Source organism: Haliotis rubra, unplaced genomic scaffold (assembly GCF_003918875.1).
Source record: "Haliotis rubra isolate DU_JTF1 unplaced genomic scaffold, ASM391887v1 Scf1330, whole genome shotgun sequence".
Taxonomy (NCBI): Eukaryota; Metazoa; Mollusca; class Gastropoda; order Lepetellida; family Haliotidae; genus Haliotis; species Haliotis rubra.
Genome location: NW_025765260.1, coordinates 21,796 through 165,974, shown reverse-complemented (window position 1 = coordinate 165,974; position 144,179 = coordinate 21,796). Strand labels below are relative to the sequence as shown.

The following is a 144,179-nucleotide window of genomic DNA, read 5'->3' as shown; positions in this document are numbered from 1 at the left end:
GATCCGATCGAGGAAACCATACCACCAATCGAAGAAGGCAAGAAGTATCGTTGTTCGGTTGACGAACCACCACAAAAGGTGACTTCGGGATAGATCGAAAGTAGCAATACCTGGTAGTATGTTACCAACCATCCAGGACTTCTACGATTGCCTGGGGAGTCTCGAGGACTTCGTGGTGGAGCAAACCGCAATATGCCGACAACGATTTGTTGGTTGATATCCTTGTCGAGGCTGGACATCGGCGCACAACGACAAGGACGATTCCAACTCCACGAGGAAATAGAAGAGGAACAAGAAGAGACCCATTTCGACATACAGCAGGTAGGGCAGATGGTGGAATCGGCCCAAAGATGGGCCTACATTTCGCTAGCCGCTGTTGTTCCCTGGAAGGTCCTCCATAAGACCTGGAAGCACAGCAAACCAGTTTCCCCATTCCACCCACCGGCCGACAAGAAGGCAGAAACACCCAAGCCCCGGGACCCCTTCCACACGTTGTAACATTCATTTAGACATTTGACTTCGCATAAGGTATACAACATGTGGCCCGTGGGAACTCATTATTGCAAATGGGTATTGCTTTCGGCGAAGCCCACAACCTATGGCAAACGCTGTATGGTTGAATATTACCACTCGCATGCCCACTGTGCGAGAAAGGGTCATGTCAATTACGTATGCAAAGTAAGCGGCATATGGGTGAAAGGACATTATGGGTTGTGCAAAGACCACGGAAGGGACGTAGTTCGAAACCAACTTATTTACGACAAGAAGAAAGACTACCTCAACGAACGTTACCGGCTGCTCAGGATGAAAGTTTAAGGGGCGCTTCATTTTTTGAAGGCTGACAGGTTTATCGGCACATTGAAAACACCCTATTAGACATTTGGCTCCGCATAAGGTATACACCATGACTACCCTCGCCAAAAGTCGTGGACTGAGGGGTTATTCCCGCATGAGGAAACTCCAACTGCTCACATTGCTCGATATGAAATATACCAAACCCCCTACCGTCCGAGACCTCAAACTCTGAGCTAAAGTACGGGGATTGAATGGTTATTCCCGCATGAGAAGAGCCGAGCTGATCACCTTGCTGGAAGACACCAGGCCAGTCGAGTTGAGATTTGTGCCGACAGAGCACGCCGTGGGTAAGTATCTCCGGGGCTGGAAAATGACGGTTGATTCCAATATCGATACCGATACAGTCAAACCCCCCATCGTCAGTAAACTCCTCGAAGAACTAGGCGACTTGAAAAGCATCAAAGTACCAACTAACGATGAAAATGGAGCTCAAAACAGAATACGGTCCGTTGTAACCTTATTTCAGAGGCAAACAGGAAGTCCTAGAAGCCGTCGTGCAGAAAATACAAGAGTCGTTGGAGAGATATACCCACATGGGCTCTGGATGGGCGGTAGACAAAATCAACACCGTTTATCTCGACATAGCGAACTACATGCCGCTCAGAGGTGGGTCGCACATACCAGTGCCTAAGCATTTCAGGGCCAAAAAGGCCCTCGTTAACCCCAAAACCCAAGGCGACGATGTTAACGATTACTGTGCGATGGTGGCGGTCATAGCTGCTATGCACGAACCAACGGGTAATCCGGGCAGGCGTTCCAGCTATCCATCGATCGAAGAATCCGGGTTCGGCTTCACAGGTGTAGAACGCTTAACACCCATCTCCTACTGGGCGCAATTCGAAAAGCAAAACAAGGTGGCCGTCAACATGTTTGGCCACGAAGGCGACAAAACCATCGTGCACAGGATAAGCCCTGTTGCGGATAAAACCGTGCGTAGAACCAATATATTCCTCATCGAAAAAGACGGCCAGTATCACTACACTGAGCCGGCTGTTGCACGATCAATCGATGCACAGAGAAAAGAAACACTTCTGCGAACGATGTCTGCACGGCTTCATGCGAGCCAACCTGCTGCAAGCGCACCGGGGGGATTGCCTAGGTATGGGAGAGACGGCGATCCGAATCGACATGCCTTAGGAAGGCGACAACATCTTGAAATTCACCAACCACAAACATCAGATGCCTGTGACTTACATGATCTATGCGGACTTCGAAGCCCTCATCAAACGGGTCGACCCCGACTTGCCCAACACTGAGCAAAGTTTTCACGCAAGAAGACCCAAGAACACCAAGCCTGGCGCGGTTCGATGCACGTGGTCGTCCCATGCGATGGACAAACGAACGCTCCAGTCATCTACCGAGGTCCTAGCGCGGCCGAGCGATTCCTGATGTGTTAGCAGGAAGGAAAATCGATACGAAAAGGTCTGTACACCGCTGCTCCCATCGCGCGCTTGACGCCGAAGGACAAGTTGCTCTTCACAAAGCGTGCTGAGAATTGCCACGTTATGCCAGGACCGCTGAGCGGGGATGTCGTGTGAGAGATCACTGCCACATCACCGGCGGTACCGACGTGCAGCCCATAACGCGTGCAGCCTCAGCTTAGAATCAACCCTAAAACAATCAACATCCCGTGGTCTTCCACAATCTGAGAGGGTACGATGCCCACCTGATCATGCAGGCCATCTCGAAGGTCGGTGGTGATATCAAGTGCATCCCCAACAACATGGAAAATACATCTCGTTCGCTCAGCGGTCTGAGATTCATTGACAGTGCTCAGTTCCTCCTGTCATCGCTCGATAGTTTGGTCAAAGCCAATGACACCTTCCCCATCACTGATCGATACACCGACGTCGAGACTCAGCCCCTGTTGATGAGGAAGGGTGTGTACCCATACGAGTACATGGATGATTGGTCTAAGATTACCTCCCATCGGTCGATTTTACAGCAGCCTGACTGAATCCCATATCTCCCAAGACGATAACGACCATGCACAGAACGTGTGGGAGAAACTGGGATGTAAGAATCTGGGTGACTACCACGACCTGTACCTAAGAACGGACGTGCTCTTGCTAGCCGATGTGTTCGAGACGTTTAGGAGGACGTGTTTGAAACAGTATCAACTCGACCCTTCATGGTACTACACCATCCCCGGTCTCTCGTGGGATGCGCTCTTGAAGAAAACCGGAGTTAAGCTGGAATTGCTCACGGATTACTGACATGCACCTGTTCATCGAGAGGATTATGGTGGCGGATCTCCATGGCTGCCAAACGGTGCGCAAGAGCCAACAATAAGTACGTGGAAGGCTACGACTCTAGCAAGACCGCAATCATCTCCTCTATCTCGGCGCCAACAACCTGTACGGCTGGGCTATGAGTCAGTCTCTGCCTACCCTGGTGGGTTTGAGTGGTTGGATCGATGAGATCGATATCCGCGAGCATCGGCGCCCGGATTCGAGGAAGGGTTACATCCTCGAAGTGGATCTGGAGTATCGAGGCATTACACGCTACCCACAACAGCTACCCGCTGGCCCCCGAACGGTTGATTGTCTGCCGAGACTGGATGTCTGACTATCAGCGGGATTTGTTGGGTGAGAACACCCTGGCTCGGGTGGAAAAACTCATCCCGAACTTAATGAACAAGACCAAGTACGTCGCAGCTGCAGCTGTACCTATCGTTGGGTATGAAGCTGACCAAAATTCATAGGGTGCTCAAATTTGACCAAAGTCCTTGGATGGAGCCCTACAACAGAATGAACACGGGCCTGCGAAATCTGGCCACCAGTGACTTCGAGAAGAACTTGTATGAGCTCATGAACAACTCGGTGCATGGTAAGACGATGGAGAACCTGAGAAAACGGGTGAAGCGGTTAAACTCGTCGCGATCACACCAGGGGAAAAACTCAGGAAACTGATGAAAGCTAGCCCGGCCTTCAACCGGAAGCAAGCTATTCGATAACAACTTGGCGGGCTGCATTATGAACAAAAGTCACATCAAGCTCAACCGACCCGTCTACGTGGGTATGAGCATTCTCGACCTATCCAAACATCTCATGTATGATTTCTACTACAACCGGCTCAAGAAGCAATGACGGTGATTGATGCGGGCTGCTGTACACGGACACTGATTCCTTGTTGCTGGATATACGCACCGAGGACGTGTACGAGGACATGGCAAAACACATACACCTGTACGACACCAGCGATTACCCCAAGGACCATGCCCTACACAGCACGATCAACAAAAAGGTCCTCGGCAAGATGAAGGCCGAATGCTCGGGCATACCCATCGCCGAATACGTCGGCTTGAGGCCTAAGATGTACTCCATCTTGAAAGCTGACAAGGGTGAGATCCGAAAGGCAAAGGGGGTCAAGAAATACGTGGTGAAACAGCACATCAAGCATGCTGGGTGGGAGTTTCTGAGGTGGCTGTACATTGAGTGATAAAATTGGTATATAATGACGCTCTTAGTTGGCCTGTACCAGAACCACAAGGCGCATGTCTGGGCTGTACATCGAATGATGTCTCTCGAAATCATTGAGGTGCATGTCTGTACATCGAATGATGTCTCTCGAAATCGTTGAGGTGCATGTCTGTACATCGAATGATGTCTCTCGAAATCGTTGAGGTGCATGGGCTGTACATCGGATGATGTCTCTCGAAATCGTTGAGGTGCATGGGCTGTACATCGAATGATGTCTCTGCTCGTTTCTGAGGCCCACCAGGTGGCTGTACATTGGCCAGCACGAAATCGTTAATTGGTATATAATGGCTCTTAGTTGGCCTGTTATAGAACCACCCTGGGGGAGTTTCTAAGGCGCATGTCTGGACTATGCATCGAATGATGTCTCTGCTCGAAATCGTTAATTTATACTTGGGGCTGGAAGCAAAATTGGCATATAAAGGCGCTCTTAGTTGGCCTGTCACAGAATCTCCATTCTATATACTACTCAGGTGCTGTATCACTGTTCAGGCAATCCGTGTGATGTAACACAAAAACGGCACAGTAATGTCCTCATGCAGTGCATGATCGTAACCATGGAGTTCTGGCGCCTTATGGGTAGAGTTGCTGGGTACAGACCCCACTGTTTCCAGAACATTTCATTACCATCAATGGGAGCCGTTTAACATGATCACCATCACCCTTTGATTTGAGTTGCCTGTCAAAGTGTTTTTCCTTCATTTGAAGAGTTTATATTATTTGATCATTTGTTTCCCATTTATTCTTTCCTTCTGTCCAAACCTTTAATTTTGCCTTAAGGGAATCAACAGTTTGGAAATATATCTCTTCTTTCGTTGTACTGCATTTTATTTTTTCATATTTTCCAAACTGACTTTTGCCCTTTTGACATTCGATTCCCTGATGACCATAATTTAAGGAACAGCTCAATATAGGGAATGTGTTTTCTAGTTTCAGTTTACCTTTACGTGAATCCGTTTTCTTGTTGGTGCTTTATTCCTGACATTAGATGTGTTTGAGGTTATTTCAGGGGCAGCATGAACACAACAGTTAATCTTATGCAATAAACAATGCACAGGAAATTTTAAAGAAATAGCTTCGTCTAGCAAATCAATTTATTGTTTGGGAAAAGACACGTTCAGTTGTTGAATTGGCACCCGTTTATCTAAAGGCGAATCAGATGTTTCAGCATAAATAGAATCAAACAAAATATAAACAGAATTTTCCGAGAGATCTGCAACTGAGGAAGAAGACGAATGAGGTTAAAAAACTTCGGGGCGAGGGGGGTTTCCATCAAATAGAGGAAAGTGATTGACGCGCAAGTCCAATTAAAATTTCAGGTTTGATGCCACTTGAGCGTTTTGCTCATGCAAAGGTTCCTGACGGGCTGCTCTATCTGTGCGCTTGTAGCACTCAGTTTAGTCTTTTTCACAACTAGGTATAGGTATTTTGCTAAATTTTTTGATTACGTTTTCATAGGTTATTACACTAGGGATTATCATGGCATGATAAGCATTATATGTGAATGTATTTCTTTCTTTGTTCAGTAAAAGCTTCACATTGAAATAAATAATGAAAGTCATCTGCTACAGCAGGCGATTTTTTAACGATCAATGCCATGCGAAAGGCCAACTTCAACAGGTAGGTTATGGTTACAGGTTCTGTATTTTAAAATTGGTAAATATACATAAGCCGGCAGGAGGAGAAACCCAGCTTCTAGGCGATGCACATTTAGTTAATTCCAGATGGCTGTTCCATGGCATGACGTGGTTCCAGATGGCTGTTTCATGGCATAACGTGGTTCCAGATGACTGTTCCATGGCATGACGTGGTTCCAGATGGCTGTTCCATGGCATGACGTGGTTCCAGATGGTTGTTCAACGGCATGACGTGGTTCCAGATGGTTGTTCCATGGCATGATGTGGTTCCAGATGGTTGTTCCATGGCATGACGTGGTTCCAGATGACTGTTCCATGGCATGACGTGGTTCCAGATGACTGTTCCATGGCATGACGGGGTTGCAGATGACTGTTCCATGGCATGATGTGGTTGCAGATGATTTGTCTATGGCATGACGTGGTTCCAGATGGCTGTTCCATGGCATGATGTGGTTGCAGATGGTTGTTCCATAGCCTGACGTGGTTCCAGATGACTGTTCCATGGCATAACGTGGTTCCAGATGACTTTCCATGGCATGATGACTGTGCCAGATGACTGTTCCATGGCATGATGTGGTTCCAGATGACTGTTCCATGGCATGATGTGGTTCCAGATGGCTCTTCCATGGCATAACGTGGTTCCAGATGGTTGTTCCATGGCATGACGTGGTTCTAGATGACTGTTCCATGGCATGATGTGGTTCCAGATGACTGTTCCATGGCATGATGTGGTTGCAGATGGTTGTTCCACGGCATGATGTGGTTCCAGATGACTGTTCCATGGCATGATGTGGTTCCAGATGACTGTTCCATGGCATGATGTGGTTCCAGATGGTTGTTCCATGGCATGATGTGGTTCCAGATGGCTGGTCCATGGCATGACGTGGTTCCAGATGACTGTTCCATAGCATGACGTGGTTCCAGATGACTGTTCCATGGCATGACGTGGTTCCAGATGGTTTTTCCATGGCGTGATGTGGTTCCAGATGACTGTTCCATGGAATGACGTGGTTCCAGATGGCTGTTCCATGGCATGATGTGGTTCCAGATGGCTGTTCCATGGCATGACGTGGTTCCAGAAGGTTGTTCCATGGCATGATGACTGTGCCAGATGACTGTTCCATGGCATGATGTGGTTCCAGATGACTGTTCCATGGCATGATGTGGTTCCAGATGGCAGTTCCATGGCATAACGTGGTTCCAGACGGTTGTTCCATGGCATGACGTGGTTCTAGATGACTGTTCCATGGCATGACGTGGTTCCAGATGACTGTTCCATGGCTTGATGTGGTTGCAGATGGTTGTTCCATGGCATGATGTGGTTCCAGATGACTGTTCCATGGCATGATGTGGTTCCAGATGACTGTTCCATGGCATGATGTGGTTCCCGATGGTTGTTCCATGGCATGATGTGGTTCCAGATGGCTGTTCCATGGCATGATGTGCTTCCAGATGACTGTTCCATGGCATGATGTGGTTCCAGATGACTGTTCCATGGCATGACGTGGTTCCAGATGGTTGTTCCATGGCATGATGTGGTTCCAGATGACTGTTCCATGGCATGACGTGGTTCCAGATGACTGTTCCATGGCATGACGTGGTTCCAGATGACTGTTCCATGGTATGACGTGGTTCCAGATGGTTGTTCCATGGCGTGATGTGGTTCCAGATGACTGTTCCATGGCATGACGTGGTTCCAGATGGTTCTTTCATGGCATGATGACAGTGCCAGATGGCTGTTCCATGGCATGATGTGGTTCCAGATGACTGTTCCATGGCATGACGTGGTTCCAGATGGCAGTTCCATGGCATGACGTGGTTCCAGATGGTTGTTCCATGGCATGACGTGGTTCCAGATGGTTGTTCCATGGAATGTTGTGGTTCCAGATGACTGTTCCATGGCATGATGTGGTTCCCGATGGTTGTTCCATGGCATGATGTGGTTCCAGATGGCTGTTCCATGGCATGATGTGGTTCCAGATGGCTGTTCCATGGCATGACGTGCTTCCAGATGACTGTTCCATGGCATGATGTGGTTCCAGATGGTTTTGTCTATGGCATGACGTGGTTCCAGATGGCTGTTCCATAGCATGATGTGGTTGCACATGGTTGTTCCATGGCATGATGTGGTTCCAGATGACTGTTCCATGGCATGACGTGGTTCCAGATGACTGTTCCATGGCATGACGTGGTTCCAGATGGTTGTTCCATAGCATGATGTGGTTCCAGATGACTGTTCCATGGCATGACGTGGTTCCAGATGGTTGTTCCATGGCATGATGTGGTTCCAGATGACTGTTCCATGGCATGACGTGGTTCCAGATGACTGTTCCATGGCATGACGTGGTTCCAGATGACTGTTCCATGGCATGACGTGGTTCCAGATGGTTATTCCATGGCGTGATGTGGTTCCAGATGACTGTTCCATGGCATGACGTGGTTCCAGATGGCTGTTCCATGGCATGATGTGGTTCCAGATGAATGTTCCATGGCATGACGTGTTTCCAGATGGTTGTTCCATGTCATGATGACTGTGCCAGATGGCTGTTCCATGGCATGATGTGGTTTCAGATGACTGTTCCATGGCATGATGTGGTTCCAGATGGCAGTTCCATGGCATGACGTGGTTCCAGATGGTTGTTCCATGGCATGACGTGGTTCTAGATGACTGTTCCATGGCATGACGTGGTTCCAGATGACTGTTCCATGGCATGATGTGGTTCCAGATGGTTGTTCCATGGCATGATGTGGTTCCAGATAACTGTTCCATGGCATGATGTGGTTCCAAATGGTTGTTCCAAGGCATGATGTGAATCCAGATGACTGTTCCATGGCATGATGTGGTTCCAGATGACTGTTCCATGGAATGATGTGGTTCCAGATGACTGTTCCATGTAATGACGTGGTTCCAGATGGTTGTTCCATGGCATGATGTGGTTCCAGATGACTGTTCCATGGCATGACGTGGTTCCAGATGACTGTTCCATGGCATGACGTGGTTCCAGATGACTGTTCCATGGCATGACGTGGTTCCAGATGGTTATTCCATGGCGTGATGTGGTTCCAGATGACTGTTCCATGGCATGACGTGGTTCCAGATGACTGTTCCATGGCATGATGTGGTTCCAGACGGTTGTTCCATGGCATGATGTGGTTCCAGATGACTGTTCCATGGCATGATGTGGTTCCAGATGACTGTTCCATGGCATGCTGTGGTTCCAGATTGCTGGTTCATGGCATGACGTGGTTTCAGATGGTTGTTCCACGGCATGATGTGGTTCCAGATGACTGTTCCACGGCATGACGTGGTTCCAGATGACTGTTCCATAGCATGACGTGGTTCCAGATGACTGTTCCATGGCATGATGTGGTTCCAGATGGTTTTTCCATGGCGTGATGTGGTTCCAGATGACTGTTCCATGGCATGACGTGGTTCCAGATGACTGTTCCATGGCATGATGTGGTTCCAGATGGCTGTTCCATTACATGACGTGGTTCCAGATGGTTGTTCCATGGCATGATGACTGTGCCAGATGACTGTTCCATGGCATGGTGTGGTTCCAGATGACTATTCCATGGCATGACGTGGTTCCAGATGGCTGTTCCATGGCATGATGTGGTTCCAGATGACTGTTCCATGGCATGATGTGGTTCCAGATGACTGTTCCATGGCATGATGTGGTTCCAGATGACTGTTAAATGGAATGGCCCAGCAGTCCATATTGGTAAAGGTAGTGCTCATTGGTGGGCCTGGCTTATACTTCCACTGGAATATTAATGCAATAACGTGACTAGGACATATCAGAATGCCGGAATTACAATGAACACAACCATACACAATAAGCTGTATATATGGTCCCAACATTAAGTCACAAATGCCCACTGGATAAGTTAATTGAGATTCTCCTAAAGTTTGTTGTGTGGAATAGTGGTTTATAAAGGGGGCGAATGTACTTTTTGACCATTGAACTTTGCTCTTTTATTTTCTGAGAGTGCACAAATTCAAGTAAATCCAGTTGGTGGTTTTGAGAAGGCAAATGGTATTAATTTCCTACTGACTATAATTTGTGGATGTGTAGAAAACCGTTCATTGATTATCCGTATATTAGATCCATTACAAAGGATGTAAGTGAAGACAAGTCAAGATGAACATTAAGAGAACTGATGCATGGTTCTATTCAATGGCATGGCGTTCTCCTTCACCAGCTTTTGATCAACTGATATCTACCCTGTCACCTCCTCCACCAGTTTGTGATCGACTGTTATCTACCTGTTTCTTCCTCCACCAGGTTGTGACCGACTGATATCTACTCTGTCAACTACTCCACCAGCTTCTTATCGTCTGATATCTACCCTGTGTCCTCCTCCACCAGCTTGTGATCAACTGATATCTACCCTATCACCTCCTCCACTAGCTTGTAATCGACTGATATCTACCCTGTCACCCCCTCCACCAGCTTGTCATCGATTGATATCTACCCTGTGTCTTCCTTGACCAGCTTGCGATCAAATGATATCTACCCTTTGTCTTCCTCCGCCAAGTTGTTACCGACTGATATCTACCCTGTCATCTCCTCCACCAGCTTGTGATTAACTGATATCTACCCTAAGTCTACTGATGGTATATCTACCTTGTGTCCTCCTCCACCAGCTTGTGATCAACTGATATCTACCCTGTGTCTTCCTTGACTAGCTTGTGATCGACTGATACTTACCCTGTCACCTCCTCCACCAGCTTGTGATTAACTGATATCTACCCTAAGCCTACGGATGGTATATCTACCCTGTGTTCTCCTCCACCAGCTTGTGATCAACTGATATCTACCCTGTGTCTTCCTTGACTAGCTTGTGATCGACTGATACTTACCCTGTCACCTCCTCCACTAGCTTGTGATTAACTGATATCTACCCTGTGTTTTCCTTGACCAGCTTGTGATCGACTGATATCTACCTTGTGTCATCCTCCGCCAGCTTGTGATCAACTGATACCTACCCTGTCAACTCCTCCACCAGCTTGTGATTAACTGATATCTACACTGTGTTTTCCTTGACCAGCTTGTGATCGACTGATATCTACCTTGTGTCTTCCTCCACCAGCTTGTGATTGACTGATATCAACCCAGTCTCCTCATCCACCAGCATGAGATTAACTGATATCTGCCATGTCACATCCTCCACCAGCTTGTGATTAACTGATATCTACCCTTTCAACTCCTCCACAAGCATGTAATTAACTGATATCTGCCATGTCACATACTCCACCAGCTTGTGATTAACTGATATCTACCCTTTCAACTCGTCCACCAGCATGGGATTAACTGATATCTACCCTGTCACCTCCTCCACTAGCTTTTGATTAACTGATATCTACCCTGTGTTTTCCTTGACCAGCTTGTGATCGACTGATATCTACCTTGTGTCTTCCTCCACCAGCTTGTGATTGACTGATATCTACCCTGTCTCTTCATCCACCAGCAGGTGATCAACTGATATCTGCCATGTCACATCCTCCACCAGCATGTAATTAACTGATATCTGCCATGTCACATCCTCCACCAGCTTGTAATTAACTGATATCTGCCATGTCACATCCTCCACCAGCATGTGATTAACTGATATCTACCCTGTCAACTCCTCCACAAGCATGTGATTAACTGATATCTTACATGTCACATCCTCCACAAGCATGGGATCGACTGATATCTATACTGTGTTGTCCTCCACCAGCATGTGATCGACTTATATCTCACCTGTGTTTTCGCCAGCCAGCTTGTGCCCGACAGATATCTCCCCCGTCAGCTCCTCCACTAGCTTATTATTGACTGATATTTACCGTGTGTCCTCCTTGACCACCTTGTGATCAACTGATATCTACCCTGTGCCCCATCCACTAGCTTGTGATCAACTGATATCTACCCTGTGTCCTCCTCCACCATCATGTGATCGTCTGATATCTACCCTGTGTCTTCCTCCACCAGCTCTTGATCGACTGATATTTACACTGTCACCTCCTCCACCAGCATGTGATCAACTGATATCTACCCTGTGTCCTCCTCCACCATCATGTGATCGTCTGATATCTACCCTGTGTCTTCCTCCACCAGCTCTTGATCGACTGATATTTACACTGTCACCTCCTCCACCAGCATGTGATCAACTGATATCTACCCTGTGTCCTCCTCCACCATCATGTGATCGTCTGATATCTACCCTGTGTCTTCCTCCACCAGCTCTTGATCGACTGATATTTACACTGTCACCTCCTCCGCCAGCTTGTGATCGACTGTTATCTACCTGTTTCGTCCTCCACCGACTGATATCTACTCTGTCAACTACTCCACCAGCTTCTTATCGTCTGATATCTACCCCGTGTTCTCCTTCACCAGCTTTTGATCAACTGATATCTACCCTGTCACCTCCTCCACCAGCTTGTGATGGACTGATATCTACCCTGTGTCATCCGCCACCAGGTTGTGACCGACTGATATATACCCTGTCAACTACTCCACCAGCTACTTATCGAATCATATCTACCCTGTCTTCTCCTTCACCAGCTTTTGATCAACTGATATCTAACCTGTAACCTCCTCCACCAGCTTTTGATCGACTGATATCTACCCTGTCACCACCTCAGCCAGCTTGTGACAGACTGATATCTACCTTGTCACCTCCTTCACCCGCTTGTGATCGACTGATATCTACCCTTTGTCTTCCTTCACCCGCTTGTGATCGACTGATATCTACCCTTTGTCTTCCTCCACCAAATTGTCACCAATTGATAACAACCCTTTGTCTTCCTCCACCAGGTTATGATCGACTGATATCTACCCTGTCACATCCTCCATCAGCTTCTTATCGACTGACATCTACCCTGTCCCCTGCTCCACCAGCTTGTGATCGACTGATATCTACCCTTTGTCTTCCTCCACCAGCTTGTGATCAACTTTTATCTACCCTGTCACCTCCTCCACCACCTTGTGATCGACTGATATCTACCCTGTGTCATCCTTCACCAGCTTGTGATCAACTGATATCTAACCTGTCACCCCCTCCGCCAGCTTGTGACCGACTGATATCTACCCTGTCACCTCCACCACCAGCTTCGTATCGACTAATATCTTCCCTGTGTTCTCCTCCGCCAGCATTTTCTCGACTGATATCTACCTTGTCACCTCCTCCACCAGCCTGTCATCGACTGATATCTTCCCTTTGTCTTCCTCTGCCAAAGTTTCATCAACTGATATCTACCCTTTGTCTTCCTCCACCAGTTTGTGATCAACTGATATCTACCCTTTCACCACCTCCACCAGCTTGTGATCAACTAATATGTACCCAGTGTCCTCCTCCACCAGCTTGTGATTCACTGATATCTACCCTGTGTCCTCCTCCACCAGCTTGTGATCGACTGTTATCTACCTGTGTAATCCTTCACCAGCTTGTGATCAACTGATATCTAACCTGTCACCCCCTCCGCCAGCTTGTGACCGACTGATATCTACCCTGTCACCTCCACCACCAGCTTCGTATCGACTAATATCTTCCCTGTGTCCTCCTCCGCCAGCATTTTCTCGACTGATATCTACCTTGTCACCTCCTCCACCAGCCTGTCATCGACTGATATCTTACCTTTGTCTTCCTCAGCCAAAGTTTCATCAACTGATATCTACCCTTTGTCTGCCTCCACCAGCTTGTGATTAACTGATATGTACCCAGTGTCCTCCTCCACCAGCTTGTGATTAAGTGATATCTACCGAGCGTCCTCCTCCACCAGCTTGTGATCGACTGATATCTACCCTGTGTCCTCCTCCACCAGCCTGTGATCACCTTATATCTACCCAGTGTCCTCCTCCACCAGCTTGTGATCGACTTATATCTACCGTGTATCTTCCTCAGCCATCGTGTAATCGACTTTTATCTACACTGTGTCTTCCTCCACCAGGTTGTGATCGACTGATATCTACCCTGTGTCCTCCTTGACCAGCTTGTGATCGATTGATATCTACCTTGTCACCTCCTCCACAAGCTTGTGATCGACTGATATCTAACCTATATCCTCCTTTACCAGCTTGTGATCAACTGATATGTACCCTGTCAACTCCTCCACCAGCTTTGGTCAATTGATATCTACCCTGTCTCCGCCTTTTCCAGCTTGCGATCAACTGATATCTACCCTGTGTCTTTTCTCCATGAGGTTGTGACCGACTTATATCTATCCTGTCTCCTCCTCAACCAGCTTGTGATCAACTGATATCTACCCAGTGTCTTCCTCCATCAGCTTGTGACCGACTTATATCTACCTTGTCTCCTCCTCCGCCAGCTTGTTATCAACACATATCTACACTGTGTCTTCCTCCACCTGGTTGTGACCGACAGATACCTACCCTTTCACCTCCTCCACAAGCTTGTGATTAACTGATGTCTACCCAGTGTCCTCCTCCACCAGCTTGTGATCAACTGATATCTACCTTGTGTCCTGCTCCACCAGCTTGTGATTGACTGATATCTACCCTGTCTCTTCATCCACCAGCAGGTGATCAACTGATATCTGCCATGTCACATCCTCCACCAGCATGTAATTAACTGATATCTGCCATGTCACATCCTCCACCAGCATGTGATTAACTGATATCTACCCTGTCAACTCCTCCACAAGCATGTGATTAACTGATATCTTACATGTCACATCCTCCACAAGCATGGGATCGACTGATATCTATACTGTGTTGTCCTCCACCAGCATGTGATCGACTTATATCTCACCTGTGTTTTCGCCAGCCAGCTTGTGCCCGACAGATATCTCCCCCGTCAGCTCCTCCACTAGCTTATTATTGACTGATATTTACCGTGTGTCCTCCTTGACCACCTTGTGATCAACTGATATCTACCCTGTGCCCCATCCACTAGCTTGTGATCAACTGATATCTACCCTGTGTCCTCCTCCACCATCATGTGATCGTCTGATATCTACCCTGTGTCTTCCTCCACCAGCTCTTGATCGACTGATATTTACACTGTCACCTCCTCCACCAGCATGTGATCAACTGATATCTACCCTGTGTCCTCCTCCACCATCATGTGATCGTCTGATATCTACCCTGTGTCTTCCTCCACCAGCTCTTGATCGACTGATATTTACACCTGTCACCTCCTCCACCAGCATGTGATCAACTGATATCTACCCTGTGTCCTCCTCCACCATCATGTGATCGTCTGATATCTACCCTGTGTCTTCCTCCACCAGCTCTTGATCGACTGATATTTACACTGTCACCTCCTCCACCAGCTTGTGATCGACTGTTATCTACCTGTTTCGTCCTCCACCAGCATGTGACCGACTGATATCTACTCTGTCAACTACTCCACCAGCTTCTTATCGTCTGATATCTACCCCGTGTTCTCCTTCACCAGCTTTTGATCAACTGATATCTACCCTGTCACCTCCTCCACCAGCTTGTGATGGACTGATATCTACCCTGTGTCATCCGCCACCAGGTTGTGACCGACTGATATATACCCTGTCAACTACTCCACCAGCTACTTATCGAATCATATCTACCCTGTCTTCTCCTTCACCAGCTTTTGATCAACTGATATCTAACCTGTAACCTCCTCCACCAGCTTTTGACCGACTGATATCTACCCTGTCACCACCTCAGCCAGCTTGTGACAGACTGATATCTACCTTGTCACCTCCTTCACCCGCTTGTGATCGACTGATATCTACCCTTTGTCTTCCTCCACCAAATTGTCACCAATTGATAACAACCCTTTGTCTTCCTCCACCAGGTTATGATCGACTGATATCTACCCTGTCACATCCTCCATCTGCTTCTTATCGACTGACATCTACCCTGTCCCCTGCTCCACCAGCTTGTGATCGACTGATATCTACCCTTTGTCTTCCTCCACCAGCTTGTGATCAACTTTTATCTACCCTGTCACCTCCTCCACCACCTTGTGATCGACTGATATCTACCCTGTGTCATCCTTCACCAGCTTGTGATCAACTGATATCTAACCTGTCACCCCCTCCGCCAGCTTGTGACCGACTGATATCTACCCTGTCACCTCCACCACCAGCTTCGTATCGACTAATATCTTCCCTGTGTTCTCCTCCGCCAGCATTTTCTCGACTGATATCTACCTTGTCACCTCCTCCACCAGCCTGTCATCGACTGATATCTTCCCTTTGTCTTCCTCTGCCAAAGTTTCATCAACTGATATCTACCCTTTGTCTTCCTCCACCAGTTTGTGATCAACTGATATCTACCCTTTCACCTCCTCCACCAGCTTGTGATCAACTAATATGTACCCAGTGTCCTCCTCCACCAGCTTGTGATTCACTGATATCTACCCTGTGTCCTCCTCCACCAGCTTGTGATCGACTGTTATCTACCTGTGTAATCCTTCACCAGCTTGTGATCAACTGATATCTAACCTGTCACCCCTCCGCCAGCTTGTGACCGACTGACTGATATCTACCCTGTCACCTCCACCACCAGCTTCGTATCGACTAATGTCTTCCCTGTGTCCTCCTCCCGCCAGCATTTTCTCGACTGATATCTACCTTGTCACCTCCTCCACCAGCCTGTCATCGACTGATATCTTACCTTTGTCTTCCTCAGCCAAAGTTTCATCAACTGATATCTACCCTTTGTCTGCCTCCCACCAGCTTGTGATTAACTGATATGTACCCAGTGTCCTCCTCCACCAGCTTGTGATTAAGTGATATCTACCGAGCGTCCTCCTCCACCAGCTTGTGATCGACTGATATCTACCCTGTGTCCTCCTCCACCAGCCTGTGATCACCTTATATCTACCCAGTGTCCTCCTCCCACCAGCTTGTGATCGACTTATATCTACCGTGTATCTTCCTCAGCCATCGTGTAATCGACTTTTATCTACACTGTGTCTTCCTCCACCAGGTTGTGATCGACTGATATCTACCCTGTGTCCTCCTTGACCAGCTTGTGATCGATTGATATCTACCTTGTCACCTCCTCCACAAGCTTGTGATCGACTGATATCTAACCTATATCCTCCTTTACCAGCTTGTGATCAACTGATATGTACCCTGTCAACTCCTCCACCAGCTTTGGTCAATTGATATCTACCCTGTCTCCGCCTTTTTCCAGCTTAAGCGATCAACTGATATCTACCCTGTGTCTTTTCTCCATGAGGTTGTGACCGACTTATATCTATCCTGTCTCCTCCTCAACCAGCTTGTGATCAACTGATATCTACCCAGTGTCTTCCTCCATCAGCTTGTGACCGACTTATATCTACCTTGTCTCCTCCTCCGCCAGCTTGTTATCAACACATATCTACACTGTGTCTTCCTCCACCTGGTTGTGACCGACAGATACCTACCCTTTCACCTCCTCCACAAGCTTGTGATTAACTGATGTCTACCCAGTGTCCTCCTCCACCAGCTTGTGATCAACTGATATCTACCTTGTGTCCTGCTCCACCATCATGTGACCGTCTGATATCTACCCTGTGTCTTCCTCCACCAGCTCGTGATCGACAGTTATTTACCCTGTCACCTCATCCATCAGCTTGTGATTAAGTGATATCTACCGAGTGTCCTTCTCCACCAGCTTGTGATCGACTGATATCTACCCTGTGTCCTCCTCCACCAGCTTGTGATCACCTTATATCTACCCAGTGTCCTCCTCCACCAGCTTGTGATCGACTTATATCTACCGTGTATCTTCCTCAGCCATGGTGTAATCGACTTATATCTACACTGTGTCTTCCTCCACCAGGTTGTGATCGACAGATATCTACCCCGTCAACTCCCCCACCAGCTTGTGATCAACTGATATCTACCCAGTGTCCTCCTCCACCAGCTTGTGATCGACTGATATCTACCCTGTGTCCTCCTCCACCAGCTTGTGATCACCTTATATCTACCCAGTGTCCTCCTCCACCAGCTTGTGATCGACTTATATCTACCGTGTATCTTCCTCAGCCATCGTGTAATCGACTTTTATCTACACTGTGTCTTCCTCCACCAGGTTGTGATCGACTGATATCTACCCTGTGTCCTCCTCCACCAGCTTGTGATCACCTTATATCTACCCAGTGTCCTCCTCCACCAGCTTGTGATCGACTTATATCTACCGTGTATCTTCCTCAGCCATCGTGTAATCGACTTTGTGATCGACTTATATCTTCCCTTTGTCTTCCTCAGCCAAAGTTTCATCAACTGATATCTACCCTTTGTCTTCCTCCACCAGCTTGTGATTAACTGATATGTACCCAGTGTCCTCCTCCACCAGCTTGTGATTAAGTGATATCTACCTAGTGTAGCTTGTGATCGACTTATATCTACCCTGTTTCTTCCTCCGCCAGCTTGTGATCAACTGATATCTACACTGTGTCCTCCTCCACCAGGCTGTGATCGACAGATATCTGCCCCGTCAACTCCCCCACCAGCTTGTGATCCACTGATATCTACCCAGTCACTTTCTCCTCCAGCATGTGATCAACTGATATCTACCCTGTGTCCTCCTCCACCATCATGTGATCGTCTGATATCTACCCTGTGTCTTCCTCATCCCAGGTCTTGATCGACTGATATTTACCCTGTGTCCTCCTCCACCAGCTTGTGATCGACTGATATCTAACCTATATCCTCATTTACCAGCTTGTGATCAACTGATATTTACCCTGTCAACTCCTCCACCAGCTTGTGATCAATTGGTATCTACCCTGTGTCCTCTTTGACCAGCTTGTGATCGATTGATATCTACCTTGTCACCTCCTCCACAAGCTTGTGATCGACTGATATCTAACCTATATCCTCCTTTACCAGCTTGTGATCAACTGATATGTACCCTGTCAACTCCTCCACCAGCTTTGGTCAATTGATATCTACCCTGTCTCCGCCTTTTCCAGCTTGCGATCAACTGATATCTACCCTGTGTCTTTTCTCCATGAGGTTGTGACCGACTTATATCTACCTTGTCTCCTCCTCCGCCAGCTTGTTATCAACACATATCTACACTGTGTCTTCCTCCACCTGGTTGTGACCGACAGATACCTACCCTTTCACCTCCTCCACAAGCATGTGATTAACTGATATCTACACTGTGTCCTCCTCCACCAGCATGTGATCGACTTATATTTACCTTGTGTCCTCCTCCACCAGCTTGTGATCAACTGATATCTACCTTGTGTCCTGCTCCACCATCATGTGACCGTCTGATATCTACCCTGTGTCTTCCTCCACCAGCTCGTGATCGACTGTTATTTACCCTGTCACCTCATCCATCAGCTTGTGATCGACTGATATATAACCTATATCCTCCTTTACCAGCTTGTGATCAACTGATATGTAACCTGTCAACTCCTCCACCAGCTTTGCTTAACTGATATCTACCCTGTGTCCTCCTTTACCAGCTTGCGATCAATTGATATCTACCCTGTGTCTTTTCTCCTCGAGGTTGTGACCGACTTATATCTACCCTGTGTCCTCTTCAACCGGCTTGTGATCAACTGATATCTACCGTGTATCTTCCTCCACCAGCTTGTGATCAACTGATATCTACGCTGTGTCTTCCTCCACCAGGTTGTGATCGACTTATATCTACCCCGTCAACTCCCCCACCAGCTTCTGATTGACTGATATCTACCCAGTCACTTTCTCCACCAGCATGTGATCAACTGATATCTACCCTGTGTCTTCATCCACCATCATGTGATCGTCTGATATCTACCCTGTGTCTTCCTCCACCAGCTCTTGATCGACTGATATTTACCCTGTCACCTCCTCCACCAGCATGTGATCAACTGATATCTACCCTGTGTCCTCCTCCACCATCATGTGATCGTCTGATATCTACCCTGTGTCTTCCTCCACCAGCTCTTGATCGACTGATATTTACCCTGTCACCTCCTCCACCAGCTTGTGATCGAATGTTATCTACCTGTTTCTTCCTCTACCAGGTTGTGACCGACTGATATCTACTCTGTCAACTACTCCACCAGCTTCTTATCGTCTGATATCTACCCTGTGTTCTCCTTCACCAGCTTTTGATCAACTGATATCTAACCTGTAACCTCCTCCACCAGCTTTTGATCGACTGATATCTACCCTGTCACCACCTCAGCCAGCTTGTGACTGACTGACATCTACCCTGTCACCTCCTCCGCCAGTATGTGATCGACTGATATCTACACTGTCACTTCCTTCACCAGCTTGTGACCGACTGATATCTACCTTGTCACCTCCTCCGCCCGCTTGTGATCGACTGATATCTACCCTTTGTCTTCCTCCACCAGCTTGTGATCGACTAATATCTACCCTTTGTCTTCCTCCGCCAAATTGTCACCAATTGATAACAACCCTTTGTCTTCCTCCACCAGGTTATGATCGACTGATATCTACCCTGTCACATCCTCCATCAGCTTCTTATCGACTGATATCTACCCTGTCCCCTGCTCCACCAGCTTGTGATCGACTGATATCTACCCTTTGTCTTCCTCCACCAGCTTGTGATCAACTTTTATCTACCCTGTCACCTCCTCCACCAGCTTGTGATCGACTGATATCTACCTGTGTCATCCTTCACCAGCTTGTGATCAACTGATATCTAACCTGTCACCCCCTCCGCCAGCTTGTGATCGACTGATATCTAACCTATATCCTCATTTACCAGCTTGTGATCAACTGATATGTACCCTGTCAACTCCTCCACCAGTTTGTGATCAGTTGATATCTACCCAGTTTCCTCCTTGACCAGCTTGTGATCGATTGATATCTACCTTGTCACCTCCTCCGACAGCTTGTGAATCACTGATATTTACCCTGTCAACTCCTCCACCAGCTTTGGTCAACTGATATCTACCCTGTGTCCTCCTTTACCAGCTTGCGATCAACTGATATCTACCCTGTGTCTTTGCTCCTCGAGGTTGTGACCGACTTATATCTACCCTGTCTCCTCCTCAACCAGCTTGTGATCAACTGATATCTACCCGGTGTCTTCCTCCATCAGCTTGTAAGCGACTGATATCTACCCTGTGTCCTCCTCCACCAGCATATGACCGACTTATATCTACCCTGTCTCCTCCTTGACCAGCTGGTGATCAACTGATATCTACCCTGTCACCTCCTCCGCCAGCTTGTTATCAACTCATATCTACAATGTGTCTTCCTCCACCAGGTTGTGACCGACTTATACCTACCCTGTCACCCTCTCCGCCAGCTTGTTTTGAATTCATATCTACACTGTGTCTTCCTCCACCTGGTTGTGACCGACAGATACCTACCCTTTCACCTCCTCCACCAGCTTGCGATTAACTGATATCTACCCAGTGTGCTCCTCCACAGGCTTGTGATCGACTTATATCTACCCTGTCACCTCCTCCACCAGCTTGTTATTGACTGATATCTACCCTTTGTCCTCCTTGACCAGCATTTGATCAACTGATATCTACCCTCTCACCTCCTCCGCCAGCTTGTTATCGACTGATATCTACCCTGTGTCTTCCTCCACCAGGTTGTGACCTACAGAAATCTACCCTGTTTCTTCCCCCACCAGCTTGTGATCGACTGATATCTACCCTTTGTCCTCCTTGACCATCATGTGGTCAACTAATATCTACCCTGTCACCTCCTCCGCCAGCATGTGATCAACTGATATTTACCGCGTGTCCTCCTTGACCAGCTTGTGATCAACTGATATCTACCCTGTCACCTCCACCGCCAGCTTGTTATCGACTGATATCTACCCTGTGTCTTCCTCCACCAGGTTGTGACCGACTAAAATCTTCCCTGTCACCTCCTTCGCCAGCTTGTGATCAACTGATATCTACCCTGTGTCATCCTTCATCAGCTTGTGGTCAGCTGATATCTACCCTTTCTCTTCTTTCGCATATTTCGTAAACAACCGAATAGCATGTGTCCCAGTTCTGTTTTTACGGCTTAGTATGTTTCAAATATGCTTAAGATCGAATTGAGTTGGTATAATTAACGCCAACACCGTCAGTGTTTGAAACTTCAGTGTTGGCCAGTCTTAAGAATTGTCAGAAACAGATTTCATTCGGAGCTAAGGGGAAAATGACTGTGAAAATTATATGAGTGGACCACTGAAAGTCATTCATCACACAAGTTGTAAGCGATCTCCACAAACCATATGGCACGTCCTGTAAAGACATACTTCAACATTAAACTTCATAGAGTACTTACTTGTTTTTAATCATGAACTCAAACAATTGTAGATACTTGTATCGGTGAGACCGTCCGACAGAGCAAACATAGGTCCTGACCTAACTGTGTCCTGGTCTGCAGGGTGTCCTGGCCTATTTGTGTCCTGGTCTGCAGGGTGTCCTGACATATTTGTGTCCTGGTCTGCAGGGTGTCCTGATATGTGTGTCCTGGTCTGCAGGGTGTCCTAATACGTGTGTCCTGGTCTGCAGGGTGTCCTGATGAGTGTGTCCTGGTCTGCAGGGTGTCCTGGCCTATTTGTGTCCTGGTCTGCAGGGTGTCCTGACATCTGTGTCCTGGTCTGCAGGGTGTCCTGACATTTGTGTCCTGGTCTGCAGGGTGTCCTGACATTTGTGTCCTGGTCTGCAGGGTGTCCTGACATTTGTGTCCTGGTCTGCAGGGTGTCTCTACCTGCTGTCTCCTGGTCCGCGGAAACATAAGTGGCAAATAACCCGTTGCTTCATCACATGCTCAATTACGATGGGAGACACCAATACTAGTGTCATGTGACCAATATTTTGGTAAAATGAAAATTAATGAGAATAATTCATTAACAAAAGTAGCAACATGAGCTCGCCCACCTGAGATAGACACCATAAACACTCCAACACTGATTTTGTGTGGTTCCTTGTGGATTGACCGGTTACATACCCGGAGTTCAGATCTCACATATGGTAACATCTTATATATGTTCTGTTCGCTAAAGCCCGTTGAGAGAGCACAGTTTATAGTAGAAGCTGTGTATCCAGTACAACAAACCAGCGCTACATTTGAGTGATTTATTCAACATCTGACACCACGTGATCAAAACAGAAGTGAAAGAACAGGAAAAACATACGCACAGATGATGAAGCTAATACAGCTAGTCGCGTGTGATGCAAGTTCTACTGCAACGGATTCTACACTGTTGAAGGATGAACCACGGCAAGGTCATGCATGCCGTGTTCTACTGTAACGGAAGCCTACACTGTTGAAGGATGAACCACGGCAAGGTCATGCATGCCGTGTTCTACTGTAACGGAAGCCTACACTGTTGAAGGATGAACCACGGCAAGGTCATGCATGCCGTGTTCTACTGTAACGGAAGCCTACACTGTTGAAGGATGAACCACGGCAAGGTCATGTTCTACTGTAACGGATCCTACACTGTTGAAGGATGAACCACGGCAATGTCATGCATGCCGTGTTCTAAGATAAGTAGATATAGGTTTTCTCCCGTCACGACTGAGATGTGAATGTCGATGAAGAATGGAATCTCATGAAAGCTTTATCACAAGAGGTGGTCCCAGCTTACTTTATTTACCCAAGAGTGTTGTGTATAACATATTTTGATTGTACTTAGTAGTGCATATTGGATTGAGGAACAGTCCTTGACTTTGAATTTCTCACGATCACCCCGTTATGACATGTTTTACCGGGCTTAAAATCCAATTTGAAAGACGACCGATTACAAATGTTTCATCTCCGGGATAAGTTCAGTTAATGTAGTTGATTAACTGTAATGTTAAAACTGTTGTGACTGCGTGTTGTTCCAGTGCTACCCACAATGCTAACCTCCTCCGTCAATCTTTGTCAGGCGGTGTTAATGAAAACAACAAAACGCAAAAAGCATTTTTCTAGTACATCAAACTTTGCAGTTATGAATTGCTAGTTCCAAAGATTATCGGTAACCAGTAGTGTATGAGGTCCCCACAGCAGAGACTAGATGATGCTGGCCATGAAGCCCGACGTCCACGGTTCATCAGGCAGCCATAGGCTAACAGCTATTAGAAATCAGTCGGTGTGTTAGTAATTATCAAATGTCAATCTTTATCGATGCATCGGTTAAATTTCGGCTTCTTTCGTCCCTCAATTAGAAAACCGTCGAAAATGCTTTTCCTTTCTTGATTAATACCTGGAAATATTGTATGATAAGAGTGGGCCTTGTCAAGGATTTTCGAATCGTAATGTGAGCAACGTTGTATAGCTGTCAACTCTACCCAGAATCGTAAGGAGACCAACGGTGTATAGCTGTCAACTCTACCCAGAATCGTAATGAGAGCAACGTTGTATAGCAGTCAACTCTACCCAGAATCGTAATGAGAGCAACGTTGTATAGCTGTCAACTCTACCCAGAATCGTAATGAGAGCAACGGTATATAGCAGTCAACTCTACCCAGAATCGTAATGAGAGCAACGTTGTATAGCTGTCAACTCTACACAGAATCGTAATGTGAGGAACGTTGTATAGCTGTCAACTCTACCCAGAATCGTAATGAGAGCAAAATGGTATAGCAGTCAACTCTACCCAGAATCGTAATGAGAGCAACGGTGTATAGCAGTCAACTGTACCCAGAATCGTAATGAGAGCAAAATGGTATAGCAGTCAACTCTACCCAGAATCGTAATGAGAGCAACGATGTATATCAGTCAACTCTAATCAAAATCGTAATGAGAGCAACGATGTATATCAGTCAACTCTAATCAAAATCGTTATGAGAGCAACGGTGTATAACAGTCAACTCTACCCAGAATCGTAATGATGGCAAATGTGTTCCATAGTTAATTTTACCCTGATTCTTAATGAGAGTAAATGTGTTCCATAGTTAATTTTACCCTGATTCTTAATGAGAGTAAATGTGTTCCATAGTTAATTTTACCCTGATTCTTAATGAGAGTAAATGTGTTCCATAGTTAATTTTACCCTGATTCTTAATGAGACCAAATGTGTTCCATAGTTAATTTTACCCTGATTCTTAATGAGAGTAAATGTGTTCCATAGTTAATTTTACCCTGATTCTTAATGAGAGTAAATGTGTTCCATAGTTAATTTTACCCTGATTCTTAATGAGAGTAAATGTGTTCCATAGTTAAGTTTACCAAGAAGCTCAATGAAAGCCACTTTTTCTCATAGTTAACTTCACTCCGCGTCGAAAACAACAATCTAACTCTACCAAGCACAATAATGAAAGCTTCCTTAAGTCACAATTAACTCAACACAATGTCGTAAAAAACAGTACGGCAGCCACAGCCAGCTAATGACAGCAGCCACGAGAGAATGTAAGTGTCACAGTTAACCTAACCAGCATAATAGTGAGAGAGGGAAATATGTGATCAGTTGCTGCATATGGCTGATGGCATGGCGTATCTGATGAAATATGTTACAGATCAAAGGAAACTCTTTCAACACACTACAAAAACTGACTAAAAGGAAAAGTAATTTACAATTAACAAATCCGTTCTAGGTGTTCACAGCGTTATACACGCTAATGGACAAACACTGTTTAGGGGTCGTTTCAACATCTCTGGAAGGCATAAATAAGTTTAGAAGAATATAGCAATCATCAACGCTCTACATATATACACACATATAATACCTGTACACTGTGTTTCATTATATACATATCATTGACATGACAAAAAAATAAATTTCTTAAATAAATATTATTATACACAAAGAAGATTCTTCTCCACCTAGTTGATGCAGTTCCAGACGATGTTTATACAGTGGTCCATTAGCGTGTATACCAGCACACCAGTGTAATGCACCTGTATCGCAATACGGCATAAAAATACTGTCAGATCCAGCAAAGACACATATGTGCATTGTAACGAGGGTAGTACGATACATGGTACAACCGGAAGTAGCTGACGAAGCACAGAAGCAGTTTACCTCCCAACACTGCAGGTGACAGTGTGCCGCACTCCATCGTTACTTCCTGCCATCCACTGAAGATACATATACACCAATATATACAACACTCAGTATCACATGGAGTAGAAATAGACAATCCTCATCGGAGACCAATATGGCCAACAATGACATGTTGGTTGGCTACGCGGAAGTAATCAGTGGTCTAACGAAATAAGTGATCACCAATTATCGACATCGTAACATGTATATCAACAGTAAGATCACGAGTCATCACTATAGTAACATGTCACTGACAGTAGGACCGTCCGCAACAATAAGTGGGTCACTGTGTTAATGCTAAGCGTTCATTTATAGTACATAGCAGGTGATCGTATAGCCCCAGCTCTCCACACATTGCTGAGAACACAATATCCTCCTGTCACAAAAGTAGTAGTGTTTTTATCACAAGGCTTTAATCCATTTAAAATCCATTCTTCCTCCAGTTTTCTCATTCATTACAGATGTCCAGCTAGCAGTTGATGGTCTTCCTGTCTAACGTCTTTCAGTTTTTAACTACTTGCAAGGGGCGCTGTGCACACGCAACTTGGCAATTAGTCATGAATCCAATCACTCATTATAATGGTTTCCAATCCAAATACTACACTTAATTCACACAAGAGGAATTAATCCTCGCAATGTTGGTTCTTCAATCAAGCGCCATCTTCATGATTTACTGGAACCAGAGTTTTCATTATTTTGTTGTACGTTGTTATTTTTGTTGTTGTTTTTAGCTTCAGACAGACGCCGGTACTGGGACTCGTCCATTTCTGTCTGAAGCTTCTTGGGGTTTTTTGTCCGGCAGCAGAGTTGGGCGAAGCTCTGTCGGAAAACTTTGTTGAATAAGCAGTATATGACGAAGTTGATGGCGGCGTTGAGTGCCAGAAGCGTGTCCGTGAATTCCCGTATTCCTTTCACGAGAGGCCCCGCTTCGTGGTAGCCGAAACCAAACACAGTGGACATAATGGCGTCTGGTGTTATACATACCATAAACACAACTATGACCATAATCATCATCACCGTGACGCGGTGACGGGAGGAGTTACGTTTGTTGGCACGGGTTTTTCTTAACGCACCAATAATGCAAGCATTCAAGGCAACTAGCACAAGGAGGGGGATGATAGAACGCAGGAGATTCTGGGCCCATGTGTAGGCCGACACAAATACTTGGTTGTGATAAAGTTCTGTAAGCTCGACGTGTAGCATGGATTCATTCAAGGACTGGTCGTAACACCACTTGGTCCGATAACGGAAGGCAGATGGAAGAGCGACTACCGTCATGATGATGTATACGACTACGCATGTGACGACAGCGCGGTATCTGCTGCATAACGCCCTGGCGCGTGTTGGGTGACACACAAGAATGTACCTCTCCACAGCTACTGACACAGTCAGCCATGAAGATACACAGACAGACATATTGAAAATGAAATGCGCGTAAGGATATAGATACCCATATGCCCTGTTGCCCATGACGTCATCGGTCTTACTGAATATAGTTACCAGCACGTATAATATATCATTTATGAGCTTGATTGCGTCAGATATTGCCAAAGCACTCAAGAAAGCATTAGTGGATGTGAGCATGTTCCGCTTTGTAAGCACGATGACAGTGAGGATATTACCCAGGAGTCCGGGGATGCACACGGCCGGGTACAGGATCAGTCCCGTGATTAACTGGGCGATTCGGAAGAATTCCTGATTAGTCGTATCGGGTTCTTCCTCCACTGGACAGAACCCAGAAGAATTGTCATTCGTACCATTTCCGGGATCAGATGTAAAATTGAGGACATTGCTCACATTCTGCCAGATTGCGTCTGTGACTCCCATCCCGGCGTCCGCCATAACCACACCTAGATTGCACTCCTGAAAAGCAGGGTTACCTATCACAGGCCACAAGACGGACAAGCAATCATTTCTGGGGTCTCTATCCCACAAGATTACGTTTCAGGCCGAATTCACTCCAAAGCGAAACATGTGTTTACTCGTGGTCATGTGTGTTGTGTAACACTGTGGGGGACGCACTCAGGGCATCAATCTCAGGCCGCATCACCTCCTGTATCTGAAACAAGGAGGAATCAGTATTAACATAACCTTATGGGATTGTTATAAAATTAGTGGGAAACATTCACCATCTGTTTCTGTTGATCGGTTAACATTACATTTCTTTATGAATAAAACATACTGTCACACATACATTAACATAGATGGAAATGACATTGCTCGAAGGTATGCAAGGCCGTCATCTGCTCATGCGGACAGGAATCGCAGACCACAGTTACAAGACTTTTCGAAATTGTGCATTACAAATCGAACTATAGTATAAACTGTACTTGCAGCGCTAAAATGTGATCTGTCCATTAGGTGTTAGATAGAGAAATGTAGAGCATGTAAAAGAAGAATACAAATTGAGTTAAAGTAGCTCACAGAATCAAGGGATCAAATAGTTCTTCGTACTCGTACCTCGATGAATTTAATAATTGCACTTCACCGACGTGTTTGTATTCAATTAATACAGATTTTAGCCCTCAATCGATGGAGTTTCATTCTCCAATGAACTTGCGCATAGTGTATGTCAGTTCCCATGTTTTCATTCCTACTGTAGTAAGGTGTGTTGGTGTAGAATGTTATTGACTGTTACCAGCAGTCAATACACGGAACAAGTAAATAGATCGGTTAGTGAATTCCTTCCTTTCCTTCACTGGGATGGGTCATGGGGATGATACTCGATCAATAGCCTGAAGTCAAACACATCTTCCAATGTTCACAGAAACGCTGAGTACATGTGTCTAAATCATCCGAAACAACGCTTTATTTATTTTGTTCATGCCAAGAAAATCCAAGGGGTTTCCCCGGGACTGTGAGTCTTCCGTCAGTGTCTCTTCAAGAGTACAAGGACAACCTCGTGAACAACAGGACAACCACCCTACAAAGACAACCTCCCCAACAAGACAACTCCAGCCAAACCTGAGTACCCTCCTAACGTCAGCCAAGAAATATGGAGGTACCAAACCTGTGTACCCTCCTAATGTCAGTCAATTTCAGCCTCCACGTTACATAGATCGCACCCTCCGATAATAACTTGTGAATATGAGGAACTGGTGGAAGAGAGACGGAAATGGGATATATATTGTGTGGCCAGAATCTTCTTGTGAGGTGTCCATGGAATGTTGTGTCCCGGCAGGAGGAGCACCAGGAGGACATGGCAGGAGCAGCACCAGGAAGACATGGCAGGAGCAGCACGAGGAGGACATGGAAGGAGCAGCACCAGGAGGACATGGAAGGATGGATACAGAAGACGTATTTGTGAATTTGACTTTGCTGTGAACTTCAGCTCTAAACTTAATAATGAAAGAGAACATTGTCGACGACGAGATATATGGAAATCAGTAAAAAAAACAACATGATGCCGATCGATTTTCATCAAGTTCTCGAACGTGTGAGGGGTGAACTAGACACGTTGTTGAGGTTTTACTAAATAAACAATAATATACAGTAAAACTGATAACAAAATGTGTCTCTAGGATGACAATGGTGTACCATGAACTCGTTCCCGGAAACAAATCAGATATATGCCATAAGCTGACATCCATGATCAGGTTTGTGACACACTATGGAATACCATTAATTTCGAATACATGCCCAACTTTCTTCAATGTTATAACCTAGTTGATCCTACCTCACTCTTACAATACTTGAACCTAACTCACTCTTCAATCAGTTGAACATACATGTACCTCACTCCTCCATCAGTTTAACCTACCTCACTCTTACAATACTTGAACCTACCTCACTCTACCATCAGTTTAACTACCTCACTCTTCAATCAGTTGAACTACCTCACTCTTCCATCAGTTGAACTACCTCACTCTTCCATCAGTTCAAATACCTCACTCTAACATCAGTTGAACCTACCTCACTCTTACATGAGTTGAACCTACCTCACTCTTCCATCAGATCAAACCATCAGTTGAACTCCCTCACTCTTTCATTAGTTGAACCATCCTCACTCTTCCATCAGTTGAACCATCCTCACTCACCCATCAGTTGAACCTACCTCACTCTTCCATCAGTTCAACTACCTCACTGTTAGATCAGTTGAACTACCTCACACACCTCACTCTTCCATCAGTTCAACTACCTCACTCTTACATCAGTTGAACATACCTCACTCTTACATCAGTTGAACCTACCTCACTCTTCCATCAGTTGAACCTACCTCACTTTTGCATCAGTTGAACTACCTCACTCTTCCATCAGATGAACCTACCTCACTCTTCTATTAGTTGAACCTACCTCACTCTTCCATCAGTTGAACCTACCTCACTCTTCCATCAGTTGAACCTACCTCACTCTTCCATCAGTTGAACTTACCTCACTCTTCCATCAGTTGAACTTACCTCACTCTTACATCAGTTGAACTACCTCACTCTTCCATCAGTTGAACATCCTCACTCTTCCATCAGTTGAACTACCTCACTCTTCCATCAGTTGAACCATCCTCACTCTTCCATCAGTTGAACTACTCACCTCACTCTTCCATCAGTTCAACTACCTCACTCTTACATCAGTTGAACATACCTCACTCTTACATCAGTTGAACCTACCTCACTCTTCCATCAGTTGAACCTACCTCACTTTTGCATCAGTTGAACTACCTCACTCTTCCATCAGATGAACCTACCTCACTCTTCTATTAGTTGAACCTACCTCACTCTTCCATCAGTTGAACCTACCTCACTCTTCAATCAGTTGAACTTACCTCACTCTTCCATCAGTTGAACTTACCTCACTCTTACATCAGTTGAACTACCTCACTCTTCCATCAGTTGAACCTACCTCACTCTTACAATAGTTGAACAAACTTCACTCTTACAAAAGTTGAACTACCTCACTCTTCCATCAGTTGAACCATCCTCACTCTTACAATAGTTTAACGAACCTCACTCTTACAATAGTTGAACCTACCTCACTCTTCCATCAGTTGAACTTACTTCACTCTTCAATCAGTTGAACCTACTTCACTTTTGCAATAGTTGAACTACCTCACTCTTCAATCAGTTGAACCTACCTCACTCTTACAATAGTTGAACCTACCTCACTCTTACAATAGTTGAACCAACCTCACTCTTACAATAGTTGAACCTACCTCACTCTTCCATCAGTTCAACTACCTCATTCTTCCATCAGTTGAACCAGCCTCACTCTTCAATCAGTGGAACCAACCTCACTCTTCCATCCGTTGTACCTACCTTACTCTTCCATCAGTTGAACCTACCTTACTCTTCCATCAGTTGAACCAACATCACTCTACCATCAATTGAACATACCTCACTCTTCCATAAGTTGAACCTACTTCACTTTGCAATAGTTGAACTACCTCACTCTTCCATCAGTTGAACCTACCTCACTCTTTTATCAGTTGAACTACCTTACACTTCCATCAGTTCAACTATCCCACTCTTCCATCAGTTGAAGTACCTCACTCTTCAATCATTTGAACCTACCCAAATCTTCCATCAGTTGAACCTACCTCACTCTTCCATCAGTTGAACCTACCTCACTCTTCCATCAGTTGAACCTACCTCACTCTTCCATCAGTTGAACCTACCTCACTCTTTCCATCAGTTGAACCTACCTCACTCTTCCATCAGTTGAACCTACCCTCACTCTTCCATCAGTTGAACCTACACTCTTCCACAGTTGAACCACCTCAGTTTGAACTTACCTCACTCTTCCATCAGTTGAACTTACCTCACTCTTACATCAGTTCAACTACCTCACTCTTCCATGAGTTGAACCTACCTCACTCTTACAATAGTTGAACAAACCTCACTCTTACAATAGTTGAACTACCTCACTCTTCCATCAGTTGAACCATCCTCACTCTTACAATAGTTTAACAAACCTCACTCTTACAATAGTTGAACCTACCTCACTCTTCCATCAGTTGAACCTTCTTACTTCACTCTTCAATCAGTTGAACCCACCTCACTCTTACAATAGTTGAACCTACCTCACTCTTTCATCAATTGAAATAGTTGAACCTACCTCACTCTTTTCATCAGTTGAACAAACCTCACTCTTCCATCAGTTTCCTCAACTAACCTCACTCTACCATCAGTTGAACTACCTCACTCTTCCATCAGTTGAACCAACCTCACCCTTCCATCAGTTGAACCTACCTCACTCTTCCATCAGTTGAACCAACATCACTCTTCCATCAGTTGAACCAACCTCACTCCTCCGTCAGTTGAACCTACCTCACTGTTCCATCAGTTGAACTTACCTCACTCTTCCATCAGTTGAACTTCCTTACTCTTCCATCAGCTCAACTACCTGAACTACCTTACACTTCCATCAGTTCAACTACCCCACTCTTCCATCAGTTGAAGTACCTCACTCTTCAATCATTTGAACCTACCCAAATCTTCCATCAGTTGAACAAACCTCACTCTTTCATCAGTTGAACCATCCTCACTCTTCAATCAGTTGAACTACCTCACTCTACCATCAGTTGAACTACCTCACTCTTCCATCAGTTGAACCAACCTCACCCTTCCATCAGTTGAACCTACCTCACTCTTCCATCAGTTGAACCAACATCACTCTTCCATCAGTTGAACCAACCTCACTCCTCCGTCAGTTGAACCTACCTCACTGTTCCATCAGTTGAACTTACCTCACTCTTCCATCAGTTGAACTTCCTTACTCTTCCATCAGCTCAACTACCTCACTCTTTCATCAGTTCAACTACTTCACTCTTCCATCAGTTGAACCTACCTCACACTTCCACCAGTTGAACTACCTCACTCTTCCATCAGTTGAACATACCTCACTCTTTTATCAGTTGAACTACATCACTCTTCCATCAGTTGAACTACATCACTCTTCCATCAGTTGAACTACCCCACTCTTCCATTAGTTGAGCCTACCTCACTTTTGCAATAGTGGAACTACCTCACATTTCCATCAGTTGAAATTACCTCACCCGTCCATCAGTTGAACCTACATCACTCTTCCGTCAGTTGAACAACCTCATACTTTCATCAGTTTTACCTACCTCACTCTTTTATCAGTTGAACTACCTCACTCTTCCATCAGTTGAACTACCTCACTCTACCATCAGTTCAACTACCTCATTCTTCCATCAGTTGAACCAGCCTCACTCTTCAATCAGTGGAACCAACCTCACTCTTCCATCAGTTGTACCTACCTTACTCTTCCATAAGTTGAACGAACCTTACTCTTCCATCAGTTGAACCAACATCACTCTACCATCAGTTGAACCTACCTCACTCTTCCATATGTTGAACCTACTTCACTTTTGCAACAGTTGAACTACCTCACTCTTCCATCAGTTGAACTACCTCACACTTTCATCAGTTGAACCTACCTCACTCTTCCATCAGTTGAACCTACCTCACTCTTTTATCAGTTGAACTACCTCACTTTTACATCAGTTCAACTACCCCACTCTTACATCAGTTCAACTTCCTCCCTCTTCAATCAGTTGAACCTACCTCACTCTTACAATAGTTGAACCAACCTCACTCTTACAATAGTTGAACTACCCCACTCTTCAATCAGTTCAACTTACCTCACTCTTACAATAGTTTAACGAACCTCACTCTAACAATAGTTGAACATACCTCACTCTTCCATCAGTTGAACCAACCTCACTCTTCCATCAGTTGAACCTACCTCACTTTTACATCAGTTCAACTACCTCACTCTTCAATCAGTTGAACCTACTTCACTTTTCCATCAGTTGAACCTACCTCACTCTTCCATTAGTTGAACTTACCTCACTCTTCCACCAGTTCAACTACCCCACTCTTCCATCAGTTCAACTACCCCACTCTTTCATCAGTTGAACCTACCCCAATCTTCCATATGTTGAACCATCCTCACTCTTCCATAAGTTGAACTACCTCACTCTTCCTTCAGTTGAACCTACCTCACTTTTCCATCAGTTGAACCTACCTCACTCTTCCATCAGTTGAACTTACCTCACTCTTCCATCAGTTGAACCTACCTCACTCCTCCATCAGTTGAACCTACCTCACTCTTCAATCAGTTGAACTAACCTCACTCTTCCATCAGTTGAAACTACCTCACTCTTCCATCAGTTGAACCTACCTCACTCTTTCATCAGTTGAACCTACCTCACTCTTTTACATCAGTTGAACCTACCACCACTCTCTTCCATCAGTTGAACCTACCTCACTCTTCCATCAGTTGAACTACACCTCACTTTTCCATCAGTTAAACTAACCCCTCTTCAATCAGTTGAACTACCTCACTCTTCCATCAGTTGAAGCTACCTCACTTTTGCAATAGTCGAACTCCCTCACTCTTCCATGAGTTGAAACTACCTCCTCACTTTTGCAATAGTTGAACTACCCTCACTCTTCCATCTGTGGAAATTACTTCACTGTTCCATCAGTTGAACCTACCTCACTCTTCCATCAGTTGAACCTACCTCACTATTCTATCAGTTGAACCTAACTCACTCTTACATAAGTTGAACTGCCTCCCACTTACATCAGTTGAACCTACATCACTCTTTCATCAGTTGAACCTACCTCACTCTTCCATCAGTTAAACTACCTCACTCTTTACAATACTTGAACTACCACACTCTTACAATAGTTGAACTACCTCACTCTTCCATCAGTTGAACTACCTCACACTTACAATAGTTGAACCTACCTCACTCTTCAATAGTTGAACCTACCTCACTCTTACAATAGTTAAACCAACCTCCCTCTTCAATAGTTGAACCTACCTCACTCTTCCATCAGTTCAACTACCTCACTCTTACATCAGTTGAACTACCTCACTCTTCCATCAGTTGAACCAACCCTCACTCTTACATCAGTTGAACCAACCTCACTCTTACCATCAGTTGAACCTACCTCACTCTTTCCATCAGTTGAACCAACCTCACTCTTCCATCAGTTGAACCTACCTTACTCTTCCATCAGTTGAACTACCTCACTCTTCCATCAGTTGAACTAACCTCACTCTTCCATCAGTTGAACTACCTCACTCTTCCATCAGTTCAACTACCTCACTCTTCCATCAGTTGAACCAACCTCACTCTTTCATCAGTTGAACCAACCTCACTCTTCCATCAGTTGAACCTACCTCACTCTTTCATCAGTTGAACCAACCTCACTCTTCCATCAGTTGAACCTACCTTACTCTTACATCAGTTGAACCGACCTCAATCTTTCATCAGATGAACCAACCTCACTCTTGAATCAGTTGAACTACCTCACTCTTCCATCAGTTGAACTACCTCACTCTTCCATCAGTTGAACCTACCCCACTCTTACAATAGTTCAACAAACCTCACTATTACAATAGTTGAACCTACCTCACTCTTTCATCAGGTGAACCAACCTCACTCTTCCATCAGTTGAACCTACCTCAATGTTCAATCAGTTGAACCTACCTCACTCTTTCATCAGTTGAACCAACCTCACTCTTCCATCAGTTGAACCTACCTCACTTTTCCATCAGTTGAACCTACCTCACTCTTCCATAAGTTGAACCTACCTCACTCTTCCATCAGTTGAACCTACCTCACTCTTCCATCAGTTAAACCTACCTCACTGTTCCATCAGTTGAACTACCTCACTCTTCAATCAATTGAACTACCTCACTCTTCCATCAGTTGAACCTACCTCACTCTTCAATCAGTTGAACTACCTCACTCTTCCATCAGTTGAACCTACCTCACTTTTCCATCAGTTCAACTACCTCACTCTTCCATCAGTTGAACTACCTCACTCCTCAATCAGTTGAACTACCTTCCATCAGTTGAACCATTCTCTCTTCCATCAGTTGAACCTACCTCACTCTTCCACCAGTTGAACCATCCTCACTCTACCATCAGTTGAACTACCTCACTCTTCAATCAGTTGAACCATCCTCACTCTTCCATCAGTTGAACCAACCTCACTCTTCAATAAGTTGAACTACCTCACTCTTTTATTAGTTAAACCATCCTCACTCTTCCATCAGCTGAACCATCCTCACTCTTCCATCAGTTGAACTACCTCACTCTTCAATCAGTTGAACTACCTAACTCTTTTATCATTTGCACCTACCTCACTCTTCAATCAGTTGAACCTACCTCATTCTTCAATCAGTTGAACCATCCTCACTCTCCCATCAGTTGAACCAACCTCACTCTTCAATCAGTTGAACTACCTCACTCTTTTATTAGTTGAACCATCCTCACTCGTCGATCAGTTGAACCATCCTCACTCTTCCATCAGTTGAACTACCTCACTCTTCAATCAGTTGAACTGCCTCACTCATTTATCAGTTGCACCTACCTCACTCTTCAATCAGTTGAACCTACCTCACTCTTCCATCAATCGAACCTACCTCACTCTTTCATCAGTTGAACCTACCTCACTGTTACATCAGTTGAAACTTCCTCACTCTTACATCAGTTCAACTACCTCACTCTTCAATCAGTTGAACCTACCTCACTCTTACAATAGTTGAACTACCTCACTCTTCCATCAGTTGAACTACCTCACTCTTACAATAGTTGAACCTACCTCACTCTTCAATAGTTGAACCTACCTCACTCTTACAATAGTTAAACCAACCTCACTCTTACAATAGTTGAACCTACCTCACTCTTCCATCAGTTCAACTACCTCACTCTTCAATCAGTTGAACTACCTCACTCTTACATCAGTTGAACCAGCCTCACTCTTACAATAGTTGAACCAACCTCACTCTTACAATAGTTGAACCTACCTCACTCTTTCATCAGTTGAACCAACCTCACTCTTCCATCAGTTCAACCTACCTTACTCTTACATCAGTTGAACCTACCTCACTCTTTCATCAGATGAGCCTACCCCACTCTTACAATAGTTCAACCAACCTCACTATTACAATAGTTAAACCTACCTCACTCTTTCATCAGGTGAACCAACCTCACTCTTCCATCAGTTGAACCTACCTCACTGTTACATCAGTTGAACCTACCTCACTCTTTCATCAGTTGAACCAACCTCACTCTTCCATCAGTTGAACCTACCTCACTGTTACATCAGTTGAACCTACCTCACTCTTCCATTAGTTGAACCTACCTCACTCTTCCATCAGTTGAACCTACCTCACTCTTCAATCAGTTGAACTACCTCACTCTTCCATCAGTTGAACCTACCTCACTCTTCCATCAGTTGAACCTACCTCACTCTTCCATCAGTTGAACCTACCTCACTCTTCCATCAGTTAAACCTACCTCACTGTTCCATCAGTTGAACTACCTCACTCTTCAATCAATTGAACTACCTCACTCTTCCACCAGTTGAACCTACCTCACTCTTCAGTGAGTTGAACTACCTCACTCTTCCATCAGTTGTACCTACCTCACTTTTCCATCAGTTGAACCATCCTCGCTCTGTCATCAGTTGAACTACCTCACTCTTCAATCAGTTGAACTACCTCACTCTTTTATTAGTTAAACCATCCTCACTCTTCCATCTGCTGAACCATCCTCACTCTTCCATCTGTTGAACCAACCTCACTCTTCAATCAGTTGAACTACCTCACTCTTTTATCAGTTGAACCAACCTCACTCTTCAATCAGTTGAACTACCTCACTCTTTTATTAGTTGAACCATCCTCACTCGTCGATCAGTTGAACCATCCTCACTCTTCCATCAGTTGAACTACCTCACTCTTCAATCAGTTGAACTGCCTCACTCTTTTATCAGTTGCACCTACCTCACTCTTCCATCAGTTGAACTACCTCACTCTTCCATCAGTTGAACCAACCTCACTCTTCCATCAATCGAACCTACCTCACTCTTTCATCAGTTGAACCTACCTCACTATTTCATCAGTTGAACTACCTCACTCTTCCATCAGTTGAACTACATCTTACAATAGTCTTTCCATCAGTTGAACTACCTCACTCTTCCATCAGTTGAACCATCCTCACTCTGTCATCAGTTGAACTACCTCACTCTTCAATCAGTTGAACCATCCTCACTCTTCCATCAGTTGAACCAACCTCACTCTTCAATAAGTTGAACCATCCTCACTCTTTTATCAGTTGAACCATCCTCACTCTTCAATCAGTTGAACTACCTCACTCTTTTATCAGTTGAACCTACCTCACTCTTCAATCAGTTGAACCTACCTCACTCTTCAATCAGTTGAACCTACCTCACTCTTCCATCAGTTGAACTGCCTCACTCTTCAATCAGTTGAACTACCTCACTCTTCCATCAGTTGAACCATCCTCACTCTTCCATCAGCTGAACTACCTCACTCTACCATCAGTTGAACCAACCTCACTGTTCAATCAGTTGAACTACCTCACTCTTCCATCAGTTGAACCAACCTCACTGTTCCATCAGTTGAACTACATCACTCTTCAATCAGTTGAACTACCTCACTCTTTTATCAGTTGAACTACCTCACTCTTACAATAGTTGAACTTACCTCACTCAGTTGAAGTGTTGACGACGGGAACTGTTCGCCCTGCCTGGTTGATCCTGCCCGTTACCCCCAGGGAGAGTAAGGGAATGGGACGTAGCAAGCGTAATGCCAGAGGGTTACAGTACTACATTTTTTTGCAACAATAATGGCAGTGAAATTAATAAAATAGAGGCATCAGTTTCTATCGGCGTCCACCAAATAATCCGAAACGATAATGCTGCATATAGCGAACTGCATGATGGACGGAAAAGGCAGAAGGAAATTCGTAATATACATTTAAGTACAGCGAAATGGGTGATTAAAAAAACATTGTAGAATAACTGGCAGGTGGTTTTCATTCTATTAATTATATAGTCGCAGGTATATTCGACAAGGGTTATATCCTAATTCTTAAAACAGGATAATACTTGTTTTTGTGTACCAGACATGCACTTGTAACGCGCTTCACTTGTCTCCTTGCAAAGGAATATATTTAAATGTTACATAACAGTAAAGGATAATATTCCTAGTTCAACGGAACTTATAGCGATGATTTATTATATAATAACCTCCAAGTATCGATTCACATATATCTATATTTGAAGCTACTTTTTGAAAAACAAAACCCTTTCATAAACACACTGATATTTTCATATCAATAAGTGTTAGCAAATCAGTATATATAACGGTTTCTTTCCGTCGTCAGATCCGGTTCAAGTGAGTGGTGTGGTTCTATGCTTGGCACCACCATCTGAACATATTTGTAGAACCTATTTATCAACAACTGTACTGTAAATTGATCCAAACAGAATACCAAAGTTGATGCACGGCGAGTTTGCAATAAGACCACGCACTCTATATATGGTAAGATTTTAAATCCTAGCTGAGCGAACTCCCTACCTGCTTCTGTCCTCCTGGCGGGCGCGGGCTGGTCACTGCATGACTGTGAACGGTAATACTGAACAGCAATACAGGGCAGGAAATGGGGTATACTGTTTGGTCACCCTAAATCTAACTCGATGGCACATGTAAAACACTTCCTCGTGAAACAAAGGAATGATTGTCACTTAGCAAGCACCTTCATATTGTTAAATATACAAGAGAACGTTAATTCACAATTGACTACAACACTTCATTAACGCACCCGAGAGCAATAAAAATGAATACCTTTTTCAAAGTTACAGAGTTAATTTAATCTTTTGTTCCATGACGATCGTTTTCTAACTAGATGTATCAATGTGTTAGTCAGAAGTGCATTCTAATGTCTCTAACACCGTTTAAGGAAGCGCTCGAATACATGTACATTCGGTAGGTTAGGAAGAGTTTATAACCATTCTCACCAGATAAATCCAGTAAACCCATGTCATTCCCTTTCCACTGTCTACTGACGGATGATCCACAATAGAAGGACTTAATCCAAACTAATCCGCTTGTTAGTAGCTCTCTCGTCTCATCCAAGGCATGTTATAGTATGGCTATTGATCACGGAACAACATACCCAGCCAACATCGGAGGCGGCGGACTGCATTGATCTACCGCGCATGCGCACACACAAGGTGTGATGCGAGAATAGTCATTTGGTTCTTGATCTCCTGCAGGCATCAGTGACAGACAGCAGCACACTGACAGACAGCAGTACAAAGGCCCGCAGACACAGAGTGACTGTCAACTCCAGATCTGCTAACTACTTTCAGCCATTGATACTGAGACTGTTCACTGGCAGAATCCTTGACACTCCCGTATTTCTAATTGCAGCAGTGGGCGTGCGTCGTCTTTTATTCTTTGAGTTTCCGAACGTATTAGCACTTGACATGGTTGTAGAAAGGCGTCAAGTAGTAGGCGTCTAGTAGTAGTAGCTTGGGGAATGTTTTTTACATTCTTTGTTGTATCCTTCCCTCTCTGACAGACTGAAGGGGTGCACGTGGACCGTCTTCCATGGCGGCGGAATGCCACGGCAGGTGACATGAGACTCCCATCGGGTAGTGCGGGGTGCACGTGGAGCGTCATCCATGGCGGCGGATTGCCACAGCAGGTGACATGAGACTCCCATCGGGTAGTGCGGGGTGCACGTGGAGCGTCATCCATGGCGGCGGATTGCCACGGAAGGTGACATGAGACTCCCATCGGGTAGTGCGCGGCAGTGCGGGAGACTCCCATGGACCGTCTTCCATGGCTGCGGATTGCCACAGCAGGTGACATGAGACTCCCATCGGGTAGTGCGGGGTGCACGTGGAGCGTCTTCCATGGCGGCGGAATGCCACGGCAGGTGACATGAGACTCCCATCGGGTAGTGCGGGGTGCACGTGGAGCGTCATCCATGGCGGCGGATTGCCACGGCAGGTGACATGAGACTCCCATCGGGTAGTGCGGGTGCACGTGGAGCGTCATCCATGGCGGCGGATTGCCACGGCAGGTGACATGAGACTCCCATCGGGTAGTGCGGGGTGCACGTGGAGCGTCTTCCATGGCTGCGGATTGCCACAGCAGGTGACATGAGACTCCCATCGGGTAGTGCGGGGTGCACGTGGACCGTCTTCCATGGCTGCGGATTGCCACGGCAGGTGACATGAGACTCCCATCGGGTAGTGGGGAGTGAACGTGGAGGGGCATAAATGGGGGCGGATTGCCACAAGCGGTGACGGGAGACTCCCTTCGGGTAGTGCAAGGCGCACGTAGAAAAAAACTTTCTCATAGGATCTGGTGTGGGTACCCAGTGGGGTAGCCCTAGTGGTTAAAGCGTTCGCTCGTCACGCCGAAGACCCGGGATCGATTTCCCACATGGGTACAATGTGTGAAGCCCTTTTCTGGTGTCCCCCGCCGTGATATTGCCTGAATATTGCAAAAAGCGGCGTAAACCCAAACTCACTCACTCACCCAGAACACTCAGCCAGCGGTTATTGACTTCTTGACAACTGTTGGCAGTGTGGCACCTTGTGGGTTGGAATCAACAACTGTATTACCTTCTGCCCCACGTGGTAGAGTGCCAGTACCGTGCCTGCCGCGATGTCCCTGTCTGATAATACTGGCTTAAATATGGACCGACTCTCTGACGTTTAACCAAACTCTCCGTGCACCCGATTTATGCCATTGTGCTTTCACCAGGAGCGTATCATGGAGCACACAGTACTATTAACGCCTTCACGGTAGGTATTCGTCAAGCTTTCCACACCACATTACTGTTAATGCGTTCACTGCCTACCGCAGCACCAGTTGTAGGACGTCTGTCGTAGGACTGACAGGCTTGAAAAGTTTGTGAATAAGACATTAGACCACTAGTAAAACCTGAAACACGTGACCTGTACGTGACACGACACGTTTCAGAATAACAGAATCTGATATAACGTATTCTTGCTGTCGAGAGAGCAGGATCATGGGGAAAGATGAGATATTTTTCAAATCTTGGTTGAAGGTCACAGCCTTAGTAAAGTTATCAATATATTTAACTGTTGCCAAAAGGATAATCTTTCCAAAATCGAGGAAAGAGTGACCAAAGTAATGCCCGATGTATGTTTCCTGACTGTCCAGCAGTCGGCTTGCCGCTACATGTTTGTGGGACAGGAACCACTCAAAGGGCAGTTCTCCTTCTCCGCGAACACCCGGTGTCTTACCTTCATCACCTGCTCAGTTACAGAATGGATAGTAAATGGAATCTGCTTTTAACTTTTTTTTCTTATGAATAAAAAGTGTTTTGTCACTTATTTATGTATGCACATTCTTTTTCTGTTTAATTAATAGACCATTGAAACATCTCCTCTAATGGCAGGATCTGCGGTTTTCTTGACATCAAAACATTGATTTCCGTGTAACACGGCATTTGAAATGGTGTCAGGCATCTGTTAGTTTTGAGCACGGCCTTTGCACTAGAAGGCGCTGCCGATTTTCATGACAGTTCGTATTTCATCTTAGCGTACTTAAGCTTGCATTTCGAAACAATGTCGACTACCTTTCACCGTAACCGGCGAGTACTCATATTACATACAGATCCCACAAAGTCTACATGACATGAAACTGCAGTGCCGTCATAAACCAAACTGGGGTAAGTCAAACTTTAGCTAAGGTAAGCAAACTAAGGTAAGTCAATAAATAATGCCAGAGTAATAACAGCATCAATGTTCACCGTCGGCAATACAACAAGTCGGTAGTTAGCAGTGAAGATGCCACAGCAGCAGGCTAGAAACGTTTACAACTGTTGCCAGGTACGTCATCAGACAGCAGCAGGCTAGAGACGTTTACACTGTGGCTAAGTACGCCATAAACACAGCAGTAGGCAAGAGACGTTTACAATGTGGCGATGTACGCCATAGATACAGCAGCAAGAGACGTTTACAATGTGGCGATGTACGCCATACACAGCGGCCAGAGACGCCACACTGTAGACACAGCCAGACACAGCAGCAGGCTAGAGACGTTTACACTGTGGCCAGGTACGCCATAAACACAGCAGTAGGCAAGAGACGTTTACACTGTGGCCATGTACGTCATAGACACAGCAGCAGGCTAGAGACGTTTACACTGTGGCGATGTACGTCATAGACACAGCAGCAGGCTAGAGACGTTTACACTGTGGCCAGGTACGTCATAGACACAGCAGCAGGCTAGAGACGTTTGCACTGTAGCCCAAAAGGTCATAAACACATAGCAGCAGGCTAGAGACGTTTACACTGTGGCCAGGTACGTCATGGACACAGCAGCAGGCTAGAGACGTTTACACTGTGGCCAGGTACGTCATGGACACAGCAGCGTGGCTAGAGACGTTTACACTGTGGCCAGGTGCGTCATAAACACAGCAGCAGGCTAGAGACGTTTACACTGTGGTCCAGGTACGCCATGGACATAGCAGCAGCAGGCTGTGGCCAGGTAGAGAGAGACGTTTACAAACACAGTGTGGCCAAGTACGTCATAAACACAGCAGCAGGCAGAGACGCCATGGACACAGCAGCTAAGATTTGCAGCAGGCTAGAGACGTTTACACTGTGGCCAGGTACGTCATAAACACAGCAGCAGGCTAGAGAGACGTTTGACGTTTGCACTGTGGCCAGGTACGTCATAGACATAGCAGTAGGCAAGAGACGTTTGCACTGTGGCCAGGTGCGTCATAGACATAGCAGTAGGCAAGAGACGTTTGCACTGTGGCCAGGTACGTCATAGACACAGCAGCAGGCTAGAGACGTTTGCACTGTGGCCAAGAGGTCATAAAGACACAGCAGCAGGCTAGAGACGTTTACACTGTGGCCAGGTACGTCATAAACACAGCAGCAGGCTAGAGACGTTAACGCTGTGGCCAGGTACGTCATAACCACAGCAGCAGGCTAGAGACGTTAACGCTGTGGCCAAGTGCGTCATGGACACAGCAGCGTGCTAGAGACGTTTACGCTGTGGGCAGGTGCGTCATAAACACAGCAGCTGGCTAGAGACGTTTGCACCGTGGCCAGGTGCGTCATAAACACAGCACCAGACTAGAGACGTTTATACTGTGGCGAGGTACGTCGTGGACACAGCAGCAGGCTAGAGACGTTTGCCAATGTGGCCAGGTACGTCATAAACACAGCAGCAGGCTAAAGGCGTTTACACTGTGGTCCAGGTACGTCATAAACACGTACACGTAAATATTATTGCCTGTTCTAAGTATACGTGTATCTGTGCACACAGTCTCTTACCTGTTCAAACAGTTTCTTATTGGCTGTTCTAAGTAAACGTGTATCAGTGCACACAGTCTCTTAGCTGTTCACACAGTCTCCTGTTGCCCGTTTACATCGCCTACTCACTGGTCTTGGAAAATTGGCATATATTCAACCAATAGGAGATGACTTTCCAGGCGAAGATATTTCTGTATTTCCGTGCTACAGCGTAGTTGTAATGATGAACCGATGAAATGAGTGTGCAATATTGACCCTACAAGAGACAGACACGAAACTGTACGCCTTCCTTTTCTCACCACCTCCGCTCAGTAGAAAGACGCCAAGCTACCACGGTTCCCAATATGTAACACATAACACATAACTGATATACTGAAAGACAATCTTTCTAAGATAGTCTGTGCTGTAGCTTCATCGAACCACCAACCTTTTGTTGTAACAGTTAGAACCATGCTGATGAACCAGGCACGATGTTGAAGTGGCAAGAACGACGTTGTTGTATGATATTGTAATGGAAAACACGGTGCAGAAGTAGTAGGCACGATGTTGTAGCAGTGAGCACGATGTTGTAGCAGTGAGCACGATGTTGTAGCAGTGAGCACGATGATGTAGCAGTGAGCACGATGTTGTAGCAGTGAGCACGGATGTTGTAGCAGTGAACACGATGTTGTACCAGTGAGCACGATGTTGTAGCAGTGAGTACGATGCTGTAGCAGTGAGCACGATGTTGTAGCATCGAGCACGATGTTGTAGAAGTGAACACGATATTGTAACAGTGAACACGATGTTGTAGCAGTGAGCACAATGTTGTAGCAGTGAGCAGCAGGATATTGTAGCAGTGAGCAGCACGATATTGTAGCAATGAGCAGGATATTGTAGCAGTGAGCAGACGATATTGAATCAGTGATCAGCACGATATTGTTGCAGGGAGCAGCACGATATTGTAGCAGTGAGCAGCAGGATATTGTAGAAGTGAGCAGCACGATATTGTAGTAATGAGCAGGATATTGTAGAAGTTTTCAGGACGATATTGTAGAAGTGAGCAGCACGATATTGTAGCAATGAGCATCACGATATTGTAGCAGTGAGCAAAACGATATTGTAGCAGTGAGCAAAACGATATTGTAGCAGTGATCAGGACGATATTGTAGCAGTGAACAGCACGATGATGTAGCAGTGAGCACGATGTTGTAACAGTGAGCAGGATATTGTAACAGTGAACACGATGTTGTAGCAGTGAGCACAATGTTGTAGCAGTGAGCAGCAGGATATTGTAGAAGTGAGCAGCACGATATTGTAGTAATGAGCAGGATATTGTAGAAGTTTTCAGGACGATATTGTAGAAGTGAGCAGCACGATATTGTAGCAATGAGCATCACGATATTGTAGCAGTGAGCAAAACGATATTGTAGCAGTGAGCAAAACGATATTGTAGCAGTGATCAGGACGATATTGTAGCAGTGAACAGCACGATGTTGTAGCAATGAGCAAAACGATATTATAGCAGTGATCAGGACGACATTGTAGAAGTGAGCAGCACGATATTGTAGCAGAGAGCAGCACGATATTGTAGACGTGATCAGGTCGATAGTGTAGAAGTGAGCAGCACGATATTGTAGCAGTGATCAGGACGATGTTGTAGCAGTGAGCAGCACGATATTGTAGCAATGAGCAAAACGATATTATAGCAGTGATCAGGACGACATTGTAGAAGCGAGCAGCACGATATTGTAACAGTGAGCAGCACGATATTGTAGCAGTGATCAGGACGATATTGTAGCAGTGAACAGCACGATGTTGTAGCAATGAGCAAAACGATATTATAGCAGTGATCAGGACGACATTGTAGAAGTGAGCAGCACGATATTGTAGCAGAGAGCAGCACGATATTGTAGACGTGATCAGGTCGATAGTGTAGAAGTGAGCAGCACGATATTGTAGCAGTGATCAGGACGATGTTGTAGCAGTGAGCAGCACGATATTGTAGCAATGATCAGGACGACATTGTAGTAGTGAGCAGCACGATATTGTAGCAGTGAGCAGCAGGATATTGTAGCAGTGAGCAGCACGATATTGTAGTAGTGAGCAGCAAGATATTGTAGCAGTGAGCAGCAGGATATTGTAGTAGTGACCAGGACGACATTGTAGTAGTAAGCAGCACGATATTGTAGCAGTGAGCAGCAGGATATTGTAGTAGTGATCAGCAAGATATTGTAGTAGTGAGCAGCAGGATATTGTAGCAGTGAGCAGGACGATATTGTAGTAGTGAGCAGCAAGATATTGTAGCAGTGAGCAGCAGGATATTGTAGTAGTGATCAGGACGACATTGTAGTAGTGAGCAGCACGATATTGAAGAAGTGAGCAGCACGATATTGTAGAAGTGAGCAGCACGATATTGTAGCAGTGAGCAGCAGGATATTATAGCAGTGAGCAGCAGGATATTGTAGCAGTGAGCAGCAGGATATTGTAGCAGTGAGCAGCAGGATATTGTAGCAGTGAGCAGCACGATATTGTAGCAGTGAGCAGCAGGATATTGTAGCAATGAGCAGCACGATATTGTAGTAGTGAGCAGCACGATATTGTAGCGTGATGACGATATTGTAGCAGTGAGCAGCACGGATATTGTAGCAGTGAGCAGCAGGATATTGTAGCAGTGAGCAGCAGGATATTGTAGCAGGTGAGCAGCAGGATATTGTAGCAGTGAGCAGCAGGATATTGTAGCAGTGAGCAGCACGATATTGTAGCAGTGAGCAGCAGGATATTGTAGAAGTGAGCAGCACGATATTGTAGCAGTGAGCAGCACGATATTGTAGCAGTGAGCAGCACGATATTGTAGCAGTGAGCAGCACGATATTGTAGCAGTGAGCAGCACGATATTGTAGCAGTGAGCAGCACGATGTTGTAGCAGTGAGCAGCACGATATTGTAGCAGTGAGCAGCACGATATTGTAGCAGTGAGCAGCAGGATATTGTAGCAGTGAGCAGCACGATATTGTAGCAGTGAGCAGCACGATATTGTAGCAGTGAGCAGCACGATATTGTAGCAGTGAGCAGCACGATATTGTAGCAGTGAGCAGCACGATATTGTAGCAGTGAGCAGCACGATGTTGTAGCAGTGAGCAGCAGGATATTGTAGAAGTGAGCAGCACGATATTGTAGCAGTGAGCAGCACGATATTGTTGCAGTGAGCATCACGATATTGTAGCAGTGAGCAGCACGATATTGTAGAAGTGAGCAGCACGATATTGTAGCAGTGAACAGGACGATATTGTAGCAGTGAGCAGCACGATGTTGTAGCAGAGAGCAGCACGATATTGTAGAAGTGATCAGGTCGATATTGTAGAAGTGAGCAGCACGATATTGTAGCAGTGATCAGGACGATATTGTAGCAGTGAGCAGCACGATATTGTAGCAGTGAGCAGCACGATATTATAGCAGTGAGCAGCACGATATTGTAGCAGTGAGCAGCCCGATATTGTAGCAGTGAGCAGCAGCATATTGTAGATATTGTTGCAGTGAGCAGCACGATATTGTAGAAGTGATCAGGTCGATATTGTAGAAGTGAGCAGCACGATATTGTAGCAGAGAGCAGCAGGATATTGTAGAAGTGAGCAGGTCGATAGTGTAGAAGTAAGCAGCACGATATTGTTGCAGAGAGCAGCACGATATTGTAGAAGTAATCAGGTCGATAGTGTAGAAGTGAGCAGCACGATATTGTAGCAGTGATCAGGACGACATTATAGAAGTGAGCAGCACGATATTATAGAAGTGAGCAGCACGATATTGTAGCAGTGAGCAGCACGATATTGTTGCAGTGAGCAGCACGATATTGTAGCAGTGAGCAGGACGATATTGTAACAGTGAGCAGCACGATATTGTAGCAGTGATCAGGACGATATTGTAGCAGTGAACAGCACGATGTTGTAGTAATGAGCAAAACGATATTATAGCAGTGATCAGGACGACATTGTAGAAGTGAGCAGCACGATATTGTAGCAATGAGCAGCACGATATTGTAGCAGTGAGCAGCAGGATATTGTAGCAGTGAGCAGCACGATATTGTAGCAGTGAGCAGCACGATATTGTAGCAGTGAGCAGCACGATATTGTAGCAGTGAGCAGCACGATATTAGTGTAGTGAGCAGCGGGATATTGTAGCAGTGAGCAGCACGATATTGTAGCAGTGAGCAGCACGATATTGTAGCGAAGTGAGCAGCACGATATTGTAGCAGTGAGCAGCACGATATTGTAGAAGTGAGCAGCACGGTATTGTAGCAGTGAGCAGCACGATATTGTAGCAGTGAGCAGCACGATATTTGTAGCAGTGAGCAGCGATATTGTAGCAGTGAGCAGCACGATATAATAGCAGCAGTGAGCAGCACGATATTGTAGCAGTGAGCAGGACGATGTTGTGATAGTAGCGTGAGCAGCACGATATTGTAGCAGTGAGCAGCACGATATTGTAGCAGTGAGCAGCACGATATTGTAGCAGTGAGCAGCACGATATTGTAGCAGTGAGCAGCACGATATTGTAGCAGTGAGCAGCACGATATTGTAGCAGTGAGCAGGACGATATTGTAGCAGTGAGCGGCATATGTTGCAGCAGTGAGCAGCACGATATTGTAGAAGTGATCAGGTCGATATTGTAGAAGTGAGCAGCACGATATTGTAGCAGTGAGCAGCACGATATTGTAGCAGTGAGCAGCACGATATTGTAGCAGTGAGCAGCACGATATTGTAGAAGTGAGCAGCACGATATTGTAGCAGTGAGCAGCACGATATTGTAGCAGTGAGCAGCACGATATTGTAGCAATGAGCAGGATATTGTAGCAGTGATCAGGACGATATTGTAGAAGTGAGCAGCACGATATTGTAGCAATGAGCAGCACGATATTGTAGCAGTGAGCAGCACGATATTGTAGCAGTGAGCAGCACGATATTGTAGCAATGATCAGGACGACATTGTAGCAGTGAGCAGCACGATATTGTAGCAGTGAGCAGCACGATATTGTAGCAATGAGCAGGATATTGCAGCAGTGATGAGGACGATATTGTAGCAGTGAGCAGCACGATATTGTAGCAATGATCAGGACGACATTGTAGCAGTGAGCAGCACGATATTGTAACAGTGAGCAGCACGATATTGTAGCAGTGATCAGGACGATATTGTAGCAGTGAGCAGCACGATATTGTAGCAATGAGCAAACGATATTGTAGCAGTGAGCAGCACGATATTGTAGCAGTGAGCAGCACGATATTGTAGCAGTGAGCAGCACGATATTGTAGCAGTGAGCAGGACGATATTGTAGCAGTGAGCAGCACGATATTGTAGCAGTGATCAGGACGATATTGTAGCAGTGAGTAAGCACGATATTGTAGCAGTGATCAGGACGATATTGTAGTAGTGAGCAGCACGATATTGTAGCAGTGAGCAGCAGGATATTGTAGCAGTGAGCAGCACGATATTGTAGTAGTGAGCAGCACGATATTGTAGCAGTGAGCAGCAGGATATTGTAGCAGTGATCAGGACGACATTGTAGTAGTGAGCAGCACGATATTGTAGCAGTGAGCAGCACGATATTGTAGCAGTGAGCAGCACGATATTGTAGAAGTGAGCAGCAGGATATTGTAGCAGTGAGCAGGACGATATTGTAGCAGTGAGCAGCACGATATTGTAGCAGTGATCAGCACGATATTGTAGTAGTGAGCAGCAGGATATTGTAGCAGTGAGCAGGACGATATTGTAGCAGTGAGCAGCACGATATTGTAGCAGTGAGCAGCAGGATATTGTAGCAGTGATCAGCACGACATTGTAGCAGTGAGCAGCACGATATTGAAGAAGTGAGCAGCACGATATTGTAGCAGTGAGCAGCACGATATTGTAGCAGTGAGCAGCAGGATATTATAGCAGTGAGCAGCAGGATATTGTGGCAGTGAGCAGCAGGATATTGTAGCAGTGAGCAGCAGGATATTGTAGCAGTGAGCAGCAGGATATTGTAGCAGTGAGCAGCAGGATATTGTAGCAATGATCAGGACGACATTGTAGTAGTGAGCAGCACGATATTGTAGCAGTGAGCAGCACGATATTGTAGCAGTGAGCAGCAGGATATTGTAGCAGTGAGCAGCAGGATATTGTAGCAGTGAGCAGCAGGATATTGTAGTGGTGAGCAGCAGGATATTGTAGCAGTGAGCAGCGGGATATTGTAGCATTGAGCAGCACGATATTGTAGCAGTGAGCAGCAGGATATTGTAGCAGTGAGCAGCAGGATATTGTAGCAGTGAGCAGCAGGATATTGTAGCAGTGAGCAGCACGATATTGTAGCAGTGAGCAGCACGATATTGTAGCAATGAGCAGCACGATATCGTTGCAGTGAGCAGCACGATATTATAGAAGTGAGCAGCACGATATTGTAGCAGTGAGCAGCACGATATTGTAGAAGTGAGCAGCACGATGTTGTAGCAGTGAGCAGCACGATATTGTAGCAGTGAGCAGCACGATATTGTAGCAGTGAGCAGCAGATATTGTAGCAGCACGATATTGTAGCAGTGAGCAGCACGATATTGTAGCAGTGAGCAGCACGATATTGTAGCAGTGAGCAGCACGATATTGTAGAAGTGAGCAGCACGATATTGTAGCAGTGAGCAGCACGATATTGTAGAAGTGAGCAGCACGATATTGTAGCAGTGAGCAGCACGATATTGTAGCAGTGAGCAGCACGATATTGTAGCAGTGAGCATCACGATATTGTAGCAGTGAGCAGCACGATATTGTAGCAGTGAGCAGCACGATATTGTAGCAGTGAACAGGACGATATTGTAGCAGTGAGCAGCACGATATTGTAGCAGTGATCAGGTCGATATTGTAGCAGTGAGCAGCACGATATTGTAGCAGTGATCAGGACGATATTGTAGCAGTGAGCAGCACGATATTGTTGCAGTGAGCAGCACGATATTATAGAAGTGAGCAGCACGATATTGTAGAAGTGAGCAGCCCGATATTGTAGCAGTGAGCAGCAGGATATTGTTGCAGAGAGCAGCACGATATTGTAGAAGTGATCAGGTCGATAGTGTAGAAGTGCGCAGCACGATATTGTAGCAGAGAGCAGCAGGATATTGTAGAAGTGAGCAGGTCGATAGTGTAGAAGTAAGCAGCACGATATTGTTGCAGAGAGCAGCACGATATTGTAGAAATATCAGGTCGATAGTGTAGAATTGAGCCGCACGATATTGTAGCAGTGATCAGGACGACATTATAGAAGTGAGCAGCACGATATTATAGAAGTGAGCAGTACGATATTGTAGAAGTGAGCAGCACGATATTGTTGCAGTGAGCAGCACGATATTGTAGCAGTGAGCAGGACGATATTGTAACAGTGAGCAGCACGATATTGTAGCAGTGATCAGGACGATATTGTAGCAGTGAGCAGCACGATGTTGTAGTAATGAGCAAAACGATATTATAGCAGTGATCAGGACGACATTGTAGAAGTGAGCAGCACGATATTGTAGCAGAGAGCAGCACGATATTGTAGAAGTGATCAGGTCGATAGTGTAGAAGTGAGCAGCACGATATTGTAGCAGTGATCAGGACGATATGGTAGCAGTGAGCAGCACGATATTGTAGCACTGAGCAGCACGGTATTGTAGAAGTGAGCAGCACGATATTGTAGCAGTGAGCAGCACGGTATTGTAGCAGTGAGCAGCACGATATTGTAGAAGTGAGCAGCACGATATTGTAGCAGAGAGCAGCACGATATTGTAGAAGTGATCAGGCCGATATTGTAGAAGTGAGCAGCACGATAGTGTAGCAGTGATCAGGACGACATTGTAAAAGTGAGCAGCACGATATTGTAGCAGTGAGCAGCACGATATTGTAGCAGTGATCAACACGATATTGTAGCAATGAGCAGGATATTGTAGCAGTTATCAGGACGATATTGTAGAATTGAGCAGCACGATATTGTAGCAATGAGCATCACGATATTGTAGCAGTGAGCAAAACGATATTGTAGCAGTGAGCAAAACGATATTGTAGCAATGATCATGACGACATTGTAGCAGTGAGCAGCACGATATTGTAGCAATGAGTAGGATATTGTAGCAGTGATGAGGACGACATTGTAGAAGTGAGCAGCACGATATTGTAGCAGTGAGCAGCACGATATTGTAGCAGTGAGCAGCACGATATTGTAGCAGTGATCAACACGATATTGTAGCAATGAGGAGGATATTGTAGCAGTTATCAGGACGATATTGTAGAAGTGAGCAGCACGATATTGTAGAATTGAGCATCACGATATTGTAGCAGTGAGCAAAACGATATTGTAGCAGTGAGCAAAACGATATTGTAGCAATGATCATGACGACATTGTAGTAGTGAGCAGCACGATATTGTAGCAGTGAGCAGCACGATATTGTAGCAATGAGTAGGATATTGTAGCAGTGATGAGGACGACATTGTAGAAGTGAGCAGCACGATATTGTAGTAATGAGCAGCACGATATTGTAGCAGTGAGCAGCAGGATATTGTAGCAGTGAGCAGCACGATATTGTAGAAGTGAGCAGCACGATATTGTAGCAATGAGCAGGATATTGTAGAAGTGATCAGCACGATATTGTAGCACTGAGCAGCACGATATTGTAGCAGTGAGCAGCACGATATTGTAGCAGTGAGCAGCACGATATTGTAGCAGTGATCAGGACGGCATTGTAGCAGTGATCAGCACAATATTGTAGCAGTGATCAGGGCGATATTGTAGCAGTGATCAGGACGATATTGTAGCAGTGAGCAGCACGATATTGTAACAGTGAGCAGCACGATATTGTAGCAGTGAGCAGCACGATATTGTAGAAGTGAGCCGCTCGATATTGTAGCAATGAGCAGCGCGATATTGTAGCAGTCAGCAGCACGATATTGTAGCAGTGAGCAGCGCGATATTGTAGCAGTGATCAACACGATATTGTAGCAGTCAGCAGCACGATATTGAACAGTGAGCAGCACGATATGGTAGCAGTGACGAGCACGATATTGTACGAAAGAGCACCTTGTTGTAGCACTAACCGTGTGGCAAGCGACAAGTGCAGACAGTCTACACTAAAACGCAGACGAAATCCTATAGAAACATGAGCCTACTTTCAACAGTGTGTGTCATTGAGAGGCCCTGGAAATAGACTCGTAGACTAGGTTGAATGCGGCAATTAATTTGTGGTGATAGGAGCTAGATGCCTCCCATAGAGCTGACATCGATTAGAGGCTATGATATCGGGCCTTAGTGCGCTACAGGTCTACCTCCCCATCATCCTAAGGGTTTCAACCTATTGATAAAGTATAAACATCACATGATATGCTTGAGTATGTCTAGTTCCACACACTTGCCACGAGTATATCGATTTCCGCGCTGCCGTGCTCTGAGGGCGTGGCTAGAGCTCAGTAAAGGAGAGGCGTTCCGAAAACTTCCACCCTGAATCTGAATGTACAGAGGATGGAAGGGCTGAATGACTGTCTAGTCTAACCCTGCCACGGACAATGGTTTGTTTATTCATGACAGTTTCACCAAACAGATCCCGTGTGTCTACAAAATCCCCGATAAATGACTAAGTGTTGTTTACTTTTGTCAAAGTAAAATCATTTTGCCATGTCAAACATACACAAACTTGAGTTGAATTAACGAAAGTTACCCCTTATTGCAGCTGGACACTATATACTTACTTCAGCCTTTTCAGGTAATGTTTACCCGTGTTTGGGAAATACAATGAATACTTACAAAACACCCGTTTAACCAGCACTGGAGGATTACACCCTTTATAAACTGACGTGCAAAAGAAAGTACACAGGTGTAATTGTTGTTGCAAACCCAAATATGCGTTCTAACTAATAAAGTTATTGAAAAACATTGATTGTATAGAACGCAACCATCATGTTTCATTTGCCAAAATGCAACCAAAAACATTTGTACGTGTTTTGCACGAATTTTTGCAACATTGTGATTATTGTCCCATGCACCAGCACTTTTCTGACAGAGGGTATAAAACCTGTTTGTCGTGAAGACTGAACAATCACTTGAAAGAAATCTCACGAGGAAATGCCAAGATTGACGTCGGCGCAACGAGAACGGGCCAAAGGAATAACACAAATGGGTGCTTTCAACAGCGATATTGCAAGGACATTGGGTTGCACAAGACAAACCATAATTCGGCTGTTTAACCGTTTCAGTACGACAGGCCAGACATGTGATCGATCCAGACGTTCCAGAGTCACAACACCCCAAGAGGATCGCTATCTGCGGGTTATTCACCTACGCAACTGGGTGTTGACGGTGACGTCATCATCAGCCACATCATTGGGTCATCGCGTAAGCCGATTCACAGTGACAAGACGACTTCGTCCTGCTGGCATGTATGGGCCTACCGACCGCTGCGTTGAATGGCCTTGACCTTCCAGCATGGTAGGAACCGTCTGTAGTGGTCATCACTACATCGCTGTTTATTGTTACAATGTCATTTGGCTGATAAAACACGTGTATTGCAGTGTGCTTCAACATACATTTTCCATTTCATCAAAAGGTTGGGTTTTTTTTATCTTATTGGAAGAAACGCAACCTGTGTACTTTCTTTTGCACATCAGTTTATAAAGAGATGAATTGATTTTACCGCGCGAGTGTGAGCGCCCCCATAACATGTGACTTTAGTGAGATAATAGATATATACGACTTTTGTCCAGGAAATGTCAATACTTTTCCCTTTGGTGTTTGTTAAAGAAACATCGCATTCTGACCAGAACACCCAGTACGTGACGTTCTCCCGCCATGTTCACCGTTATATAGGAATCCTCTCACGATTGCCATTTTAGGGCATCAACTAGTGTTAATATGTGTGACAAAATAGATCATTCGGATTCGTGTATCAAAGAACGCGCCTCCAAATCCTCCACAGTAACATAGAGTCTATCATGATGCATTTCCTGGTTCTCCGATCATTTACTTGTTGACCTATCTCTCGCATATGCTTATCGCATAAACTCGCAGCAGCATGGTGAATGGCAACGTAATGCCTATCTCGTCGAGGTAATCGTGTTGAGGATCTCCAACAGAACATGTTTTACATCTTTATACCGGTTCTTCGCACGTTCTATCTCCCACCTCTGTTTCAGGGTGGAAGCAGGTCAGAATACATCGCAGTATCGATCCCATTGGTGATTTGACGGAAAGTAATTGCTTAAATTTATAAAACTATACATCTATATTACCGTGGTGTGAATGATTTACACTCTGAACTATAAATGAAAGAGACGACAGAAACTGTCTCGATCGTTTCATATTCAGATTACTGCATTAAGATTCAGGGATAAAACACTAAACAAGACAATAATCAACTCTCATTTCATGTCGAGCAATAGTCCAGCATCACAAACTGCGGTGTCTATATTTCACAGGTATTTCACTGTTCTCTCTCTCTCTCTCTCTCTCTCTCTCTCTCTCTCTCTCTCTCTCTCTCTCTCTCTCTCTCTCTCTCTGTGTCATGTGATGTCAGAGCTACTGTTTACGTCATGTGATGTCACATCTACTGTCCACGTCATGTGATGTCACAGCTACCGCCCACGCCAAGCGATGTCACGGCTACTGTCCACGTCATGTGATGTCACAGCTACTGTTCACGTCATGTGATGTCACAGCTACCGTCCACGTCATGTGATGTCACGTCTACCGTCCACGCCGTGTGATGTCACAGCTACTGTCCACGTCATGTGATGTCACGGCTACCGTCCACGCCCTGTGATGTCACAGCTACTGTCCATGTGTATATGTGAAGGATGATCAGTTTGCATGTAAACGATCAAGGTATACAAACCTCACAAGAATATAAGCTGCCGCCTTGCTTGACCTTGCTTGTAGCCTCCAGCAGTCCCCGAGTCACGATGTCTGAGGTCCGCGCAACAAGCTGCATGTCATCGCCTGCAAAGCACAGACGAGACTCACAAACAAAACACGCAATGCAGGTGGACCAAGATAATAGTTTCCCATAGTTTGATTAAAGCTGTTGAACTTATATGAGGTCACCAGCAGGTTCACGACAGGTTAACTCTTCTAGCGTGATAAACGCTAACATCAGTCAGAGATCAGATTGTGATGCTGAACCTACTGAAAACAATGAACGGAAGAACGGTTGATGGACGCTTTTAAACACCTGCATATCAACGCATGCCATTACATGCAGCTATTACATGCACTACACACATTACATACAACTACACACAACTGTGGTTCTTGTGTCATAAACGACTGTTAGACCGTGCTGGTTTAGAAGTTTTATGCACTCAATATATTGATGTCATGCAAACAGATCTGGCTGGATACGTTAATTCCGTTAGTCGTTTACATGAACCTTAAACTGTTCGGATTTTAGTTTGAAATAAGTTATATATATATATATCTATAAGGAAACCCATTATTACAATGTAAATCATCTAAAATGGTATGGGTAGTAGGGTACCTATGGTGCACTGAGTGAATCATGCACTTGTGTCCGACAAAGGCAACTGCTGCCTGGCATTCTTAAAGCTGTACATTGAAGCCTGGACTGGTAGAATGTGGGTTAGACCCCACGTTAAAGCTGTACATTGAAGCCTGGACTGGTAGAATATGGGTTAGACCCCACGTTAAAGCTGTACATTGAAGCCTGGACTGTAGAATATGGGTTAGACCCCAGGGTAAAGCTGTGCATTGAAGCCTGGACTGGTAGAATGTGGGTTAGACCCCACGTTAAGGCTGTACATTGAAGCCTGGACTGTAGAATATGGGTTAGACACCACGTTAAAGCTGTGCATTGAAGCCTGGACTGGTAGAATGTGGTTTAGACCCCACGTTAACGCTGTACATTGAAGCCTGGACTGTAGAATATTGGTTAGACACCACGTTAAAGCTGTACATTGAAGCCTGGACTGGCAGAATGTGGGTTAGACCCCACGTTAAAGCTGTACATTGAAGCCTGGACTGTAGAATATGGGTTAGACACCACGTTAAAGCTGTGCATTGAAGCCTGGACTGGTAGAATGTGGGTTAGACCCCACGTTAAAGCTGTACATTGAAGCCTGGACTGTAGAATATGGGTTAGACACCACGTTAAAGCTGTACATTGAAGCCTGGACTGGTAGAATGTGGGTTAGACCCCACGTTAAAGCTGTACATTGAAGCCTGGACTGTAGAATATGGGTTAGACACCACGTTAAAGCTGTACATTGAAGCCTGGACTGTAGAATATGGGTTAGACCCCAGGGTAAAGATGTGCATTGAAGCCTGGACTGGTAGAATGTGGGTAAGACCCCACGTTAAAGCTGTACATTGAAGCCTGGACTGTAGAATATGGGTTAGACCCCATGTTAAAGCTGTACATTGAAGCCTGGACGGGTAGAATATGGGTTAGACACCACGTTAAAGCTGTACATTGAAGCCTGGACTGGTAGAATGTGGGTAAGACCCCACGTTAAAGCTGTACATTGAAGCCTGGACTGGTAGAATATGGGTTAGACACCACGTTAAAGCTGTACATTGAAGCCTGGACTGGTAGAATGTGGGTTAGACCCCACGTTAAAGCTGTACATTGAAGCCTGAACTGGTAGAATATGGGTTAGACCCCACGTTAAAGCTGTACATTGAAGCCTGGACTGTAGAATATGGGTTAGACCCCAGGGTAAAGATGTGCATTGAAGCCTGGACTGGTAGAATGTGGGTTAGACCCCACGTTAAAGCTGTACATTGAAGCCTGGACGGGTAGAATATGGGTTAGACCCCACGTTAAAGCTGTGCATTGAAGCCTGGACTGTAGAATATGGGTTAGACCCCAGGGTAGAGATGTGCATTGAAGCCTGGACTGGTAGAATGTGGGTAAGACCCCACGTTAAAGCTGTGCATTGAAGCCTGAACTGGTAGAATATGGGTTAGACCCCACGTTAAAGCTGTACATTGAAGCCTGGACTGGTAGAATATGGGTTAGACCCCAGGGTAAAGATGTGCATTGAAGCCTGGACTGGTAGAATGTGGGTAAGACCACACGTTAAAGCTGTGCATTGAAGCCTGGACTGGTAGAATGTGGCTTAGACCCCATGTTAAAGCTGTACATTAATGCCTGGACTGGTAGAATATGTGTTAGACCCCATGTTAAAGCTGTACATTGAAGCCTGGACTGGTAGAATATGGGTTAGACCCCATGTTAAAGCTGTACATTGAAGCCTGGACTGGTAGAATATGGGTTAGAACCCACGTTAAAGCTGTACATTGAAGCCTGGACGGGTAGAATATGAGTTAGACCCCACGTTAACGCTGTACATTGAAGCCTGGACTGGTAGAACATGGGTTAGACCCCACGTTAAAGCTGTACATTGAAGCCTGGACGGGTAGAATATGAGTTAGACCCCACGTTAACGCTGTACATTGAAGCCTGGACTGGTAGAATATGGGTTAGACCCCACGTTAAAGCTGTACATTGAAGCCTGGACTGGTAGAATATGGGTTAGACCCCATGTTAAAGCTGTACATTGAAGCCTGGACGGGTAGAATATGTGTTAGACCCCACGTTAAAGCTGTACATTGACTGGACTGGTAGAATGTGGGTTTAACGTATCGTGGGTGGACTATGTAGCTTTAACATAGGTTAAGCAATGTGGGTTTAACGTATCGTGGGTGGACTGTGTAGCTTTAACATAGGTTAAGCAACTTAAATTCACGATCATTGTATATATTTGGTTTCTATGACAACAAGGACTGGGTGAACGAAGCCATTAATTGCTCCATTTTACAATGCATAAACTGAAAAACGTGTAATTCATGGCAACTGAACGGAACACCTCTTTCAATCTAACTTTCAATTAAAGTCCGCTTCTTGACTGTGGATGAAGGGTTGGTATTTCCAGGCATTGATGAGGATATTTCCGTTGTCAGTAACATGCAGAATACACTGTTCAGGTTTTGATGGCGACCTATTCTTATGTCATATTTAGGAACGAACAAAAACCGTATGCACTTTACATAATTATAGTACTTGCCATTATTGTGACTGGCATCAAACGCGACTAGTCTAAGTTATATATGATCCCTGGTTGTATAACATTTCACGCCTGCCACTCAGGGAATATTGACGATGACGCTACTTGTATGGGGCTTCCTACACCCCGACAATGCAGCAATTACTATGTTAAACACATTGTTCAGATTAGCCAGCTACGCTGAAAGAGATGATCAAGGTTTGTTGGCTTCGTGTTTAGTTGGTATAAAACATTTGTGTTACGTTCGTCTTCCAATCGGATATTGGTTCTGTGTGATTTATCCGAGAATCAAATCGATCACAGTTGGCTGATCTAATCAATGCTGTGAATGCCCCCTCCTGCAGAGAGAAATATCACCCGGGTTGCTCCACAGAGAATCTGAATAAACCCCTACAGCGAGATCCATGACTGTGTAATACTGGGATTGTGAGGGAAAATTGAAAAGTAGAGTTGAGTCGCAATGTGCTGTGCATGACCTTACTAACCAACTAGTGCTACATTAGTTTGATATACAGAGGGGACGCCCGGCGCGCTGTTTGCAGCGGCGGCCACGGAGGCTCGGTGATGTAGCTTGTACGGATGCTGGTGAGGCTCACATTCCTATACTAACATTTAGACATTGTGTCCAGTTGGCATTTGATCACATCAAGTGTACTATACACACCGTCTGTTTCAGCACGATGACAAGGCCGGTGGGTGTTGAACCTTATCACAACTCATCCCCGTTGACAGGAGCCAGCTGTCGGGCGATGAACATTGGTGTTGATTAAACGTGGTTTACAGTGTACAGCGTGATGCACCGCTACCCCCAGGAACACGGACATACCGTGCAGAAGATCACCACTTCACAATAATTCGTTGTCCTTTGAAACGTACGTCAATATCAGCCATTATGCCCTGTCCTACCACGTGAGTGTGTGAGTGAGAGAGAGAGAGAGAGAGAGAGTGTGTGTGTGTGTTTGTTTGTGTGTGTATGTTTGTGTGTGTTTGTGTGTGTGTTTGTGTGTTTGTTTGTGTATGTGAATGAATGAATGAATGAATGAATCTGCTTTATTTCCTCCATTAAGACGGAGAGTACATATATGAAAACATCTTAGGATATAATACTAAACATATTTACATATTCAAACATAGTCTCTGGCATAGCCTCTGACATAATCTCAGCTTTACAGATACAGCAGGGCTTTGAGGTTCCAGGAGCTGATGCTTTTTGCTGTAATGTCAATAAATACAGCCCACTCATTCAGTGACATGTTTTCAATGAGTGGTGTGATTCCACCTAGGAGGGTGGTAATCTTGAGTTCACTGTCATCACAATCCTCGAATTGTATATAACTTTCAATGGTCATATTGTCAAACAAACGTTCACTAAGTGCATTACGCTTAGAGAATAAACTGCAGCAGTATAAGAGTTGGTGTTTGACCATATCATCACACTCGGTGTCACAGAGTAGGCACATCCACCTACAACAGGTAATACACCAAGTTTAACTAGACTGTGCATAGGTCTGGTTGAGATTGGGTACAGTTCACACATTCCCCACAGTCTATGTGGGGCTAGAGCACTGTGAATGTTGGCATAACGGCTCATGTCTGGTGTCTGAGTGAGTGTAATTTGCCAGTTATAATATTCTGCCTCGGCTACTTTTCTACTTTGTGTGTGTTTGTTTGTGTGTGTTTGTTTGTTTGTTTGTTTGTTTGTTTGTTTGTTTGTTTGTGTGTGTGTGTGTGTGTGTGTGTGTGTGTTGTTGTTTTTGTTTGTTTGTGTGTTTGTGTTTCAGTCAGATAACTGAATGTGGCAAGAATTCTGACAAGATGAAGAGGATCCGGTACAGAGGGGAACACAAACCTCCCTCATGATATCACTGTATACAATACGTGTTAGCAGGGTATGGCTAGGGAAGCAGGACACAACTACCTTTTAACGAACACCTGGTATCTTTGCTAGTTGATAGAGATTCACTAACACAGTCTCATGACATAAACGAAACGTTTTCCTCGTTAAGCAACAATTTCTTTTGATTGTGGAAGGGGCCTCTTTCGCTGTACCGAGGAAGACAATTTTGAATAGGGTAAACGGATAAACTGAGCAAAGAGGTACCCAGAAAACTAAAACATCATCAAACATCTACAATTCCACAGCTTGAGACGGGTACAACAGCGCGGCAACCTAGGTTTCTTCCTGTTCTACAATCCAGCATTACTGTCCAAAAGTGCCCGTATGTAGTATCTTGTAGTCACAACACACGCAGCCGTCAATGCATACCGGGCATATGTTACAGTTGGCGTTGTTTTCCCGGCTAATAAGTACATGGTATGTATATTTGTTGGGCTGGACTGATCACACGTGGAATAATGGCACGTACAAACAGCAGCACCGACCGTCCCAGGCAAGTTGTGCCTCCGACACTCATGTAGCCTGTCAGGGTTAACCTTTGTCGGTATTTCCAGAACAAATATCATTAAGTTCGCTTTGCAGCATATAATTTTTATAAATGCATTGTTTGATATTTCCATAACAATGCGTTTTTAATCATGATATACCAACGTATATGACGTAAGCATTATTCTCCAGTACAGAAACAGGGTGACAGGCGTGTGGCTGAGACAAGGGAGTGTACTCGGTCTAGCCTGGTGTTTCCCGGAAGTACTGACCGTGACGTGGACCTTCCACTGAAACTATGTGCCGGTTATTAGTACTTCATGGTAGATAATGCGCTGCAAACACCATTGATTTACTGTTGTTCCAGAAGGAGCAATGTTTTAAGCATGAATCTATAAAGTCAGTTGGCAACGGAAAAAAGTATTTTGTGGATGGCAGCTAACACTGTAAGGGCTCAACAGGTCACTTTGCAACGATTGTTGCTCTCGGGCCGCCTTAGCGTGCCCCTCCATCATATGGCTACATGCGAGTAGGACAACTGAGAGTACTACATTCAACAAGTGTTATATGTTGTGGTCCCCTTCATCACATGGCAACATACGAGTAGTACACTGGAGGGTAGTACATTCAGCAAGTGTTACATTTTGTGGTCCCCTTCATCACATAGCAACATACGAGTAGTACAATGGACAGTAGTATATTCAGCAAGTGTTACATTTTGAGGTCCCCTTCATCATATGGCAACATACGAGTAGTACACTGGACAGTAGTACATTCAGCAAGTGTTACATTTTGAGGTCCCCTTCATCATATGGCAACATACGAGTAGTACAATGGAGGATAGTACATTCAGCAAGTGTTATATGTTGTGGTCCCCTTCATCACATGGCAACATACGAGTAGTACAATGGAGAGTAGTACATTCAGCAAGTGTTATATGTTATGGTCCCTTTCATCACATAGCAACATACGAGTAGTACAATGGAGAGTAGTACATTCAGCAAGTGTTACATTTTGAGGTCCCCTTCATCACATAGCAACATACGAGTAGTACAATGGACAGTAGTACATTCAGCAAGTGTTACATTTTGAGGTCCCCTTCATCACATAGCAACATACGAGTAGTACACTGGACAGTAGTACATTCAGCAAGTGTTACATTTTGAGGCCCCCTTCATCACATGGTAACATACGAGTAGTACAATGGAGAGTAGTACATTCAGCAAGTGTTACTTGTTGTGGTCCCCTTCATCACATGGCAACATGCGAGTAGTACAATGGAGAGTAGTACATTCAGTAAGTGTTACATGTAATGGTCCCCTTCATTACACGATAACATACGTTTAATACAATGGAGGATAGTACATTCAGCAAGTGTTATATATTGAGGTCCCCTTCATCACATAGCAACATACGAGTAGTACAATGGACAGTAGTACATTCAGCAAGCGTTACATTTTGAGGTCCCCTTCATCACATAGCAACATACGAGTAGTACAATGGACAGTAGTACATTCAGCAAGTGTTATATGTTGTGATCCCTTTATCACATGGCAACATACGAGTAGTACAATGGAGAGTAGTACATTCAGCAAGTGTTATATGTTATGGTCCCCTTCATCACATGGCAACATACGAGTAGTACACTGGAGAGAAGTACCTTCAGCAAGTGTCACATTTTGTGGTCTCCTTCATCACATGGCAAAATGCGAGTAGAACAATGGACAGTAGTACATTCAGCAAGTGTTATATGTTGTGATCCCCTTCATCACATGGCAACATACGAGTAGTACAATGGAGGGTAGTACATTCAGCAAGTGTTATATGTTATCGTCCCCTTCATCACATGGCAACATACGAGGTAGTACACTGGAGAGAAGTACATTCAGCAAGTGTCACATTTGTGGGTCCCCTTCATCACATGGCAACATACGAGTAGTACAATGGACAGTAGTACATTCAGCAAGTGTTATATGTTGTGATCCCCTTCATCACATGGCAACATACGAGTAGTACAATGGAGGATAGTACATTCAGCAAGTGTTATATTTTGTGGTCCCCTTCATCACATAGCAACATACGAGTAGTACAATGGACAGTAGTACATTCAGCAAGCGTTTCATTTTGAGGTCCCCTTCATCACATAGCAACATACGAGTAGCACAATGGACAGTAGTACATTCAGCAAGTGTTATATGTTGTGATCCCCTTCATCACATGGCAACATACGAGTAGTACAATGGAGGGTAGTACATTCAGCAAGTGTTATATGTTATGGTCCCCTTCATCACATAGCAACATACGAGTAGTACACTGGAGAGTAGTACATTCAGCAAGTGTTACATTTTGTGGTCCCCTTCATCACATGGCAACATACGAGTAGTACAATGGACAGTAGTACATTCAGCAAGTGTTATATGTTATGGTCCCCTTCATCACATGGCAACATACGAGTAGTACAATGGACAGTAGTACATTCAGCAAGTGTTATATGTTATGGTCCCCTTCATCACATGGCAACATACGAGTAGTACAATGGAGAGTAGTACATTCAGCAAGTGTTATATGTTATGGTCCCTTTCATCACATGGCAACATACGAGTAGTACAATGGAGAGAAGTACATTCAGCAAGTGTTATATGTTATGGTCCCCTTCATCACATGGCAACATACAGAGTAGTACAATGGAGAGTAGTACATTCAGCAAGTGCTACTTGTTGTGGTCCCCTTCATCACATGGCAACATGCGAGTAGTACAATGGAGAGTAGTACATTCAGTAAGTGTTACATGTAATGGTCCCCTTCATTACACGATAACATACGTTTAATACAATGGAGGATAGTACATTCAGCAAGTGTTACATTTTGAGGTCCCCTTCATCACATAGCAACATACGAGTAGTACAATGGACAGTAGTACATTCAGCAAGTGTTATATGTTGTGATCCCCTTCATCACATGGCAACATACGAGTAGTACAATGGAGGGTAGTACATTCAGCAAGTGTTATATGTTATGGTCCCCTTCATCACATGGCAACATACGAGTAGTACACTGGAGAGAAGTACCTTCAGCAAGTGTCACATTTTGTGGTCTCCTTCATCACATGGCAAAATGCGAGTAGAACAATGGACAGTAGTACATTCAGCAAGTGTTATATGTTGTGATCCCCTTCATCACATGGCAACATACGAGTAGTACAATGGAGGGTAGTACATTCAGCAAGTGTTATATGTTATGGTCCCCTTCATCACATGGCAACATACGAGTAGTACACTGGAGAGAAGTACATTCAGCAAGTGTTACATTTTGTGGTCCCCTTCATCACATGGCAACATACGAGTAGTACAATGGACAGTAGTACATTCAGCAAGTGTTATATGTTGTGATCCCCTTCATCACATGGCAACATACGAGTAGTACAATGGAGGATAGTACATTCAGCAAGTGTTATATATTGTGGTCCCCTTCATCACATAGCAACATACGAGTAGTACAATGGACAGTAGTACATTCAGCAAGCGTTTCATTTTGAGGTCCCCTTCATCACATAGCAACATACGAGTAGCACAATGGACAGTAGTACATTCAGCAAGTGTTATATGTTGTGATCCCCTTCATCACATGGCAACATACGAGTAGTACAATGGAGGGTAGTACATTCAGCAAGTGTTATATGTTATCGTCCCCTTCATCACATAGCAACATACGAGTAGTACACTGGAGAGAAGTACATTCAGCAAGTGTTACATTTTGTGGTCCCCTTCATCACATGGCAACATACGAGTAGTACAATGGACAGTAGTACATTCAGCAAGTGTTATATGTTATGGTCCCCTTCATCACATGGCAACATACGAGTAGTACAATGGACAGTAGTACATTCAGCAAGTGTTATATGTTATGGTCCCCTTCATCACATGGCAACATACGAGTAGTACAATGGAGGGTAGTACATTCAGCAAGTGTTATATGTTATGGTCCCTTTCATCACATGGCAACATACGAGTAGTACAATGGAGAGTAGTACATTCAGCAAGTGTTATATGTTGTGGTCCCCTTCATCACATGGCAACATACGAGTATTAAAAATGGACAGTAGTACATACAGCAAGTGTTATATGTTATGGTCCCCTTCATCACCGGTCAACATACGAGTAGTACAATTGAGAGTAGTACATTCAGCAAGTGTTACATTTTGAGGCCCCCTTCATCACATAGCAACATACGAGTAGTACAATGGAGAGTAGTACATTCGGCAAGTGTTATATGTTGTGGTCCCCTTCATCACATGGCAACATACGAGTAGTACAATGGAGAGTAGTACATTCAGCAAGTGTTACATTTTGAGGTCCCCTTCATCACATAGCAACATACGAGTAGTACAAGGGACAGTAGTACATTCAGCAAGTGTTACATTTTGAGGTCCTCTTCATCACATAGCAACATACGAGTAGTACACTGGACAGTAGTACATTCAGCAAGTGTTACATTTTGAGGCCCCCTTCATCACATGGTAACATACGAGTAGTACAATGGAGAGTAGTACATTCAGCAAGTGTTACTTGTTGTGGTCCCCTTCATCACATGGCAACATGCGAGTAGTACAATGGAGAGTAGTACATTCAGTAAGTGTTACATGTAATGGTCCCCTTCATTACACGATAACATACGTTTAATACAATGGAGGATAGTACATTCAGCAAGTGTTATATATTGAGGTCCCCTTCATCACATAGCAACATACGAGTAGTACAATGGACAGTAGTACATTCAGCAAGCGTTACATTTTGAGGTCCCCTTCATCACATAGCAACATACGAGTAGTACAATGGACAGTAGTACATTCAGCAAGTGTTATATGTTGTGATCCCCTTCATCACATGGCAACATACGAGTAGTACAATGGAGGGTAGTACATTCAGCAAGTGTTATATGTTATGGTCCCCTTCATCACATGGCAACATACGAGTAGTACACTGGAGAGAAGTACCTTCAGCAAGTGTCACATTTTGTGGTCTCCTTCATCACATGGCAAAATGCGAGTAGAACAATGGACAGTAGTACATTCAGCAAGTGTTATATGTTGTGATCCCCTTCATCACATGGCAACATACGAGTAGTACAATGGAGGATAGTACATTCAGCAAGTGTTATATATTGTGGTCCCCTTCATCACATGGCAACATACGAGTAGCACAATGGACAGTAGTACATTCAGCAGCAAGCGTTTCATTTTGAGGTCCCCTTCATCACATAGCAACATACGAGTAGCACAATGGACAGTAGTACATTCAGCAAGTGTTATATGTTGTGATCCCCTTCATCACATGGCAACATACGAGTAGTACAATGGAGGGTAGTACATTCAGCAAGTGTTATATGTTATCGTCCCTTCATCACATAGCAACATACGAGTAGTACACTGGAGAGTAGTACATTCAGCAAGTGTTACATTTTGTGGTCCCCTTCATCACATGGCAACATACGAGTAGTACAATGGACAGTAGTACATTCAGCAAGTGTTATATGTTATGGTCCCCTTCATCACATGGCAACATACGAGTAGTACAATGGACAGTAGTACATTCAGCAAGTGTTATATGTTATGGTCCCCTTCATCACATGGCAACATACGAGTAGTACAATGGAGGGTAGTACATTCAGCAAGTGTTATATGTTGTGGTCCCTTTCATCACATGGCAACATACGAGTAGTACAATGGAGAGAAGTACATTCAGCAAGTGTTACATTTTGTGGTCCCCTTCATCACATGGCAACATACGAGTAGTACAATGGACAGTAGTACATTCAGCAAGTGTTATATGTTATGGTCCCCTTCATCACATGGCAACATACGAGTAGTACAATGGAGAGTAGTACATTCAGCAAGTGTTATATGTTATGGTCCCCTTCATCACATGGCAACATACGAGTATTACAATGGAGGGTAGTACATTCAGCAAGTGCTACATTTTGACGTCCCCTTCATCACATAGCAACATACGAGTAGTACAATGGAGAGTAGTACATTCAGCAAGTGTTATATGTTGTGGTCCCCTTCATTACATGGCAACATACGAGTAGTACAATGGAGGATAGTACATACAGCAAGTGTTATATGTTATGGTCCCCCTCATCACATGGCAACATACGGGTAGTACACTGGAGAGAAGTACATTCAGCAAGTGTTATATGTTATGGTCCCCTTCATTGCATGACAACATACGAGTAGTACAATGGAGGATAATACATTCAGCAAGTGTTATATGTTATGGTCTCCTTCATCACATGGCAACATACGAGTAGTACAATGGAGAGTAGTACATTCAGCAAGTGTTACAAGTGGTGGTCCCCTTCATCACATGGCAACATACGAGTAGTACAATGGACAGTAGTACATTCAGCAAGTGTTACAAGTTGTGGTCCCCCTCATCACATGGCAACATACGAGTAGTACAATGGACAGTAGTACATTCAGCAAGTGTTATATGTTATGGTCCCCTTCATCACATGGCAACATACGAGTAGTACAATGGACAGTACTACATTCAGCAAGTGTTATATGTTATGGTCCCCTTCATCTCATGGCAACATACGAGTATTACAATGGAGGGTAGTACATTCAGCAAGTGCTACATTTTGACGTCCCCTTCATCACATAGCAACATACGAGTAGTACAATGGAGAGTAGTACATTCAGCAAGTGTTATATGTTGTGGTCCCCTTCATTACATGACAACATACGAGTAGTACAATGGAGGATAATACATTCAGCAAGTGTTATATGTTATGGTCTCCTTCATCACATGGCAACATACGAGTAGTACAATGGACAGTAGTACATTCAGCAAGTGTTACAAGTGGTGGTCCCCTTCATCACATGGCAACATACGAGTAGTACAATGGACAGTAGTACATTCAGCAAGTGTTACAAGTTGTGGTCCCCCTCATCACATGGCAACATACGAGTAGTACAATGGACAGTAGTACATTCAGCAAGTGTTATATGTTATGGTCCCCTTCATCACATGGCAACATACGAGTAGTACAATGGACAGTACTACATTCAGCAAGTGTTACATGTTGTGGTCCCCTTCATCACATGGCAACATACGAGTAGTACAATGGAGAGTAGTACATTCAGCAAGTGTTATATGTTGTGGTCCCCTTCATCACATGGCAACATACGAGTAGTACAATGGAGGATAGTACATTCAGCAAGTGTTATATGTTATGGTCCCCTTCATCACATGGCAACATACGTGTAGTACACTGGAGAGAAGTACATTCAGCAAGTGTTATATGTTGTGGTCCCCTTCATTACATGACAACATACGAGTAGTACAATGGAGGATAATACATTCAGCAAGTGTTATATGTTATGGTCTCCTTCATCACATGGCAACATACGAGTAGTACACTGGAGAGTAGTACATTCAGCAAGTGTTACATGTTGTGGTCCCCTTCATCACATGGCAACATACGGGTAGTACAATGGAGAGTAGTACATTCAGCAAGTGTTATATGTTATGGTCCCCTTCATCACATGGCAACATACGAGTAGTACAATGGAGAGTAGTACATTCAGCAAGTGTTACATTTTGAGGACCCCTTCATCACATAGCAACATACAAGTTGTACAATGGAGGGTAGTACATTCAGCAAGTGTTACATTTTGAGGCCCCCTTCATCACATAGCAACATACGAGTAGTACAATGGAGGGTAGTACATTCAGCAAGTGTTATATGTTATGGTCCCCTTCATTACATAGCAACATACGAGTAGTACAATGGAGAGTAGTACATTCAGCAAGTGTTACATGTTGTGGTCCCCCTCATCACATGGCAACATGCGAGTAGTACAATGGAGAGTAGTACATTCAGTAAGTGTTACATGTAATGGTCCCCTTCATTACATGATAACATACGTTTAGTACAATGGAGGATAGTACATTCAGCAAGTGTTATATATTGTGGTCCCCTTCATCACATAGCAGCATGCGAGTAGTACAGTGGAGGATAGTACATTCAGCAAGTGTTATATATTGTGGTCCCCTTAATCACATAGCAGCATGCGAGTAGTACACTGGAGAGAAGTACATTCAGCAAGTGTTATATGTTATGGTCCCCTTCATCACATGGCAACATACGAGTAGTACAATGGAGAGTAGTACATTCAGCAAGTGTTACATTTTGAGGTCCCCTTCATCACATAGCAACATACGAGTAGTACAATGGAGAGTAGTACATTCAGCAAGTGTTATATTTTGTGGTCCCCTTCATCACATGGCAACATACGAGTAGTACAATGGAGAGTAGTACATTCAGCAAGTGTTACATTTTGAGGTCCCCTTCATCGCATAGGAACATTCAGATAGCACAGTGGACAGTAGTACATTCAGCAAGTGTTATATGTTATGGTCCCCTTCATCACATGGCAACATACGAGTAGTACAATGGAGGGTAGTACATTCAGCAAGTGTTATATGTTATGGTCCCCTTCATTACATAGCAACATACGAGTAGTACAATGGAGGATAGTACATTCAGCAAGTGTTATATGTTGTGGTCCCCTTCATCACATGGCAACATACGAGTAGTACAATGGAGAGTAGTACATTCAGCAAGTGTTATATGTTATGGTCCCCTTCATCACATGGCAACATACGAGTAGTACAATGGAGAGTAGTACATTCAGCAAGTGTTACATTTTGAGGTCCCCTTCATCACATAGCAACATACGAGTAGTACAATGGACAGTAGTACATTCAGCAAGTGTTATATGTTGTGGTCCCCTTCATCACATGGCAACATACGAGTAGTACAATGGAGGGTAGTACATTCAGCAAGTGTTATATGTTGTGGTCCCCTTCATCACATGGCAACATACGAGTAGTACAATGGAGAGTAGTACATTCAGCAAGTGTTACATGTTGTGGTCCCCTTCATCACATGGCAACATGCGAGTAGTACAATGGAGAGTAGTACATTCAGTAAGTGTTACATGTAATGGTCCCCTTCATTACATGATAACATACGTTTAGTACAATGGAGGATAGTACATTCAGCAAGTGTTATATATTGTGGTCCCCTTCATCACATAGCAGCATGCGAGTAGTACAGTGGAGGATAGTACATTCAGCAAGTGTTATATGTTATGGTCCCCTTCATCACATAGCAGCATGCGAGTAGTACACTGGAGAGAAGTACATTCAGCAAGTGTTATATGTTGTGGTCCCCTTCATCACATGGCAACATACGAGTAGTACAATGGAGGGTAGTACATTCAGCAAGTGTTATATGTTATGGTCCCCTTCATCACATGACAACATACGAGTAGTACACTGGAGAGAAGTACATTCAGCAAGTGTTACATTTTGTGGTCCCCTTCATCACATGGCAACATACGAGTAGTACAATGGACAGTAGTACATTCAGCAAGTGTTATATGTTATGGTCCCCTTCATCACATGGCAACATACGAGTAGTACAATGGACAGTAGTACATTCAGCAAGTGTTATATGTTATGGTCCCCTTCATCACATGGCAACATACGAGTAGTACACTGGAGAGAAGTACATTCAGCAAGTGTTACATTTTGTGGTCCCCTTCATCACATGGCAACATACGAGTAGTACAATGGAGGGTAGTACATTCAGCAAGTGCTACATTTTGAGGTCCCCTTCATCACATGGCAACATACGAGTAGTACAATGGAGAGTAGTACATTCAGCAAGTGTTACATTTTGAGGTCCCCTTCATCACATAGCAACATACGAGTAGTACAATGGAGAGTAGTACATTCAGCCAGTGTTATATGTTATGGTCCCCTTCATCACATGGCAACATACGAGTAGTACACTGGAGGGTAGTACATTCAGCAAGTGTTACATTTTGAGGTCCCCTTCATCACATGGCAACATACGAGTAGTACAATGGAGGGTAGTACATTCAGCAAGTGTTACATTTTATGGTCCCCTTCATCACATGGCAACATACGAGTAGTACAATGGAGAGTAGTACATTCAGCAAGTGTTACATTTTGAGGTCCCCTTCATCACATGGCAACATACGAGTAGTACAATGGAGGGTAGTACATTCAGCAAGTGTTATATGTTATGGTCCCCTTCATCACATGGCAACATACGAGTAGTACAATAGAGGGTAGTACATTCAGCAAGTGTTATATGTTATGGTCCTCTTCATCACATGGAAACATACGAGTAGTACAATGGATGGTAGTACATTCAGCAAGTGTTATATGTTATGGTCCTCTTCATCACAAGGCAACATGCGAGTAGTACAATGGACAGTCGTACATTCAGCAAGTGTTATATGTTGTGGTCCCCTTCATCGAATGGCAACATACGAGTAGTACAATTGAGAGTAGTACATTCAGCAAGTGCTACATTTTGAGGTCCCCTTCATCACATGGCAACATACGAGTAGTACAATGGAGAGTAATACATTCAGCAAGTGTTACATTTTGAGGTTCCCTTCATCACATGGCAACATACGAGTAGTACACTGGAGAGTAGTACATTCAGGTCCCCTCCTCAGAGAATATCTGAGGATTAACATCTAATTAACATGTTGAACAGTTGGAAGCCACGGAAGGGACAGCTTACTTGTAATGAACGAGAAGAGTATATGTTCTTCTATGACATCGTCGTCCTGATCATTGTCAAGTTCCGCCGACATTACTAACAACCTCGACCCCCACCACCTCCCCACCCCCAGGCTGGATAATCCCATGTACAAGTTCATACACCTATAGATCCTAACTGCTTTTCTCTGTTATACAAAACCTGGAACCTAAACGCATCAAACAGTAAAGATACAAGGTTTGTGTTTCGGGTTTAAAGAGTTTTTTTGCAGCATACCTCCAGGCGGAAGTATGTCAATGCGTCGTTTGCGTAACGAACACAGATTTCTAGACGACGAGTAAGAGAGATTAACCGAAGGTCGTGTCCTTCCTTTACGCCTACTCCGATTTAAAAGGCTAATGGGGAAGGAGAGCGTCCATCTGCCATGTATGAGGACTGTGCTCGGGTCATTATAAAGAGAGAGATTAAGCATGTGCTAATTTAGGCATACGTGAAGGATTTATCGGTGAAGTGCAACTAATGGCTGGGAAAACTGTGCCATTAGAGGCTGGCTCATCTACATGCTGTATCTCCACAGGTTGTTCTCAGAACATCAATTCTATGGATAGACAATTGCATCCTGGTATTCGTGCAGGCTCTTATGTCCATGGGAAACTCATCACGACACTGTAGCATCACATCTTCAGGGTAGTGTTCGCTTGGCCCGACACCATTACCTCAATAAAAAGATGGCACCGTGCGCCATTACATGTAATTCAAGAGACTGTACTGTTTCGATGTGATGACGAGGCATTCACTGCGTAATAATACAATTACACCATGTATGGACATTTCTGGCGGTTCTTACCTATCAGATTGTAAGTTTAAAATACTTTTAGTCTGGTGAGTAACGTTTGTATTGGAAGTGGGTTTAACGACGCCTACAGGACAGTTTACGTTAAAACACTGTCTTTGGCGTGATACTGCAGGTGACGGCACCGTGTTGATGACCACGTGTATGGGTCTAGTGATGTTGAAGATCACGTGTATGGGTCTAGTGTTGTTGAAGATCACGTGTATAGGTCTAGTGATGTTGAAGATAACGTGTATGGGTCTAGTGATGTTGAAGATCACGTATATGGGTTTAGTGCTGTTGAAGATTACGTGTATGAGTGTAGTGCTGTTGAAGATGATGTGTATGGGTCAAGTGCTGTTGAAGATCACGTGTATGGGTCTAGAGCTTTTGAAGACCAAGTGTATGGGTCTAGTGATGTTGAAGGCCACGTGTATAGGTCTAGTGATGTTGAAGGCCACGTGGATTTTAGTCTTGACCTGTCGGAGATCACGTATATAGGTCAGTTGCTGTTTAAGGCCACGTGTATGAATCTAGTGCTGTTGAAGGCCATGTATGTGGGTCTGGTGCCACGTGTATTTTAGTGTAGTGACTTTGAGGCCTACGTATATGAGTTTAGTGCTGTTGAAGACCACGTATATAGGTCTAGTGCTGTTGAAGACCACGTGTATGACCCGGAAGCTGTTGAAAGTAATTGGTCTACTCCTGTTCAAAGCTACGGGTATGGGTCTACTCCTGTTCAAAGCTACTGGTATGTGTTTACTGCTTTTGAAAGGTAGGGCTGTAGAATATATACCAATAATGAAAACAATCCAAGGATCATGTTCAGGGCGTCTCTGGGATTGAAATTGAAATTGCAGTGAACTGGTATGCCAAAACATCTATGTCTTTGCGAATGCCATTATGTGAATACCCTTGGGTATGTTTACTAAAACCAACCAAAGAGACCTTTGATCTATTATGCGCAATACGTGTATAGATATATTGAATTCACTGTATTGATACCGAGCATGGATGCCTTATTTCAGCTGTACCACTGACGTCTGCTAATGTATCTTTCCGCCTGCGAGAAACACAGCAAAACATTTCTCTATGTGTTGTCTATTCATACAAATGACCATGGTCACTGGCTGTAAAACCCGGCCGTTAACTCCTGTCTCTTTATAATTACAGTATTTCCTGATATAATTCAATTGTTTTGGGACATGTCATATGCAGTTGGGGTCTATAATGATTCTCATGTTACCCAAAGGACTTGCCGAGATCAAACATTTACACCAGAGCAGGTCTACGCTTTAACACCAAGGCTAGTTTTCGATGGAACATATTTAATTGAATCATCTTCTACGTATTTCATATGTACACATGAGTATTAATTAAGACCCACATCATTTCAAATCCAATTTCGAAAAATAATGAGCAGCCTTGATCTGAACCCAAATAAGCACCTCTGGGATTACCTTTGCCGACACGTGAGAGACCCTCCAGCTCCAACCCTGATTGAACTGACCCATGCACTGCAGCAGGATCGGCAGATGATGAAAGTCAGACGATTAACCAGCAGCTTGCGGGGACACCTGGTGACTTTTATCCGTGAGAGTCCAGATACTGAGGTTTCACGGTATAATGTTACTCCTTGTTGAAGCGTGGGCTACATCCCGAAACTCTTCAGACTTGTTTTGTTTGGCCTGATTCAGATGGGCGCGGTATGGCCATTGTTGTTGTTGTCTCTGTGGATCAGTGTACTTCAAGTGTTTGCTGTTAAATGCCTCGTGGACATTTATACAAAATGAGCATTGATTTGGTAAGCCCCGACAATGAGATGTCCAAGCAGACTCGGCGAGGAAAATGCTTGGAACTCAAATTGTAAAACTGTTTTCCCTGGACCTGATCAATAACATAACATCCTGAATGTCCCAGTCCTTGAACTAGTCCTTATAGTTAACAAACTTGTGAAGTTTATGACGAAGTATAAACAGCATGAGGCTAAACTATCAATAATCCCAAACAGAGGAAATACAAGATTCCCAAATCCAATGTTTATCATCCTATGCATGCCAAACAGCAGTATATGACACGTAGCCGTAGGTTAAATCCATAATGTCGTCAACCTCAACAACACGGAATAATCATCGGCACTTTCACAGCATTTACACCGACCCTAACTTGTCTCGGCGGCGCCAGAAATAGTTTCTGGTATCGGATTGATTGATTTTAAGAAATTGTTAAATGGGCATTCACAGAAGATACATCGTTAACTGCTGTCGTCGACATGTCAAGTCCTTATCACGTAAGACCCTACAGAAACATATCACACAATGTAGTGATTTGTGCGTGTCTTGACCGTGTGTTTCATTGCCAGCATACACAACGGGCACCGGAGGAGCAGCAATCATAATATCCACGTTAAATGTACTTCATGCATTGATAGCCCCCAACCTTTGAACTTGTGTGTAATTACACAAGCAGAACGACTTTATTGCTGTTATAGCCTGTGTCGTGTTGAGAAATCGGTTTATCTCTCTCAAACAGGACAGTTATCACGTGGGCATATAAAACGTATCTATCCCAACCAGGCGATACCTCGTGGCCATATAAAAACGTATCTCTTTCTATCAATGACTGTATCATGTGGTCATATAGAACGTTAGCTCTCTCCATCAGGATGTGTATCAAATCATTCTCAAGAACGGATCCATCAACCAAGCCTCGTGTGATCATATAAAACGTTATCAGGAAATGTCCCCTATAGGACGTTATCTTTTACCATCAGGAAATGTCTCCTATAGGACGTTAACTTTTACCATCAGGAAATGTCTCCTATAGGACGTTATCTTTCACCATCAGGAAATGTCTCCTATAGGACGTTATCTTTCACCATCAGGAAATGTCTCCTACAGGACGTTATCTTTCACCATCAGGAAATGTCTCCTATAGGACGTTATCTTTCAACATCAGGAAATGTCTCCTATAGGACGTTATCTGTCACCATCAGGAAATGTCTCCTATAGGGCGTTATCTTTCACTATCAGGAAATGTCTCCTATAGGATGTTATCTTTCACCATTAGGAAATGTCTCCTATAGGACGTTATTTTTCACCATCAGGAAATGTCTCCTATAGGACGTTATCTTTCACCATCAGGAAATGTCTCCTATAGAACGTTATCTTTCACCATCAGGAAATGTCTCCTATCGGACGTTATCTTTTACCATCAGGAACTGTCTCCTATAGGACGTTATCTTTCACCATCAGGAAATGTCTCCTATAGGGCGTTATCTTTCACTATCAGGAAATGTCTCCTATAGGACGTTATCTTTCACCATTAGGAAATGTCTCCTTTAGGACGCTATTTTTCAACATCAGGAAATGTCTCCTATAGGACGTTATCTTTTACCATCAAATGGGAATCTGTCTCCTATAGGACGTTATCTTTCACCATCAGGAAATGTCTCCTATAGGACGTTATCTTTCACCATCAGGAAATGTCTCCTATAGGACGTTATCTTTCAACATCAGGAAATGTCTCCTATAGGACGTTATCTTTCACCATCAGGAAATGTCTCTTATAGGACGTTGTCTTTTACCATCAGGAAATGTCCCCTATAGGAAGTTATCTTTCACCATCAGGAAATGTCTCCTATAGGACGTTATCTTTTACCATCAGGAAATGTCTCCTATAGAACGTTATCTTTCACCATCAGGAAATGTCTCCTATCGGACGTTATCTTTCACCATCAGGAAATGTCTCCTATAGGACGTTATCTTTCACCATCAGGAAATGTTTCCTATAGGACGTTATCTTTTACCATCAGGAAATGTCTCCTATAGAACGTTATCTTTCACCATCAGGAAATGTCTCCTATAGGACGTTATCTTTCACCATCAGGAAATGTCTCCTATAGGACGTTATCTTTCACCATCAGGAAATGTCTCCTATAGGACGTTATCTTTTACCATCAGGAAATGTCTCCTATAGGACGTTATCTTTCACCATTGCGAAATGTCTCCTATAGGTCGTTATCTTTCACCATCAGGAAATGTCTCCTATAGAACGTTATCTTTCACCATCAGGAAATGTCCCCTATAGGACGTTATTTTTCACCATCAGGAAATGTCTCCTATAGGACGTTATCTTTTACCACCAGGAACTGTCTCCTATAGGACGTTATCTTTCACCATCAGGAAATGTCTCCTATCAGACGTTATCTTTCACCATCAGGAAATGTCTCCTATAGGACGTTATCTTTCACCATCAGGAAATGTCTCCTATAGGACGTTATCTTTCAACATCAGGAAATGTCTCCTATAGGACGTTATCTTTCACCATCAGGAAATGTCTCCTATAGGACGTTATCTTTCACCATCAGGAAATGTCTCCTATAGAACGTTATCTTTCACTATCAGGAAATGTCTCCTATAGGACGTTATCTTTCACCATCAGGAAATGTCTCCTATAGGACGTTATCTTTTACCATCAGGAAATGTCTCCTATAGGGCGTTATCTTTCACCATCAGCAAATGTCTCCTATAGGACGTTATCTTTCACCATCAGGAAATGTCTCCTATAGAACGTTATCTTTCACCATCAGGAAATGTCTCCTATAGAACGTTATCTTTCACCATCAGGAAATGTCTCCTATAGGACGTTATCTTTCACCATCAGGAAATGTCTCCTATAGGACGTTATCTTTCACCATCAGGAAATGTCTCCTATAGGACGTTATCTTTCACCATCAGGAAATGTCTCCCGTAGGACGTTATCTTTCACCATCAGAAAATGTCCCCTATAGGACGTTATCTTTCACCATCAGGAAATGTTTCCTATAGGACGTTATCTTTCACCATCAGGAAATGTTTCCTATAGAACGTTATCTTTTACCATCAGGAGATATGTCTTATAGGACGTTATCTTTTACCATCAGGAAATGTCTCCTATAGGACGTTATCTTTCACCATCAGGAAATGTCTTCTATAGGACGTTATCTTTCACCATCAGGAAATGTCTCCTATAGGACGGTATGTGGCTGGAGCAATCAATGTATCACTTGGCCATGTAAAACGCTCTCTTTATACATCTGGATAATATGCCGACTATCCAACTGAACACTCGGTATTGACTATATCTTGCTGACTATCAAGCTGAGGATATCTGTGTACACTCGGTATGGACTATATCTTGCTGACTATCAAACTGAGGATATCTGTGAACACTCGGTATGGACTATATCTTGCTGACTATCAAGCTGAGGATATCTGTGAACACTCGGTATGGGAGTATATCTTGCTGAGTATCAAACTGAGGATTTCTGTGAACACAAGGTGTGGGACTGCCAACGATTCTGCTTATTGCAGATTGTGTTTCGGGTGTTTTTTTTGTGTCTGATATGATTATATATGTCCCCGTGTGAATGTATCTGAAGACGGTATTTCAAGTCAGTCTTGAGAACAGTAAGTAATGATAATGTGAGGAAAGACACAATTGGTTAGACATCGTTGGTTAGGAAAGAAGGACAATACACATGGAACTCGAGTGTGACCAAGTATATGGCCGGCCACAGGATTAAGACAAGGCTGTATTTTGAGTCCTGACTTATTTGCACTTTTCATTAATGAATTATATACTCAGCAGCAAAAAAACAAATAACAACGTCAGTACGAATTCAAAATTAGATAGGCACTGTAATCCATCATTACAGAAATGGACATAATAAGTGGATCAAAAACATTTTTGTGTACAATATCTTGAGGTGATGTGAAACTGGGTTTTACGTCGTACTTGAGAATATTTCGCTCATATGACGAACAATATCTTGACACATCAATGAACAACTCAGCTCAATTTCAAGACATTACATGAACGTTGTAGTCCATTCAGACCCTTGACTTCAGTATCTAGTGTGACCACCACGAGCGGCAATAACTGCAGCACAGCGTCTATGCATGGAGTCCAATCGATTGGTGAAGACCATTGGCACCTGGAACCACACTCTGAGAAGGCCTGGCGCAATAAATCGACTGTATGACATACCAATGCCTTGGTACGACATTATTCAGTCTCCTTTGAATTTCATCCCGAAGATGTTCAATTGGGTTTAAATCAGGACTAAGGGCTGGTCACTGCATAATGTTGACCCCGTTCCGCTGTGGGAAGTCCCGTGTAGCTCTGGCAGTATGGGCCCTGGCGTTATCATGCTGGAAAATGTTGTTCCGGTGACGTTGAAATGTGGTATGATGTGGGGTCTGAGAGCTTGGTCGATGTAACGCACCACTGTGATGCCGCCTCTTCTTCCTGGACGACAGTTCTGGAACACCACAGGACCCACTCTCTGGTTCAGGCCTATTCCACCCCATACCACTTGCACCTCCCCACGAGTCACACATTGGTCTGAGTAACGCTGGCCACGTCGTCGCCATATTCTTGTTCTGACATCTGCAGTTGATACGCAGTACCGACTCTCATCTGAGAACAGAACAGTTCGCCATTGCCTGTATCGCCAGTTTTGGTGTTGTAGGGCAAACTGTAGACGTTCACGCCGATGGCGACGGGTGAGGATAGGTCCACGGAAAGGTCTACGGCAATGGAGGTTCCCGCTGTTAAGACGTCGGCGTACTGTATCAGTACTGATTCCGTGTGTTCCCATTGTCTGGCGTGCTGTTTCGGATGTCTGCATGAAGGGATTCTGTACACGCTGTCGCCCAAAGTGGCGGTCTTGTCGTCTTGTGGTCACCCTTGGTGTCGATCATTTGTGGTGTTGCTGGAAACGTTGCTGCAGCCTGTAGATGGTCCGAACGTTGACCTAGAAGTGACTGGCAACGGCTTGTGCACTGTGGCCAGCTTCAAGTCTTCCTAGCGCCTGGTTCCTCTTAGCTGTCGTGAGTCGCGGCATCCTGCTGACGTTGTAATGTGAATGTTTCAACCAGGTTTGGGGGTGCATTTTATAGGGCCGGTCCTTGTGAACAGCACGTGAAGCTTGAGTTGCATGAAAAACATGGAGAACACCATACCATCTCCGAGATCAGGTTGTGTTTTTTAGACCATTTCCTGGGTTCCATTCTGGGTTTATGAAGGAATGTCTTTGCTGAGGTAAAGTTGGTGATGTTGTCAAAAATATCCAATCAAAACATTAAATGAGTTTACAGTTATCCGTTTCTGCGAAGGGAAATTCCAAACTGACGTTTCTTTTGCTGCTTAGTATATACTGAAATAGCTTCAAATGGTAAACATGGTATCCAAATGTTTCCAGACTTAATAGAAGTTTTGATGTTACTTTTTGCAGACGATGTCATTTTAGTGTCAGATACTGTGGTTGGTCTCCAAAGACAACTAAATATTCTAAATACATACACAAGAGAATGGAAATCATCAGTGAATCTAGACAAAACTAAAATCTGGATCCTCAGGAAAGGTGCTCCAATAGCGCTGAAAGAAAGATGTTTTTTTGATGGTCATTTAGTCAGTGTAGTTGATCATTATTCATATTTAGGAATCTGGTTTTCACACACAATGAACTTGAAAAAATGTACCATAGATGTATTATTGCGAGCAAAGAAAGCTTTAATAAGTGTAATGTCTATTGTCCACAAAGTTGGGACCATGTCACCTAATATATTCTTTAAGCTCTTTGATACCCAGATACAACCAATGCTATTATATGGTTCGGAAGTATGGGGATTTCAGCGGTATGAATGTTTGGAGAAGGTCCACTTATTAGCATGTAAACAAATTATTTGTGTTGGATCCTCTACACCAAATTGCATGGTATATGGTGAATGCAGTAGACACCAATTATATATTAATTCCCAAATTACATGTTTAAAATATTGGTTCAAACCTCTTCATATGCCCGAGCAACGTCTCCCCACAGTAGCTTATAACATACTTTAGATAACATGGGGAAAATTACATGGGTATCGGATATAAGGAATCTTTTATTTTCCCATGGTTATGGTTTTATATGGTTATGTCAGTCAGTTGGAAGTGTAGACATGTTTCTTAAGTAATTTGGAACTCGGTCTGATAATATGTTTTACCAGGAATGGCATTCCACTTTAGAAGATAGTTCACGATATGCTTATTATAGAACTTTCAAGACCTTCCTTCAACCAGAAATGTATTTTTCAATACTCACGACGGAAATTTTAAGGAAACATTTTATTAAATATCGGCTAGGTTTGTTAGATCTTTTTGTAAATGAAGGAAATTCCATTGCAAAATCGAAACGAATCTGTCAGTTATGCGATATGGAAATAGAAAATGAAATTCACTTTGTGTTCGTCTGTCCATTTTATAGTGACCTTCGAAAGAAATATATTAAAGATTATTTGATAGGGATGCCGCCATTGAAAGCTTTCGTATATATGTTAACGACTAAGAACGAATCCCATATATTTAACCTTTCACTATATATCAAATATGCACAAGTTAAAAGAAATGAACTGTTTAAAGAACGTGTTAATTCCTGTGTGTAACAGTATGATATGTACATACTCTCTTGTATATGGGACGGAGGCCTTTTGTACAATAAACCTTTTTCACTTGACTTGACTAGGATTAAGCACGTGACCCATTATAGAACTGACCATTGGACTAAACACGTGACCTAATATAGGACCGACCATAGGATTAAGCATGTGGCCAATCATAGGACTGACCATAGGATTAAGCACGTGAACAAATTTAGGACCGACCATAGGATTAAGCACGTGAACAAATTAAGGACTGACCATAGGATTAAGCACGTGAACAAATATAGGACCGACCATAGGATTAAGCACGTGAACAAATTTAGGACTGACCATAGGATTAAGCACGTGAACAAATTTAGGACTGACCATAAGATTAAGCACGTCAACAAATATAGGACCGACCATAGGATTAAGCACGTGACCAAGCATAGGAATGACCATATGACTAAGCACGTGAAGAAATATAGGCCCCACCATCGGATTAAGCACGTCAACAAATATACGACTGACCATAGGATTAAGCACGTGAACAATTATAGCACTGTCCATGGGATTAAGCACGTGAACAAATATAGGACTGACAATAGGATTAAGCACGTCAACAAATATACGACTGACCATAGGATTAAGCACGTGAACAAATATAGGACTGTCCATAGGATTAAGCACGTCAACAAATAGAGGACTGTCAATGGGATTAAGCACGTGAACAAATATAGGAATGACAATAGGATTAAGCACGTGAATAAATATAGAACAGACAATAGGATTAAGCACGTGAACAAATATAGGAGTGACCATAGGATAAAGCACGTCAACAAATATAGGACCGACCATAGGATTAAGAACGTGAACAAATATAGGACAGACCATAGGATTAAGCATGTGACCAAGCATAGGAATGACCATATGACTAAGCACGTGAAGAAATATAGGCCCCACCATAGGATTAAGCACGAGAAGAAATATAGGACTGACTATAGGATTAAGCACGCGAACAAATTTAGGACTGGCCATAGGATTAAGCACGTCAACAAATATAAGACCGGCCATAGGATTAAGAACGTGAACAAATATAGGACAGACCATAGGATTAAGCACGTGACCAAGCATAGGAATGACCATATGACTAAGCACGTGAAGAAATATAGGCCCCACCATAGGATTAAGCACGAGAAGAAATATAGGACTGACTATAGGATTAAGCACGCGAACAAATTTAGGACTGGCCATAGGATTAAGCACGTCAACAAATATAAAACCGACCATAGGATTAAGAACGTGAACAAATATAGGACAGACCATAGGATTAAGCACGTGACCAAGCATAGGAATGACCATATGACTAAGCACATGAAGAAATATAGGCCCCACCATCGGATTAAGCACGAGAAGATATATAGGACTGACCATAGGATTAAGCACGTCAACAAATATACGACTAACCATAGGATTAAGCACGTGAACAAATATAGGACTAACCAAAGGATTAAGCACGTCAACAAATATAGGACCGACCATAGGATTAAACACCTAAATAAGTGAAAAATAAACTATATGAAGAAACAAAGGCGCAAATGTGGGAATACAGATTAAACCTAGAATATGACATTGTAAGTGACAAGGGATGGCAGCAAGTATTTATCTAGAATAGGACAGTGTAAGTGACAAAGGATGGCACCAAGTATTTACCTAGAATAGGACAGTGTAAGTGACAAAGGATGGCAGCAAATAATTAGCTAGAATAGGGCAGTGTATGTGACAAAGGATGGCAGCAAGTAATTAGCTAGAATAGAACAGTATATGTGACAAAGGATGGTAGCAAGTATTTACCTTGAATAGGACAGTGTAAGTGACAAAGGATGGCAGCAAGTAATTAGCTAGAATAGGACAGTGTATGTGACAAAGGATGGCAGCAAGTAATTAGCTAGAATAGAACAGTATATGTGAAAAAGGATGGTAGCAAGTATTTATGTAGAATAGGACAGTGTAAGTGACAAAGGATGGCAGCAATTAATTACCTAGAATAGGACAGTGTAAGTGACAAGGGATGGCAGCAAGTATTTGACTAGAATAGCACAGTGTATGTGACAAATGATGGCATCAAGTATTTACCTAGAATAGCACAGTGTATGTGACAAAAGGTGGCAGCAAGTATGTACCTAGAATAGGACAGTGTATGTGACAAAGGATGGCACCAAGTAATTAACTAGAATAGGACAGTGTAAGTGACAAAGGATGGCACCAATTAATTAACTAGAATAGGACAGTGTAAGTGACAATAGATGGCAGCAAGTAATTAGCTAGAATAGGACAGTATATGTGACAAATGAAGGTAGCAAGTATTTACCTGGAATAGGACAGTATATGTGACAAAGGTTGGCACCAAGTAATTACCTAGAATAGGACAGTGCATGTGACAAAGGATGGTAGCAAGTACTTAACTAGAATATGACAGTGACAGTGACAAAGGATGGCATCAAGTATTTAACTAGAAGAGGACAGGGTGTGTGACAAAGGATGGCAGCAAGTATTTATCTAGAATATGTCAGTGTGTGACAAAGGATGCCAGCAAGTATTTCACTAGAATAGGACACAGTGTATGTGACAAAGGATGGCATCAAGTATTTACCTATAATAAGACAGTGTATGTGACAAAGGCTGGCACCAAGTATTTATCTAGAATAGGACAGTGTATGTGACAAAGGATGGCACCAAGTCATTAGCTAGAAGAGGACAGTGTATGTGACAAAGGATGGTAGCAAGTATTTAGCCAGAATAGGACAGTGTAAGTGACACAGGATGGTATCAAGAATTGAACTAGAATAATACTGTGAAAGTCTCAAAGGATGGCAGAAAGTATTTATGTAGAATAGGACAGTGCAAATGCCAAAGGATGACAGCAAGTATTTAAGAAGAAGAGGACAGTGTAAGTGACAAAAGATGGCACCAAGTATTTACCTTGAATAGGACAGTGTATATGACAAAGGATGGCACCAAGTATTTACCTAGAATAGGACAGTGTATGTGACAAAGGATGGCAGCAGGCATCTACCTAGAATAGGCTATTGTAAGTGACAAAAGATGGCACCAAGTATTTACCTAGAATAGGACAGTGAAAGTGTCAAAGGATGGCAGAAAGTATTTATCTAGAATAAGACAGTGTAAATGACAAAGGATGGCAGCAAGTATTTAACAGGAATAGAGCAGTGTATGTTACAAAGGATGGCAGCAAGTATTTAACTAGAATAGGACAGTGTATGTGACAAATTATGGCACCAAGCATTTAGCTAGATTATGACAGTGTGTTTGACAACGGATGGCACCAAGTATTTACCAACAATAGGACCGTGAAAGTGAAAAAGGATGGCACCAAGTATATAGCTAGAATAGGACAGTGCATGTGACAAAAAATGGCTCCAAGTATTTACCTAGAATAGGACAGTGTAAGTGACAAAAGATGGCACCAAGTATTTACCTAGAATATGACAGTGTAATTGACAAGGGATGGCAGCAAGTAACTAGCTAGAATAGGACAGTGTATGTGACTTGATGATAGGAAGTATTTACCTGAAATAGGACAGTGTAAGTCACGAAGGATGGCACCAAGTAATTAGCTAGAATAGGACAGTGTAAGTGACAAGGGATGGCAACAAGTAATTAGCTAGAATAGGACAGTGTATGTGTCTTGATGGTAGCAAGTATTTACCTGGAAAAGGACAGTGTAAGTGACAAAAGATGGCACCAAGTATTTGCCGAGAATTAGAAAGTGTATGTGACGAAGGATGGCAGCAAGTATTTATCTAGAATAGGACAGTGTATGTGACAAATTATGGCACCAAGTATTTAACTAGATTATGACAGTGTGTTTGACAACGGATGGCACCAAGTATGGCACAATAGGACCGTGAAAGTGAAAAAGGATGGCACCAAGTATATAGCTAGAATAGGACAGTGTATGTGACAAAAGATGGCTCGAAGTATTTACCTAGAATAGGACAGTGTAATTGACAAGGGATGGCAGCAAGTAATTAGCTAGAATAGGACAGTGTATGTGACTTGATGGTAGCAAGTATTTACCTGGAAATTTACAGTGTAAGTGACAAAAGATGGCACCAAGTATTTACCGAGGATAGGAAAGTGTATGTGACGAAGGATGGCAGCAGGTAATTAGCTAGAATAGGACAGAGTAAGTGACAAAGGATGGATGCAAGTACTTATCTAGAATAGGACAGTGTATGTGACAAAGGACGGCAGCAAGTATTTAACTAGAATAGGGCAGTGTTTGTGACAAGGGGTGGCGGAAAGTATTTATCTGGAATAGGACAGTGCATTTGACAAAGGAAGGACAACAAGTATTCATGTAGAATAGAACAGTGTATGTGACAAATGATGACAACAAGTATTTAACAAGAAGAGGACAGTGTAAGTGACAAAGGAAGGCAGCAAGTATTTACCTTGAATAGGTCAGTGTATGTGACAAATGATGACACTAAGTATTTACCTAGAATACGTCTGTGTATGTGACAAAGGATGGCACCAAGTATTTAACTAGATTATGACAGTGTGTGTGACAAAGGATGCAACAAAGTAATTATGTCTAGAATATGGCAGTGTGTGTTACAAAGGATGGCACCAAATATTTAACAAAAATAGGACAGTGTAAGTGACAAAGGATGGCACCAAATATTTAACAAGAATAGGACAGTGTAAGTGACAAAGGATGGCACCAAGTATTTACCTAGAATAGGACAGTGTATGTGACAAAGAACGGCAGCAAATATTTTACTAGAATAGAGGACAGTGTTAGTGACGTATTCAGTGTATGTGACAAAGGATGGCAGCTAGTATTTAACTAGAATAGGACAGTGTAAGTGACCAAGGATGGTGGCAAGTATGTATCTAGAATAGGACAATGTAAATGACAAAGGATGGTAGCAAGTATTTAACTAGAATAGGGTAGTGTAAGGGGCAAAGGATGGCAGTAGTATTTACCTAGAATATGATAGTGCGTGTGACAAAGGCTGGCACCAAATATTTAACTAGAATAGGACAGTGAAAGATGAGAAAGGATGGTACCAAGTATTTACCTATAATAGGACAATGCATGTGACAAAGGATGGCAGCAAGTATTTAGCTTGAAGAGGACAGTGTATGTCACAAAGGATGGCAGCAAATATTTACCTAGAATAAGACAGTGTAAGTGACAAAGGATGCTAGCAAGTATTTAACTAGAATAGTACAGTGTATGTGACAAAAATGGCAGCAAGAATTTATCTAGAATAGGACAGTGTTTGTGACAAAGGATGGCAGCAAGTATTTAACTAGAATAGGGTAGTGTAAGCATTTATGACAAAGGATGGCAGTAGCAAGTATTTAACTAGAATATGACAGTGTAAAGTGACAAACGATGGCACCATGTATTTAAATAGAATAGGACAGAGTGTGTGACAAAAGGATGGCACCAAGTATTTACCTAGAACAGGAAAGTGTATGTGACAAAGGATGGCACCAAGTATTCAGCTAGAATAGGACAGAGTAGAAGTGATAAAGGGTGGCAGCAAGTATTTAACTAGAGTAGGACAGTGTGTGTGACAAGGGATGGCAGCAAGTATTTAACAAGAAGAGGACAGTTTTAGTGACAAAGGATACCACAAAGTAATCATGTCTAGAATATATGACAGTGTGTGTGTTAAAATGATGGCAGCAAGTATTTACCTAGAATAGAACAGTGTATGTGACAAATGATGACAACAAGTATTTAACAAAGGAAGAGGACAGTGTAAGTGACAAAGGAAGGCAGCAAGTATTTACCTTGAATAGGTCAGTGTATGTGACAAATGATGACACTAAGTATTTACCTAGAATACGTCTGTGTATGTGACAAAGGATGGCACCAAGTATTTAACTAGATTATGACAGTGTGTGTGACAAAGGATGCAACAAAGTAATTATGTCTAGAATATGGCAGTGTGTGTTACAAAGGATGGCACCAAATATTTAACAAAAATAGGACAGTGTAAGTGACAAAGGATGGCACCAAATATTTAACAAGAATAGGACAGTGTAAGTGACAAAGGATGGCACCAAGTATTTACCTAGAATAGGACAGTGTATGTGACAAAGAACGGCAGCAAATATTTTACTAGAATAGAGGACAGTGTTAGTGACGTATTCAGTGTATGTGACAAAGGATGGCAGCTAGTATTTAACTAGAATAGGACAGTGTAAGTGACCAAGGATGGTGGCAAGTATGTATCTAGAATAGGACAATGTAAATGACAAAGGATGGTAGCAAGTATTTAACTAGAATAGGGTAGTGTAAGGGGCAAAGGATGGCAGTAGTATTTACCTAGAATATGATAGTGCGTGTGACAAAGGCTGGCACCAAATATTTAACTAGAATAGGACAGTGAAAGATGAGAAAGGATGGTACCAAGTATTTACCTATAATAGGACAATGCATGTGACAAAGGATGGCAGCAAGTATTTAGCTTGAAGAGGACAGTGTATGTCACAAAAGGATGGCAGCAAATATTTACCTAGAATAAGACAGTGTAAGTGACAAAGGATGCTAGCAAGTATTTAACTAGAATAGTACAGTGTATGTGACAAAAATGGCAGCAAGAATTTATCTAGAATAGGACAGTGTTTGTGACAAAGGATGGCAGCAAGTATTTAACTAGAATAGGGTAGTGTAAGTGACAAAGGATGGCAGTAGTATTTAACTAGAATATGACAGTGTAAGTGACAAACGATGGCACCATGTATTTAAATAGAATAGGACAGAGTGTGTGACAAAGGATGGCACCAAGTATTTACCTAGAACAGGAAAGTGTATGTGACAAAGGATGGCACCAAGTATTCAGCTAGAATAGGACAGAGTAAGTGATAAAGGGTGGCAGCAAGTATTTAACTAGAGTAGGACAGTGTGTGTGACAAGGGATGGCAGCAAGTATTTAACAAGAAGAGGACAGTTTTAGTGACAAAGGATACCACAAAGTAATCATGTCTAGAATATGACAGTGTGTGTTAAAATGATGGCAGCAAGTATTTACCTAGAATAGGACAGTGTATGTGACAAAGGATGGCACAAAGTATTTACCTAGAATAGGACAGTGTATGTGACAAAGGATGGCAGCAAATACTTTACTAGATTAGGACAGTGTAAGTGACAAAGGATGGTGGCAAGCATTTAAATAGAATAGGCTATTGTAAGTGACAAAGGATGGCGGCAAGTATTTAACAAGAATGGGGCAGGGTAAGGGGCAAAGGATGGCAGTAGTATTTACCTAGAATATGACAGTGTTTGTGACAAAGGATGGCAGCAAGTATTTATCTAGAATAGGACAGTATGTATGAGAAACGATGGCAGCAAGTATTTAACAAGAAGAGGACAGTGTAAGTGACAAAAGATGGCACCAAGTATTTACCTTGAATAGGACAGTGTATGTGACAAATGATGGCAGCAAGTATTTACCTAGAATACGTCAGTGTATTTGACAAAGGATGGCGGCAAGTATTTAACTAAAATAGGACTGACTGACTGACTGAGTTTGGTTTTACGCCGCTTTTAGCAATATTCCAGCAACATCACGGCGGGGGCCTCCAGAAATGGGCTTCACACATTGTGCCGATGTGGGGATTCGAGCCCGGATCTTCGGCGTGACGAGCCAACGCTTTAACCATTAGGCTACCCCACCGCCTCAACTAGAATAGGACAGTGTATGTGACAATTTATGGCACCAAGTATTTACCTATAATAGGACAGAGTAAGTGACACAGGATGGAAGCAAGTATTTATCTAGAATAGGAGAGTGTGTCTGACAAGGGATGGCAGCAAGTATTTATCTAGAATAGGACACAGTGTATGTGACAAAGGAAGGCACAAAGTATTTATCAAGAATAGGACAGTGTATGTGAGAAAGGATTGCACCAAGTATTTATGTAGAATAGGACAGTGTATGTGACAAAGGATGGCAGCAGGTATTTACCTAGAATAGGCTATAGTAAGTGAAAAAAGATGGCAGCAAGTATTTACCTAGAATAGGAGAATTTTAGTGTCAAAGGATCGCAGAAAGCATTTATGTAGAATAGGACAGTGTAAATGACAAATGATGGTAGCAAGTATTTAACAAGAAGAGGACAGTGTAAGTGACAAAAGATGGCACCAAGTATTTACCTTGAATAGGACAGTGTATGTGACAAAGGATGGCAGCAAGTATGTAACTAGAATAGGACAGTGTATGTGACAAATTATGGCACCAAGTATTTAACTAGATTATGACAGTGTGTGTGACAAAGGATGCCACAAAGTATTTATATCTCGAATATGACAGTGTGTGTGACAAAAGATGGCACCAAATATTTAACAAGAATAGGACAGTGTAAGTGACAAAGGATGGCACCAAGTATTTACCTATAATAGGCCAGAGTAAGTGACACAGGATGGAAGCAAGTATTTATCTAGAATAGGACAGTGTGTGTGACAAGGGATGGCAGCAAGTATTTATCTAGAATAGGACACAGTGTATGTGACAAAGGAAGGCACAAAGTATTTATCAAGAATAGGACAGTGTATGTGAGAAAGGATGGCACCAAGTATTTATGTAGAATACGACAGTGTATGTGACAAAGGATGGCAGCAGGTATTTACTTAGAATAGGCTATTGTAAGTGACAAAGGATGGCGGCAAGTATTTACCTTGAATAGGGCAGTGTTAGGTGCAAAGGATGGCAGTAGTATTTACCTAGAATATGACAGTGTTTGTGACAAAGGATGGCACCAAATATTTAACAAGAATAGTACAGTGTAAGTGACAAAGGATGGCACCAAATATTTACCTAGAATAGGACAGTGTTTGTGACAAAGCATGGCAACAAGTATTTATCTAGAATAGGACAGGATGTGTGAGAAACGATGTCACCAAGTATTTTACTAGAATGGGACAGTGTATGTGACAAAGGATGGTAGCAAGAATTTAACTGGAATATGACAGTGAAAGTGACAAAGAATGGCACCACGTAATTTCCTAAAATAGGACAGTGTAAGTGACAAAGGATGGCAGCAAGTATTTATGTAGAATAGGACAGTGTATGTGACAAATGATGGCAGCAAGTATTTAACAAGAAGAGGACAGTATAAGTGACACAAGATGGCACCAAGTATTTACCTTGAATAGGACAGTGTATGTGACAAAGAATGGCAGCAACTATTTACCTAGAATAGGTCAGTGTATGTGACAAAGGATGGTAGCAAGTATTTAACTAGAATAGGACAGTGTATGTCACAAATTATGGCACCAAGTATTTAACTAGATTATGACAGTGTGTGTGACAAAGGATGGCACCAAATATTTAACAAGAATAGGACAGTGTAAGTGACAAAGGATGGCACCAAGTATTTACCTATAATAGGCCAGAGTAAGTGACACAGGATGGAATCATGTATTTATCTAGAATAGGACAGTGTGTGTGACAAGGGATGGCAGCAAGTATTTATCTACGAATAGGACACAGTGTATGCGACAAAGGAAGGCACAAAGTATTTATCAAGAATAGGACAGTGTATGTGAGAAAGGATGGCACCAAGTATTTTTCTAGAATACGACAGTGTATGTGACAAAGGATGGCAGCAGGTATTTACCTAGAATAGGCTATTGTAAGTTACAAAAGATGGCAGCAAGTATTTACCTAGAATAGGACAATGTTAGTGTCAAAGGATGGCAGAAAGTATTTATGCAGAATAGGAGAGTGTAAATGACAAATGATGGCAGCAAGTATTTAACAAGAAGAGGACTGTGTAAGTGACAAAAGTTGGCACCAAGTATTTACCTTGAATAGGACAGTGTATGTGACAAATGATGGCAGCAAGTATTTACCTAGAATAGGTCAGTGTTTGTGACAAAGGATGGCAGCAAGTGTGTAACTAGAATAGGACAGTGTATGTGACAAATTATGGCACCAAGTATTTAACTAGATTATGACAGTGTGTGTGACAAAGGATGCCACAAAGTATTTATATCTAGAATATGACAGTGTCAGCGACAAAGGATGGCACCAAATATTAAAGTAGAATAGGACAGTGTCAGTGACAAAGGATTGCACAAAGTATTTACCTTGAATAGGACAGTGTATGTGACAAAGGATGGCAGCAAATATTTGACTAGAATAGGACAGTGTATTGACAAAGGATGGCAGCAAGTATTTACCTAGAATATGACAGTGTAAGTGACAAAGGATCGCACCAAGTATTTGAATAGAATAGGACAGAGTGTGAGAAAGGATGGCACCAAGTATTCACCTAGAATAGGACAGAGTAAGTGACAAGGGATGGAAGCAAGTATTTATCTAGAATAGGACAGTGTATGTGACAAAGGATGGCACCAAGTATTTATCTAGAATGGGACAGTGTATGTGACAAAGTATGGCAACAAGTATTTACCTAGAATATGACAGTCTAAGTGACAAAGGATGTCACCAAGTGACAAAGGAAGGCAGCAAGTATTTATCTAGAATAGGACAGTGTATGTAAAATTCAGGATCACGTACTGGAATCGGTGAACGCTTCATTAATGTCTCGGGCCAGTAGTTATGTTTCGATAACATAATGTTTACCGAATATCAATGTATAACGTTAACGATTTTTTTTACTGTTTTCACAAGAATAACACATTTAAGAAATTTTTCAGCTGTAGTTCAAATACCTCTGCATGTAACTGATCACAGCGTGGCCGTGGGTTGTATTTCACCCACAGAAATCATATTAGTTGTCCTGTTCTTGCCTTAACACGGTAACAACTACAATATGTTTGGAGTGACTCCTTTAGTGATATCATCTACAATTACATCGATCGCGTGAGAACACTGTGTAAAACAACTTGTTAACATTAAACAAGCTAACCCTGCTCTCCGGGAGGCGTTACTATTGCCTTGTGGGACGTATTTGTTTGGGCCTTCTATCACTGGCATATATTTGTAATTAGCGTTAACCCGGCAACTCACTGGATCTAACAAGCAGCAATTCCGCCAAACAACACTAAAAGTCAGGTGTGTTTCACGCGATTCTCAAGGGAAAGCATTTCAATGTCCGGACAGTCAGGAGCAAATCAGATGAACTATATTTCTGTATTTCCCGGTGTGATTACTAATGCTTTAGTTTGACATGGGCGCACTGTCATCATCAAGCATTCAAGGCTATAGTTATGAGAGACAGCGCTGTGACTTTATAGCCTTTAAACACTTACTGGTCTAGACAAAGGTTCTGGACATCAGCCATTGCTTCAGTCAACACTGTAGTGCCACACATTCAGTTTTCCAGGAAGTAGAACGTTCGACATAGTTTGTTGGAAGTAATTTCTATCCCCAATAGATGCTAACAAAGTCCAAATGATAAAAACAAAATTATCTAGAAAACCGGAGCTGTCCAAATTGTAGTATAGAAATGAACATGTAACGTTTTCATAACGGTACACAAATGGAGATGCGGGAGGTTTAATACCAGCAATTAACCCTCACCACAACGTGCGTCTATAAGGAAGAAAGAAGCCTCACCTTAATTATCCCCGCCTCAAAGTAATATCCTTCTCTCCTATGACTTCTGCACAGCACTGACAGAGATGTTGGTTGTGGTAGTCGTACGGACAGAGCTTGTCCAATCGAACACGCCGCTATCTGTGCAGCCGCTGCAAGCAGTGGAGCAGTGAGCACAATATGCCGTGTGATTGGCGCGGGGGAGAAACGGAGGAGTGCGATACACCTGGCTGGTGGATGAACTGACTGATCTGCTGCTTTGAATGGATGTTTGTCCTGGCCAGGCATGATGTGTGTGTGTGAGTGTGTGTGTGAGTGTGAGTGTGAGTGTGAGTGTGTGTGTGAGTGTGTGTGTGTGTGTGTGTGTGTGTGTGTGTGTGTGTGTGTGTGTGTGTGTGTGTGTGTGTGTGTGTGTGTGTGTGTGTGAGAGAGAGAGAGAGAGGGAGGGAGGAAGAGAGAGAGAGAGAGACAGACAGAGAGAGACAGAGAGAGAGATGGAGGAAGGAGTCATTTCTATATTCATATGTAAGCTTTACGTGATGAGGACACTGGAAGATGTATTAGGAACAATGCCAGGTGATAGCGAGAATGGAAGCGAGTCCTCCTCAGTTGATGGCCCCCATCACAAACATGTGCATGTGAGTGTATGTGTATGTCTGTGAGTGAGTCTCTCAGTTAGCGTGTTTTAGCGTTAGTGTATGTGTGACAGCGAGACCAACAAATTAACACATATGACAGACTAAATAAACAGCAACTAAACTACGGTTTCCAGATATTTCAGTATCATATGGTATGCCTCTTCATGTATTACGTTAAATTCTGAATGTTTTAAGCTGGAGTGTTCCGGGTCAGGAAGAGGCCATGGCACCAGGCTATGTACAACGTGGCTCGCTCTGGCTCCTCAAATGAACAAACACATACTAACGGGAAAAAATACCGGTGCATAACATAACATTGCACGAAATGGAGGTTGTTTGAAAAGTTATAAAAAAATACAACCTAAATAAACATGTAGCAAAGCACTTTGCATGAAATATGATGTCACGTATCTCGTGTGGCACGCGGCCTTGGTATGCTAGAGACTGGAATGGCCGAAAATGAAGTGGTCAGACATTTTCGTGTCCATAGAAACACGAATCTCTTTGGATACGTTTTCAACATAACGGGAAGACAAGATATTTGCCTCGGACCGACCGTCCACGCGTGACGCCACATCAGCAATACAACCACATTCGGCTGACCCATCTAAGGAATTGATTCCAAACTGCCAGCATGACTCTCGGACCATTCCTGGCTTACGTCCAATAAGTTCCAGGACTGTACGGAACCGGCTGAGGGAGCACAACATCGGGCCCGACGGCCTTCAATACATCGTATTTTGCTCCAACTTCACCGACAGGCACAGGAGACAAGATTGGACTGGTGTTTAGTTCACTGACGGGTCGAGATTCCATCTGAACAGCTCAGATGGCAGGGCAAGCGTGTACAGGCGGCGAGGTTAACGGTAGGTTGACACGTTAGGTTGTGACAGCGTTATGGTATGGGATCATCAGATCTCCTGGTCGGAGACATCTTGTCATTGTCAATGGCAATCTGATGGGTCTGCGATACAGGGATGAGATAACTGGGCCTCACGTGCAGCGTTCACTCAGATAATGCCCGTCCATATGTCGCTCGTGTTGTGACAGATTTCCTGAGACAATAGAACAACTCGGTACTCCTCTGGCCAGCCGTTTTCCCGGACCTGTCCCATATCGAGTACGTTTGGGATGAAATGGAGCGACGTTTACGTCAAGCCCAGGATCAGCCATTGGCGTTAGCTGAATTGGAACAAGCGTTGGTTCAGGCATGGAATGTTCAACATTCCCCAAGCTTTCTTCAATAGCAATTCGTTGCCAAACCTGCATCAACGCCAATGGTGGACAATGACATTACTGAATTTGTGAACTGACTTTCGACACCACATCTTGTCATGGAAATGTCACAATGCTTACTGTCAAATCATACAGATTTCCATGTTATGTGAGATTACAGTTAAAAAGTGATTAAAGAAAACACCACAAACCATTTTATTATCTTTTTGCATTAAACTGGCACAACATCAAATGATGCACATAAATTGATCCCAGTAGTACACATGTGGCTAACGGTAAGAGCAACAGTACGTGTGTGTTGGTACAGCACAAGGCTGCGTGTAACGCACGGGATCCTCCACCGGAGTTGACGACGTGCAAAGTGACACCAACCGATGCGGGGTGTCATCACGCACAGTGACACCAACTGATGGGGGTGTCATCACGCACAGTGACACCAACTGATGCGGGGTGTCATCACGCACAGTGACACCAACTGATGCGGGGTGTCATCACGCACAGTGACACCAACTGATGCGGGGTGTCATCACGCACAGTGACATCAACTGATGCGGGGTGTCATCACGCACAGTGACACCAACTGATGCGGGGTGTCATCACGCACAGTGACACCAACTGCTGCGGGGTGTCATCACGCACAGTGACACCAACTGCTGCGGGGTGTCATCACGCACAGTGACACCAACTGATGCGGGGTGCCATCACGCACAGTGACATCAACTGATGCGGGTGTCATCACGCTGAGTGACATCAACTGATGTGGGGTGTCATCACGCACAGTGACATCAACTGATGCGGGGTGTCATCACGCACAGTGACATCAACTGATGTGGGTGTCATCACGCACAGTGACACCAACTGATGCGTGGTGTCATCACGCACAGTGACATCAACTGATGCGGGGTGTCATCACGCACAGTGACACCAACTGATGCGGGGTGTCATCACGCACAGTGACACCAACTGATGCGGGGTGTCATCACGCACAGTGACACCAACTGATGCGGGGTGTCATCACGCACAGTGACACCAACTGATGCGGGTGTCATCACACCAACTGATGCGGGGGTGTCAGTGACACCAACTGATGCGGGGTGTCATCACGCACAGTGACACCAACTGCTGCGGGGTGTCATCACGCACAGTGACACCAACTGCTGCGGGGTGTCATCACGCACAGTGACACCAACTGATGCGGGTGTCATCACGCACAGTGACACCAACTGATGCGGGGTGTCATCACGCACAGTGACTGATGCGGGGTGTCAACGCACAGTGATGCTGATGGGTGTCATCACGCACAGTGACACCAACTGATGCGGGGTGTCATCACGCACAGTGACACCAACTGATGCGGGGTGTCATCACGCACAGTGACACCAACTGATGCGGGGTGTCATCACGCACAGTGACATCAACTGATGCGGGGTGTCATCACGCTGAGTGACATCAACTGCGGGGTGCGGGGTGTCATCACGCAGTGACATCAACTGATGCGGGGTGTCATCACGCACAGTGACATCAACTGATGCGGGGTGTCATCACGCACAGTGACACCAACTGATGCGGGGTGTCATCACGCACAGTGACAACAACTGTTGCGGGGTGTCATCACGCACAGTGACACCGACTGATGCGGGGTGTCATCACGCACAGTGACATCAACTGCTGCGGGGTGTCATCACTCACAGTGACACCAACTGATGCGGGGTGTCATCACGCACAGTGACATCAACTGCGGCTAGGTGTTATCACGCAGAGTGACACCAACTGCTGCGGGGTGTCATCACGCACAGTGACACCAACTGATGCGGGGTGTCATCACGCACAGTGACACCAACTGCTGCGGGGTGTCATCACGAACAGTGACACCAACTGATGCGGGGTGTCATCACGCACAGTGACACCAACTAATGCGGGGTGTCATCACGCACAGTGACACAAACTGCTTCGGGCTGTCATCAGGCACAGTAACACCAACTCATGCGGGGTGCCATCACGCACAGTGACACCAACTGCTGCGGGGTGTCATCACGCACAGTGACACATCACGCACAGTGACACCAACTGATGCGGGGTGTCATCACGCACAGTGACACCAACTGCTGCGGGGTGTCATCACGCACAGTGACACCAACTGATGCGGGGTGTCATCACGCACAGTGACACCAACTGATGCGGGGTGTCATCACGCACAGTGACACCAACTGATGCGGGGTGTCATCACGCATAGTGACACCAACTGATGCGGGGTGTCATCACGCACAGTGACATCAACTGATGCAGGGTGTCATCACGCACAGTGACACCAACTGCTGTGGGGTGTCATCACGCACAGTGACACCAACTGCTCTTGGTGTTATCACGCACAGTGACACCAACTGCTGCGATGCGGGGTCTATCACGCACAGTGACACCAACTGATGCGGGGTGTCATCACGCACAGTGACACCAACTGATGCGGGGTGTCATCACGCACAGTGACACCAACTGATGCGGGGTGTCATCACGCACAGTGACACCAACTAATGCGGGTGATGCGGGGTGTCATCACGCATCACGTGACACCAACTGATGCGGGGTGTCATCACGCACAGTGACACCAACTGCTGCTGCGGTGTCATCATCACGCACAGTGACATCAACTGCGGCTAGGTGTTATCACGCACCGTGACACCAACTGCTGCGGGGGGTCATCACGAACAGTGACACCAACTAATGCGGAGTGCCATCACGCAGAGTGACACCAATTGATGCGGGGTGTCATCACGCACAGTTACACCAACTGATGCGGGGTGTCATCACGCACAGTGACATCAACTGATGCGGGTGTTATCACTCACAGTGACACCAACTGATGCGGAGTGTCATCACGCACAGTGACACAAACTGATGCGGGGTGTCATCACGCACAGTGACACCAACGGTTGCGGGGTGTCATCACCTACAGTGATACCGACTGATGCGGGGTGTCATCACGCACAGTGATACCGACTGATGCGGGGTGTCACCACGCACAGTGACACCAACTGATGCAGGGTGTCATCACGCACAGTGACATCAACTGATACGGGGTGTCACCACGCACAGTGACACCAACTGATGCAGGGTGTCATCACGCACAGTGATACCGACTGATGCGGGGTGTCATCACGCACAGTGACATCAACTGATAAGGGGTGTCATCACGCATAGTGACACCAACTGATGCGGGGTGTCATCACGCACAGTGACACCAATTGATGCGGCGTGTCATCACGCACAGTGACACCAACTGATGTGGGGTGTCATCACGCACAGTGACATCAACTGCTGCGGGGTGTCATCACGCATAGTGACACCAACTGATGCGGGGTGTCATCACGCAGAGTGACACCAATTGATGCGGGGTGTCATCACGCACAGTTACACCAACTGATGCGGGGTGTCATCACGCACAGTGACATCAACTTCTGCTAGGTGTTATCACTCACAGTGACACCAACTGATGCGGAGTGTCATCACGCACAGTGACACAAACTGATGCGGGGTGTCATCACGCACAGTGACACCAACGGTTGCGGGGTGTCATCACCTACAGTGATACCGACTGATGCGGGGTGTCATCACGCACAGTGATACCGACTGATGCGGGGTGTCACCACGCACAGTGACACCAACTGATGCAGGGTGTCATCACGCACAGTGACATCAACTGATACGGGGTGTCACCACGCACAGTGACACCAACTGATGCAGGGTGTCATCACGCACAGTGATACCGACTGATGCGGGGTGTCATCACGCACAGTGACATCAACTGATAAGGGGTGTCATCACGCATAGTGACACCAACTGATGCGGGGTGTCATCACGCACAGTGACACCAATTGATGCGGCGTGTCATCACGCACAGTGACACCAACTGATGTGGGTAGTCATCACGCACAGTGACATCAACTGCTGCGGGGTGTCATCACGCATAGTGACACCAACTGATGCGGGGTGTCATCACGCACAGTGACACCAACTGATGCAGGGTGTCATCACGCACAGTGACACCAACTGATGCGGGTTGTCATCACGCACAGTGACACAAACTGCTTCATGGTGTCATCACGCACAGTGACACCAACTGATGCGGGGTGCCATCTCGCACAGTGACACCATCTGATGCGGGTGTTATGACGCACAGTGACACCAACTGCTGCGGGGTGTCATCACGCACAGTGACACCAACTGCTGCGGGGTGTCATCAGGCACAGTGACACCAACTGATGCGCGGTGCCATCACGCACAGTGACACCAACTGATACGGGGTGCCATCACGCACAGTGACACCAACTGCTGCGGAGTGTCATCACGCACAGTGACAGCTACTGATGCGGGGTGTCATCACGCACAGTGACACCAACTGATGCGGGGTGTCATCACGCACAGTGACACCAACTGATGCGGGGTGTCATCACGCACAGTGACACCAACTGCTGCGGGGAATCATCACGCACAGTGACACCATCCGATGGGGGGTGTCATCACGCATAGTGACACCAACTGCTGCGGGGTGTCATCACTCACAGTGACACCAACTTCTGCGGGGTGTCATCACGCACAGTGACATCAGCTGCGGCTAGGTGTTATCACGCAGAGTGACACCAACTGCTGCGGAGTGTCATCACGCACAGTGACACCAACTGATGCGGGGTGTCTTCACGCACAGTGACATCAACTTCTGCTAGGTGTTATCACTCACAGTGACACCAACTGATGCGGAGTGTCATCACGCACAGTGACACCAACTGATGCGGGGTGTCATCACGCACAGTGACACCAACGCACAGAGGTGACAGTATGATGCGGGGTGTCATCACGCACAGTGACACCAACTGATGCGGGGTGTCATCACGCACAGTGACACCAATTGATGCGGGGTGTCATCACGCACAGTGACACCAACTGATGCGGGGTGTCATCACGCACAGTGACAGCTACTGAAGCGGGGTGTCATCACGCACAGTGACATCAACTGCGGCTAGGTGTTATCACGCACAGTGACACCAACTGCTGCGGAGTGTCATCAAGAACAGTGACACCAACTGATGCGGGGTGCCATCACGCACAGTGACACCATCTGATGCGGGTGTTATGACGCACAGTGACACCAACTGATGCGGGGTGTCATCACTCACAGTGACACCAACTGCTGCGGGGAATCATCACGCACAGTGACACCATCCGATGGGGGGTGTCATCACGCATAGTGACACCAACTGCTGCGGGGTGTCATCACTCACAGTGACACCAACTTCTGCGGGGTGTCATCACGCACAGTGACATCAGCTGCGGCTAGGTGTTATCACGCAGAGTGACACCAACTGCTGCGGAGTGTCATCACGCACAGTGACACCAACTGATGCGGGGTGTCTTCACGCACAGTGACATCAACTTCTGCTAGGTGTTATCACTCACAGTGACACCAACTGATGCGGAGTGTCATCACGCACAGTGACACAAACTGATGTGGGGTGTCATCACGCACAGTGACACCAACGGTTGCGGGGTGTCATCACGCACAGTGACACCAACTGATGCGGGGTGTCATCACGCACAGTGACACCAACTGATGCGGGGTGTCATCACGCACAGTGACACCAACTGCTGCGGGGAATCATCACGCACAGTGACACCATCTGATGGGGGGTGTCATCACGCACAGTGACACCAACTGCTGCAGGGTGTCATCACGCAGAGTGACACCTACTGCTTCGGGGTGTCATCACGCACAGTGACACCAACTGATGCGGGGTGCCATCACGCACAGTGACACCAACTGCTGCGGACTGTCATCACGCACAGTGACACCAACTGCTGCGGGGAATCATCACGCACAGTGACACCAACTGCTGCGGGGTGTCATCACATACAGTTAATCTGTATCCATGTCCGCTTTGGAAGAACCATAGCGCTTTCAGCACCCTTTTAGTGGTTGGATTTAGCACTATATAAATTTTGTTTATGTTTTACAGATTACGATTTAAAATACAGCAGAGAGGGTTCGGGTGATCCTGGCACAGTCTGGCTGGTGTGTCTCATCATCGGCTCAGGGTCCTCGCTCCCTCTACACGCAGTCCAGGCACAGTGACACCAACTGATGCGCGGTGCCATCACGCACAGTGACACCAACTGATACGGGGTGCCATCACGCACAGTGACACCAACTGCTGCGGAGTGTCATCACGCACAGTGACAGCTACTGATGCGGGGTGTCATCACGCACAGTGACACCAACTGATGCGGGGTGTCATCACGCACAGTGACACCAACTGATGCGGGGTGTCATCACGCACAGTGACACCAACTGCTGCGGGGTGTCATCACGAACAGTGACACCAACTGATGCGGGGTGTCATCACGCACAGTGACACCAACTGGTGCGGAGTGTCATCACACACAGTGACACCAACTGATGCGAGGTGTCATCACGCACAGTGACACTAACTGATGCGGGGTGTCATCACGCACAATGACATCAACTGATGCTAGGTGTTATCACGCACAGTGACACCAACTGCTTCGGAGTGTCATCACGCATAGTGACACCAACTAATGCGGAGTGTCATCACGAACACTTACTCCAACTGATGCAGGGTGTCATCACGCTCAGTGACACCAACTGGTGCGGGGTGTCATCATGCACAGTGACACCAACTGATGCGGGGTGTCATCACGCACAGTGACACAAACTGCTTCGGTGTGTCATCACGCACAGTGACACCAACTGATGCGGGGTGCCATCACGCACAGTGACACCATCTGATTCGGGTGTTATGACGCACAGTGACACCAACTGCTGCGGGGTGTCATCACGCACAGTGACACCAACTGATGCGGAGTGTCATCACGCACAGTGACACCAACTGATGCGGGGTGTCATCACGCACAGTGACACCTACTGCTTCGGGGTGTCATCACGCACAGTGACACCAACTGATGCGGGGTGCCATCACGCACAGTGACACCAACTGCTGCGGACTGTCATCACGCACAGTGACACCAACTGATGCGGGTGTCATCACGCACAGTGACACCAACTGATGCGGGGTGTCATCACGCACAGTGACACCAACTGCTGCGGGGTGTCATCACGCACAGTGACACCTACTGCTTCGGGGTGTCATCACGCACAGTGACACCAACTGATGCGGGGTGCCATCACGCACAGTGACACCAACTGCTGCGGACTGTCATCACGTACAGTGACACCAACTGCTGCGGGGTGTCATCACGCACAGTGACACCAACTGCTGCGGGGAATCATCACGCACAGTGACACCATCTGATGGGGGGTGTCATCACGCACAGTGACACCAACTGCTGCAGGGTGTCATCACGCAGAGTGACACCTACTGCTTCGGGGTGTCATCACGCACAGTGACACCAACTGATGCGGGGTGCCATCACGCACAGTGACACCAACTGCTGCGGACTGTCATCACGCACAGTGACACCAACTGCTGCGGGGAATCATCACGCACAGATATGGAGTTGGACAGTCTCTGTAAATTCATTACATAGTCGACATTTCGCGATTGCGAGTGGGAAGTGACTGGTCCTAAGCAGCGAAAAAGAAGCCGTCAGTTTCACATTTAAGACCAGCCGACTTCATGCGGGTGAATTGGTGGGATTGCTATTCTGTTCCACACACTGCATATATACACGATGAAATGGGTTCTCAGAAACCTTCTCCACAAATGGCCTACTCTTGGTGAAGGACTTCACCTGGTTTACTCCCATCGCTGTACCGCCCAGCAGTACATCGCCATCAACAAAATCAACCTCAAATTTCAGATGCTGTCCAACAACCTTGGCACGCTTAAAATAGATGTGTGAATTTCTTGCTTTCATCATGAGTCTTGACATGCATAACCAGAGGATCATCCAACAAATAAATATGTGCAAAAGTACACACTGTATTCTATCGTGAAGAGCCTCCACAATAATCAAACCCCGACCTCCCGAATTGATTGGCATATATAAACGATTAAAAGAGGACCGAAGGTGGTGGGCTCTGTTATCAGACATGATCCTTCTGCGGTTAAGACTCTGGATATCTTGTTTTGTCCGATCAGGTACTCCAGAGGAATAGGAAAGGACTGGCACAGTAAAAGTACTTGTGGTTTTGATCTTGTTTCGAGCATTTAGCTCTGAGCTCCAGATTTTCTGTAGGCGAGTGTAATCGGCCCGAAGTTTGTCCTGAATCTGGGAATTCTGGAGCTTGTCTCGCACTTGCATTCCAAGATAGGTGAAGGCCTGATCCTCCAAAAGATGCCCCCCGTTGTAACCTGACCTGTCCACCATTACCATACACTTGCCACGTTTCAAATGAAGAGTTTTACATTTGTCGAGTCCAAATGCCATGCCAATATCATTAGAAAAGAACTCAACAAGAAGGAGAACCTGTCCTTTCAAATTGGCATCTCCTTTGGCAAGGAGCTCGATGTCATCCATGTAAAGGAGATGAGTAAGCGGTGTTGGGGATCTGTGCTGAGGGGTCCGGGATGGTAACCCTCCTATTATTATTAAGAACCGCAGAAGGAATTGCAAAATATGTAAACTTCACAAAAGGTTAGGATTAAGGAGAACCGACAAAACGCTTGCCCTATACTGATAAGAAATTTCTCGAAAGCCGGATCGACTGTAGGACTATTGTATTATGAGTTGTGTTATTGAATCCAGAGATAATACCAGGTGTTTGCATGAGGCTGCGTGTGTGCTGCCACAGTAGTGGCACCCGTCACACTTACATGGACAGGTAACTGTTTCATCTGAAAAGAACTCAGACACAAACTGTGCGAGTCAAAATAGGACATAATATTTACACTGATGCGTCAAATTATGAAATGTGCTCCATATGTCTTCACTAAACGTTTTGAAAGCTGTACGTGGGGGCCGTAGTTACCTCAGCTTAAGTCAGTATTTGCTAATGAATAGGGTGACGACAGTAACTAAGGTAGGTTTTTGATGTATTAAAATATTTCAACAGATAACCTTTATATACCATAGCATAAAGTTTTCAGAAAAAGCATAGACGCTGACGTAAAATATGTTTTTTTCTGCAAACATTTATCGCCATGGAAACGGAGGGCACGATGATATTTTCTACAAAATTTCGGAAAACGACGGCTTTTGATTGCTTACTGATGTTACATAACATTCCTTATTCATGGAGTTATGATGGAGTTAGTCTCGTGATGATCACATTTACAGTGTGACATCGGTAAGAGTTGAAGTATGTGTGTGTAAAGAGAGAGAGAGAGAGAGAGAGAGAGAGAGAGAGAGAGAGAGAGAGAGAGAGAGAGAGAGAGAGAGAGAGAGAGAGAGAGAGAGAGAGAGAGAGAGAGAGAGCGTAAGCTTATATAATATCATTAGCGATGAACGATTCAAATAGTCAACTAAAACGAAATTAGACTTTCACATTGCGTTTGGAAGACCTTCAGTGTCAACTCTTACCGAGGTCTAATCATGCCGTACATCCTCCTGAAGCAAATAGTACCTGGAAAGGGCTCAGAAGCCGGCAACGTTAAATGACTTGGTCTCAGACGTCAACATCACAGAATGACTTGAGCCAATTATCTGCCGGAACAGTGGGCATAAATGACAAAGAAATCGGCGAAAATGATATGGATAGATGTGTCTGCTACCCATGTAGTTGTTATCACAGCCAGATCGGGTTAATGAAGTACAATGTATAAATGTGCAACTAGGAATATGCCCCAGTTACGTTCTCTCGCCATACTCCAGCTTAGATGATTGCCATAGGTTGAAAAAATTACCCATTGTCTATGTTTCTTACACGCTAAGAGGTACCCACTTGGCTGGACCTGAGGTAGATAACAGTTATGCCTACATCGAGGAGCGTGAACACAAGACAATTAGATCACAGTTGCAGCTTGGTAACATGCCTGGAAGCCGAATACAGCACATGAATATTGCATTAACAGAATATAGTGACTGTTGATGTTGATGACGTTCACGTAGCGTGTGGACATGCTGTAAATGTTGCTGTGGATGCATAGCTGCAGATGTAAAGGGAATTGTGTGTTGAAGATTTCGCGTTAGTTGTTACCGTGCGGGAGTTTTCTGTTCACCGGTCGAGATCAAAGATACCGACAAAGCAATGACGTGTCTGATAATGCTTAACTCTCAGAACCTATTCACGAATGTCATCTGACCAACGTATCAAAGTATGAATCGTGACTCTGATCCTGTGTGAATAAGCGGTACTTGACTAGACCGACGTCAAATGGATTATCTGCACTTTATTGCTAGCATCTCTTCAAGTCGTTACCAACAACCTTTCCAGCAGTCGTACACCGCTTCGCCTACATACAGCTACCACAATCCACCTTGTTCCTGTAGCTCGCCAGTCATAAACCAATATATGCTAGAGACGATGGTGTTATATCCAGTGTTGGGAAACTAACACAAGACCTGTCCACCGATGAAAATGCATTATTCTGGCTCGTTGCTTCTGTTTCGACGTTATCAACGGATCAGAGCACCCCTATTAGGTTACTTGTATCGGGGGATAGTTCTGTAATCCGGTTATACTAACGTGATTTGCAGGTCTTCCGACTGGAGCGCTCCTCGATGCCTTCAAGATTGGCTCAAGTGATGAATATTGATGACACTTGACTGCTGGAGGTTTTGCTGTAACGTCACTTCGCGATAGGACGGTATAATGAAACTGACAGTTTTATATTCTGAAAATGTATTGTATGTAACAATGTAAATTGTCACTTTGGGGATGCAGGTTCCGTTAAAAAGCAAATGTTTGCTTCACAAGTAAAAAAATAGGAGCTGGTTAATGCTGTTGTGTTCCTAATGAAATATTCGGTTTTGAAAAGATTGGAAACCGGCACCGTCAGAAAACAGGGCGGGGCAGGACAGGCTTATATGGCTTCATTACTGGTTGTCGCTGATCCATTCATTCGATTATCTTGTCATTTTCTTCTAGTGGAATCTGTGTCGGCGGAAAATATACACTGGTTGCTGTCTGACGCTTTATGTTTCCTCGCTTTACTCGTACAGTAACACTGATTTTGTTTCCTAGCTTTACTCGTACAGTAACACTGATTTTGTTTCCTCGCTTTACTCGTACAGTAACACTGATTTTGTTTCCTCAATATACTCGTACAGTAACACTGATTTTGTTTCCTCAATTTACTCGTACAGTAACACTGATTTTGTTTCCTCGCTCTACTCGTACAGTAACACTGATTTTGTTTCCTCGCTTTACTCGTACAGTAACACTGATTTTGTTTCCTCGCTTTACTCGTACAGTAACACTGATTTTGTTTCCTCAATTTACTCGTACAGTAACACTGATTTTGTTTCCTCGCTCTACTCGTACAGTAACACTGATTTTGTTTCCTAGCTTTACTCGTACAGTAACACTGATTTTGTTTCCTCGCTTTACTCGTACAGTAACACTGATTTTGTTTCCTCAATTTACTCGTACAGTAACACTGATTTTGTTTCCTCGCTTTACTCGTACAGTAACACTGATTTGTTTCCTCAATTTACTCGTACAGTAACACTGATTTTGTTTCCTCAATTTACTCGTACAGTAACACTGATTTTGTTTCCTCGCTCTACTCGTACAGTAACACTGATTTTGTTTCCTCGCTTTACTCGTACAGTAACACTGATTTTGTTTCCTCAATTTACTCGTACAGTAACACTGATTTTGTTTCCTCAATTTACTCGTACAGTAACACTGATTTTGTTTCCTCAATTTACTCGTACAGTAACACTGATTTTGTTTCCTCAATTTACTCGTACAGTAACACTGATTTTGTTGTCAAGTTAAATTATATGGAGCTGTAAATATGAAACCATATGTTCTTGGGTTCAACTCCTAGAATGCCTTGTTAACTTCATGTTTCCAGGCACTCAGTTCCTTCCGAAGATGGCACTACAACAACTACGTCTGAACGACTTGATGCACGTCGTTAACAACACAGTCTGCAGCAGTGACGACCAACACCCCTTCGCAGCGACCACACAGCAACTGTGACAACAATCCTGGATGCTCTTAGAATGAGAATGTGGGCATCAAAGAATGTTTTGGTGTCAGAAAAGTGGACCTTGCCACGTTAATGTATTTGTGTTTAGTACTGAATTAATTATCTCCAACTTGCAAGTGTTAAACATATACACATGGAGACACAACACGTGGCGTCCAACAATCTCACATTTCAGCAAGTGTGCACATATAGCACTTATAATAAAATAGTTTAATGCTACACTTGCCGCTTCGATTCAGCTACGCTATACACATTCGGTGGAAGAGTGAAGGACAGAGTTTAGTTTTGCGCCGCTTTTCACAATGTTCCAGCAATAATACGACGGGGGACACCAGAAATGGACTTCACACATTGTGCCCCTGTGGGAATAGAACCTGGGTCTTCGGCGTGACGATCAAACGCTTTAACCACTAGGCTACCCCACCGCCCTTTCAGTATAAGACATACTATTCGGGTATATTCATTATAAATAGTGACAAAGTAATAGTTGCCGAAACGAAGGAAAAAATTTCAGTGAAATAGACAAATTGATTCTAGCTAAAAATCTGTAGGAAAAATGTCAGCCTCTTCAGTGAAATGTCCGTGATAAGGTGAATAGGTTTACATAGCTAGACAAATATTCATAGACAATTCCCTATGTTCAAAAGTGGGCATTCATGTGAATTGTTTTGTATTACTGCTTTCTTGTCCTATATTATCAATTTCCCATTATATCTTAGAAGTTGAACGTTTATCGTTGTTCCCAATGTGTTCGGAATGATCCCCTATGTAAACCTACAAAACCATATGTCTGTTTGCTGTGATATATCAGAAAACAAGTCATAGCAAACAGCGCACAATCATTCGCAAATGAAGAAAGTTATGTGACAGTCGCCATGGTGACTGTTGGTGGGAAGTCGGACCAGTCCGAAGGTGACCATCTCTCCTACGTGTGATATTCAACTACTGCTAGTAAATTATTAAATAAGTATTAACCATCCTGCTTAAGAAGGGCAGTTAAAAAATCACCAAACATCGGGAACGTTAAAGCTACAGAAAATGTAGGGGCAGTGTACTCCATGTGTTAGATTAGATCAAACGGTAACAGAACAGCAGCACGATCACGTTAATTGTCACGACAAATCAATGTGAACTATACCATCGGGAATTAAAATCAATGTGAACGGAGAAACGGACTTGGCTCTCGCTAACCAAGCAACTGCCACCCAAACTAAATTAACTTAGTTTTTTTCACTCTCCATGATCTGTTGGCAAGAGCGCTAACATTGTTACTTTGACAGAACCAACGGTGATTGAGAAGACAACGATCTGTTGACAAGAGCGCTAATATTGTTACTGTGACTGTGGCCAGCAGTGAGGGAGAAGGCTACTTCTCTTAAAGATTTAACGTTCAGAGTCTTAACTGAAACAGCGTCATCAAGGGACATCAGTTTCTAATTAATTAGGAATACTTCAGTGTATTGTTCAGACGAAACCTTAGTCTCGAGTAAGTCGATGAATATAAACCTATTAATTACGATGGGGTAACCTTCCTCGCCGCGGCTTCAACAGTCAGGGTACTATTGTATTGAGATACATCTCATCCGGAGATAGCAGCATTATTCAATATGAAATCCGTGAGGAGCCTCTGACCTCGCCCAATTATCTTGAACAACAAATGTACTATTCATTACCTTTATGTCTAATAAAATATGCAAATATTGAGGATACGATATGCATATGAACCCTTGTTAGTATGACTCGATATTCCTAGAGGAGCACTTGGCCAGGAGTGATCTACGTGCTCTCCCGGAGTGCATGTTCATTGTCGCAGGTAGGACCAAACTAATTCAATTATTTAAACGCAGTCATATGGGGAAACAATGTTGCATTTATGAAGATAATTATGGTACAGCATACTCGACAGTCACGGAGCTGTCTTCTGATCGCGGAGATCTTGCAAGTAGGTGCCTTTGGTACCATCACAACGCGTGGTCTCCTCCGTGCGTTACCTTGACTGGACAGGTGTGTTGGCTGTGAGACGCTATGTGTTCCATATATTAACGGGTACAGCTGTCCCCTTCCTTCTGCTTTGAGGCAATGTAACAAGTACATCCCAAAATCTACCAGCGGTTGAGAGGGAATATAACTTTCATATCACACACAATGACGTCTTTATCAAATATAGGTTCTTCAATATGACGTGTAGTGTAGCTTTAAAGTGATACCAGAACACGGGAGGTTGCAGCTCTACCGGCAGTGTAGCTTAAAGTGATACCAGAACAGGGGAGGTTACAGCTCTACCGGCAGTGTAGCTTTAAAGTGATAACAGAACACGGGAGGTTACAACTCTACCGGTAGTGTAGCTTTAAAGTGATACCAGAACACGGGAGGTTACAACTCTACCGGTAGTGAAGCTTTAGAGTGATACCAGAACACGGGAGGTTGCAACTCTACCGGTAGTGTAGCTTTAAAGTGATACCACAACACGGGAGGCTGCATCTCTACATGTAGTGTAGCTTTAAAGTGATACCAGAACACGGGAGGTTACAGCTCTACCGGTAGTGTAGCTTTAAAGTGATGCCAGAACACGGGAGGCTGCATCTCTACCGGTAGTGTAGCTTTAAAGTGATACCAGAACACGGGAGGCTGCAACTCTACCGTCAGCGTAGATTTAAAGTGATACCAGAACACGGGAGGTTGCATCTCTACCGGTAGTGTAGCTTTAAAGTGATACCAGAACACGGGAGTTTACAGCTCTACCGGCAGCGTAGCTTTAAAGTGATACCAGAACACGGGAGGTTACAACTCCAACGGCAGTGTAGCTTTAAAGTGATACCAGAAGACGGGAGGTTACAACTCTACCGGTAGTGTAGCTTTAGAGTGATACCAGAATACGGGAGGTTACAACTCTACCGGTAGTGTAGCTTTAGAGTGATACCAGAAGACGGGAGGTTACAGCTCTACCTGTAGTGTAGCTTTAAAGTGATACCAGAACACGGGAGGTTACAGCTCTACCGGTAGTATAGCTTTAAAGTGATACCAAAACACGGGAGGTCAGAGCTGTACCTGTAGTGTAGCTTTAAAGTGATACCAGAACACGGGAGGTTGCATCTCTACCTGTAGTGTAGCTTTAAAGTGATACCACAACACGGGAGCTTGCAACTCTACAGGTAGTGTAGCTTTAAAGTGATACCAGAACACGGGAGTTTACAGCTCTACCGGCAGCGTAGCTTTAAAGTGATACCAAAACACGGGAGCTTACAGTTCTACCTGTAGTGTAGCTTTAAAGTGATACCAGAACACGGGAGGTTGCATCTCTACCTGTAGTGTAGCTTTAAAGGGATACCAGAAGACGGGAGGTTACAGCTCTACCGGCAGCGCAGCTTTAAAGTGATACCAGAACACGGGAGGTTACAACTCTATCGGCAGTGTAGCTTTAAAGTGATACCAGAACACGGGAGTTTACAGCTCTACCGGCAGCGTAGCTATAAAGTGATACCAGAACACGGGAGGTTACAACTCTACCAGCAGTGTAGCTTTAAAGTGATACCAGAAGACGAGAGGTTACAACTCTACCGGTAGTGTAGCCTTAAAGTGATACCACAACACGGGAGGTTACAACTCTACCGGCAGCGTAGCTTTAAAGTGATATCAGAACACGGGAGGTTACAGCTCTACCGGCAGTGTAGCTTTAAAGTGATACCAGAACACGGGAGTTTACAGCTCTAACGGCAGCGTAGCTTTAAAGTGATACCAGAACACGGGAGGTTACAACTCTACCGGTAGTGTAGCTTTAGAGTGATACCAGAACACGGGAGGTTACAGCTCTACCGGCAGCGTAGCTTTAAAGTGATACCAGAACACGGGAGGTTGCATCTCTACCGGTAGTGTAGCTTTAAAGTGATACAAGAACACGGGAGTTTGCATCTCTACCGGCAGTGTAGCTTTAAAGTGATACCAGAACACGGAGTTTACAGCTCTACCGGCAGCGTAGCTTTAAAGTGATACCACAACACGGGAGGTTACAACTCTACCGGCAGTGTAGCTTTAAAGTGATACCAGAACACGGGAGGTTACAACTCTACCGGTAGTGTAGCTTTAAAGTGATACCAGAACACGGGAGGTTACAACTTTACCTGTAGTGTAGCTTTAAAGTGATACCAGAACACGAGAGGTTGCATCCTATAGGTAGTGTAGCTTTAAAGTGATACCAGAACACGGGAGGTTACAACTTTACCGGTGTGTAGCTTTAAAGTGATACCAGAACGCGGAGGTTACAACTCTACCGGTAGTGTAGCTTTAGAGTGATACCAGAACACGGGAGGTTACAATTCGACCGGTAGTGTAGCTTTAAAGTGATACCACAACACGGGAGGTTGCATCTCTACCTGTAGTGTAGCTTAAAAGTAATACCAGAACACCGGAGGTTACAGCTCTACCTGCAGTGTAGCTTTAAAGTGATACCAAAACACGGGAGGTTGCATCTCTACCGGTAGTGTAGCTTTAAAGTGATACCAGAACACGGGAGGTTGCATCTCTACCGGCAGCGTAGCTTTAAAGTGATACCAGAACACGGGAGTTTACAGCTCTACCGGCAGCGTAGCTTTAAAGTGATACCAGAACACGGGAGGTTACAACTCTACCGGCAGCGTAGCTTTAAAGTGATACCAGAACACGGGAGGTTGCATCTCTACCGGCAGCGTACCTTTAAAGTGATACCAGAACACGGGAGTTTACAGCTCTACCGGCAGCGTAGCTTTAAAGTGATACCAGAACACGGGAGGTTACAACTCTACCGGCAGCGTAGCTTTAAAGTGATACCAGAACACGGGAGGCTGCATCTCCACCTGTAGTGTAGCTTTAGAGTGATACCAGAACACGGGAGGTTACAACTCTACCGGTAGTGTAGCTTTAAAGTGATACCAGAACACGGGAGGCTGCATCTCCACCTGTAGTGTAGCTTTAAAGTGATACCAGAACACGGGAGGTTACAGCTCTACCGGCAGTGTAGCTTTAAAGTGATACCAGAACACGGAAGGCTGCATCTCTACCGGTAGTGTAGCTTTAAAGTGATACCACAACACGGAGATTGCAACTCTACCTTCAGCGTAGCTTTAAAGTGATACAAGAACACGGGAAGTTACAACTCTACCGGCAGTGTAGCTTTAAAGTGATACCACAACACGGGAGGTTGCATCTCTACCGGTAGTGTAGCTTTAAAGTGATACCAGAACACGGGAGGTTGCATCTCTAGCTGTAGTGTAGCTTAAAAGTGATACCAGAACACGGGAGGTTCCAGCTCTACCGACAGTGTAGCTTTAAAGTGATACCAGAACACGGGAGGCTGCATCTCTACCTGTAGTGTAGCTTAAAAGTGATACGAGAACACGGCAGGTTACAGCTCTACCGGCAATGTAGCTTTAAAGTGATACCAGAACACGGGAGGTTGCATCTCTACCGGTAGTGTAGCTTTAAAGTGATACAAGAACACGGGAGGTTGCATCTCTACCGGCAGTGTAGCTTTAAAGTGATACCAGAACACGGAGTTTACAGCTCTACCGGCAGCGTAGCTTTAAAGTGATACCACAACACGGGAGGTTACAACTCTACCGGCAGTGTAGCTTTAAAGTGATACCAGAACACGGGAGGTTACAACTCTACCGGTAGTGTAGCTTTAGAGTGATACCAGAACACGGGAGGTTACAACTTTACCTGTAGTGTAGCTTTAAAGTGATACCAGAACACGAGAGGTTGCATCTCTATAGGTAGTGTAGCTTTAAAGTGATACCAGAACACGGGAGGTTACAACTTTACCTGCAGTGTAGCTTTAAAGTGATACCAGAACGCGGGAGGTTACAACTCTACCGGTAGTGTAGCTTTAGAGTGATACCAGAACACGGGAGGTTACAATTCTACCGGTAGTGTAGCTTTAAAGTGATACCACAACACGGGAGATTGCAACTCTACCTTCAGCGTAGCTTTAAAGTGATACAACGGGAAGTTACACCGGCAGTGTAGCTTTAAAGTGATACCAAACACGGGAGGTCTACCGGCAGTGTAGCTTTAAAGTGATACCACAACACGGGAGGTTGCATCTCTACCGGTAGTGTAGCTTTAAAGTGATACCAGAACACGGGAGGTTGCATCTCTAGCTGTAGTGTAGCTTTAAAAGTGATACCAGCTCCAGCTCTACCGACAGTGTAGCTTTAAAGTGATACCAAAACACGGGAGGTTGCATCTCTACCGGTAGTGTAGCTTTAAAGTGATACCAGAACACGGGAGGTTGCATCTCTACCGGCAGCGTAGCTTTAAAGTGATACCAGAACACGGGAGTTTACAGCTCTACCGGCAGCGTAGCTTTAAAGTGATACCAGAACACGGGAGGTTACAAACTCTACCGGCAGCGTAGCTTTAAAGTGATACCAGAACACGGGAGGTTGCATCTCTACCGGCAGCGTACCTTTAAAGTGATACCAGAACACGGGAGTTTACAGCTCTACCGGCAGCGTAGCTTTAAAGTGATACCAGAACACGGGAGGTTACAACTCTACCGGCAGCGTAGCTTTAAAGTGATACCAGAACACGGGAGGCTGCATCTCCACCTGTAGTGTAGCTTTAGAGTGATACCAGAACACGGGAGGTTACAACTCTACCGGTAGTGTAGCTTTAAAGTGATACCAGAACACGGGAGGCTGCATCTCCACCTGTAGTGTAGCTTTAAAGTGATACCAGAACACGGGCGGTTACAGCTCTACCGGCAGTGTAGCTTTAAAGTGATACCAGAACACGGAAGGCTGCATCTCTACCGGTAGTGTAGCTTTAAAGTGATACCACAACACGGGAGATTGCAACTCTACCTTCAGCGTAGCTTTAAAGTGATACAAGAACACGGGAAGTTACAACTCTACCGGCAGTGTAGCTTTAAAGTGATACCACAACACGGGAGGTTGCATCTCTACCGGTAGTGTAGCTTTAAAGTGATACCAGAACACGGGAGGTTGCATCTCTAGCTGTAGTGTAGCTTAAAAGTGATACCAGAACACGGGAGGTTCCAGCTCTACCGACAGTGTAGCTTTAAAGTGATACCAGAACACGGGAGGCTGCATCTCTACCTGTAGTGTAGCTTAAAAGTGATACGAGAACACGGCAGGTTACAGCTCTACCGGCAATGTAGCTTTAAAGTGATACCAGAACACGGGAGGTTGCATCTCTACCGGTAGTGTAGCTTTAAAGTGATACAAGAACACGGGAGGTTGCATCTCTACCGGCAGTGTAGCTTTAAAGTGATACCAGAACACGGAGTTTACAGCTCTACCGGCAGCGTAGCTTTAAAGTGATACCACAACACGGGAGGTTACAACTCTACCGGCAGTGTAGCTTTAAAGTGATACCAGAACACGGGAGGTTACAACTCTACCGGTAGTGTAGCTTTAGAGTGATACCAGAACACGGGAGGTTACAACTTTACCGGTAGTGTAGCTTTAAAGTGATACCAGAACACGAGAGGTTGCATCTCTATAGGTAGTGTAGCTTTAAAGTGATACCAGAACACGGGAGGTTACAACTTTACCTGCTGTGTAGCTTTAAAGTGATACCAGAACGCGGGAGGTTACAACTCTACCGGTAGTGTAGCTTTAGAGCGATACCAGAACACGGGAGGTTACAATTCTACCGGTAGTGTAGCTTTAAAGTGATACCACAACACGGGAGATTGCAACTCTACCTTCAGCGTAGCTTTAAAGTGATACAAGAACACGGGAAGTTACAACTCTACCGGCAGTGTAGCTTTAAAGTGATACCACAACACGGGAGGTTGCATCTCTACCGGTAGTGTAGCTTTAAAGTGATACCAGAACACGGGAGGTTGCATCTCTAGCTGTAGTGTAGCTTAAAAGTGATACCAGAACACGGGAGGTTCCAGCTCTACCGACAGTGTAGCTTTAAAGTGATACCAGAACACGGGAGGCTGCATATCTACCGGTAGTGTAGCTTTAAAGTGATACCACAACACGGGAGATTGTAACTCTACCGTCACCGTAGCTTTAAAGTGATACCAGAATACGGGAGGTTACAGTTCTACCGGTAGTGTAGCTTTAAAGTGATACCAGAACACAGGAGATTGCAACTCTACCGTCAGCGTAGCTTTAAAGTGATACCAGAACACGGGAGTTTACAGCTCTACCGGCAGCGTAGCTTTAAAGTGATACCACAACACGGGAGGTTACAACTCTACCGGCAGTGTAGCTTTAAAGTGACACCAGAACACGGGAGGTTACAACTCTACCGGCAGTGTAGCTTTAAAGTGATACCACAACACGGGAGGCTGTATCTCCACCTGTAGTGTAGCTTTAAAGTGATACCAGAACACGGGAGGCTGCATCTCTACCTGTAGTGTAGCTTTAAAGTGATACCACAACACGGGAGATTGCAACTCTACCTTCAGCGTAGCTTTAAAGTGATACAAGAACACGGGAAGTTACAACTCTACCGGCAGTGTAGCTTTAAAGTGATACCACAACACGGGAGGTTCCAGGTCTACCGACAGTGTAGCTTTAAAGTGATACCAGAACACGGGAGGCTGCATCTCTACCGGTAGTGTAGCTTTAAAGTGATACCACAACACGGGCGATTGCAACTCTACCGTCAGCGTAGCTTTAAAGTGATACCAGAACACGGGAGGTTACAGCTCTACCGGTAGTGTAGCTTTAAAGTGATACCAGAACACAGGAGATTGCAACTCTACCGGCAGCGTAGCTTTAAAGTGATACAGAACACGGGAGGTTACAGCTCTACCGGTAGTGTAGCTTTAAAGTGATACCAGAACACAGGAGTTTTCAGCTCTACCGGCAGTGTAGCTTTAAAGTGATACCAGAACACGGGAGGTTACAACTTTACCTGCAGTGTAGCTTTAAAGTGATACCAGAAGACGGGAGGTTACAACTTTACCTGTAGTGTAGCTTTAAAGTGATACCAGAACACGGGAGGTTACAACTTTACCTGTAGTGTAGCTTTAAAGTGATACCACAACACGAGAGGTTGCATCTCTACCGGTAGTGTAGCTTTAAAGTGATACCAGAACACGGGAGGTTACAACTCTACCGGTAGTGTAGCTTTAGAGTGATACCAGAACACGGGAGGTTACAGCTCTACCGGTAGTGTAGCTTTAAAGTGATACCAGAACACGGGAGGTTGCATCTCTACCGGTAGTGTAGCTTTAAAGTGATACCACAACACGGGAGGTTACAACTCTACCGGCAGTGTAGCTTTAAAGTGATACCAGAAGACGGGAGGTTACAACTCTACCTGTAGTGTAGCTTTAGAGTGATACCAGAACACGGGAGGTTACAACTCTTACCGGTAGTGTAGCTTTAAAGTGATACCACAACACGAGAGGTTGCATCTCTACCGGTAGTGTAGCTTTAAAGTGATACCAGAACACGGGAGGTTACAACTCTACCGGTAGTGTAGCTTTAAAGTGATACCAGAACACGGGAGGTTACAACTCTACCGGTAGTGTAGCTTTAAAGTGATACAAGAACACGGGAGGTTGCATCTCTACCGGCAGTGTAGCTTTAAAGTGATACCAGAACACGGAGTTTACAGCTCTACCGGCAGCGTAGCTTTAAAGTGATACCAGAACACGGGAGGTTACAACTCTACCGGCAGTGTAGCTTTAAAGTGATACCAGAACACGGGAGGTTACAACTCTACCGGTAGTGTAGCTTTAGAGTGATACCAGAACACGGGAGGTTACAACTTTACCTGTAGTGTAGCTTTAAAGTGATACCAGAACACGAGAGGTTGCATCTCTATAGGTAGTGTAGCTTTAAAGTGATACCAGAACACGGGAGGTTACAACTTTACCTGCAGTGTAGCTTTAAAGTGATACCAGAACGCGGGAGGTTACAACTCTACCGGTAGTGTAGCTTTAGAGTGATATCAGAACACGGGAGGTTACAACTCTCCCGGTAGTGTAGCTTTAAAGTGATACCACAACACGGGAGGTTGCATCTCTACCTGTAGTGTAGCTTTAAAGTGATACCAGAACACGGGAGGTTACAGCTCTACCTGCAGTGTAGCTTTAAAGTGATACCAGAACACGGGAGGTTGCATCTCTACCGGTAGTGTAGCTTTAAGGTGATACCAGAACACGGGAGGTTGCATATCTATCGGCAGCGTAGCTTTAAAGTGATACCAGAACACGGGAGTTTACAGCTCTACCGGCAGTGTAGCTTTAAAGTGATACCAGAACACGGGAGGTTACAACTCTACCGGCAGCGTAGCTTTAAAGTGATACCAGAACACGGGAGGTTACAGCTCTACCGGTAGTGTAGCTTTAAAGTGATACCAGAACACGGGAGGCTGCATCTCTACCGTTAGTGTAGCTTTAAAGTGATACCACAACACGGGAGATTGCAACTCTTCCGTCAGCGTAGCTTTAAAGTGATACCAGAACACGGTAGGTTACAACTCTACCGGCAGCGTAGCTTTAAAGTGATACCAGAACACGGGAGTTTACAGCTCTACCGGCAGCGTAGCTTTAAAGTGATACCACAACACGGGAGGTTACAACTCTACCGGCAGTGTAGCTTTAAAGTGATACCAGAACACGGGAGGTTACAACTCTACCGGTAGTGTAGCTTTAAAGTGATACCAGAACACGGGAGGTTACAACTCTACCGGTAGTGTAGCTTTAAAGTGATACCACAACACGGGAGGCTGCATCTCTACCTGTAGTGTAGCTTTAAAGTGATACCAGAACACGGGAGGTTACAGCTCTACCGGCAGTGTAGCTTTAAAGTGATACCAGAACACGGGAGGCTGCATCTCTACCGGTAGTGTAGCTTTAAAGTGATACCACAACACGGGAGATTGCAACTCTACCGTCAGCGTAGCTTTAAAGTGATACCAGAACACGGGAGGTTACAGCTCTACCGGTAGTGTAGCTTTAAAGTGATACCAGAACACAGGAGATTGCAACTCTACCGTCAGTAGCTTTAAAGTGATACCAGAACACGGGAGGTTACAGAACACGGGAGGTTACAGCTCTACCGGTAGTGTAGCTTTAAAGTGATACCAGAACACAGGTGTTTTCAGCTCTACCGGCAGCGTAGCTTTAAAGTGATACCACAACACGGGAGGTTGCATCTCTACCGGTAGTGTAGCTTTAAAGTGATACCACAACACGGGAGGTTACAACTCTACCGGCAGTGTAGCTTTAAAGTGATACCAGAACACGGGAGGTTACAACTCTACCGGTAGTGTAGCTTTAGAGTGATACCAGAACACGGGAGGTTACAACTCTACCGGTAGTGTAGCTTTAAAGTGATACCAGAACACGGGAGGCTGCATCTCTACCGGTAGTGTAGCTTTAAAAGTGATACCACAACACGGGAGGTTACAGCTCTACCGGCAGCGTAGCTTTAAAGTGATACCAGAACACGGGAGGTTGCAACTCTACCGGTAGTGTAGCTTTAAAGTGATACCAGAACACGGGAGGTTACAACTCTACCGGTAGTGTAGCTTTAAAGTGATACCAGAACACGGGAGATTGCAACTCTACCGGTAGCGTAGCTTTAAAGTGATACCAGAACACGGGAGGTTGCATCTCTACCGGTAGTGTAGCTTTAAAGTGATACCAGAACACGGGAGGTTACAACTCTACCGGTAGTGTAGCTTTAAAGTGATACCACAACACGGGAGGTTGCAACTCTACCGGTAGTGTAGCTTTAAAGTGATACCAGAACACGGGAGGTTACAACTCTACCGGCAGCGTAGCTTTAAAGTGATACCAGAACACGGGAGGTTGCATCTCTACCGGCAGCGTAGCTTTAAAGTGATACCAGAACACGGGAGGTTACAACTCTACCGGCAGCGTAGCTTTAAAGTGATACCACTACACGGGAGGTTGCATCTCTACCGGTAGTGTAGCTTTAAAGTGATACCAGAACACGGGAGGTTACAGCTCTACCGGCAGTGTAGCTTTAAAGTGATACCAGAACACGAGAGGCTTCATCTCTACCGGGAGTGTAGCTTTAGAGTGATACCAGAACACGGGAGGTTACAACTCTACCGGTAGTGTAGCTTTAAAGTGATACCACAACACGGGAGGCTGCAACACTACCGGTAGTGTAGCTTTAAAGTGATACCACAACACCTGAGGTTGCATCTCTACCGGTAGTGTAGCTTTAAAGTGATACCACAACACGGGAGGTTACAGCTCTACCGGTAGTGTAGCTTTAAAGTGATACCTCAACACGGGAGGTTGCAACTCTACCGGTAGTGTAGCTTTAAAGTGATACCACAACACGGGAGGTTACAGCTCTACCGGTAGTGTAGCTTTAAAGTGATACCACAACACGGGAGGTTGCAACTCTACCGGTAGTGTAGCTTTAAAGTGATACCACAACACGGGAGGTTACAGCTCTACCTGTAGTGTAGCTTTAAAGTGATACCACAACACGGGAGGTTGCATCTCTACCGGTAGTGTAGCTTTAGAGTGATACCAGAACATGGGAGGTTGCAGCTCTACCGGTTGTGTAGCTTTAGAGTGATACCAGAACATCGAGTGAGGGACGCTCATGTGATGTCCCAGCTGTCAATAGATTTGTTGAGTACTCTTCAAGTCCAGCGGTGCACTGAAAGTCGGCTCCTCCTGATACATGCAATACGCCAGAGCGACACAATACCCAGTCTCTGTTACCCACGGAGACAATCTCCATTAGTCATACAGGCAAAGCTGCTCGCACCTTCCTCTTATAATCTGTAGATATATTCGTTAAATAATTGAAAACACACAACGGTACTTCTGTCATAGAAAAGGTGTTATCCAAACAAACCATATTATGGTTAAGAAAGTAAATCAATCGATAGAGCACGTATTGATTTTGTTGAAAGTAAACCCAATCAGTTGAGACTTAAAGCGATGTAGAACGATGAAACTAAAAACCAAATATCTAAACCAGATATAAGAACTACTGCCGGACAATGTTTCTTCTGATACACAGAATTCAATCAGTGGCACATGTGGAATGTCGAAAAACGTGTTTGATGGAAGCGCAGGTTTACCAGATATATAATCAAATTAAATTCTAAAATAGATAAATGTTTTCAAAAGAGTATTCGATTCACTTTAGAAGAACATGACTACTGAGGAATTATATTTTAGGAAACTGAATCAGTACCATGCATATCAAGCTTGGTGCTGCTGAACAACCTTCCCACACAAAGTTTCCGTGTAAGACCAGCGTTGAGCAGCGTCAAACTTTACGCCAGGTGTTCAACTTGTTTCAGATCAGTATTCGCATTAAAGATGTGTTCAGTCTAAATGAAATGATTGTTTTACTTGCCTGTACAGTGTGTACAGCTGTATGTCGATGACTAATTACTACTGTCCACACATTCCAACCACTTCTAACTACACCATGTTGCTGAATGGGTTCTGCACTAGCTGGCGTCATAATGCCCCAGGTTGGGTTCTGCACCAGCTGGCGTCATAATGCCCCAGGCTGGGTTCTGCACCAGCTGGCGTCATAATGCCCCAGGTTGGGTTCAGTAGACGACAATACACGATGAAATACTCTCCTTTATCGTGAGGAACATCATTTCCGATTTTACAATAAGCAACAACAACTATACTATCCCCAAAAAGAAACGCATATGCGTTTTGTATTTTCAAAAATCTATTAATTACCAATTGTGTTCAAACAATCGTCAAAATATGTAACAAAAGTGTTGATAACATGATTTTACACAATTGCACAAGAGAAAAATCGACTTTACCTTAAACATGTTGATTTTGATGAGATTTCTTACAAGAATTATAAAGGCATCGCCACAACGCCATAGAAATCACATTCCAGTTGCAATTGTGCAGCAAAGAGCATGCACTGTCTGGCTAGTTTTTTGTTTTGTCTAGATTATTTCGGAAATTGGCATTCGTTTAGAAGAAGTTTCAATGTCACCTCTCTACGTCACGTCTTGACGCTGCGACTCGGAACATCACCATTGAAAGAATGCACAATGGAGATTACCAATTTTCTGTTGCCAGACGTCTGAATGTTGGTCTGAGCACGATATCACTGCTTGCAGCTCGTTACAACCAAACAGGTATAACAAATGACCGTCCCCGTACAGGCAGACCTCAAGTCGCCACTGCAGCCCAAGATCAGTACATCCGGGTACTACATTTGCGTGATCGTACTGTCATGGGTGAGAGCACAGCAGCCAGGGTGCCTAGACTTCGGAGGATATCCGGTCAAACTGTACGTAACAAGTTGAGAGAGATTGGACTAAGAGCCAGTAGACCCGACGTCGGGACCATGCTACGTGGTTACCATCGCTCTCAACGTATCCGTTATGTAGAATTATCAACTTGGTTTTATAGACATTACCTTCTTCTAAACTGATGTAAAAATCCATGCACTAAAGTCTATTTGTGGACGAGTTATACATGTTTGAAAATACAACATTTTCGCAATAGATTTCTGGGTTATGCGTTTCTTTTTTGGAATAGTATATTACTACTACCACCACCACTACTGGTGACCTGGGACCCATCTGTAAACATAACACATGACCAGCAAGGATTATCATTGCTTCGATACTGAGTACAGGTATTTGATTCGTGTTACCATGTCGTGGAGCCAGATTTGAGATGAATCAATCCTGTACTACTGTCGTCGACCTGTGAAGCCCTTAATGGGCAGTCAACATGTTGTTTCTTGATACCTGTTGCTTAGTCTTTTATTCACATTGAATGTATTGGCCACTGGACGGTATCTCCAGTAAGTTCCATGGATGACAAACGTAGGCGTGTTTCGTACTTGTCATCGCTTTGCTCAAACAATGAAACAATGAAAGCAATCACAGCTACATGATGAGCAGAATCAGTAACACTGAGAGAAATACTGATCCACATAGATAAAACATCCTTCCTTTGAAGTGTCAAATAAAAAAAGACACTTTACTCACCTGTGTAGCGCCACGTAGGATATGGCCCGTGAAACGTTTTGCAGTCATAAATGTTCCTGAGTAGGATGTTTATCGTTAACACAAATCTTTGTACTCGTACTTGGTATTGGTGTTTGTCTTCATGATCGCATATTGTTTTTAGGAGTACAAATACAATTACGTTAGGTTACCCCACAGACATTCAGGTACAGAATTGGATCTCCACTTATTACAAATGAAATATTTAAGAAAAACAGTTCGCTCTACACCATGTATAGTGTAATATAGTACAGGTTCGCTCTACCACCATGTATAGTGTAATATAGTACACTTTTGTCATGAACTATTATAGTTAAAGTAACAGGACTAGGAAACAGTCTTCGTCACTATTACAACTGCACATCACTGGGGATGTTGTCGACATAAACAGACAGTTTGTCTGGGTGGATGAGGAAACAGCCTTCGTCAATATTGCAACTGCACATCACCGGGGATGTTGTCGACATAAACAGACAGGTTGTCTGGGTGGATGAGGAAACAGTCTTCGTCACTATTACAACTGCACATCACTGGGGATATTGTCGACATAAACAGACAGGTTGTCTGGGTGGGTGAGGAAACTGCCACGTTACTATTGCAAATGCACATCACTGAGGATGTTGTCGACATAAACACACAGTTTGTTTGATGGGTGAGGAAATAGCCTTCGTCACTATTAAAAGTGGACGTCACTGAGGATATTGTTGACATGAACACACAGTTTGTCTGGGTGAGTGAGGAAATAACCTCGGTCACTATTCAAACTGGACGTCACTGAGGATATTGTCGACATAAAAACACAGTTTGTCTGGGTGGGTGAGAAAACAGCCTTCGTCACTATTACAACTGCACATCACTGAGGATGTTGTTGGCATAAACAGACAGTTTATCTTGGTGGATGAGGAAACAGCCTTCGTCACCATTATTACAACTGCACATCACTGGGGATGTTGTTGACATAAACAGACAGGTTGTCTGGGTGGATGAGGAAACAGCCTTCGTCACTATTACAACTGCACATCACTGGGGATGTTGTCGACATAAACAGACAGGTTGTCTGGGTGGATGAGGAAACAGCCTTCGTCACTATTAAAACGGCACATCAATGAGGATGTTGTCGACATAAACAGACAGTTTGTCTGGGTGGCTGAGGAAACATCCTTCGTCACTATTAAAACTGCACATCACCGGGGATGTTGTCGACATAAACAGACAGTTTGTCTGGGTGGGTGAGGAAACTGCCACGTCACTATTGCAAATGCACATCACTGGGGATGTTGTCGACATAAAAACACAGTTTGTCTGGGTGGATGAGGAAACAGCCTTCGTCACTATTAAAACGGCACATCACTGGGGATGTTGTCGACATAAACAGACAGGTTGTCTGGGTGGGTGAGGAAAACAGCCTTCGTCACTATTAAAACTGGACATCACTGAGCATGTTGTCGACATAAACAGACAGGTTGTCTGGGAGGATGAGGAAACAGCCTTCGTCACTATTACAGCTGCACATCACTGAGGATGTTGTCGACATAAACACACAGGTTGTCTGGGTGGGTGAGGAAACAGCCTTCGTCACTATTAAAACTGCACATCACTGAGGATATTGTCGACATAAACACACAGATTGTCTGGTGGGTGAGGAAAAAGCCTTCGTCACTATTAAAACTGCACATCACTGAGGATGTTGTGGACACAAACAGACAGTTTGTCTGGGTGGGTGAGGAAACAGCCTTCGTCAATATTAAAAGTGGACGTCACTGAGGATATTTTTGACATAAACAGACAGGTTGTCAGGTGGGTGAGGAAATAACCTTCGTCACTATTACAACTGGACGTCACTGAGGATATTGTCAACATAAACACACAGTTTGTCTGGGTGGGTGAGAAAACAGCCTTCGTCACTATTACAACTGCACATCACTGAGGATGTTGTTGACATAAACACACAGTTTGTCTGGGTGGATGAGGAAACAGCCTTCGTCACTATTACAACTGCACATCACTGGGGATGTTGTCGACATAAACAGACAGTTTGTCTGGGTGGGTGAGAAAACAGCCTTCGTCACTATTACAACTGCACATCACTGAGGATGTTGTCGACATAAACACACAGTTTGTCTGGGTGGATGAGGAAATAGCCTTCGTCACTGGACAGAAGGAAATATATGTTTTCGTTTTTAGCTTGGGTCAGCGCGCCCGAATACACCCGTCGCTATGCGTATATGCACGTGGGTTTTAAAATCTCGTGCATTTCGTGGGGATAGCTGACGACAGCGTTAATCAGTTTAACATCGGCAGTTAGTTAGACATATTTGCTGAAGGACAGGGTCGTCCATATCGAGCTCCAGCCAGGAGTTACAAATTACTTAGTAGATTGCTTCCATTATCGGGAAGCATAGAAGCTTAGTAACATTCACACTTTAGGTGAATGTACAGTGCGGGGATTTTTCATTGGGTTTACTGTTTTGTTTCGGTTTTGGTGTATTAAATGTTCAGACATAATTATTGACTTTTCGTTTATTTTATAAATGGGGAATACGAACTGCCTCATTCCCATATGGTAGCAGAGCGTGGTTTCAAACGGTAAGTCAATTAATCAAGCGGTAAGTCAATTGATCAGTTATGTCTGACATACAGGAAAAAGGCTCTGTAAAACATGGTCAGTTAAAACCCCAAGAACCAAACGGGTCTCAGTCACAACTTGAGGGCATTTTGAAACTGAAACAACAAAAAACCAATGCAAAGTCAGCCTTCACCAAAGCTAAAAATAAGTTGTACAGTCTACTAGAATCACCTAATCAACCATCTCGTACAGAAATAAGAGATGGTGTAGATAAAGTAAATGAAAGTCAGGTGAAAGCAATCAATGTTATGACAAAACTGGCCTTAGCGTATGCAAAGAATCTGCAGGGTGAAAATGTTACTAAAACTGAAAAAGAAATGAGTCATCTTGAAGATGAAGCTAATGCTGTAGTTGAACAGGCGCAAGCTCATTTAGATAGTAATGCAGATGCAACGTCTACGTCAAGTAAGGGACTTTCTAGATTGTTTAAATCTCAGCAACAATCTGCAGAAGGTGAACCAAGTGTTCATAACAAAGCAACTAATAAACATTGTTTTCAAAGCAAACCACAGAAAAGCACACCTTGTTATGTAGCAGAGTCGCATAGTCATGCAATAGGAACTGATTTATGGAAACAACTTAAACGTGTTTCAATCCCAGTATTTTCTGGTGATGTAAAATCTTACGAAAGTTGGAAAGCTGCGTTTCTGACATGCATAGACCAAGCACCAGCGACTGCTGAATATAAGTTATTGCAGCTGAGGCAATATCTGGCAGGTGACGCGTTGAAAGCAATTCAAGGTTTGGGACATAGTGCTGTGGCCTATGATACTGCGTTAGAACGTCTAGATAGGAAGTATGGTGGTAGGAGGCGTCAAGTAGCGTTACAGTTAGAAGAAGTGACAAATTTGAAGCCTATTCGCCCAGGCTCTGCTAGAGATGTTCAAAGATTTGCCGATGTCTTGGACATTGCAGTCGTTAGTCTGAGAGAAGCAGATAGAGTAGAAGAGCTAGGTAATGGGTTATTGTATGCCACACTACAAAAGAAAATGACTGAATCTATGGTAGCTCAGTACCAAAGGTGGCTTCATGATAGAGATAGACAAGAGTCAGTCGAGACGTTAAGAGAATGGGTACTTCAGGAAGCTGAATACCAAACAGTAGCTGCAGAGACAATACATGGTGTTTCTGATAAGAGTAAAAGAAAAGAATCGTGCTCGTTTGTCAGTGAGATAGGACAAAGTAGAAGGTCACACAGGGATGTTGTATGCAAAGTTTGTGGTGAGCAGCATGTGTTTTGGAAATGTAATGTGTTCAAAAACATGAGCGTTTCCGAGAGATGGAACACTGCTAAGAAATTGAAATTATGTTTCCGCTGTCTTGGTGGCAATCATCTTGGTGCACAATGTAGATACACATATAGGTGTGGGATCAATGGGTGTTCGAAAACCCATAATAGGCTTTTACATGATGACACATTCAAAATAGACATTGCACAACGCAATCTGGACTTGGAAAATGGTTCAGTTGTGAATAGGGAAAATACTCAGGTAAGTTCTGAAGCAAAAGGTCATGATCAGGGTATTTTTGAAAGAGCACATGCGACTATGCAATGGGAAAATGACCAACCTCGCATAGCCCTTAGGACAGTCCCAGTAGTGCTGAAGAACGGAAATAGAAGGATTCGTGTTAACGCATTGTTGGATGATGCAAGTACTAGGTCATATATCAATGCTGATGTGGCTTCAGAATTAGGGATGCAGGGGTCAATAGAGCAGATATCTGTGAGTGTCTTGAATGGTAGGAAAGAAACCTTTGAGACAAGGCCTGTTACATTTGAGATTGAAAGTGAAGATGGCAGAGTGAATGAGGAAATGTCTGCACTGACTACAACTAGGGTAACAGGTGACCTTCAGGTAATTGACTGGCAGAAGTACAGACACAAATGGAATCACTTAGAAAACATAAGCTTTCCTAAAGTTGGGAGACGTCCAATAATTGATCTCCTGATAGGTATTGACAATTTGCATCTGCATCAGTCATATGAAGATGTTTGTGGGGACACAGGTGATCCTATTGCAAGGAGAACGCCCCTTGGATGGACATGCATAGGCAATCTAAACAGTCAGGCTACCTCCCAAACACACTGTGCATATACATATCATGCGTACAGCAACGACAGTGAATTATGCTCACTGGTGAAATCGTTTTGGGAAATAGAAGAGTTTAAGACTCCTCTTAAACCCCTTAAACCAGATGATGAGCAAGCTCTTCACAAAGCACACAATACCTTAGTTTATGAGAATAACCAATATCAGATTGGTATCCCATGGAAGGATGGTCCAGCATTGCCAAATGACTATGATATGGCACTCCGTAGGTTGCTTAGCACTGAAAAGAAATTATCCAAAGACAAGAACACAGCACTAGCTTATGACAAAATCATCTCGCGGTATGTTGAGAAAGGATACATCCGTAAAGTAGATCATGAGGAATCAAGAGAAGATGTGTGGTATCTTCCTCATTTCCCAATCTTGCGCCCAGATAAAGCCACAACAAAAGTCCGTATAGTTTTTGATGCTTCGGCAAAGTACCAAGACACATCATTGAATGACGTAATAAGTCCAGGTCCGAAGCTTCATAGTGATCTCTTTGATGTGCTGATACGGTTCAGAAGAAAACCGGTAGCCCTCATTTGTGATATCGCAGAGATGTTCTTGCAGATCAAAATATCACCAGAAGATAGACCATATCACAGATTTCTCTGGAGATCTATGAATACAGATTCACCTCCTGAGGTGTATGAGTTCAGTCGTGTTGTATTTGGAAACACCTCTTCTCCTTTCCTGGCTCAGTTTGTAACCCAGGAACATGCTAAGACACATACTGTAGACCTTCCTCTGGCTGCAGAAACTGTCATGAAATCCACCTATATGGATGACAGCATGGACTCAGTAGAGAATGCCGATGAAGGCATAGAACTGTACAACCAGTTAACTCAGTTATGGTCCAGTGCTTCAATGCATGCTCGAAAATGGTTGTCCAATTCACTTAAAGTGCTAGATAACATTCCTGGAGAAGATAGAGCTTCTGAAATAGATCTTTCTAAGGGTCATTTGCCTTCGGTAAAAGCCCTCGGGCTAATGTGGATTGCTGAAAAAGATATTTTCACTTTCAAAGCGGGAACGTTTATTCAACATGAATCCACCAAAAGAGGTTTTCTTAGGCAAATTGCAAGACTGTTTGATCCTCTAGGATTCATAGGACCATTCATCATCACTGCAAAGATACTATTACAAGAAATGTGGTTAACGGGACATGACTGGGATGATGAACTGCCCCAACACCTGCAACAGAAAATAGCAAAATGGTTAGTACAATTGCAAGGAATAAAAGCTGTTCAGGTGCCAAGATGTTTGCGTCTTGACGCTGAGGTTTGTTCAGTATCTATTCACACCTTTGTTGATGCATCACAGGATGCATACGGAACTGTTGTATACTCCGTTTACACTTACCTGGACGGGAAGAAGTCTAGCAGGATAGTTGCTGCAAAATGTCGTGTAGCTCCGTTGAAAGCTTGTAGCATACCACGCCTTGAACTGATGGCAGCTGTACTTGGTCTCCGACTTACCTGTGAAGTAGTCAAGATCCTTCATATTGAGATTGAAACAGTTACTTTCTGGTCAGACAGCATGAATGTCTTGTGCTGGATTAAAAACAACAGTCGTACTTTCAAACCTTTTGTTGCCAACAGAGTTGGTGAAATACACAGTATCACAAACCCAACTCAGTGGCGACACATACCTTCTGCAGAAAATCCTGCAGATCTTCTTACAAGAGGTGTGCTGGTTTCAAGTTTGATAAACAACCAGTTGTGGTGGTCTGGACCTACTTTTCTGCTAAGAGCGGAATGTGAATGGCCATCAAACAAAACATTGTCGCTTGACATCTTAAAGGATGACAAAGAAAGAAAAACTAGCAAGAAGCAGGTTGCTCTAGTTGCAATACAGAAACCTGATCTTGAGATGAGCAGACTTGCACCTTCGAAATTCTCCAGCTGGAGAAAACTCACACGTATCAATGCCTTGGTATACAGATTCTTACATAACTGTTCCACTTCAGGTGAATACAGAATGAAAGGTGAACTTACAGCAGAAGAAATAGCAGACTCTGAACACAGAGTCATTGCCCGTGCACAGGAGGATTCATTTTCAGTAGAATATGCTGCTTTGCTATCAGGAAAGATGTTGCCTTCCAGTTCTAAAATCCTTACACTTCAGCCACAACTAGATGAAAATGGAGTCATGAGAATGAGTGGGCGCCTAGGTGATGCTGAATGTTTGCCTCTTGGAGCAAGATTTCCCATAATTCTGCCTCGCAAAAGTTGGGTGACAAAGCTCATAATAAAACAGTATCACGAGGATGGTAAACATGTACTGGGAACAAACCAGACGTTGGCTGCTGTGTCGGGCACGTACTGGATTATCTCAGGACGAGAAGCTATACGAGAATGGGAGAAGGAATGTGCTAAATGTCATAGGGACAAAGCAAGACCTGCTTGTCCACTGATGGCACCATTACCGAAAATGAGACTCCAAAAGTCACTCCGTGCATTCAGCCAGACTGGAGTGGATTATGCTGGACCATTTATCACAGTGCAAGGCAGAGGAAAGGCACGTCAAAAACGTTATTTATGTTTATTCACATGTTTAACTTCTCGAGCCGTTCACCTGGAGATGGCATATAGCTTGGACACAAGTGCATTCCTAAATGCTTTCTACAGAATGGTAAATCGAAGAGGCCTACCACAAGAGGTCATATCGGACAACGGAACCAACTTTGTTGGTGCCGTTAAAGAACTCAAGGAACTTTTTCGCAATCTGGATCAAGACGCTGTTCAACGTTCCCTGGCTAATCGAGGAGTGAAATGGCACTATAACCCTCCATACTCGCCACACTTTGGAGGGGTATTCGAGACGATGATAAAATCGGCTAAACGTGCCATCTTCGCTATCCTGGGGAATGGTGATGTCACAGACGAGGAACTGGAAACTGCATTTACTGGAGCTGAAGCCCTGATCAACTCGCGTCCTCTCACCTATCAGTTGACTCATCCCCAAGATGTGATTCCTCTGACACCGAATCACTTCCTACACGGCCAGATCGGAGGGATATTTGCTCCAGAATCCGTGGACACTACAGATTACCATCCACGAAAGCGCTGGAGACGTATTCAAGAATTGATGAGACACTTTTGGAAGCGCTGGATGAAGGAATGGCTCCCAAGTCTGAACCCAAGACGGAAATGGAGAACTCCAAGCAGAGACCTGTGTGCCAACGATGTCGTTCTTGTGATTTCTCCGGACACTCCACGAGGACAGTGGCCCCTTGGCAGGATTGTGAAGACATATCCAGGACGAGATGGACATGTTCGTGTGGTGGGTGTACGAATCGGACAATCAGTGATTACCAGGCCAGCAAACAAGATCTGTCCACTGGAGTGGTCAACTGAGAATTGTGATACAGATTTGTGACGTTGGATACATCGGATACAGCGACTTTCGATACATCGGATACAGCGACTTCGGATACAGCAACTTGGATTCTGTGGATTCTGTAACGTCGGATTATGTGATACTGGATTCTGTGAAGACATTGGATTCTGTGGATTGTGTGACATTGGATTCTGTGGAGACATTAGATTCTGTGGATTATGTGACTTTGGATTATGTGACATCAAGATTGACACTGAACTGTGAACTGTGAGTCTTGAACTTTGACTGTGAACTGTTATATGAACTGTTTGTGACATTATATAACTTGTTATGAACATTGTGGGATATTCGAGGATTAATGGATTATATTGATTTCAGCTTGTAAGTATGGAAAGTATTTAATTTCAGTTTATTGCAGATGCTAGAGGTGTTAGCATTGTATTAGTATTGATTGAATTGTTTGTATTGTGTTGACAGGAGTCTGTCAAGGAGAGGGGTATGGACAGAAGGAAATATATGTTTTCGTTTTTAGCTTGGGTCAGCGCGCCCGAATACACCCGTCGCTATGCGTATATGCACGTGGGTTTTAAAATCTCGTGCATTTCGTGGGGATAGCTGACGACAGCGTTAATCAGTTTAACATCGGCAGTTAGTTAGACATATTTGCTGAAGGACAGGGTCGTCCATATCGAGCTCCAGCCAGGAGTTACAAATTACTTAGTAGATTGCTTCCATTATCGGGAAGCATAGAAGCTTAGTAACATTCACACTTTAGGTGAATGTACAGTGCGGGGATTTTTCATTGGATTTACTGTTTTGTTTCGGTTTTGGTGTATTAAATGTTCAGACATAATTATTGACTTTTCGTTTATTTTATAAATGGGGAATACGAACTGCCTCATTCCCAGTCACTATTACAACTGCACATCACTGGGGATATTGTTGACATAAACAGACAGGTTGTCTGGGTGGGTTAGGAAAACAGCCTTCGTCACTATTAAAACTGCACATCACTAAGGATGTTGTTCACATAAACACACAGATTGTCTGGGTGGGTGAGGAAATAACCTTCGTCACTATTAAAACTGCACATCACTGAGGATGTTGTTGACATAAACACACAGTTTCTCTTGTGGGTGAGGAAATAGCCTTCGTCACTATTAAAAGTGGACGTCACTGAGGATATTGTTGACATAAACACACAGTTTTTCTGGTTGGTGAGGAAATAACCCTTGTCACTATTAAAACTGGACGTCACTAAGGATATTGTCGACATAAACAGACAGTTTGTCTGGGTGGGTGAGAAAACAGCCTTCGTCACTATTAAAACTGCACATCACTGAGGATGTTGTTTACATAAACACACAGGTTGTCTGGGTGGGTGAGGAAATAGCCTTCGTCACTATTACAACTGCACATCACTGGGGATGTTGTCGACATAAACAGACAGGTTGTCTGGGTGGGTGAGGAAAACAGACCTCGTCACTATTAAAACTGCACATCACTGAGGATGTTGTCGACATAAATAGACAGTTGGTTTGGGTGGCTGAGAAAACAGCCTTCGTCACTATTACAACTGCACATCACTGAGGATGTTGTTGACATAAACACACAGTTTGTCTGAGTGGGTGAGGAAACAGCCTTCGTCACTATTAAAAGTGGACGTCACTGAGGATATTGTTGACATAAACAGACAGTTTGTCTGGGTGGGTGAGAAAACAGCCTTCATCACCATTACAATTGCACATCACTGAGGATGTTGTCGACATGAACAGACGGGTTGTCTGGGTGGGTGAGGAAAACAGCGTTCGTTACTATTAACACTGCACATCACTGAGGATGTTGTTGACATAAACACACAGTTTGTCTGGGTGGCTCAGAAAACAGCCTTCGTCACTATTACAACTGCACATCACTGAGGATGGTGTTGACATAAACACACAGATTGTCTGGTGGGTGAGGAAATAGCCTTCATCACCAATAAAACTGGACGTCACTGAGGATGTTGTTGACACAAACAGACAGTTTGTCTGGGTGGGTGAGAAAACAGCCTTCATCACCATTACAATTGCACATCACTGAGGATGTTGTCGACATGAACAGACGGGTTGTCTGGGTGGGTGAGGAAAACAGCGTTCGTTACTATTAACACTGCACATCACTGAGGATGTTGTTGACATAAACACACAGTTTCTCTGGCGCGTGAGGAAATAGCCTTCGTCACTATTAAAAGTGGACGTCACTGAGGATATTGTTGACATGAACACACAGTTTGTCTGGTGGGTGAGGAAATAACCTTCGTCACTATTAAAACTGGACGTCACTAAGGATATTGTCAACATAAACACACAGTTTGTCTGGTGGGTGAGAAAACAGCCTTCGTCACTATTACAACTGCACATCACTGAGGATGTTGTTGAGATAAACACACAGTTTGTCTGAGTGGGTGAGGAAATAGCCTTCGTCACTATTAAAAGTGGGCGTCACTCAGGATATTGTTGACATAAACAGACAGTTTGTCTGGTGGGTGAGAAAACAGCCTTCATCACTATTACAATTGCACATCACTGAGGATGTTGTCGACATAAACAGACAGGTTGTCTGGGTGGCTCAGAAAACAGCCTTCGTCACTATTACAACTGCACATAACTGAGGATGGTGTTGACATAAACACACAGATTGTCTGGTGGGTGAGGAAATAGCCTTCATCACCAATAAAACTGGACGTCACTGAGGATATTGTGAACACAAACAGACAGTTTGTCTGGGTGGGTGAGAAAACAGCCTTCATCACTATTACAATTGCACATCACTGAGGATGTTGTTGACATAAACAGACAGGTTGTCTGGTGGGTGAGGAAATAGCCTTCGTTACTATTAAAACTGCACATCACTGAGGATGTTGTTGACATAAACACACAGTTTGTCTGGTGGGTGAGGCAATAGCCTTCGTCAATATTAAAAGTGGACGTCACTGAGGATATTTTTCACATAAACACACAGTTTGTCAGGTGGGTGAGGAAATAACCTTCGTCACTATTAAAACTGGACGTCACTAAGGATATTGTCAACATAAACACACAGTTTGTCTGGGTGGGTGAGAAAACAGCCTTCGTCACTATTACAACTGTACATCACTGAGGATGTCGTTGACATAAACAGACAGTTTATCTGGGTGGATTAGGAAACAGCCTTCGTCACTATTATAACTGCACATCACTGGGGATGTTGTCGACATAAACAGACAGTTTGTCTCTGTGGATGAGGAAACAGTCTTTGTCACTATTAAAACTGCACATCACTGGGGATGTTGTTGTCATAGACAGACAGGTTGTCTGGGTGGGTGAGGAAAACAGACTTCGTCACTATTAAAACTGCACATCACTGAGGATGTTGTTTACATAAACACACAGGTTGTCTGGGTGGGTGAGGAAATAACCTTCGTCACTATTACAACTGCACATCACTGAGGATGTTGTCGACATAAACAGACAGGTTGTCTGGGTGGGTGAGGAAAACAGACTTCGTCACTATTAAAACTGCAGATCACTGAGGATGTTGTCGACATAAATAGACAGTTGGTTTGGGTGGCTGAGAAAACAGCCTTCGTCACTATTATAACTGCACACCACTGGGGATGTTGTTGACATAAACACACAGTTTGTCTGAGTGGGTGAGGAAATAGCCTTCGTCACTATTAAAAGTGGACGTCACTGAGGATATTGTTGACATAAACAGACAATTTGTCTGGGTGGATTAGGAAACAGCCTTCGTCACTATTATAACTGCACATCACTGAGGATGTTGTCGACATAAGCAGACGGTTTGTCTCGGTGGATGAGGAAACAGCCTTTGTCACTATTAAAACTGCACATCACTGGGGATCTTGTTGTCATAAACACACAGTTTGTCTGGGTTAGTGAGAACACAGCCTTCGTCACTATTACAACTGCACATCACTGAGGATGTTGTCGACATAAACACACAGTTTGTCTGGTGGGTGAGGAAATAGCCTTCGTCACTATTAAAACTGCACATCACTGAGGATGTTGTTGACATAAACAGACAGTTTGTCTGGTGGGTGAGGAAATAGCCTTCGTCACTATTAAAACTGGACGTCACTAAGGATATTGTCGACATAAACAGACAGTTTGTCTGGGTGGGTGAGAAAACAGTCTTCGTCACTATTAAAACTGTACGTCACTGAGGATGTTGTCGACATAAACACACAGTTTGTCTGGGTGGGTGAGGAAATAGCCTTCGTCACTATTAAAACTGCACATCACTGGGGATGTTGTTGACATAAAAATACAGTTTGTCGGGGTGGATGAGGAAACAGCCTTCGTCACTATTACAACTGCACATCAATGAGGATGTTGTCGACATAAACAGACAGGTTGTCTGGTGGGTGAGGAAACAGTCTTCGTCAATATTAAAACAGCACATCACTGGGGATGTTGTCGACATAAACACACATGTTGTCTGGGTGGATAAGGAAACAGCCTTCGTCACTATTAAAACTGCATATATATTTGGATGTTGTCGACATAAACAGACGGGTTGTCTGGGTGGGTGAGGAAAACAGCGTTCGTTACTATTAAAACTGCACATCACTGAGGATGTTGTCGACATAAACACACAGGTTGTCTGGGTGGATGAGGAAACAGCCTTCGTCACTATTACAACTGCACATCACTGAGGATGGTGTCGACATAAACAGACAGTTTGTCTGGGTGGGTGAGGAAACAGCCTTCGTCACTATTAAAACTGCACATCAATGAGGATATTGTCGACCTAAACAGACAGGTTGTCTGCGTAGGTGAGAAAACAGCCTTCGTCACTATTACAACTGCACATAACTGAGGATGGTGTTGATATAAACACACAGATTATCTGGTGGGTGAGGAAATAGCCTTCGTCACTATTAAAACTGCACATCACTGAGGATGTTGTTGACATAAACAGACAGTTCGTCTGGTGGGTGAGGAAATAGCCTTCGTCACTGTTAAAACTGGACGTCACTAAGGATATTGTAGACATAAACAGACAGTTTGTCTGGGTGGGTGAGAAAACAGTCTTCGTCACTATTAAAACTGTACGTCACTGAGGATGTTGTTTACATAAACACACAGTTTGTCTGGGTGGGTGAGGAAATAGCCTTCGTCACTATTACAACTGCACATCACTGGGGATGTTGTTGACATAAAAAGACAGTTTGTCGGGGTGGATGAGGAAACAGCCTTCGTCCCTATTACAACTGCACATCACTGAGGATGTTCTCGACATAAACAGACAGGTTGTCTGATGGGTGAGGAAATAGCCTTCGTCACTATTACAACTGCACATCACTGAGTATGTTGTTGACATAAACACACACGTTGTCTGGTGGGTGAGGAAATAGCCTTCGTCACTTTTAAAACTGCACGTCACTGAGGATATTGTTGACATAAACACACAGTTTGTCTGGTGGGTGAGGAAATAGCCTTCATCACTAGTAAAATTGCACATCACTGAGGATGTTGTTGACATAAACACACAGTTTGTCTGGTGGGTGAGGAAATAGCCTTCATTACTAGTAAAATTGCACATCACTGAGGATGTTGTTGACATAAACACACAGTTTGTCTGGTGGGTGAGGAAATAGCCTTCGTCACTATTAAAACTGGACGTCACTCAGGATGTTGTTGACATAAACACACAGATTGTCTTGTGGATAATAAAATAGCCTTCGTCAATATTACAACTGCACATCACTGAGGATGTTGTTGACATAAACACACAGTTTGTCTGGTGGGTGAGGAAATAACCTTCGTCACTATTAAAACTGGACGTCACTAAGGATATTGTCGACACAAACAGAAAGTTTGTCTGGGTGGGTGAGAAAACAGTCTTCGTCACTATTACAGCTGCACATCACTTGTGATGTTGTTGACATAAACAGACAGTTTGTCTGGGTGGATGAGGAAACAGCCTTCGTCACTATTAAAACTGCACATCACTGAGGATATTGTTGACATAAACAGCCAGGGTGTCAGGTGGGTGAGGAAATAGCCTTCGTCACTATTAAAACTGGACATCACTGAGTAGGTTGTTGACATAAACACACAGGTTGTCTGGGTGGATGAGGAAACAGCCTTCGTCACTATTAAAACTGCACATCACTGAGGATATTGTTGACATAAACAGCCAGGTTGACTGGGTGGGTTGAGAAAACAGCCTTCGTCACTATTACAACTGCACATCACTGAGGATGTTGTTGACATAAACACACAGTTTATCTGGGTGGATGAGGAAATAGCCTTCGTCACTACTAAAACTGCACATCACTGAGGATATTGTCGACATAAACAGACAGGTTGACTGGGTGGGTGAGAAAACAGCCTTCGTCACTATTACAATTGCACATCACTGAGGATGGTGTTGACATAAACACACAGTTTGTCTGGTGGGTGAGGAAATAGCCTTCGTCACTATTAAAACTGCACATCACTGAGGATATTGTTGACATAAACAGACAGTTTGTCTGGTGGGTGAGGAAATAGCCTTCGTCACTATTAAAACTGCACATCACTGAGGATGTTGTTGACATAAACACACAGTTTGTCTGGGTGGATGAGGAAATAGCCTTCGTCACTATTAAAACTGCACATCACTGAGGATATTGTTGACATAAACAGCCAGGTTGTCTGGGTGGGTGTAGAAATAGCCTTCGTCACTATTAAAACTGCACATCACTGAGGATGTTGTTGACATAAACACACAGTTTGTCTGGTGGGTGAGGAAATAGCCTTCGTCACTATTAAAACTGGACGTCACTGAGGATATTGTCGACATAAACAGACAGTTTATCTGGGTGGGTGACAAAACAGGCTTCGTCACTATTACAACTGCAGATCACTGAGGATGTTGTTGACATAAACAGTTAGTAATACAGTTAGAACATTCACGTCATGGGATGGTGAAATGAGACAGTGATACAGTTAGAACATTCACCTGGTGGGATGTTGATATGAGACAGTGATACAATTAGAACATTCACGTGGGTGGATGGTGATTTGAGAAAGTAATACAGTTAGAACATTCACGTGGGTGGATGGCGTTATGAGACAATAACACAGTTAGAACATTCACGTGAGTGCATTGTGATATGAGACAGTGACATAGTTAGAACATTCACGTGGTGGGATGTTGATATGAGACAGTGATACAGTTAGACCATTCACGTGGATGGATGGTGATATGGGAGAGTAATACAGTAAGAACATTCTCGTGGTGGGATGTTGATATCAGACAGTAATGCAGTTAGAACATTCACGTGGGTGGATGGTGATATGAGACAGTAATACAGTTAAAACATTCACGTGGGTGGATGGTGATATGAGACAGTAATACAGTTAGAACATTCACGTGGGTGGATGGTGATATGAGACAGTGATACAGTTAGAACAATCGCGTGGGTGGAAGGTGTTATGAAACAGTGATACAGTTAGAACATTCACGTGGATGGAAGGTGATGTGAGATAGTGATACAGTTAGAACATTCACGTGGTGTGATGTTGATATGGGATAGTAATACAGTTAGGACATTCACGTGGGGATGGTGATATGGTGATATGAGAGACAGTAATACAGTTAGAACATTCACGTGGGTGGATGGTGATATGAGACAGTAATACAGTTAGAACATTCACGTGGGTGGATGGTGATATGAGACAGTAATACAGTTAGAACATTCACGTGGGTGGATGGTGATATGAGACAGTGATACAGTTAGAACATTCACGTGGATGGATGGTGATATGAGACAGTAATACAGTTAGAACATTCACGTGGGTGGATGGTGATATGAGACAGTAATACAGTTAGAACATTCACGTGGGTGGATGGTGATATGAGACAGTAATACAGTTAGAACATTCACGTGGGTGGATGGTGATATGAGACAGTAATACAGTTAGAACATTCACGTGGGTGGATGGTGATATGAGACAGTAATACAGTTAGAACATTCACGTGGGTGGATGGTGATATGAGACAGTAATACAGTTAGAACATTCAGGGTGGATGGTGAATAGACAGCAATACAGAGAACATTCACGTAATACAGTTAGAACATTCACGTGGGTGGATGGTGATATGAGACAGTGATACAGTTAGAACATTCACGTGGGATGGATGATATGAGACAGTAATACAGTTAGAACATTCACGTGGATGGATGGTGATATGAGACAGTAATACAGTTAGAACATTCACGTGGATGGATGGTGATATGAGACAGTAATACAGTTAGAACATTCACGTGGGTGGATGGTGATATGAGACAGTAATACAGTTAGAACATTCACGTGGGTGGATGGTGATATGAGACAGTAATACAGTTAGAACATTCACGTGGATGGATGGTGATATGAGACAGTAATACAGTTAGAACATTCACGTGGGTGGATGGTGATATGAGACAGTAATACAGTTAGAACATTCACGTACGGTTAGAACATTCACGTGGATGGATGGTGATATGAGACAGTGATACAGTTAGAACATTCACGTGGATGGATGGTGATATGAGACAGTGATACAGTTAGAACATTCACGTGGATGGATGGTGATATGAGACAGTAATACAGTTAGAACATTCACGTGGGTGGATGGTGATATGAGACAGTAATACAGTTAGAACATTCACGTGGGTGGATGGTGATATGAGACAGTAATACAGTTAGAACATTCACGTGGATGGATGGTGATATGAGACAGTAATACAGTTAGAACATTCACGTGGGTGGATGGTGATATGAGACAGTAATACAGTTAGAACATTCACGTGGATGGATGGTGATATGAGACAGTGATACAGTTAGAACATTCACGGCGGATGGATGGTGATATGAGACAGTGATACAGTTAGAACATTCACGTGGGTGAATGGTGATATGAGACAGTAATACAGTTAGAACATTCACGTGGGTGGATGGTGATATGAGACAGAAATACAGTTAGAACATTCACGTGGATGGATGGTGATATGAGACAGTAATACAGTTAGAACATTCACGTGGATGGATGGTGATATGAGACAGTAATACAGTTAGAACATTCACGTGGGTGGATGGTGATATGAGACAGTAATACAGTTAGAACATTCACGTGGGTGGATGGTGATATGAGACAGTAATACAGTTAGAACATTCACGTGGAGTGGATGGTGATATGAGACAGTGATACAGTTAGAACATTCACGTGGATGGATGGTGATATGAGACAGTAATACAGTTAGAACATTCACGTGGATGGATGGTGATATGAGACAGTAATACAGTTAGAACATTCACGTGGATGGATGGTGATATGAGACAGTAATACAGTTAGAACATTCACGTGGGTGGATGGTGATATGAGACAGTAATACAGTTAGAACATTCACGTGGATGGATGGTGATATGAGACAGTAATACAGTTAGAACATTCACGTGGGTGGATGGTGATATGAGACAGTAATACAGTTAGAACATTCACGTGGATGGATGGTGATATGAGACAGTAATACAGTTAGAACATTCACGTGGGTGGATGGTGATATGAGACAGTAATACAGTTAGAACATTCACGTGGGTGGATGGGTGGTGATATGAGACAGTAATACAGTTAGAACATTCACGTGGGTGGATGGTGATATGAGACAGTAATACAGTTAGAACATTCACGTGGGTGGATGGTGATATGAGACAGTAATACAGTTAGAACATTCACGTGGATGGATGGTGATATGAGACAGTAATACAGTTAGAACATTCACGTGGGTGGATGGTGATATGAGACAGTAATACAGTTAGAACATTCACGTGGGTGGATGGTGATATGAGACAGTAATACAGTTAGAACATTCACGTGGGTGGATGGTGATATGAGACAGTAATACAGTTAGAACATTCACGTGGATGGATGGTGATATGAGACAGTAATACAGTTAGAACATTCACGTGGGTGGATGGTGATATGAGACAGTAATACAGTTAGAACATTCACGTGGGTGGATGGTGATATGAGACAGTGATACAGTTAGAACATTCACGTGGGTGGATGGTGATATGAGACAGTGATACAGTTAGAACATTCACGTGGGTGGATGGTGATATGAGACAGTAATACAGTTAGAACATTCACGTGGGTGGATGGTGATATGAGATAGTGATACAGTTAGAACATTCACGTGGGTGGATGGTGATATATGAGACAGTAATACAGTTAGAACATTCACGTGGGTGGATGGTGAAATGAGACAGTAATACAGTTAGAACATTCACGTAAGTGGATGGTGATACGAGATAGTAATACAGTTAGAACATTGACGTGGATTGATGTTGATGTAAGACAGTAATACAGTTAGAACATTCACGTGGATGGATGGTGATATGAGACAGTAATACAGTTAGAACATTCACGTGGATGGATGGTGATATGAGACAGTAATACAGTTAGAACATTCACGTTGGTGGATGGTGATATGAGACAGTGATACAGTTAGAACATTCACGTGGATGGATGGTGATATGAGACAGTAATACAGTTAGAACATTCACGTGGATGGATGGTGATATGAGATAGTAATACAGTTAAAACATTCACGTGAGTCGATGGTGATATGAGACAGAGATACAGTTAGAACATTCACGTGGGTGGATTGTGATATGAGACACTAATACAGTTAGAACTTTCACGTGGATGGATGGTGATATGAAACAGTAATACAGTTAGAACATTCACGTGAGTCGATGGTGATATATGATAGTGATACAGTTAGAAGATTCACGTTGGTGAATCGTGATATGAGACAGTGATACAGTTAGAACATTCACGTGGATCGATGGTGATATGAGACAATAATACAGTTAGAATATTTACGTGGATGGATTGTGATATGAGATAGTGATACAGTTAGAACATTCACTTTGTTTGATGGTGATATGAGACAGTAATACAGTTAGAACATTCACGTGGGTGGATGGTGATATGAGACAGTAATACAGTTAGAACATTCACGTGGTGGGATGGTGATATGAGACAGTAATACAGTTAGAACATTCACGTGGGTGGATGGTGATATGAGAACTAATACATTTAATGGGAAACGTGTTTCTAATGGTGATAGGAGAGCAGTAATACAGCAGAACAGTCAGGCAACAAACAATTCCTACGCATTGCCAAGTTGATTTCGATCGATCCATTCATATAACCGTTAGCTTCCCTTTACAAACCAGCTTAGGTAGATAATCGCGGCTGAATACTTTGACGTTGACATATTAGAAGGGTGGGAACCTGTCTGTGTTTTCCATCTCGACGCCGAGACTGCTGTGTATGACGGACTGCCACGCCCTAACCTCTACAGAATCAAGTTGTGTCTCAAACAGGTCTGATACATTGATGGTTGGTATCAGGTACGTCTGGGACAGCTTGCCGGCTTCTGTCAGAAGTATTGCTAATTGGACACTCAGCAGAGCACAATCTTACGTCGGTAAAAACAAACAATGACATTTTAAAGATGAATTACTGACAGGCTGGTAAATAGACCATGACTGATGTATCGTAAAGCTTTGTCGACATTTAATTACTTGCAGATGGTGAAGAGCATCACCAACTGCAGACCCGTCATCACAAATACAATCAGTATATTAACACTAAAGCATATTCCATTTACATAATGCTACTATGTTATGAAGTAGATTTAATGTAGCACTTGTTTGTGGTGGAGCTGAAGTTCTAGGGAGCAGAGTGTTAACCCTTCAGATGTAAATGTGCATCTCTAAGGCAATACAGGACAATGTTTCTCACACTATCTGTTCCCTTCAGGCTACTGCAGTATACAGAATGATGCGAATGAAACTAATATTGATTTTTCGTAAATGTATTTCAGAGATGTATTATTTCACTCAATCACGGGCATGCCTCAAGAGTCTGGGCAGCAGGAAACTTGACAGCAACTCATATTCAACTTGCTATAGTTTCTTTCATATACGATTTGCTTCTAAAGAGGACTGACTATAGATCAAATTAAACAACACGAGCTCTTCTTGTAAATGATGTTGATTTGGATAATTTGCGAGAGTAAATGTGCTTTTGGGACTATAGTCTGCACGTTATCAGCTACGTGTTGGCAGTAGCGGCAAGACACAAGCATAACCATAAATAGGGAACCAGTTTGCGAGGGAATCCATTCATATAAACATGTATGAAAACGAGATTTACACTGAAATACACTAAACTGAATACTGATTCTGAATCTGAACACGTAACACGCCATGGTGTGATCATCAGGTTTAGGAGAAGGCAATACACAAAAGAAACAAGATTTATTGCCTGTAATGCCACAAGCATGTCCTTTAGGTGCGATCTGCAACCATCTACAAAGATCTACATTCTCTTCTCTGAACACAAGTAGGACTCAGAGATAAGACTCTGCATGTGAACATGTCAGATGTGAGTCGACCTTCCACTGAACTGCTGCTGTTGCCCAGAGTAGAGTTGATACAAGTCCGATTATATCACGAGCGTATGCATCACTATCAAACAGTCATGATACCAGGTGTTCAAGAAACGATGAGCTTATCCTGCCCCTATCATAACAACATGCAAAGGTTCGTCATGTGTTCACCTTTGAAACATCAAGTAAAATAGGGAATTCACTTTTGTGCTACTGATACGTAAATTTGTTCAATGTAATTCACCTGTCTGTCATAAAACCTTTTTGAAAGCTTTACTGAGGCCTTGAATGTTGGTCGTAAACCTTGATCAAACAGCTTCTGAGCACGGCATAACATTCTCTATGAAAGCTTGGTAAAACATGAAAGGAAAGTTGTCGATAAGAAAGTTGGACTCATCATGTTTGGCCTGCTGCATTGTGTCTTTCGTACACATAGCAACACCATGCTGAAGTCCCAGAAGTAACGTCCTCTCAACTAGCACCACTTCCTGCGTAACAGGATCCTGTCTCATCAAACTACCCTGAGCAGAACGTCTGTTAACTGTTACCACAAAACGCCGCCCTGTGTATAGGAGCGTAGGTAAACCCGACAAAGACTGACTAAACGGTGGAAAGACATATATCTCTTGCTAGGATACTTTCAGCACTTACGTACAGACGCTTAATGTATACAAAGAACAGACATCGTAAAGGAGTTGTAACAGCATGCTTCAGAACCGTTGTCTTCTCACAAGATGCGATAAATATATCAAATGACTGCTTTACAGTCTCAAGAAAAAGCTGACATTTACAACAGAGGAAGATCAATATCGTGTCAATCATCCGTCGATCACCAGAACACCCAGCTGGCCGTTTCACACAATCGCAGTCCAACAAAACGGATAAAAATTCGCAAAATTGATAGTCTTGAATATTATGCAGTAAGGGTCATCGTGGACTAAAATTCATTTTTGTCGGTGGTCTTTCATGCCCTATTACTGAGAAGTGTTATTGATTTCAGCCTATTGTGAACGACCCCTTGTATGAAGACGTCGTGGAGGACATCAGTTTCTTCAGTTACAACGGCATATTGTTTTGTTTCATCTTTCATGTGCTGTGTTTGTATCATTACTGTATTTGGCCATGCAGCGTTCAGCAGTGGCGACTCACTGGAAGATGACTGGATATACCACTGGTGCTCTAACAGACTATAGTGTACTTCTCAATTAGTGAGTTAGTCATCAGCTAATGGCAAAGGATCAACAGCTCTTGTGTCACAGGTTCCTCTCCATATGATTCATTTGTAGCAATTTAATTCAGATAAAGCAACAATAAATCCACAAACAAGTAGACATATACTCTGGTAAGCCATTTAAATGAATATACTATTCAGGATTTGAAATATTGCCGTCTGTGGTTAAATTAACTCACTCACTCACTTATTTCATTCATTATTTTATTACTCAACAAAACTGAAATGTGACTATATGGTGAGCAAAGTCTGGAGGAACAGTAGACACGTCATATAGCCAAAGTGAACATTGTTTCCTTAAAATCATTGATTGTTTTCATTGATTAAATATTTGACTAGTCACTTCTGTAGAGCGGGACGTTAACGACAGTTGAGACGTACTGGGAGGTCAGCGACACTTGATGCGGAGACATCCTGTGATTTTAAGAATGGTAATAACAGCTGGCGCACACAGACAACAGGTGCCCCTCGCAAACCTCCGATTACTCAAAAAACATTACTTGAAAAATTGACCAAGTTACATAAATAAAAGGAAGAGGAAGCTTAAAATGGTACACAAAGCTGATGGTGGTAGAGGAAGCTTAAAGTAGTTGACAAAGCTTCCTCTGCGACCATCAGCTTCCTCTACCACCATCAGCTTTGTCTACCACTTTAAACTTCCTCTACCACCATCAGC

The 144,179-nt window shown here is 44.0% G+C and overlaps 2 protein-coding genes across 4 annotated transcripts; one reads left to right on the top strand and one right to left on the bottom strand.

The window, feature by feature from the left end:
• Positions 1-23,647: 23,647 nt before the first annotated feature.
• Positions 23,648-92,976, bottom strand: LOC124267716 (FMRFamide receptor-like). Of its 3 annotated transcripts, XM_046702699.1 has the most exons (3): positions 92,837-92,976; positions 55,801-55,904; positions 23,648-27,916 (listed from the first exon to the last, which is right to left on the bottom strand). In XM_046702699.1, exon 3 carries the CDS (start codon positions 27,697-27,699, stop codon positions 26,521-26,523), a length of 1,179 nt encoding a protein of 392 aa, XP_046558655.1. In that variant the 5' UTR covers positions 27,700-27,916; positions 55,801-55,904; positions 92,837-92,976; the 3' UTR covers positions 23,648-26,520. The 3 variants fall into 3 exon arrangements, with proteins under 3 accessions (XP_046558655.1, XP_046558656.1, XP_046558657.1); XM_046702700.1 differs by lacking the exon at positions 55,801-55,904; XM_046702701.1 differs by lacking the exons at positions 55,801-55,904; positions 92,837-92,976 and adding an exon at positions 39,660-39,813.
• Positions 92,977-128,429: 35,453 nt separating this feature from the next.
• Positions 128,430-129,830, top strand: LOC124267717. The gene has a single exon (XM_046702702.1). It carries the CDS (start codon positions 128,430-128,432, stop codon positions 129,828-129,830), a length of 1,401 nt encoding a protein of 466 aa, XP_046558658.1.
• Positions 129,831-144,179: the final 14,349 nt, after the last annotated feature.

Bases quoted from the DNA above. Each gene is read 5' to 3' on its own strand.
- LOC124267716 (XM_046702699.1), bottom strand. From the start codon at position 27,699: ATGGCGGACGCCGGGATGGGAGTCACAGACGCAATCTGGCAGAATGTG.
- LOC124267717 (XM_046702702.1), top strand. From the start codon at position 128,430: ATGAAAGGTGAACTTACAGCAGAAGAAATAGCAGACTCTGAACACAGA.